This window comes from Cryptomeria japonica, chromosome 10 (genome assembly GCF_030272615.1).
Source record: "Cryptomeria japonica chromosome 10, Sugi_1.0, whole genome shotgun sequence".
Classification (NCBI taxonomy): domain Eukaryota; kingdom Viridiplantae; phylum Streptophyta; class Pinopsida; order Cupressales; family Cupressaceae; genus Cryptomeria; species Cryptomeria japonica.
The window spans coordinates 45,245,249-45,389,427 of NC_081414.1; the positions used below are offsets into that span (position 1 = coordinate 45,245,249).

The 144,179-nt window shown below is 36.0% G+C and overlaps 1 protein-coding gene across 1 annotated transcript; it reads left to right on the top strand.

Annotated features, from left to right (window-relative positions):
- Positions 1–119,804: 119,804 nt before the first annotated feature.
- Positions 119,805–120,335, top strand: LOC131858765 (uncharacterized). The gene has a single exon (XM_059212214.1). It carries the CDS (start codon positions 119,805–119,807, stop codon positions 120,333–120,335), a length of 531 nt encoding a protein of 176 aa, XP_059068197.1.
- The last annotated feature ends 23,844 nt before the right edge of the window (positions 120,336–144,179 follow it).

A 144,179-nucleotide genomic window follows, 5' to 3' on the forward strand; every position in this document is an offset into this window, starting at 1 on the left:
ATGGCTAGCAGATAGTCATAGTTGCAATATGTCAGTCTAGTCAACAATGCACTGCACATGTGCGAAGATGAATTTTAAGATATAAATTTTGGTTCAATTGCATTAGAAGACCGCAGTGTTTCCTATGGCCTCGCAATCAGATGCATAAATTCTAGTCAAGAAGGTGGGAATTTGAGAGCGAAGAGTTTGAGTTCAACTTGGACAAGAGCCGTGAAGCACCAAACAACAATGCAATCAAAATTTTATTTGGAAGATGATCGAGCAGTGGGGCCCATTGCCTTTCAAGATGGGACGAATGATCAGAAATAAGTCAGAGTATTCAATAAAATGAAATATTTAATATTTAATCAATTTTTGTCTTTATATAAATGTAATAACCTTTCAATACTGGATTGTCTTTTCAACTTCCGATGAGGACATAAATGTAGTGGTTGTTCAACTTCTTTGAAAGCTTATAAATAAGCTCAATTTGAATCCAATTGCAAGGAGTTGGAGAGTTAAAGAGTTATAGAGTTATAGGCATACAACTCTTAGGAATAATTTGCAAAGCTATGACATGCATATCGTCTGCTAAGTTAGCCAATTTGTATCAGCTCTCATGAAGTCCACAGGCATACGCTCCTTCACAAGATTGCCTAAATTATACAGGCTTAGGAATACAACTCTCTTTTACAGAGTTTGCCCAAATTGGATAGATTCCAGGCATACAACTCTCTTTTATAGAGTTTGCCCAAATTGGATAGATTCCAGGCATACAACTCTCTTTTACAGAGTTTGCCCAAATTGGATAGATTCAAGGGAAAACAACTCTCTTTCATAGAGTTTACCAAAAATTGTATGGTTCTCACATATTTTCAATGAAATGAAATTTTATATGATTTATTATGTGTTTACAATACCACAAATTTTGCTTTGGGTATTGTCCTCTGAATTGACAAAATAATTTAGATCAGAAGATGAACCTTACATTTTAATTTTGGAACCAGAACCGGTCAAGCCAAAAGCTGGTGAAGTGAATGTTGTAGTACCAGTTCAACCAAAATAGGTAAATTTATAAGAATATGATAATAGTAAGAAAGAAGAACCTGGACATAATGATCATGTTATTCTAAGGTATGTGAGACTCAATCATAATCCTGACCAGATTATTGGAGATAAAGATGTTGGAGTGTTAACCAGAAGAAGAATTAGAAAAAATTCTTGCATGATCTCCACTATTGAGCCTAGAACTGCTAAGGAAGCATTTGGAGATGATCACTAGATTAAAGCTATGGAAGAGGAGCTTGACCAGATTGAGAAGAACAATACATGGACCCTAGTACCAAGATCAGTGAATAAAAATGTGATAGGTACTAAATGGGTATTCATGAATAAATTGAATGAAGATGGAGAAGTAGTCAGAAACAAAGCAAGATTGGAATGCAAAGGTTATGCAGGAGAAGAAGGAGAAGACTATGGAAATACATTTGCACCAATTGCTAGATTGGAAGGTGTTAGGACTGTACTTGCATTTGCAGCATATAAGGGATTCAAAGTATATCAGATGGATGTGAAGTCAGCATTTTTGAATGGAATACTTGAAGAGGAAGTATACATTGAGCAGCCAGATGGTTATTCTTTGACTAATGCAAAGGATATGGTGTGTAAACTACACAAGGCACTATATGGTTTGAAGCAAGCACCAAGAGCATGGTATGAAAGACTACATTCACACCTGATGAAGATAGGCTTTTAGAGAACCAGTGAAGACAACAATATATATCTTAAGAGTGAAGGAGATAAGATACTAGTTAGTGAAGTGTTTGTAGATGATATCATATTTGGAGGCAATGATGACATGAGTGATGACTTTGCAAATGAGATGAAAAGTGAATTTGAAATGTCTCTAGTAGGAGAGATAACAAATTTCATAGGTTTGCAAATTCAACAGATGAAGAATGGTATTTTATCACATAGTCTAAATATGTGAAAGAGGTATTGAAGACATTTGGAATGACTGACTATAAACTAGTTGGGATACCAATGGTTACAAGTTGTAAACTATCTAAGGAGGATGATGCCACATCTGTTGATGAAAAGGAGTACAAATCAATGATAGGAAAATTGCATTATGTTGTTCACAGCAGATCGGATATTGCTCATGCAATTGGTTTAGTTGCCAAATTTCAGAAGAACCCAAAGGAGACACACATGATTGCAACTAAAAGGATATTCAGATATTTGAAAGGTACTATTGATTATGGATTATGGTATCCATGTGCAGGTAACTTTGATTTGAAGGTTTATACAGATGCAGACTGGGTAGGAAATGTTGATGAAAGGAAGAGCAAAACCAGTAGTGCATTCTTTCTTGGAGGAAGACTTGTATCTTGGAGTAGCAAGAAGTAGAGTTATATATCATAGTCCACTATTGAAGCTTAATATGTTGTAGCGTATATGAATTGTACCCAGGCAATATGGATGAAACACATTCTGGAAAGATTCAAGTTGAAGGTCATAGAACCAGTAAAGATTTTATGTGATAACACTAGTGCAATAAATATTTCAAAGAACCTAGTGTTGCATGCTAGAACCAAGCATATTGAGCTGAAATATCATTTCTTGAGGGAGAAAGTGCAAAGTAAATATGTGTTACTAGAGAATATATCTACTAAGGAGCAGCTAGTAGATATCTTTACTAAACCTCTACCTAAGACTACTTTTGAGTATCTTAGAGGTCAGCTAGGGGTTGTGCCCCTAAATGAGGTCAACTGAGCAGATGTGGAATACATCAGTCTCAGAGCTAATTGAAGAATCTTGAAACAGGATTGGTGTAGAGTGGAGTTACTCCATCGGGGGAGCATCAAGTTGCAGATTGTTAATGTAGAACAGTGAATTATGACACTGTATGTTTTACTTTCACTTTGGCATTATTGTCAAAGGGGGAGAAGAACTATATGATTGATAGAGAGAATATTTATAGCTAGTTACCAATTGAAGACATGGAGACTCAGTTGAAGGAGAGTACATGGTAAAATGTAAACCAGGATTCCTATACCTGTGTATGTGCATTACTCTCAATCATCACAATCAAGGGTATTGATATTTGTATTGCCATCAATGCCAAAGGGGGAGATTGTTGGCATGTGCATGAAGATTGCATTGATGAACTATTATGCTAGCATTGATGTCAATTGTAACCAGTAATGATGTTGTTAAGATGTTGTTTTGCAACTGGTAGGTGAGCTAGTGAAGGAAACCAGTATTACTTAAGAAGCAGTGAGATCAACCGGTAACCCTACATGTTGATGTGCCAAACCCTAACCAATGGAGCTTGGTGAATAGATTGTATTGGTTTATGATCAAATAATGAATGGTAATGATTATGACACATATGCATGTTGCATGTGAAGAGTTTCAAATGGTTTTTGGCGCATAGAGAAAACGGTTTTATCTTGGGAAAGAGTGAGCACATTACATGAAATGGAAACCGCGTGATGAGTTACAAGAATCAATAAAGCAGTGATCAAGGAGTGGTCGAGGTTGTCTTGAATAATGTGTAATGATTGCTATGTAATCCAATGGTCATACTTGAACTGATTTGTTTGTAACCTCTATGAGATCTTAGGTTTGTGATGTGTTACTAACCTATTGTTTTGATTATAAGGTCAATGAGTTATTTTGTTGTAGTGTTGGCAATATTTGTTAAGTGTTAGTGTGATTATTTGTCAAACCATAAGGTGTATTTGTAGTATATGTAAAGGCAAATAGAAGCATGAAAAGGATCTGATCAAGCAGAGTAGTGTTATTTACCAAATCAACAAACCCCTGTTGTTCTCTAACAATTACAGCAATCAAATCCCTTAACTGTGTAAGCTTTTACAAGCTTAGTGCTATCTAAATCCTCTAACCAGGTGATCCATTAGCTTGGATTTGAAATCCTCTACAAAGGTTACTCCTAATAGGGTATTTCTTCTAACAAGGCATTATAGTCAATCCCTTAACTGGGTGGTCCCTAACAGGATTTGTTCCTAACAGGAATTTCCGTAAAGCTTTAACAGGCTTGGCTCCTAACAAGGAAAACTTCAGGAGAGTTTAGAATACTTGTGGGTATTCATCCCCACCATGGTTTTTCCCATTTGTATTTCCACGCCAAAAATCATTGTGTCAAGTGGTGAATGGTTTTTGTGGTTATGTTTGATATGGTTAATTTTCTTAACTGTTAAATCCACTTAGATATGATAAGTTCATTGACAGTAATCGAAAATGTGCTTTTACTGTTGTCAGTAAAGTATTTGGATGTTTTGGTTAAATGGTTTGGGAGTTTCAAAGCTATTATACTGTTATTTTGATATGCCAGTCAAACCGGTAAATTGTCAATGCTATTAAAGTTTGTAGTTCAATGTTTGACCCAGTTAGTTCTGAGATTGGCTTGTGAGATTGTTTTTGAGTTTGGTGAAAGTTTAGTCAGTTTTGTATATATTGATTCACCCTCCCCCCCTCTCGGTATTTGTCTAGATCTTTATTTATTTATCATACCATCATGGACTTGGTTCCCGAAGCTAGTTTGCCTAACAAAGCTGCACACCAATTGACACCGGCAGAGTATGAAGAACTAAATAGACAAGTGAAGGAGCTATTGAAGAAAGGTTTGATTAGGGAGACTCCGAACCCTTGTAAAGTACCAACAGTATTAGCACTTAATAAAAATGGAGAGTGGAGAATGTGTACCAATTCAAGAGCAATAAACAAGATCATAGTGAAATACCGGTTTCCTTTTCCTACGATGGATGACATAATGGACTGTTTAAGTGGAGAAAAATACTTTACAAAGATAGATTTGAAGAGTGGATATCATCAAATCAAGATCAGAGAAGGTGATGAGTGGAAGACAATATTTAAGACAAACGAAGGACTATATGAATGGTTGGTGATGCCTTTTGGATTGACTAATGCACTGAGTACTTTCATGAGGCTGATGAATGAGGTATTGAAGAAATTCTTGGGTAAGTTTGTTATTGTGTATTTCGATGACATTCTAATTTTCAGTAAGACAAAAGAGGAGCATTTGTTGTAGTTAAGACAAGTTTTGCAGAGGTTGAGAGAAGAAAATTTGTTGATCAATATCAAGAAGTGTACTTTCATGAAGGATGAGTTAGTCTATTTGGGCTTTGTGATATCTGGGGATGGTTTGAAGATGGACCCTGAGAAAGTGAAAGCCATTGTTGAGTGGCCTACACCAAAAAGCATTGGAGAGGTAAGATCATTTCATGGGTTGGCTAGTTTTTACCGGAAGTTTATCAAAAAAAATAGTTCAATTTGTAACCCTGTGACTGAGACCGTGAGAGGAGATCGGAAGGAATTCAAGTGGACCACCAAAGGAAACAAAATTTTTGAATTGTTAAAGAAGAAGTGACTGAGCAGCCTATGTTAGCTTTACCAGATTTCAATAAAGTATTTCAACTGGATTGTGATGCAAGTGGAACAACAATAGGAGCGGTCTTGAGTCAAGAAGGGGGAGAAGTAGCCTATTTTAGTGAGAAATTGAATGATACCCAGAAGAGATATTCAATGTATGATCAAGAATTTTATGCAATAGTTCAAGCCTTGAAGAAATGGAGACACTACTTGTTGCCTAAGGATTTTGTATTGCATACAGATCATCAAGCTTTGCAATATTTCAACAGTCAGAGTAAGTTGAATCAAAGACATATGAGATGGGTAGAATTCTTGCAGAGTTACACCTTTGTGTTGAAGCATAAAAGTGGAAAATCTAATAAATGTGTTGATGCATTGAGTAGGAGAAGGAATTTGCTGACAGAGATGAGAGTGACAATATTAGGTTTTGAAGATTTGAAGACCTTGTATGATGAAGACCCGGATTTTAAAGAACTTTGGAAAGCATGTAAAGAACCGGTTATGGTAGATAGAAGAAAATGATTAGATTACTTCATTCATGATGGAATGGTATTTAGGAGAGTTCAGTTGTGCATACCTAAGAGTTCCATGAGAGAGAACCTAATAAAGGAGAAACATAGTGGAGGACTAGCTAGACATTTTAGCATTGACAAAATAGTTGCGTTGGTGAGTGAGGAGTACTTTTGGCCTCAGATTCATAAGGATGTTAAGAGATATGTGCAGAGTTGTAGATTTTGTCAAGTTGCAAAAGGTAGTAGTCAGAATGTGGGATTGTATAAACCTTTGATAGTACCAGTAAGACCTTGGGAGGATATAAGCATGGATTTTTTACTTGGATTACCTAAGACATCGAGAGGGAATGATTCTATATTTGTGGTAGTGGATATATTTTTGAAGATGGATCATTTCTTACCTTGTAAGAAGACATCAGATGCATTACATGTAGCAGACCTATTTTTCAAGGAAGTGATGAGATTGCATGGATTACCTAAGAGCATAGTTTCAGACAGAGACACTAAGTTTATTGGCTATTTTGGGAGAACACTTTGGAAGAAGATGATGACCGATTTGAAGTTCAGTTCTACTTTTCATCCATGGACTTATGGACAAACATAAGTTGTTAATCAGAGTTTGGTAAATTTGTTGAGATGTTTAGTCGGAGATAAAATCGGAAGTTGGGATTTGATCCTTGCACAAGCAGAGTTTTTCTAAACAATTCAATGAATAGAAGTATCGAAAAAATACCTTTTGAGATTGTTATCAGAGTGCACCCTAGAGGTATATTAGAATTGACAGAAATTAGTAGTGAAGACCGAAAGAGTTCAGAAGTAGAATATTTTTCAGATCACATGGCAGCATTGCATATTCAAGTTAAACAGCATTTGGAAGACATGAACAACAAATATAAGGAGAAGGCAGATAAGAAGAGGAGACATAAGTAATTTGAAGTTGGTGATGAAGTGATGGTATATCTAAGAAAAGAGAGATTCCCTGTTGGAAATTATAATAAGTTACAGAAGAAGAAGTTTGGACCCTATAAGATTTTGAGGAAGTTCAGTTCTGGAAATGCATATGAAGTGGAGCTACCGGATAGTCTAAGTATTTCACCTGTATTCAACATTGCAGATCTTCATGAGTACCATGAACCAGAATTTGGTAAGGATATTGTTGCAGACTTGGAGAAACAATTTCCTCAAAAGGAACTGGATCAGATTGAAAAGATTTTGGATAGTAGGATTGGGTATAGTACCCGCAGTAGTCAGCATAAGGAATATCTAATGAAGTGGAAGGATAGACCAGTTGAAGATTCATCTTGGATTTCTCAGGAAGAGGCAGACCACCTTGGTTTTCCTCTGACCCAAGAAAAGTGAGAGGTTCACTTTTTCAGTAACCTTGGATGTCTAATGCAGGAGCATCCTCAGTTCACAACAATCTTGCATCAACCAAAAACATTTTCCTTTATGTTTGTAGCTTCAGTTTTCCTTTCTGTGTATCCTGGTTTTGGCTCATCGGATCCTGTGGAGTTGGATTCTACTTGAAGAATTGATCATGTTTCTTGCTTTTAGACTACATCACATTTGGATCACTTTTCGGCAAGATATCTCTACTGGTTTCCATAAAAGTTTCTTGTTATTGGATTGATAGTTCTTTGTTACCGGTTGCCTGAGACCTATTTTGGTGATCTACCAGAACCCATTTTGAAGCTTGTCAAGCCTTGGACATTGATCTTGATGTTCCTTGTCATGTGGTTGACCTTTTCCTATGATCTACGTTTCATCCTTTAGATTTTCCAGAGGAATCTCTTGGTGGAGGCCGACCTTTGTTATTTTCATGTTAGGTCTTGTTCTTCGGGTTTTGATCCCTTTTGGGTCGACTAGATCCTTTGGATCGATATATATATATATATATTTGTAATTATGCATTATAATGTAATCAATTGGAGAATCAAATTTCATGCAATAAACTAATCTGTTCTACATTGCCTCCATCATATCTTTGTGTTTTCATTGTGTTTACTCTTGATGACCGGTCTGTATTTATCTCTTTCAGGCCCTCCTCACCGGTAACTACTTCATTTACCTTGCAAATTAGTGGTTTTAAGATCATCATCAAGTTATGTTCTAAGCTTCCTTCCCCTCTTGGGTCTTTCGGTAAGGGTAGTTTCTGACTTAGCTTTCATGCTCTACACTACACCATTGGATTGTGGTTTCCTCGACACCCTTACAAATTCTCCTTTCTTTTTGGCCTTTTCTACTTCTTCTCATTGCTCACAATGTGAGAAATGATTCACATTTTCCCTTTTTAACCTCGCAAACCTTAATTTCAAGTTGACATAAATGCACTGATAAGGTTCAACCAGATGTCCTCTATAGCATCAATCAATTCATTGGATGATCTAGAGATCCAAATAATCATCTCCAAGCATCTCCAATCTACCATGATTGATCGCAGATCTCTCCAAGGGGCTTCTACAATATTTTACATGAAGATGCCACCCCCTAAGGTCAAATACCTTAGTTACCAGATGAAGATCCATTGTCTGCCTTGGATTCATCTTTTTTGACCCACGTCTTCTCATTATTGTCTCTAATCTCCTCTACCTTTGTCTTGACCTTATCATCAGTTTTGTTCTTGTCTACTAGAGTACTCTTGTTAACATTTTTGCTTAAGAAATATTTTGCAATGTGACCAAGTTTATTGCATGCACAACAAACAACATTCTACATAGGTTTGAAGTTCATCTGATTTGGTCTCATCCTGCACTGGTTAGAGATATGTCCAAACATCCCACAAGCATAGCATCTCTTGTTTTGAAAATTATTCATTACTTCTCTACACATGTTTGACTTGTGACCAAAATTATTGCATATGAAACACTGACCCGTAAAGGTAGGACCATTGTTCATATTATTCATCCTAATTCTACATTGATTCGCCATATAACCAAATTTATTGCAAGTAAAACATCTACCATTGAATTTATGAGCATTAGGTTGTCTTACCAGAGGATTATTGCTATTCTTATGATTAGGTTTTTCATTGCCTTGTCCAGATCCGAAGGATTAACCTTTCTCAAATCCAAGTCCTCGCATGTCCTTTCCATGTCTCTGACTTTCTAGCATCTCATCAAGCCTTATTGAGCTAGAATTGAATTTTTCTTTGTATTCATTTGTAGTAGAATGTTCATCTCTTAGGGCAACAATTTGTCTCTCAAGTTCTTGACCATTATTCCTTGATTGTGTCAACTCAAGTTTCAACTGATCATTCTCATAGGTAAGCCTGAAGTATTCATCTGCTCTGTCCTTCAATGATTGTGTCAAATTCTCTGCATTCTTCTTCTAGTCTTCAATCTCCTTAGTCAGCTTCATCACAATTGATTGCATCGCATTCTTCAATGCAGCATTCTCTCTTGCAAGTTTGTCACATTCATCATCTTTGTCTTGATTCTCCATGCATTATTCTTCCTTCTCTTCCAGCTTGTCCATAAGCTCTTTCCTCTTGTCTCTTGAAGTTTTGACCTAATCTTTCAAATTATTGATAAAATATTCAGTTGTATTCAAGTTTCTCCTTAAGGAACTTATCTCATTTCTTGTTGCACCAAGATCCTCAAGAGCCAAACAAAGTTGTCTCTGAAAACTAGAATCCATTGATTCAATCTCTCGGACCTTCCTCAAGCAGTTAGGCTTCCTTAGAGGAACTAAGCTCTGATACCAATTATTAGAATCAAGGAGCACTGAGAGGGGGGGTGAATCAATGTTCTACCAATTATTAAATTTTTTTACTTCATCATAAACCACCGAAAGCATAAGGATGAAACTGAAATGCAGAACACAAAACAATCAACCACAAAATCATAACACCAAGATTTTTTTACGTAGAAATCCAAATGGGAAGAACCACAATGGGATTTTAACCCACAATATTATTCCACTATGGCTAGTAGAAAAATAATATTACATGAAGGGGAATGCACTAGCATTCAGGTACACTGCCTAGAGCTTACATCTCAATTACAATAAGGGATACAACCCTGGAAGGCTCACTACCTTATAGATCAATTAAAAAAATGAATTACAATGAATGAACTCCAAAATAGAACCTAACAATGCATGGATGAGTTTTGGTTAAATGCAAAACTCTGACTGTATCACCTCTGCTACTTTGCTTTGTTTACTATCTCAATCAGTTACTAGATCAAGAATGCGCATGTGAAACTTCACCAAAAGGAATTCTCAATCACTACTCACTCATATTACTTCATATCACACACCAAAAATATCTTTTGCATTGATCTTATATATCCACAATCACAAAATAGACAATTATCAAGTCGTCCTATAGTGTAACGTGTAGAATTGAGTCGGCTTGACCAGATAACCAAAAACAAAAGTAGATCACCAAAAGATGATAAAATGATGTATCTATGTTGGCCCTATCATCCCATGCACGATTCATAACACCGCAATCACCGATAAGCTTCTGAACCAAAACTGCTCTTCTCAACCTGAAATACCAATTAATTGGTTACCAATTCACATCCACTTCTGGTTATCAAGATCTATAGCTACCGGATAGAATTCCATGAAGAGTTGCCATCAATGAAAACCTTGAAGCCAATAATCAAGCATCAGTATCCATTGAATGAGTGTCAATTGTGTTGCCCCATATTTGACATACCCAAAATTTGAACTTCAAATTGGTCCAAATGTTGAATGAAGGCCCAAATATGTGTCTATGTGTAATGAGTGAGCATGTGATCCAAGGTTGTTGTCAGTCAAAATGTGAAAAATGGATGAATTTTGAAAATTATAAAGAATTGAGGAAAATCTCTTTGTGAACATGTCTTAAGAATCATTTTGTCTCATATAACCATTTTTTGCCTGAACCCAGTTCATAGTTTGCCATATTTTAAACTTTCAAATTTTGATGTCCCTCGCTCAAAAATAATTAAAATCTCTCACCCTAGGTATCATCATGAGGAATAAATGATGGTATTTTCTCATTTCCCTACCATCAACATCTGTTTCAAATTTTGGAGCGTAACGCATTACCAATTGAAAGTTGTGGCCATTTTTCCTAAATCAAGGCATTAAAGTCTAATGGGAAATATTTGAACTATTCTTTTAAAAATAATTCAAATATTTTAAATTGTTTTCAATATATTTCCCATTTTTCCCTTTTTCAAGAGGAAAAGCAATCAAAATTCTTTATGTAGGTTTGGATTGAGTAGTTGCAAGGGATCCTTTGCTTAATGCCCTTTGTTTCTCAAAAAATTCATATTTCTAACCTTGAAAGGTTATAAATGCTCAAAAAGTGAGCAATCCTAACCTATAGCTTTGAAAAGTCAAAATCCTGACCTTGGGAGGTTAGATATGCTCAAAAATTGAGAAATCCTAACCTTTATGCTCACTTGCTGAGGAATCATAACTTTCTAACCTCCCTTGCTCAAAAAACTTAAGTGCCTAACCTCATGACATTGGACATTTTCCATGCTCCAATTACAATCAAAAGATGCCATTGCCAGCCACTCCTCATCTCAATCTCATAGCATTATGTAGAGAGGACCAGTTGAAAGAAGTGTTGCACATTTTTCTTACCACACACAACCCCCCTGGAGACTCCTCTACATATCTTTAGCTATTGCAGACTTGCATTTTCAAGAACGCTCTCTCACAAGTGAAAAATGTTCACTCTTTAATCGCTCACAGGCGATTTGCATTTGCTACGCACACTTCTTTTTAAAATAGTCTTTTCAATTTGTATGTCAAGTGCAGAAGTTTGGTGGATGCTCTTAAAGTGTTTGATCACATGAGAGAACGAAACATCGTTTCATGGAACACAGTTATTGCAGCATATCGAAGATATGGGTATCCTCAGGAGGCAGTAGCATTGTTTCACCATATGCAACAAAAAGGCTTCCAACCCAATCAGTTCAAATTTTCCAGCATAGTCGTAGCCTATTCCAAAATGGGAGCTTTAGATCAGGGTATGGACATTCATCAAAGCATAAAGGATAGAGGAATTTTGTCAAATGTTGTAGTTGCAACTACTCTGGTAGACATGTATGCATAATGTGGGAGCATACACAAGGCAAGTGAACTGTTTAACAAAATGCGTCAAAGAAATGTAGTCTCATAGAATGCCATGGTTTTAGAATATGTACAAAATGGATTTGTTGAAAAGGCTTTAGAAACTTTCAAGCTAATCCAATTGGGAGGTGTATAGCCGAGTTCCATGACCTTTACCAGTTTCCACTCGTGCCAATATAGAAGCTCCGAACAAAGACACCTCAAAGCGATGTCATCTCATGAAAGCTTTGAAGGAACCATGAGCATAGACAATGCACGTGATTTGTTTGATAGAATGCATCAAGCATCATGTGATAGCATAAACAATGTGTGCAAACTGTTGACAGAATACTTAGACAGAATGTGGAGGCATAGACAATGTGCGTTAAGATTTGACAGAATGCTTCAAAAATGTAGTCTCATGGAATGCAACGATTCTAAGATATGCACATTCACAACTTTGAAGCAAATGTGATTGGCTGGTGTATAGTCAAATTGCACAATTTTTCCTAGCATCCTTCTTCACCATGCCAAATACAAGTTGATGGCATCCATCAAAGCATGACCATGGTGAGATTTTTATCAGACGTCATAGATGTAGTTCCCTCATAAATATATATGGAAAGGATGAAAGCATTGACAGGTCTGTGAGGTATTTGACAAAGCACATTAAATATATACAATCTCACAATGCAATGACCACAGGGAATAGACAAATGGACTTGTTGAAATGAATTTAGAAACTTCAAAGAAAATACAACTGTAGGCGTAAAGCCCAATTCTACATCATCCTCCTTGCTCGTGCAAGAATGGGAGATTTGAAACAGTTTATGAACATCCATCAAAGCATAAAGAATTCTTAGGTTTAGTTGAGTGGTTATGTTGGAAATGCTTTGGTAGAAATGCATGTAAAATGTGGAGTCTTCGGCAATGCCTCTGATTTGTTTGAGATAATAGCTCAAAAAGACGTCATCTTATTGAAAGCATGATTGCAGATATGCATTATGTGGATTTGTTGAAATGTCTTTAGAAAATTCCAAGCAAATATATATGCATAGACCGCACATTAACAGTTTGACTAAATTCCTCCAAGAGATGTCATCTCGAGGGATCAGATGCAATGATTACAAAATATGCACAATATGAAGGTTTATGAACAAAGAATCAATGTTGGTCGTGGCATAGAAAAGTCAAATCAATATCAGATATTATACTTGGGAATGTGTTGGTTGACACACATATAAAAGTGAAATCATATGCAATTCTTTGACAAAATGAATCGAAGAGATGTTATGTCTAGAAATGCTAGGCTCTCTAACTCCAAGGAACTGTAGGCACTGACCATGAATGATATCTAGCTAATGCAATTGGAATGTATTTCTTTGGAGGGCAAATGACTACTTTATTTCGATGAGCAATGCACTAATGTATGGGCATGTTGTGATCTCAAATGGTTAGATGGTGAATGACGACAACTTCAGATGAAGTGGATGAAGATGGAGAAGTGCCTCAACATAGCTCATGACTTGGTTCTTCATCGATATTACAAGTTTGAGCTTGTCTTTTTATAAAAGTGACTTATGTTACTTATTGTAACTAAAGGTTCGAAAGTGGATCTTATTCACGCAAAAGTGGATTGGTTTCTAACTAAGATATTTTTTCACAAAAATGAGTTAGTTATTAACCTATGCAAAGTTACTAAGGTAGTTATCCTACAAATCCTATAAATAAAAATCTTTAGCATTATACTGGGGGACTTTTTGACGAAGGGGACCCTGCAGAATTTTGTAGAGAAACTTTAAGGACTTTTGGTTTTCACTTTTGGTACTCAAACCTTTTGGACTTGTATGTTTTCAAAATAATAACAAAGAATACATTTGATTTGTATGTATTGGATGTGTTTATGTTTTATGATTATCTCTTTCTCGTATGTTAAATTGATAATCCTTTTATGTATTGGTGGAATCCATTAATTCTTTATTCCAAAATTTATTTAATTGATGAATCACATCATTTCTTGGTATCTGGAATTATATGTGATAGTACAACTTATATCTTCGTATGTTGAGATTTGTTGTCTTTCTTTCATCATCCTTGCATATTTAGAACTTGTTGTTACTACTTATCAAATTGCCATTAGTTTCTATATTCAAAGTCATACTATATATTCTAGTTGGTAAGCATTACCGAATCATGTAGTCGGTACACACAGAGAAGTCGGTATGAATAGTCCAGTCGGTTACAGAAGGAAAACTATCACAGATGTCAGTATACACCGAGTTGTCTACCAAGTGTTATTTCATGTCTATCGAGTAGTAAAGATAATAAACCGAGTTGATATACACCGAGTGAAACGTGTTACCAGATTCATTGAACCTGGACACACATATGAAAACGTGTTACAAGATCGAGGCACATAGAACCGTTATCACATTGGAAATTGCACATATAGATTTTGTATAATTTTGAGGTCATCTAACCAATGAAATATTTTGCATAGTTATTTATTCGAGAAATCATGTTTGTAAGATCGAAGCAATGAATCAGATCACCGACATAAGAAGTCTATTTATACAACATGAATTTAGGGTTAGAGACATGTGTGAATAAGATATATATATGTGAATGAGAGAAATATGTGTGCATATGTGTATGAAGCAAGACTTATGTGATACATGAGAAATCACAGAGTATTATGACTGTTACAGAGACACAGAGGTCATCGAGAAGGTTATCAGAGAACAGTAAAAGAACAGAGTAAACAGAAGGGTTTATCGAGTTACTTTATGAGTTACCGAGGTATGCTATAGGCAAGGTAATCTTATTTTGAGCACATAGAATCTGCTATAGCATTTCAGATGTAAAGTTGCAGATATTTGTAAAGTCTTATTGTAATATTTTGAAGTTGTAAGAGAAACCTTTAACAGGGTAAAAGACTCTAATCAAGTCTATAAATTGTAAATCCTCTAACCAGGTGCAGTATTTATATAAAGTGTTGTAAAATCCTTTAGCAAGGTAGATCTAATAGATCTTGTTACTCCTAACAGGGTAAGCTATCAGAAATAGCTAAATATGTAGCTCTAACCGAGCACTCTTTATTATTGCAGTAGTGAAGTTGTGGGTGCCATCCCCACAGCAGTTTTTCTCTCTAACCAAGAGTTTCTGTGTAACCAAAATATATGTGTTATGGAGTGAATCATGTATGATTGTTACTTATTTGTTTTAGCTTTATGTTATGTTACAGCAGTTTTTGGTTTATGCATAGCAGTAAAGATATTGTTGATAAAAGGATTTGAAGTACTGATTCACCCCTCCCCTCTCAGTACATTAGCTTTCCATATTGGGCCTAACACTTGTTTTGTGCTTAAACCCCCCTTTGTATCTGTCATCACTTGTGAAATCCTATTTGGTATTTATATGTCTGCCATTGGGGTTTCTATTTTTCACCTTTCTTTAATTTTGTCTCCTTTTTGTACTTTCAAGTAAAAAGTACACAAAAATCCCAAATACCCCCATAATACAAGGGAGATACCCCTCTCAAACACAAAGGAAGATTGTGGTTTGACAACAATCTCTCCAACTATTGGAACGTTTGTCACTGCTCTTTGGGCAAACAGGGTCAGTTTCAGATAAAGAACCGCAGTGACAAATCTGTTTACCAACAAATTGCTAACACCAATATGGAGATAAAGGATGTGTAAATGTCTTATAGACCCATTTGAACCTATTTCTATCATTTTTGACTCATATTGGTCTTAGGTTGAGTTTATGACCTATTTGAGGCAAAATTGACAATATTGTCAATATTGTCAAAAATTGTCAAAGCAACTGTTTGCATTATGCGAGTAATTAGGTGTTAGATCGTAATGAAAGTTCAAATGTTGGTTATAACCATTAGAGAGGGCTCAAATAAAATTTAAATAATAATTTCCTCAATCAGTGTGAAGATTGATATGCTTTTGGAAAAGAAAATCAATAAAAATCTTGAAGTTCCTTGCACATTTCTTGTAATTCTCAGATGTAACAGTCTGTACTTTGGTGTTTTTCTCTATGATATCTCATTCATATTCTTTGAAAACTAATTGGTAATTAAGATTAATTGAATCTAATTTAATTAGATCTTTGTTCCATTCATTTTTATGGTCATGGTGTAAACTGTCAAGACCCTCCCTAGGGTTAACAATGAGCATGTAATAATGTAAATCTCCATTTCTAGTCATTGGAAACCCATAAAATGGGTGGCAAATTTTATAATATCATTCTCTCCCATATTTTTGTGTTTTCAGGGTCTCATGAGCATTTTGGCATGTGCTAATGTATTGGAAAGCACTGATTTGTGTGTCTCAGTCTGAGAACACAGTGGTTTCATTAATTTTTGGGTGGTGAAGGTGCATCATTGGTCCTTGGGAGATCTTGTGAAGAGAGAGAGGGATGTGTGAGGGACCCCTTGGTGTGATCCAAAGTTTATTAAGTTTAAGAACCACGACAAACAAACAAACTTTTGATTGTCCACACAAAAGCCTAAAGATTATCACAGTTTGACAGTGAGTTGTAACACTGCTCTTTGCAAACTTAGAAGTGAGTTTGATGATTGGATTGGATTTCAGGGGTGAAGTGGAAGATTCCTGCAACATAATTACTTGTCTTTGAATTTCCATTGGTAAGGAATGGTCTAAGTTCATTTAATGTCCAAAACGATTTAAGACTGTCACAGTAGGATAGTACTGCAAGAGTGGGTTTCTTTATGTCTATTAGGGTGGAAGGGTTGGTGTAGGTTGTTTTTTTGGACTAAGAAGAGAAAATTCCTCAAGGGTGTTACGAAGTTCTTAGGGATGGTGAGTATTTACTTGGCATTGGGAGTTGTATCCAAGACAACTAGAAGTCCTAATTGAAGATGGTATTGAGTGAGCGGTTACCAAAAGTGTGTTGGTGGTGAGTGAGTATTGGAAAGGTTGGATTGGGGTCTAGTTATGTTTTTTATCCCTATTTGAGTGTATATCAATGGTTGGGGAAGTGTTGATGAACATGGGTGTCTTTTTGTTGTTTTCTTTTTTTTTTGGGGGGGGGGGGTGGGGTATTAAGGCCTTGTGAGTACCCAATGACCTTGTGAGGGATCTTGTGAGAAAGTGAAGGGTTGTCACCTAATTGGATAGGTGAGTTGGGAGAAAGATCTCCCTTAGTTGGTTATGTGTGCGGATGATTTTGTATCAATATGTATATGTATATGTATATGTATATGTATATGTATATGTATATGTATATGTATATGTATATGTATATGTATATGTATATGTATATGTATATGTATATGTATATGTATATGTATATGTATATGTATATGTATATGTATGTGTAATGGTGGGAAAATGATCGATTGATAGATCAAGAGGAAAACTATCCCTTTCCCTCAAAGGGAGATGAGAGTTTCACTATCAATTATCCTTCAAATACTTTTCACCATTACATTAGGAAGATAAGGGATAAATCACTAGATTCAATCTCTACACAAAGATGATAGATTGAATTCTGAATGAATTAAGAATGTTAGGATGAACCCTTCTTCCTTTTTTTGAAATGGAAAGGAAATTGATTTAATTATGTAGTGCAAAAGTGACAAAGAATCAATTATAACTTGAGATATGAATATGGGATGAAGTTGTGCACCTGGATTTGGCAGTAAAATGTTCAGATGAAGTCGCCCTACAAATTTGACCAAAATTTGTCCAGACCGTGGCGGGAATGTACACGGTCCTCCGAAATATCCGCAAAATGAAAAGGGATTTTTTTCCTCTACAAATAAATCCCAAATCCAAAAGTATAGCTACGCACGTATAACCTACATACAGAAAACAGAGGGAAATGTGTTGGGATTGGGGGTTTGCCTTTAGGTCAAACCCCAGTTTTGGAATTAACCAAGTAATGAAAGAAAGTACTTGCAAGTAGATGTAAATGAAAGGCTAAATTGTAGATCACCTCAAGAGAGGTTGTAGTAGCAATGTCGATAGAAATGCTTGTATGGAATTATATGTTGAAATCAATCTTTGATTCACTGGTTGAATCCTTGGCTTGAATGCAACACCTAGCCTTGAAGGGAGACTTGAGAATGCTCAATGCTGGAAAAGAGTGTTTGAATGCTTGAATGCTCTTGATCGCTTATGACCTTATCAAAATTCCACCTATTGAACTTATGCAAATGAGAGAGTGAATTCCCCCTTAAATACATGTTTGAAGGATTTGAATTTCATCACGGGCCGACATCGAGGAGATTTCCTGCTCACTACACAACCCACAATGCATGCTCAAGGAAGGTCCTACCCCAAAATAGGTCAGGGACAGGGTCCTACCCCTTTCTCCAAGGCAAAGTGAAAATAGAGTGATGCGGAGGCCAAGGAAGAAGTTGTTTTCGCAAGCAGAGCACTCTCTAGTCTCTGATCGGGCTAGAGGATTCAAGTTCACATGCATCAGGACCCTAATGCAATTGTAAATTGCTAGGGTCACAATTTTATGACACTACATTTAATCCCCACTTTAGCCAGAGTATAAGTGTATGTCGATACTGTTGGTAAAGTACCAGGAAATAAGATTGAAAGACTTTTACCATGTCAAGGAGGCAAGATGCACTAAGCCCCTAGTGGACTTAGGATCTTACGACTTTGATTGACAAAGTTGTTAGCATTTTCACAAAAGGAGATTGTTAGCATCTCAGTATGTTTGTTGGTATGAGGATATTGAGAAGGTTGTTGGAGATTGTTGATATAATTGAGAAAGGATGATTACTATCTTAATAATATTATTTTGTCATTGATTTCAAGCAATTGATTTTCTGATTCAGTATGATGTTGCCATATCTTAATGAGTATGTTTTGATAAGTATAAAGATGTTGGTAAGAGACACAGAATGAATGTGAAAATAAACGGGGAATAATAAGTTATTCAATGGGAAACTATTACCGAGTTAGATAGTGATGAGATTATGTTGTTTTGATTGTTTTGATATTCTATATATGAGTATTCAAAGACTGAACAAAAAGGAGAAAAGATTTCAAGCTATAGAATTAGTTAAGGCTTGATATTGTTCTATGTTACCGAGTAAGATGCTAGTCGGTAAACCCCAAGGTTATCACTATTGGTTAAAGAAGGTAGAATATCTACCGAGTGAAGTTTAGTATTTACTGAGTAACAACTGAGTAATAACAAAATGCATTGGATGGATAAATAAATTATTAAATGTAGAATACCAATAAGCTCAAGTTGATCAGATGATTGGTATGTCATGCAAGAAGTTTGTTGAGGATCTATGACATCGAAAATACAAGAGATAAGATCTACAACGCAAATTGAACAACCATAACCTAGAACAAGTTCCAAGGCAAGGTAAAACGTTTTCAGATCGAAGGATACAATGAACCTAGTCACATTTTAAGATCTGATGGCTAAGATTGATCATGGGAAATGTGATCAAGGAGATGGTTAGGTATTGTTCATAAATAAGAAACTATTGATGAACAATGCATGCAGGCAAAATAGAAGAAAAGTGACATGACAATAGTGATCACCGAGCACAGAAGATTGAAGATCTGATTGAAGAACAGATTAAGAAGCCTAGCAAGAAGCAAGATAAGTCTTATGACAAGATTGTTTTGAGCATATAGAATCTGCTTTAGCATTTCAGATGTGAAGTTGCAGATATATTTTATTACTGTTATTTATTTTGTAAGTGACAGGAAATCTCTTAACCGAGTGGACTTAACAGTCTTATTTGTAAACCCTCTAGCAAGGTAACATTCTAAATGAGTGTTTGAAATCCTTTGACAAGGTCACTTCTAACAAAGTGCAAGACTCTAACAAGTCTGAGGGAAATCCCTTAACCGGGTCACATCTAGCAATGTGTTTTTGTAATCTGTAACTGGATTAGCTTTTAATTGAGCATACTCTAGAAGGGTATATTTCTTAGTGGGTCCGAAATCCCACAGTGGTTTTTCCCTATTTGGGTTTCCACATTAAATATGGTGTTAAATGTGTTATGATGTTTTAAGTGTATCTGTTTATGAGTATTGAATGATTTACAGTCATAGTTGCATATCAGTAAAGGCTACCAAGGTTGTATCTGGTGAATATATTGTATAGTGATTTTTTTATGATTCACCCCTCCCCCCTCTCATCTTAACTAATAATTGGTATCAGAGCTTTGGACTCCAGGAAAAAAGTTTAAAGGTACTTGAGGCAAGATCTGAAGATGTATAAAAGGGATGCACCAAAGCTGAACAAGTCAAGTTTCTCCACATGGCAGAAAAGGATGAAGCTGCATTTATTAGGAATTGGAGAATATGCAACATATTATCTGGAGAATGATTACATAGCACCTAGCACCAACCCAATGACAATGGAAGAGATAAAGGTAAAGCAAGAACATATTCAAGCTATGATTGAAATAACATCTGCATTAACCAACTCAGAGTTTAATGATCTAGAAGGCTGCAATGATGCCAAAGCAATGTGGACCAAGCTTATATCTGTGTATGGTGGTGATGAACATGTTCAGAGAGCAAATATAGACAGTCTAAGAGGTCAACTTGAATCCATGAGAATGAATGAAGGTGAGAACATAACCCAATATAGTACAAGGTTAAAGGAAACTGTTAATCAAATCAAAGGAGTAGGAGGAACTAGTGAAGAAAAGGATGTAACAAGTAAGTTGCTTAGAACACTTCTACCTGCTTATCCCATTAGAGTCTCTACAATCAATGAATTAAGGTCTGTGCCAAACATGCTAGTCTCTTTGGATGCTACTATCGGTAAGCTACATGCATTTGAGTTAAGTAATTTTGATAACAGTGGGTCCTCGGTAAATAAAGTTGAATCTGCATTCAGTTCTTTTCATATTGGTGAATCTGATGATTACAATGATAGAATGTATAAGTATACTGAAAGAAATCATGTGGAGGAAGTGAAAGATTCCTCAAAAACATGGAAGAGGTACACAAACTATATGAAGAAATCAAAAAGAAAGAAGAGTTTGAAGCATTATTAGCCAGAAGGTTACCGAGAGGCAAAGGTAAGTATAAAGTAAAGTTACCTTTAAAATGTTTTAACTGTGATAGAATAGGACATATGGCTTCTAACTGTCTTGAAAAAGAATCTAGTGAAAAGAGAGAATACCGAGATGACAGATAGAAAGACAACCAATAAAGAGGACACCGAGACTTTAGAAGGAAAGATAGAAAGACATGCCTAGTAGCTAATGAGGAATCCAACGATGATAAATCTGATGGGACTGATACAGAGGAAGTTGTTAATGTGGCTATCAAAGATGGATCAGATGAATAAGGGTATGAAGAAAAATCCCTAATATCTCACATAAATAAAAATGATTCTTGGATCATAGATAGTGGATGCTCACATCACATGAGAGGTGATAAACACAAGTTTGTTAAATTAGAAGACTATGATGGAGGATATGTAAGATTTGGTAATGATGCACCATGTCTGGTGAAAGGTAAAGGATCTATAACACTTCTTGACAATGCTAAATGTGATGATTTATACTGGGTTGAAGGTTTGAAATACAATTTGTTGAGTGTATCATAGCTAAACAATATAGGATACCGAATAGAATTCCAGAAGGGATGTGTCAAAGTTCATGACAAACATGGAAAGTTGGCTGCTATCGGGACATAAACAAAAGGTAATACATTTCGTCTTGACTCAACTTGGAATAATTGTTTGTATGCTAAACTAGAATATACCTGGTTATGGCATAAAAGGTTTTGTCATGTAAATTTTGATAACCTGATCAAAATAAGTAAGAAGCACTAAGTAAGAGGTCTATCGAGCCTGAAAAAACCAGAGAATGCAATATGTCGAGGATGCCAGATGGGTAAGATGAAAAAGTCAAGCTTTACAAGTAAGTCCTTCACTTCTAAAGGAATTTTAGATCTAGTACACACTGACCTTTGTGGTCCTATGAAAGTTCAAACTTATTATGGAGATAAATACTTCATATTATTTAAGGATGATTACTCAAGAATGATGTCAGTTATGTTTTTAAAAGAAAAATCAGAAGCCTTTCAAATGTTCAAATGGTATAAGGCTAGAGTTGAAAAAGAAATAGGAAGACAGTTGAAATGTCTAAGATCTGATAGAGGAGGAGAATTCATTTCTGATGAATTTAACCTATTTTGCAATGATCATGGTATAAAGAGAAAGTGTCTGCACCGAGAACACCTCAGCAAAATGGGATAGCTGAAAGAAGAAATAGATCAATTGTAGATTGTGCCAGAACCCTGATGATAGAAAAGAGGGTACCTTAAACATTTTGGAGAGAAGCAATTAGCACTGTAGTTTACACCCTGAATTGAGTACAACTGAAGAAAGGAACTTTGAAGACACCATATGAAATCCAGTATGATAAGAAACCCAATGTAAGTTATTTTAAAATATTTGGAAGTAGATGTTATGTTCACAAAGATGACAGAAATGGAAAGTTTGATCAGAAAAGCGAGGAAGGAACATTTCTTGGCTATTCTTCTAGAAGTAAAGCATTTAAATGTCTAATAAAATCATCTAACAAAATAGTAGAAAGTGCAAATGTGAAAATTGATGAATTTGTAGAAAGAAATGATGAAGGAGATTTCAAAGAACCAGAAAATTATGAAGAATTTTTTTATGTTCAACCAAGAAATCCTACCGAGAAAGTTGATGAAGAAAATGAAGAAAATACTCAGTTATCGAGTGATGAAGAAGATCAAATAGAGCATACCGAGCCCATATTAGCCATGTATGTCAAAAGAAATCATGCATCAAGTTTGATTATAGGAGATAAGGATGATCTAGTGATGACAAGGAACAAACTGAGACAAAACACATGTCTAATATCTGAATTTGAACTGAGGATAGTAAAAGAGGTATTTAGTAATGAAGATTGGATAAATACTATGACAGAAGAAATTGAACAAATCAAGAAGAATGAAACATGGACACTAGTCCCAAGACCAAAAGAGAAAAATGTAATCAGTACAAAGTGGATTTTCAGAAACAAGCTAAATGAAAAAGGAGAGGTCATTCAGAATAAAGGAAGACTAGTTTGCAAAGGATATGCTCAAGAAGAAGGAATTGATTATGGTGAGACTTTTGCACCTGTGGCAAGACTTGAAGGAGTGAGAACATTGTTGGCATATGCTTCTTACAAAAATTTCAAGGTATATCAAATGGATGTTAAATCTGCATTTTTTAATGGTATACTAGAAGAAGAAGTTTATATTGAACAGCCTGAAGGATTTATTGAAGACAAGAATAAAGATCAGGTATGTAAGCTGAACAAAGCATTATATGGTTTAAAGCAAGCACCTAGAGCATGGTATGAAAGACTGCACTCTTATTTGATCAAGATTGGATTTATAAGGATCAGTGAAAACAACAACATGTATATGAAAAATGATGAAAACAATGGTATACTACTTTCAGCCATATTTGTTGATGATATTATTTTTTGTGGTAATGACTCCTTATGCAAGAACTTTGGAAATGAAATGTGCAAAGAATTTGAGATGTCATTAATCGGTGAAATAAAGTATTTTATAGGTTTGCAGATACTACAAATGAAAAATGAGATTTTCATTACTCAATCCAAGTATATAAAGGAAATCTTGAAGAAATTTGGAATGGAAGATTCTAAACCTGTAAGCACTCCTATGACTACCAATTGTAAACTATCAAAGAGTGATGAATCTACATCTGTTGATGAGACACTTTACCGATCTATGAGTGGAAAGCTACAATATGTGGTTCACAGTAGGCCAGATATAGCACATGCAGTAGGTATAGTTGCAAGATTTTTTGCAGATCCCAAAGAAACTCATTTGACAGCAATCAAGAGAATTTTCAGATATCTGAGAGGCACTGAAGATTATGGCTTAGAGTATCAAAAGAGAATTGTTTTTTACTTAAAAGTCTATACTGATGCTAATTGGGCAGGAAACATTGATGATAGGAAAAGCACAAGCGGTGGAGCTTTCTTTTTGGGAGATAGACTAGTAAGTTGGCTTAGCAAGAAACAAGGATGCATTTCACAGTCAACAGTTGAAGCTGAATATGTCACTGCAGCATTGAATTGTACCAATATAGCATGGATCAAACAACTATTGGAAGGTATGAATGAAAAAGTTACCGAGCTAGTAACTATATTTTGTGATAATACTAGTGCCATTAACATTTCAAAGAATCCAGTAGTGCACTCTAAGACAAAGCATATCTCTATAAAGTATCATTATCTCAGAGAGGAAGTTCAAGAGAAGAAAGTTGTGCTGGAATATATCAGTTCAAAGGAACAAATAGCAGATATTTTCACAAAGCCATTGCTAAGGGACACTTTTGAGTATCTCAGAAGTCAGTTAGGGGTCCTACCCCTATTTAGTACTCATTGATAGAGTTCGTTGAAAGCATCAATTCTATGAATCTAAAGGATAACTATTTGTGAGTTGATGTTGCTTTACACATTTTAGGAGGTTGCCTAAAGTTGTACAAGAAAAAGTGATTGAAGACAAAGATTCTCTAACTGTGAATGAGACTGCAAGGAAATTACTTCACAAAGGATGAAATCATGAATTAGTTTTTCTTTTTAGCATTGTTGTCAAAGGGGGAGAAGACTAATTTATAAGAAACTAACAAAAGAAGTTGGGAGAAGACTAATGACTAGGGGAGAATTTTAGAAAATTTCAGAGAAGTTTAAACAGCAATCCAAATCCAAATCAATTGAAATAAATCATGTTGGTATTGCCATTAAAGTTGGTTTTGTCATCAATGCCAAAGGGGGAGATTGTTAGCATCTCAGTAAGTTTGTTGGTATGAGGATATTGAGAAGGTTGTTGGAGATTGTTGATACAATTGAGAAAGGATGATTACTATCTTAATAATATTATTTTGTCATTGATGTCAAGCAATTGATTTTTTTATTCAGTATGATGTTGCCATATCTTAATGAGTATGTTTTGATAAGTATAAAGATGTCGGTAAGAGACACATAATGAATGTGAAAATAAAAGGGGAATAATAAGTTATTCAATGGGCAACTATTACTGAGTTAGATAGTGATGAGATTATGTTGTTTTGATTGTTTTGATAGTCTATATATGAGTATTCAAATACTGAACAAAAAGGAGAAAAGATTTCAAGCTATAGAATTAGTTAAGGCTTGATACTGTTCTATGTTACCGAGCAAGATGCTAGTCGGTAAACCCTAAGGTTATCACTATTAGTTAAAGAAGGTAGAATATCTACCAAGTGAAGTTTAGTATTTACCGAGTAATAACAAAATGCATTGGATGGATAAATACATTATTAAATGTAGAATACCAATGAGCTGGAGTTGATCAGATGATTGGTATGTCATACAAGAAGTTTGTTGAGGATCTATGACATCGAAAATACAAGAGATAAGATATACAGTGCAGATTGAACGGCCATAACCTAGCACAAGTTCCAAGGCAAGGTAAAACATTTTTAGATCGAAGGATACAATGAACCTAGTCACATTTTAAGATCTGATGGCTAAGATTGATCATGGGAAATGTGATCAAGGAGATTAAGTGGTTAGGTATTGTTCATAAATAAGAAACTATTGATGAACAATGCATGTAGGCAAAATAGAAGAAAATTGACACGACAGTAGTGATCACCGAGCACAGAAGATTGAAGATCTGATTAAAGAATAGATTGAGAAGCCTAGAAAGAAGCAAGATAAGTCTTATGACAAGATTGTTTTGAGCATATAGAATCTGCTTTAGCATTTCAGATGTGAAGTTGCAGATATATTTTATTACTATTATTTATTTTGTAAGTGACAGGAAATCTCTTAACTGAGTGGACTTAACAGTCTTATTTGTAAACCCTCTAGCAAGGTAACATTCTAAATGAGTGTTTGAAATCCTTTGACAAGGTCACTTCTAACAAAGTGCAAGACTCTAACAAGTCTGAGGGAAATCCCTTAACTGGGTCACATCTAGCAATGTGTTTTTGTAATCTGTAATTGGATTAGCTTTTAACCAAGCATACTCTAGAAGGGTATATTTCTTAGTGGGTCCAAAATCCCATAGTGGTTTTTCCCTATTTGGGTTTCCACTTTAAATCTGGTGTTAAATGTGTTATGATGTTTTAAGTGTATTTGTTTATGAGTATTGAATGATTTACAGTCATAGTTGCATATCAGTAAAGGCTACCGAGGTTGAATCTGGTGAATATATTGTATAGTGAAGTTTTTTATGATTCAACCCCCCCCTCTCAGCTTAACTAACAAAAGTAAAAGGGAAGATTGAGAAGGGGAGAACCATGACTGCAAGTTGAAAATTTCCCTTCATTATGAGTCATGAAAGCCAGGATACAAAAGATTACAAAGCAAAGCAAAGTTCACTAAGTAATTCTAAGTATCACCAGAAGGAAAGTATGAGCGGAGTGTATGCCCCCACATTAAAGCGATCGCACGCGCCTTATCGGGAGTGATTGATTTAAGGTATGATACACCCAAGAGAAAGAGAATGGAGGGAGCAAATTATCACAAGGATTTAGCCCCCAATCAAGGTATAAACCTAAAGATAATGAACACAAAACATGAGGTAGGGTCTCTTTCCTCAGGGTCAGTATGTTGTATGATAAGTCACGTACATCATGTATGTATATGCATATAATAATCTTCATTCCCCAAAGAAGGACACTACCTTAGAAGAAAGGGAAGAGAGGATGTCTTTTGAGTCAACATGAAAGAGACCAAGAGAAGATCTCATTGCTTTGCATCATCCCAAAGTAGACATTAAGGGAACAATAGAAGAACACAGATACATATAGAAGAATGGTCACAAAAGAGAAAGGAGAGAGAAATATCTGTAGTACTAATATTGCTAATCTAGCATGACATTCACCTCTTGATCTTGTTGATCACTATTTTGGGAAGGCGAGAAACATGCTAGAGGAATGATATCAAGCACAGCAGATGGAGCTATCACAAGATCCAAACAAGGACTATTCTCATGTTGTAAGTCACTTTGTTTGATTCTAGGAGCTAGGAGTAAGGTTTGTGAAAACTCATCCGATAAATGTTTGTCCACATCAATATATTCATGCTCACTACCAGAAGCATTAGGAGTAGTATTGCTATTATGAATAACATTTTCACCCATTTCTTCATCAAAGTTTAGAGAAAGAGGAGGAAGAACATGAATAGAAGTAAAACAATCACATGTTTCATGCAACTTATGATTTGGAGATGTTGGTTAAACATCTTGCTAAGGAGAAAAGGGAATCATGTCAACTGTTGGAGTCTGAGGAGACTGCATATTTTGAGGGATAGATTCACGAGCTCGAACGCGACATCTTCGTCAGCATTCTCTCACACAATGATTCTGTCGAGTCTTAGTGGAAGGCTGAGAAGGAGGAGGAACACTTGAAGAAGTAGGAATGGTGTTCCCCTTAATAGCGGAAGGTTTAGGTTGAGGTCTTTTTGGTTGAACAATAGGAGAAGCAGGCCTCTTCTCTTGATAAGAGGAAGGAGGTGGAACTGCACCATAGAAAGGAGGAATATTAGGTGTAGGAAGGAGACCAAGTCCATCATGGGGAGGAGGGATAGGTCTAACCTTAGGAAGAACATTGTGGTTCTCCTTAAGAGAAGGTGAAGTCACATCCATAGGAGTAGATGGACAATTTTCCTTATGAGGAAGATTATTTCTATCCGAGAGGGGAAGAACCTCATCTTGAAGAATAATAGGAATGTCAAGTGTTGGAGATCTAGGTTGACTTAAGCATAAGATCATATCATTCTTCCATTTTTGATAAGATTAAAAAAGAGCATCGCTCCTTGATGGAAGAGATTGAAATTGTTTAGGCCAAAAGAGATCAATAGGAACACCAGGGCTTCTTTTGGATGGACGAAATAAGGTATGGTTCATGGTTATGATTTCTCCATTGTGAGGAAATTTAAGACACTTGTGGATTGGAGAAGCAACAGTCTTCATGTAAGATAGCTAAGGATAGCCCAACTTCAGATGGAATTGCTCAGAAGAAGGTATGATAACAAAGTCAACATTCGTGGATGTAGCATGAGCCTCAACGGGAAGAGTGATAGAACCAATGGTAGGACAAGAGAAGCCATAAAATAACTTCACAACTACATTAGAATAATCATATAGTAGATTATGCAGTTGTAAGGTGAAAAGATGCTCTTTAGTTATGACATTAACCATGCAAGAGGGATCAATCAAGGCTCCATGGCAAGGAATATCCTTAACCTTTGCAACTATGTATAAAGGGCCATTAGGTTCTCTGATAGTCTCACTAGGGTCAAATGTAATACAAGGATCCTTAGGAAAATCTTGTGTTTCTACCATATTAACCAAATCTGGATCCATACAGATAAATATTTCAGAAGAGAGAGAATTAGGCACAATCTCAATAACGTTAGAGGTATGGGATGGCAAGGGATTAGTGAAAATCTTAAGATTTTGATTAGGAGGAGCAACTAATTTATTTCATTTATCATTCACACCTGCCATAGATATTGTATTATTATCAATCGATTCTTGAACCTTATTTCTCAATACGATGACCAGGTTGACGATGAAATTGACAAAAGGAATTATTATCAAAATGAGGAGATGCAAGTTTGGAAGGATCAACTTGTTTTATAGGAGGAAGTTTGATAACATTTCTATGAACTGAGACATAATACTATGTAAAGATTCATTCCAAGGAGTAAAATGTTTCTCTTTGGAAAAATTTAGAAATAGGAGGCACACCTATTGTAGCATTCACATGGTTGTTGTTGATTGGATCATTGAACTTGATGAAGCTTTTTGTTGGTTTGAACTTTGCAAATGGTTGTTGAACACTCTCCCCCTTATCACTCAGAGCCATAGGAGTGGATTGCTCCATTTGACTCACAGCCAGTTGATAATTGTGGAGTGTTGTGTACAACTGCGGAAAGGAAGTAAACTCAAAAAAAAGAAGCTTTTCCCTGATATATTTTTGTAAATTAGAAATGAAAATTCTTTGAATATCATTATCAGGCATATGAAAAGAAATTTGAGCACATAAATGCTTATATCTACCAATGAAATCAGTCACTTTCTCTTTAACACCTTGTTTACAATGTATTAAATTAGTCAAAGTGATTTTAGGACCAATGTTGTTTTGAAATTGTTGGATGAAAGCATTTTCTAGTTGTTGAAAGGAAGTGATGGAATAGGAAGGAAGAGAGCAATACCATTGTAAAGCCTTATCTCTTAGTGTTCTTGTAAACAATTTTGCAAGCAATCATTGATCATAAGAAAAATCAGTACATAAGGTTTGAAATGTTTTGACATGCGTAAGAGGATCACCTTTTCCATTATAGAGTTCCAATTGAGGGATCTCAACATGTTTAGGTGGCACAGCTTTAGCAATATCAAGAGAAAGTGAGCTCGCAACATCAAAGGTGGGCACACTAAACTTGGATTGACTCATAGAAGCAATTTGTTGTTGTAAGGAAGACATAGTTTGGGAAAGATTGTTGATTCATTTTGGTAGAAGAATTCATGTTAGACATAGGTGATTGAGAAGGTGGTGTGATGTTATTGAAAGAATGCATGGACTAATAATAAGGTGGTGGGACACTATGATAAGTAGGCATTGGTGATGATTGGGTAGGAAAAGGGGCACTTAAAGGAAAAAATAAAGTTGTTGAGGGAATTGCCCCCTTGCGTCACACTGATTGGCTGAGGAATAGTAGGAATACTCATGGAAGACATAGGTAACGATGGAGGATTAAATGAAGAAGAGGGATTTCCCCCATGACCTATAGTTGTAGGAATGACATTTTGAGTTGAAGTAGCCATGATTTTGGATGTGAAAGTAGGAATACTAGTCATAGGATTGATCAAAGGATTAGAGCAATTGACTTGTGTTAAAGGTTGTGAGTAACCTAGGGTTTCGGCACAACTCTTGATAGGAATAACATTAGAATCAATAATATGTGCAATGCCACACAATATATCAATTTCATTGTTATCACGTTGAAGCATGTGCTTAATACCTTCAATTAATGGAAGAGATTCACTATTAGGGTATTCTTTGAACATCCATTGTTGAAAGCTATCAAATTGATTGTCCAATGTAGAAAGTTGATCTAAAGAAACCCCAGTTAAAGCTTCTTCTTCATCATGAGATCCATCAATGGGAACATGATTAGGATGGGTAGAATTAGGATGATCCTCATTAAATAAGTCACCCAAATTAGGCTCCATCTCCTCGGTAATTAAACCTTGGGAAGACTTAATTCTAATGCTTCATCTAACAGGGATAGGATAGGTAGGACTAATAGTGGTAAAACTCATGCACTAGAGGAAAAATTTGAATTTTGAATTGTGGAATAAAGTTTGCAAAAATTGAGTAATGCAAAATTTAAGAAAATAATGATTACACAATTTGAACTATGTTAGAGGAAGGGAATGACACAATTTCCAAAAATGAAAGGAAATTGGAATTTTAAAAATAAGGCCAAGGGAAGACCACTTAATTTTAAATTCAGGGCAGACAATAATTAACCTCTTAATTTTTAAAAAATTTGTGAAAGTTGAAATGTTGAATTTTGAAGGTATTTCTGATTCTAGAGGGTTCAAAAATTGATAAAATCAGCCAATCTTCTGGATTTAGGCTATTAAATATAGTCATAACAGTCTCCCAAAATTTCGAGGAAAAGGTCAAGGACCGTGGCAAGAATGCACATGGTCCGACCAACTTTTTTTGAAATTTTCAGGGATGGATATTACGATGATTTTAAAGCTAACCCCAAAAAATTGGTAAATTTTATGATCTCTAGATGGGCGAAATGAAGGCACAAAGGTCAAAATAGGACCCTACTAGGATTTTGAAGAAAAAGAGGAATTGAATTGCAATTTTAAAAAAGGTCAAACCTAATGAATAGGGACACCTTGGAAAATGTTTAGAAATCTGAATGTAAATGAAATTGATTTAAAATTCACACAAAATCCAATTAATTTTAAAAATTGGGGTTTGATGATCAAACCACTTAATTTTGAAATTTGAATTTTGGGAAAAAGGTGGGAAATTGTAATATTGAAGACAAAACTGAGAACAATCAGAAATCTGAAAATTAAAGGGAAATCCAATTTTTGCACAAGTTCAATATGATTTTTAAAATTAGGGTTTTAACAAGTAACCTCTAAATTTTGTAAATTTTAATTGTAAATTGAACAAGACAATGAGGAAATTGAATTTAACAATCAAAACAATTTTTAGATCTAAGACAACCACAAGCAATTTTTACAAATTACAAGTTCAATTTTAAAAACTAGGGTTTTTAATGATTTAACAACTAAGTTTGCAGAAAATTTAAACTTACAAATGAAAAATATGCAATTTTGTTCAAAGGAAAGCATGCAAGATGTCGGGTTCACCAAAATGTAATGGTGGGAAAATGATGAGTGATAGATCAAGAGGAAAACTAACCCTTTCCCTCAAAGAGAGATGAGAGTTTCACTATTGATTATCCTTCAAGCACTTTTCACCATTACATTAGGAAGATAAGGGATAATTCACTAGATTCAATCTCCACACAAAGATGCTAGATTGAATTATGAATGAATTAAGAATGTTAGGATGACCCCATCTTCCTTTGTTTGAAATGGAAAGGAAATTGATTGAATTATGTAGTGCAAAAGTGACAAAGAATTGATTATAACTTGAGAGCTGAATATGGGATAAAGTTGTGCACCTAGATTTGGTAGTAAAATATCGAGACAAAGTCACCTTGCAAATTTGACAAAAAGTTGTACAGACCATGGCGGGAATGTACATGGTCCTCCGAAATATCCGCGAAATGAAAAGGGTTTTTTTGCCTCTGCAAATAAAGCCCAAATCTGAAAGTAAAGCTACACCCTGCAACCTACACATAGAAAAGAGAGGGAAATGTGTTGGGATTGGGGGTTTGCCTTTAGGTCAAACCCCAGTTTTGGAATTAACCAAGTAATGAAAGAAAGTACTTGCAAGTAGATGTAAATGAAAGATTGAATTGTAGATCACCTCAAGGGAGGTTGTAGTAGCAATGTTGATAGAAATGCTTGTATGGAATTGTATGTTGAAATCAATCTCCTCTTAAATGGTTGAATCCTTGACTTGAATGCAACACCTAGCCTTGAAGGGAGACTTGAGAATGCTCAATGCTAGAAAAGAGTGCTTGAATGCTTGAATGCTCTTGATCACTTATGACCTTATCAAAATTCCACCTATTGAACTTATGCAAATGAGAGAGTGAATTCCCCCTTAAATACATGTTTGAAGGATTTGAATTTCATCATGGGCCGACATCGGGGAGATTTCCCACTCACTGCACAACCCACAATGCACACTCTAGGAAGGTCATGCCCCAAAATAAAGCAGGGACAGGGGCGTCACGCCCCTGTCCTACCCCTTTCTCTAGGGTAGAGAGACTACAAAGTGATGCGGAGGCCAAGGAAGAAGCTATTTTTTGCAAGTCGAGCACTCTCTAGTCTCTAATCAAGCTAGAGGATTAAAGTTTGCATACGTGAGGACCCTAATGCAATCGTAAATTGCTAGGGTCGCAATTTTATGACACTACAGTATGTATGTATTTGTATGTATGCATGTATGTATGTATGTATATGTGTATACATATATATAAATATGTATATATGTATATGTCTACATATGTATATATATATATATATGTGTGTGTGTGTGTATATGCATATATATGTATGTATACATATGTAGACATATACATATATACATATTTATATATATGTATACATATATATGTATATACATATACATATATATATATGTATGTATGTATATGTATATATATATATATATATGTATGTATGTACATATATATATATACATATACATACATATATATATATGTATGTATGTATGTATATGTATATATATGTGTGTGTGTGTGTGTGTGTGTGTGTGTACATACATACATACATACATATATATATATATATATATATGTATGTATGTATGTATATGTATATGTATATGTATATATATATATGTATGTATATATATAGATATATATATATATATGTATGTATATATATAGATATATATATATATATATGTATGTATGTATATACATATACATATACATATATGTGTGTGTGTGTGTGTGTGTGTATACATATACATATATATGTATATATGTGTGTTTGTGTACATGTATATGTATACATATATATATATACACATAAATATACATACATACATACATACATACACATATATACATATATACATATACTTATATATATATGTATATATGTATATATATTTATGTATACATACACACACATATATATATATACATATTACATATGTATATATGTATATATGTATATATGTATACATAGATATATATATCTATGTATATATGTATACATAGATATATATATCTATGTATACATACACATATATAAATAGATAGATATATATATACATATACATATGTATATATGTATATATATAGATATACATATGTATATATATGTGTGTGTATATTTGTGTATACAGATATATATGTGTGTGTGTGTGTGTGTGTGTGTGTAATGTTGGTAAACAAATCCGTCACTTCAAAATGTTCTATTATGTGCCCAATGGTGGAGTGACAAAAAAAAGGTTCCCAACAATTGTATAAATAGTTCTTTGGATACGATATTCCTCTACGTTTAAGAGGGGCAGCTCCCTTGTATGATAGGGGTATTTGTATTTTTTGAATAAAGTTAACTTGAAAAAGAAAAGGGGAAACTAACCATAAATGAACTTATATGTAATCTACACAACAAACATATGATTGTTATTAAGATTTCATTGATTTCTAACCTCATCACTATCAACTCTAGACCATGCATAAGAAGGTAGTGAAATGAAGCATTGAAGTTGCATGACACCTATATACCCCAAAGATACCAAAGAAGTTTATAGTGTCATATGACCATTGTCTTCATGAAACCGGGAAAGTAATTTGCAAACTTGTTATTTCAATATCAAGTGATAATTACATAACATTGAGAAAATGAATACTTGACAATCATGGAAACACTTCCAATTTGCTTTGTATTCAAAAGATGGAGTTATACAATCCAAAAAAATTAGATGTCCCAAAACTCACAAAGCCCAAAAAGTCCTCTAACAATCTATCTTTCTACTATTTATAATATCCTATGAGTAACTACCTCATAATCAACTTCAATCCTAGGTTAGTAACTAACTCTTTTCTACGTAAATTACAATGAGTTAATAAATTAAACATTTATGCTCAGAAAAAGTCAACTTTCTAACCGTTGACTCCATGAGATGGAAAATCTCAATTTATATCAATAAAACTGAAAATTCACATTTGATACTAACTCATCAAAACACAACAAAAGAGAATATACAAAGATGAAATCATGTTGGTTGATTACTTGATCCTATTGAACTGGTATTTTGGACTTGAACAACCTGTATGCTTTGAGGGCATCTACCATGAACTTGTATCTGGGAATGATCACATTGTTCATCTTCAATTTGGCAGTATCTTGGCCATCCTGAATGTCAATAAAATCATAATGATATGAAGGCATGTCATAAGCGTCCAAAGCAACTAAAATATCCCTGAGTCTCTTCATTATATCTGCATCTAAAACTAGCACATCTGCTAACTCAGCATTGATTCTATCATGTTTTTTTCTTAAGAGCACCTGACTGTCCATTTGTTGATGTAAGTAGGAATTTGGAAATCATCAAAGCAAATTGAAATTAAACTAGCTCAATCACAAAACTAGATTGCAATGATAACAATCCTAAAAACATTCAATAGAAAACATGAAGACAAGATATTCAAAATGAAATTAAAGCAAACCAAATGTAGATATCTCCTTCACAATTCTCCATTGTCCTTCTTTCTCCTTCAAATTGCTTTGTTTGTGGATCTCACCTACAAGTGCATAAGCATAGTATGAAAGCAAGATTGACAAGATAGCATAAGGATACTAGAAGCGTGATTGATTGATCGATCCAGGGGCCATGATTGTAGAAATTCATCCAATTTATAGATAAATTGGAGAAAAGAAAAGATTAGCATGAAGAGATTTGAAAGGAAATTTCAAATCAAGAATGACAAATATGACAAAATTGACACTTTCTATGCAAGTTTGATTGATTGACAAATTATGACAAAATTGACAAGATTTCCATGCAAAATTGATTGATTGACAAATTATGACAAGATTGAAATGTCATTCCCATGAAATTAGGGGAAATATAGGAGAAAATTAGAAAATTAGGAATTAGGAGAAATTAGTAAATTGGAAAATTAGGTAAATTAATTAATAATTTTTCATTCATTAATTAATTCACAAAAAGAGAGAAGAATTAGTTAGCCAATTAAATAAATATTTAATTGTGACAAGAAGACTTAGGATAAATAAATAAATTATTTAACCTTAGAAGATGAATTAGAAATGCAAGGACGACAATTAGGTCTTGACAAAAGATAATTGATGTTGATTTGATCATGATTCTTATTAACAAAGGACCAATGCTGATAAATGATTTGATTGATAAATGCGCCAATTGATGAGGAACAATGACTAATTGATCCAAATTGACATGATTGAGAAGGACAACGAACGATGACAAATCGATCGCAAAATTGAAAATGACAACGATCGATGAGAAATCGATCGCAAAATGACAAGATTGACAAGGACGAGGATCGATGATGAATCGATCACAAGATGATAAGATTGACAAGAGGACAAGGATCGATGATGAATCGATCGCAAAATGACAAAAATGACAACGATCAATGAGAAATCGATCGCAAAATGATGAGATTAAAAAAGGACAACGATTGATGACAAATCGATCGCAAAATTGACAAGAGGACAAAAACCCTAATTCTACCATCGATTAGGATTGACGATGTCCAAAATGATTACAAATGAGCACGCACATTGATACAACAAGATAAGATCGACCAAAATCATGACTGAAGATTATTATCGACAAGACCAAATTCGAAAGTGAGACAAATGAAGAATGTAGAAGGACTCGATGCTCGCAAATGATAAAGACCAAGTGTGCAACATAGAAGAAATGTTAATGCGATGCAAAAACCCTAAAATAAGGCAATGCACAAATGTTAAAGTATGACTCTGCAAGCGTTGACCATTTTTAGATGTCTACATTTTGCCCCTCTTTGAGACAATGTGATTTTAAGCGTTGTTTCAAAGAACAATAATGAAAATGCCCTAGACAATGACAATGACATATGCATGCCCCCTCGAGGAATTGGCCAGAAAAATCCAAAAAAGAGGCCAATTGATTGATAAGAATGATAGAAAATGATAGGAGCAAACGGATTGAAGATCAGAGATCGAATACACAAATGACAAGCAGTGGAAGGTGCAAAAGACCGCGACCGGACTGACAGAAGAAATGTTAGTAAGAAGAAATTAGATAGAGGACAGTTAGAGATGAAGAAAAACTTGCTTTCACAAATGCACAGAAGTAGGTGAGAACCTTTATTTAATATGGCAAAATGGATGCGGCACAACATGGCAATGAAGGCCAGAGCGATAATGCAATCCCTTTGCATAAGACAGACATGTTCACAGACAAGGAATGGTTCAAAAATCCTAAGACAAACTTGCCCTAGAATGTTATGAAACACTCCACAAATAGACGACAAAAAAAAAATAAAGGACCATGAGCCATCCCGACCACTCTAAATCATGTAGTGACATCATCGAGCAACATAGGAACATGGTCGAAGCCAAAAATAAATCAATAAAAAGATAAGACTCGCAAATTCGACCAAGTGAAACAAACATTCTGATCGTCATTGTCAAAAGTGGAACACAAGAATGATCATGTTGTCTGGTTCCAAGGAATGCGGTACCCCGTCTAAGATAGGACACAGTCTGGTTTCGAGTATACCACACCCTGTATAAGACCCATGATAATAATAACAAGGACAAATGATATTGATGTTGATTGATTGATATGACAATTTTGATCAGTTTGAATGTCTGGTTTGATTAAAAAAATCATCTATTAACGCATGATTTTAGGAGAGCGCAGTGTTGTAACACGTTACCTGTTTGTTGTCTACACAAATGTTTGATCGATTATCGTTGGATGTATGCTCAGCGATCTGTCTATGCACAGAGGGTACCATTTATTGACAAAATGCAAAATGTCAAAGGAATTGTTTTTGGATTTTAATGTTTTGAAAAAAAATTTGTCATTTTTTTGGATTTTTCCAGGACGTTATTTGATTTTTTTTTATTATTTCAGGACATTTTTCAATTTTTAGGATTATTTCAGGACATTATTTGATTTTTATGATTTTGCCCCCAGTGTCTAGCAAGGCAAGGAATATGACAGGTGAATAAATAGGCTTTCTGAAATGTTGGTGGATAGAGAGAAGACAAAGGCCTTTTATTATGGAGACAATACAGATGCAATTTTCAAGGGCTATTGCGTGATGGGACAAAAGACTGGATATGACAATGTAAAGCAGTGAACATGGCATGAGGGACATGTCAAGAGGTTTTTGAAACCATGTTTAAATTTTGCGTCCTTATGTCAGATCAAGATCAAGGAATGAAAAAGAGTGTATGGATAGTGATAAGATATGGATAGGATAAGAAAGACCAAGAATGGATAAGGGACATGGATTGAAGGTCGGGATTGGCTAAGGGATAGTGGCAGAAAGTTGCAATAAGATAGGGAATATGGATGAAAGGTTGTAATAAGCAAATGGATAAAGACCAAAAGCTATGATAGACTGAAAGTTGTGAACAAGATGCATGATGCTCGTGACGATCCTCAGCCTTGTCAAGATCAAAGGTGGAAAAGGGGATATGTACATGAGGGACAATAGGATATGAATGGAGGGTAATGACAGGGGTTCGACAGGATAATGGAACAATGAAGGACAAAAGGATATGATAGGATAAAACCTGCCCCCAAGTATGGTATGCAAGAAGTTCATAGATTACGCATGATGCCTGTTTGCCAGGTTTTCACCAGTGGACGAATTATTTTTGCTTTACTTTTTTTTCTTTTGCTTTTTTTTTCACTTTTTTTTTTTTTTTTTTTCAATTTTTCAATAGAAGATGGACACATGATAGGGGATGGAAGAAGGACTCAAGTGTCTTTTTGTTTGGATAGTAGCCTTGAAAAAAAAATGGACTATGACATTTAAAAGTATGCTCAAAGACATTGGTAGGATAAGGACATGGAAAAAGATATGAAATTAAGGCTAGGATTTATGCAAACGATTGGACCAAAGGGATTGAAGGATGGAAAATATGCATTGGATAATGGATAGGGTATTGGAAGAATTGGGCTTTAGTGGATGGAAATGTTGGCAAGATCGACATTGGCACACACCTTGAGGGGTGATGAACTGATGGAGAAAAAATGTATTTTGGATATTGAGATTTTGAGGAAGGAAAGGCTATGGATTTTGGGACATAAGGGCCCAAAACGGATGAAGAAGGTGGTAGAGGAATAGACTTGGAAGGTTTGGATGGAGGAATAGCAATTTTAGATGCCAATTTTGATGTTTTTTTAGGCTTTTGTGCTTCAAGGAGCTGCATAGGGATCCACATGGTTTTTTATTTTTCATGCTTTTGTGGTTCCTTGGAGTGCATTGCTTGCACAAGGGATTTAGGAACCCATATAGATTTTGACTTTCCTTTATTTTTCTCAGTGGGCCTTTGTGGCCTTTTGGATATATTTTTTTCTTTATAGATCAAATTTTTCTTTGTTTTGACATGTCGATTATATGGGACATGTTGATCGTTGAATACATGTGGATTTCTAGACTTATGACTTTTATGCTTGGCATCCAAATTGCTTGGAGGGGGGGAGGAATGCATGGATGGAAATGAATGAAATGGACTTCTTTTGGATTGATGAAATTTACTCAAGGATGTGTGCCTTTGATGACCTTGCATAGAGGAGGAAGGGATATAAGGACCTAAGATGGATGGAAAGTATGATGGGGAAGGTGTATGTTTTGATTTTGATGGAGGGATACCAACGTCTTGAGAGTGAGTTGTGTAGACATGACCCTTAAGATCTTCTTTGATATGGAGGGGTTCTTTCTCATGAATGTCTACCCCTTTGCCTTTATGAATATTTGGACTTGTAGTATACTCTTTTCTTTGGGAAGAAGACACGAGTCCATTATGAGGTGGATATGATATGAGAGAAATAATGAGATCTTGAAGTGGATCAGATTGCACCAAAGTAGAAGAACCCATTATGCATGTCGAGGGTTCATGAACATCTTGCACTGACACATTAGAATCATGAGGGGGACTAGGATTGTGTATTGGACATGGTTCAATGACAGGCTCTTCAAGAGATGGAATGGGAGAAATAATGGGGTCATCAAAAGAAATGCGATCTTGGAGTGTATATGGAGCATTAAGACAAGGAGATGGAGGAACAAAAGAATCTTGTGGAGGATTTAAAGGAATAATTTGAACTTGACAAGGAGGAAGATCATTGGAATCCTCTTTAAAGGTGCTTTTCTCTTGACTTTTAATGGGATCATCGGAAAGGATGGAAGGGATATCTTGATCTTTCTTAGGAAGTGGAATGCCAATGGGATTTGAAAGGACATTTTTTTCATGAAATGGAAGGGGATCGTTTAGGATTGGATGGACTGGGATATCTTGATCTTGCTCGGGGAATGGAGTGTCAATAGGACTTTGGATAAGATGGAAAAGAATAGGGGAATCGTCATGAGTGTCTGGGAAGATGGGGTCCTGGTCAACAATTGGATGGGATGATAAGGTTTCAAGATCTTGATCTTGATCTGTTTTAAGACACGTTTCTTCATGCTCTAAATTATCCTATTGACATGGGGTTGGACTTTGGATATGCATGGGGTATTTTGACAAGGAATCGATGTTTTGGCATGAAGGAAATTCACTTTGAACATTTGTGATGGATTCTGGCAAGGAATCAATGCTTTGGCATGAAGGAAATGCACTTTGAACATTTGTGATGGATTCTAGCAAGGAATCAATGCTTGAACATGAGGAAGAGGGACTTTGAATGGGGTCCTCTAAAATAGGTAATGGAAATAAAGTGCATGGTGGCATTGGGTCTTGTATTTCTGAAACATGACAAGGATGTGCATCATGAATTGGATTATCTTGGCAATCAATTATGGATAGCCCTTGGGTAATTTCATCCTTGGGTGTATTATTTGATGAGGACAATATGGAAGGTTCTTGTGAAACTTCTAAAGGTGTAGGGATAGATGCCACTAGAGAGTCAATTTGTTTATGGGGGGACGAGGCATTACTAGACATAAGTGTATTATCTTGATCTTCTTCAAAGAACTCACTTGGTAGGTTCCTTAAGAGCCTTGCAATAAATCCACCTTTCTTTCGAGGTTTTGACATGGTTGTATATGGAATTTGAACTTGTTTGGCAAGAATTTGGTCTTGGTTTGATGTCATGTTTTGATATTGGACTTGGTTCAATTGTTCCGACATGTTTGAAACTTGGCTTGGTGTGGGCTGCAACCTTTGTTTTTGAATGTTTGGTTGTGGTTGTTGACATTGATATGTTGATTGAACTTGTTGATATTCCACCATTGGTTGAACTATTTGTGGACATTGTATAGTTGGTTGGACATATTGTTGAAATTGGACCATTGGTTGTGTTGGTTGTATATGTTGGAAATGTTGAACAATTGGTTGTGATGGTTGAAAATCTGAATGATAGTAAACACCTTCTTGTTCTTGTTGTGAAGGCACATAATGTTGTTGTCTCTTTTCTTGAAATTGTTTCATCATCTCTATTTGTGAGAGGAGAGTTGGTATGTTTGATCATTTGATAAGCGATCTTACATCAATTGGCTCAATTTTTGGATTTCGACCTAGAAACTTTTTAAACATTTTGGACATTTGTGATCTATTCTTCTCAATGTTTTTCACTCTTTGTTCCAATATCTCCTTTTCTTGAGCTAGTTTCTCCTCTAGTTTTTGTATTTGGACATTTACATCATCATGAAAAGTTTGACCAATATTGCCTTGTTGTTGGGTTGGATATAATTGTGATTGCCTTGGATTAAAATTTGATTGCATTGTCGGTTGATACGTCAAACTTTGTTACATCATTGGTGCTTGGAACCTTGTTTCAATAGACATGTCACTATGCAATTTTTTGGGGATTTTTGATTTTAAAAGGATGATGTATGATATGCAACTAAATGCAACCTAAATAAATGAAAATGCAATCTATGGCAAGAATGCAACCTATGTTTTTGTTGTTTTTTCAAGATTTGGACAAACTTTTTGGAATGCAAACCTAAAGAATCAACCTTGGGAAGTTGAAATGAAGCCAAGACCTTAAAGGACAAAGGACCAAATGACAAAAGGAAAAAATGACAATGTCTCACCTATATGCTTGGATACTAAGCTAGGTTTGACAAAAATGATATTGATGACAAAAGACAAAAGTTTGATAAGGTCTAGACTTCTTAACAATGACTTGGGGTTTATCAAAGATTTGCATTACTCAAGTATGACAAAACCTAGTTTTGACACTATATGCAAAGGGACAATTACTATGCAAATGACCCTAATATGATATGATAATGACCTAAGCTTAATGAAGAGACCTAGGGTATGCAAATGTGACCTAATGTTATGAGGACAAGGATGCAAATGCAAATGTATGACAATGTCAACCTAAGACAAAACCTAAGGTTGAATTATGAAATGGTATTACTCAAATGCAAGAAGACACATGCAAATGGATGACCCTTATTGATATGCAAAGGAGTATGACCTAGGTGAAACCTAACCTTGGTAGTTGACAATGAATTTGCAAAATGCAAACCTAGGATGAACCTAATGTTGGACATGCAATATGACACCTAAGTGAGGACCTAATAACGACATGCAAGGGGACACCTAAATGAGAACCTAATAAGGACATGCAAATGGACACCTAAATGAAATGGACCAAGTGGAATGCAAGAATGATGCTCTAAGCCCTAAGTATGGACAATGGAGGACCTAAATCTAAGTGACATGAATGTTGAGACAAGATTTTGAAAAATGTTTGACAACCATGTTTGAAGGTGTTTTGAACTTTGTTGAATGAAATACTCTTGTGTTTAACCTTGTTTTGAATCAATTTGTCTTGTTTTTGAAATGAGACACAAATCAACTTTTGACAAGCAAAGAAGACAAGATATTTTAACTTAGACTCAAGACAATCATGCTCATTCACACATTTCTTATGGTAGGTAAGGACAGTAGGTACTTGAGAGGTAGACTCGTTATGAGATTCAAGGAGAATACATAGATACTTGACCCCACGAGCTCCCCTCCACGGCACTCACTTCTCAGGGCAGCCAAGCATTAGTCCCCATGGAAATCTCCCCATGGCGAACTTAGTATCTCTTCCAAGTATCTGAACTTGTCCTTCTCAAGCAACTAGAAGGATTTTTGGCCTCTAAATACAAGGTGTTTAATAAGGATTTTTGTTAAGTGCTACTCCTTGGTGTCACGCAAGCGTGATTGAGACATTAAGCCCACCAAGATACCAAACAAATGTAGTCGCACAAGCATGATTTAGACCGTGAGGCCCTACTTAGATGTTGATATGAGAAAGAGTTCAAGGGTCATCACTTCCCAAGTAACTACAATTCCCACGTAACCCTTCCTTCAAAGCTTTTGCCCATCAAGTATTTATTTATAGTGAGTTAGAATGCCAAGGTATTCTAGCCATACTCACTTTGGGTCGTTCCCTTCTCACGATTGTCACTTTCTTGCAAAAGCAAATGGTCGAGAAGGCAGGCCCTCTAAAGGTAACACACAATCAAGACATGAGAATGGTATTGAAGATCTGGATTTCTGATCACCCTAAGAAGGATGAGAGCATACTCTCCTACTCCAATGTCAAACTCAACAATCAAAGCAAACATACATTCATTCCAACCTATTTAGAAATCATACTAGGTGCCTAAATATGAATTTCAAACACAAAGTTTAGTTGTAATCCAAGGCAACCTGCAAAACCACCAAGTTAGAAGTTTGATATGTTTGATCTTTGACTATCGAACCTGCATAAAACTCATTAGTAGTTTCATCTTTGTCTTTGACATGCGTAATGCCAAGATGTTGCACAAAGAATTAGTACCATAAAGCCAAAAAGCAGAAATAGAATGCAAAACAAATCAATTTGCAAGTAAGAAAAACTGCCTTTTTACCTCTGTTTTTGGCCTTACACAGGCGCAGAATGATGCAACACAGGCACAGAATGATGCAGCACAGGCGCAGATCCCTTTGACACAGGCGCAGAAGTCTTTGACATAGGCACAAAATGCTTGACACAGGTGCAGATTGCTTCTACATAGGCGCAGAAGTGCCCAGAAAGGCCTGCATTACCTTGTTTCTTGGGTTTTTCACCTGCAAATCATCTCAAAAGCACTCAAAAGCCTGGTTAAGGGGTTAGTTCACGTCGGGTTCACTAATTAATGTAGATAGGAATTTGGAAATCATCAAAGAAAATCAATATTAATCTAGCTCAATCACGAAAGCTCAAATGCAATGATCAATCCTAAAAACACTCAATAAAGGCATGAAAACAAGACATCAATTCAAGATTGAAAACTAAGCAAACCAAATGCAGACTTGGATGTCTCCTTCATGTGGCTCCATTGTCCTTTTTTCTCCTTCAAATAGATTTTTTTGTGGCTCTCACCTACTAGTGCATAAGCACGATGTGAAAGCAAGTAGACAAGATTGTAGCGCAAGAATACTCGAAGCGTGATTGATTCGACCAGGTAGTAGTCTTGATTGAAGAAATTCATCCAATTTATAGACAAATTGGAGAAAAGATCATATTAGCATGAAATTGATATTAGAGGCAATTGATTTCAAAAATGGCACAATTGAGTGGAAAGAAGAAGGTTATGACACCTTCTATGTCATGAATTATGACATATTGCCAATGCAAAGCTTAGAGGACTAGAAGCTTATGACATCTTGCTATGCCAAAAGTATGACGCATGAGAAATTCATGCTTCCACCGAAGCACAAAAATAGGGAGAACTAGAGAGAAATTAATTAGGTGGAAATTGAAATTAGGAAATTAGAAAATGAGGAAATTAGGAATTAGGAAAATTAGAAAATTAGAAATGATGAAATTAGAAAATTAGGAATTAGGAGAAATTAGAAATTAAGTGAATTAATTAACAAGTTTTCATTCATTAATTAATTCACACAAAGAGAGGGAATTAATTAGCCAATTAAATAAACATTTAATTGTGACAAGAAGACTTAGGATAAATAAATAAATCATTTATCCTAAAGAGAAAATGGAGAGAAAATGACAAACAAGTTTAAATGAAATAAATCATGAAACCCTAGAAGATAAATTAGAAATGCAAGAACGACAATTAGGTCTTGATGTAAGATTGATTTGATGTCGATTCGATCATGATTTTGAATTGATAAATGATCAATGTTGATAAGTGATTTGATTGACAAATGCACCAATTAACGAGGAACAACGACGATCGATGACAAATTGATCGCAAAATGACAAGATTAAAAATGACCACGATCGATGACAAATCAATCGCAAAATGACAAGATTAAAAATGACAACCATTGATGACAAATCGATCGCAAAATGACAAGATTGATAAGAGGACAAAACCCTAATTAGGATTGACGATGTCCAAAATGATGACAAATGAGCACGCACATTTATGCGACAGGATAAGATTGACTAAAATCATGACTGAAGATTGTTATCGACAAGACCAAATTTGAAAGCGAGACAACTGAAGAATGCAGAAGAAGGACTCGATGCTCGCAAATGATAAAGACCAAGTGCATGACATAGGAGAAATGTTAATGCGACGCAAAAAACCCTAAAATAAGGCAATGCGCAAATGTTAAAGTACGATTCCGCAAGCATTGACCATTTTTAGACGTCTACACATTTTAACCATTTTCTAAATATTAATTAAATATTTATTATTTAATTAATTCTGATTAATTCCCCAATTTAAATAATCTTTATTATTTAAATTAATTAATTCTCAATTTCTATATCTAATCATCTAATCATTCAACTCTCTTCTAAATATTAATTAAATATTTATTATTTAATTAATTGGGATTTAATCTTTTAATTTAAATAATCTTTATTATTTAATTAAAGTCCATTTCTATCATAATTAAATAGTTTCTTTAAATTATTTAACTAACTAATTAATTCTTCAATTCCAAATCCCCAAATTCTAATTTCATATTCTTCTAATTTCTTCCAAATTCAAATACATGTGCATGATTTCAAAAATCAAATTGAAAATCAAAGTCAAGTTCTAAATATATTCAAATAATAAATTGAATTTAAATAAATTCAATTATTTGAATAAATATCATGCAAAGATTAAATTGAAAATCTAAGTCAAAGTGCAAGCACATGCTAAATTAATTAATTCAATCAATTAATTAATTAAATCATTTATCTCTCGTCTCTATTTTCATCTTCTAGTTCTCTTGGTCATCTTCTTTATTTCTTCCAATCATTCTTTTTCTTCTTTCAGTTAGCTTTTTCTCAATCAGTTGACTCCTTCAATCTATTCAATCTATTATGTTTCACCTCCAAGTCAGCAGTTCAACTATCAATCAGCATGTGAGCTCACCTGAGTTCCACCTCTTGATCATTTTGTTCCACCTTTCAATCAATCTTCTCCAAAAATCTATAAATTGAGCATTCAATCCTCACAATTCCTCTAGATCGCGAACTTCGAATCTTTGTGTCAATTGCAGGTTGCCAGTGCAATATCTAAGAGCCATCATAACACAGAGAGAAGAAGGACAATGGAAGCCACGATGCATAATAGGGAGCTTCATATTTCTTAGTTTAATTCAATTTTGCATTTATTCCATTGGTTTTATGTTTGAATTGCTTAGATAGTTAAGGGTTCGTGATCGTCCTTATTTCCTATTTAGCAATGGTGTATTTGAGCATGCTACAATAACCACAAAAACCATTCACCACTTGACACAATGATTTTTGATGTGGAAACCCAAATAGGAAAAACCACGGTGGGGATGAATACCCACAATTATTCTAAACTCTTCTTAATTTCTCCCTCTTAGGAGCCAAACCTTGTTAGAAGCTTTACAAAAATGTCTTGTTAGGAATAGATCTAGTTAAGGACCACTCAGTTAAGGGATTGACTACAATACCCTGTTAAAGGCAATACCCTGTTAGAAGTAACCTCGATAGAGGATTTCAAATCCAAGATAATGGATCACCTAGTTAGAAGATTTAGAAAACACCAAGCCTATTAAATCTTACCCGGTTAAGAGATTTAACCATTGTAATTGTTAGAGAACAATGGGGTTTTTGTTGATCTGGTAATAGAACTACTTTGCTTGATCAAATCCTTTTTATGCTCCTATCTTTCTTCACACATTCTGCAGATACTCCTTCTGGTTCGGCAATCAATCACACTGACACACTTAACCAAAATTTCCAACAACACTACAAAACAACTCATCGACCTTATAAGCAAATCAATAGGTCGGTAACCTATTCAATTCCAGTGGATAACCTCTGTCATTGAGTTGAGAAACACTCAAAAGATTGTGTTTCAATCCTTCAACCCAGTAGACATCATTTACACTACTCTTTCCATTAAGAGAGATGGTTCCCTTTCCTTTTACCATTCAGGGTGAGTCATTTACATATCACAACACCTTCATCAAATTCCTTCAAAGTAAGAACCTTACTCTGGTCACCGATCATGTGGTGTGAACAACCACTATCTATAATCCAATCATTAAAACTATCCATGTGAGAGACTAATGCCTTCTAATCTAATGTCTCCTCTTTAATGGCAACAAAGACAATGTCCTCATTTGCATCTCCCTCAAATTCCTCATTTGTGATTCCTCCATCCACTACAATGAGGCAATCTCTTTTACCTTTACCTTTGTACTTCTTATACTTCTCACATTTATGCTCATTGTCTCCATTTGGACAGTTAGTTGCAATATGTCCAATCTAGTTACATGCAAAACACTTCAAAGGTAATTTACCTATGTACTTACTGGTACCTCTAGGTAACCACTTGGCCAACAATGCTTCAAGCTCAATCAAACTGACTTCATCATCAACTTCTCTACTGGATATAAACTCATGAATGTGACTAGCTTCTCTATTTTTCCTTACTGATGGGTTAGAAATTGAAGCTCCATCGGTTAGGGTTACCGGTTGATCTCACTACTTCAATAGTAATACTAGTTTCCTTAAGTTCTCTACTACCGGTTGCATTACTGCATCACTACTGGTTGCAATACAACACCATTACCGGTTACAATTGACATCAATGACAACATGTATACTTCATTAATGCAATCTTCATGCAATTCCAACAATCTCCCCCTTTGGCATTGATGGCAATATAAATATAAATACCATTTGATTGTGATGATTGAGAGTAATGCACATACACAAGTATAGGAATCTTGGTTTATATTTTTCATGTACTCTCCTTCAACCAAGTTTCCATGTCTTCAGCCTCCTTCAGCTGAGTCTCCATGTCTTTAGCTAGTAAATGGCTATAGTTCTTCTCCCTATCAATCATATAGTTCTTCTCCCTATCAATCATATAGTTCTTATCCCTATCAATCATACATTTATTCTCCCCCTTTGACAACAATGCCAAAGTGAAAGTAAAACATACAGTGTCATACTTCATTGTTCTGCAACTAGTTGCTCCCCCTGTGGAGTAGCTCCACTCTACACCAATCTTGCTTCAAGATCTTCAATAAGCTCTAGGATTGATGTCTTCCACGTCGGCTTAATTGACCTCATGTAGGGGCACAACCTCTAGCTAACCTCTAAGATACTCAAAAGTAGCCTTAGGCAGAGGTTTAGTAAAGGTATCTACTAGTTGTTTCTTAGTAGATACATGTTCCAGTAACACATCTTTACTCTGCACTTTCTCTCTCAAGAAATGATATTTCAGCTCTATATGATTGGTTCTAGCATGCAACACCGGGTTCTTTGAAATATTTATTGCATTCATGTTATCACATAAAATCCTTAACGATTCTATAATCTTCAACTTGAAGCCTTCCAGAATGTGTTTCATCCAGATTGCCTGGGTACAATTCATATACTTTGCAACATATTCAGCTTCAACAGTTGATTGTGATATACAACTTTGCTTCTTGTTGCTCCAAGATACAATCCTTCCTCCAGGAAAGAATGCACCTCTGGTTGTACTCTTCTGGTCATCAATATTTCCTGCCCATTCTGCATCTGTATAGACTTTCAAATCAAAATTACCTGCATATGGATACCATAATCCATAAGCAATAGTACCTTTCAGATTTCTGAATATCCTTTTAGTTTCTACCATGTGTGTCTCCTTTGTGTTCTTCTGAAATATGGCAACTAATCCAACTGCATGAGCAATATTCGGTCTATTGTGAACAACGTAATGCAGTTTCCCTATCATAGACCTATACTCCTTTTCATCAACGTATGCAGCATCATCCTCCTTAGACAATTTACAACATGTAGCCATTGGTGTCCCAACTGGTTTACAGTCTCCCATTCCAAATGTCTTCAATACTTATTTCACATATTTGGACTGTGTGATAAAAATACCATTCTTCATCTATTAAATTAGCAAATCTATGAAGAATTTTATCTCTCCTACCAGAGACATCTCAAATTCACTTTTCATCTCATTTGCAAAGTCATCACTCATGTCATCATTGCCTCCAAAAATGATATCATTCACAAATACCTCACTAACCAGTATCTTATCTCCTTCAGTCTTGAGATATATATTGTTGTCTTCACTGGTTCTCTAAAAACCTATCTTCACCAAGTGTGAATGTAATCTTTCATACCATGCTCTTGGTACTTTCTTCAAACCATATAGTTCCTTGTGTAGTTTTCACACCATATCCTTTGCATCAGACAAAGCATAAACATCTGGTTGTTCAATGTAGACTTCCTTTTCTAGTATTCCATTTAGAAATGTTGACTTCACATCCATGTGATATGCTTTCAATCCTCTATATGTTGCAAATGCAAGTAGAGTCCTAACACCTTCCAATCTAGCAACTGGTGCAAATTTCTTGCCATAGTCTTCTCCTTCTTCCTGTGCATAACCTTTGCATACCAATCTGGCTTTGTTTTTTACTACTACTCCATCTTCATTCAGTTTATTTTTGAATACCCATTTAGTACCTATTAGATTTTTGTTCACCGGTCTAGGTTCTAGGGTCCATGTATTGTTCTTCTCAATCTAGTCAAGCTCTTCTTCCATAGCCTTGATCTAGTGATCATCTCCAAAATCTTCCTTTTGCTTTTGTAGGCTCAATAGTGGAGACCATACATGAATTCTCTCTTATTCTTCTTCCGGTTAACACACCAACATCTTTATCTCCAATAATCTGATCAGGATTATGATTGAGTCTTACATACCTTGGAATTGTTGCCATTTTTGATGATGTTGTTGTGATTGTCATTGATGGACACACACTTGCTTTGAGATCACTTTTTGTATGTATGAGTTATACTCAACCGGTATTTGTTCCAAACCAATATTATGTATAATAGTCTTTAGACTATTGGTGTTTTGCAGAAAGTGTTTACCGATCCCAAACGGTATGAAGACCTCAAGCGGTTCAAGGATCCCAAAGCAGTACGAAGAAACAAAGCGGTTAATATCATTTTTCCCAGTCTTCATTTCGGCAAACCAGTAATCAGTAAAATATGTGAACCGGTAATAGGTAAATGTATGAACCGGTATTACTTTGTGATGAGTTACCAACCGGTATTCTTTTTGTGATGAGTTATCATCCACCGACACTTTGGTGGTGATTCTGTGTCATGTTACCAAATATGTCCAGATGCACTGAACCTAGGAACTTGCAATGTAATCCTATTGGACCGACATGAAATCGGATTCCTTTATAAGGACATCATGTCTAGGGTTTTAGGTGTTGTTAGGGTTTTGTGTGGTTGATGAGGTTTTTGCATGTGCGATCATAGAAGAAGATTAGGTCTGTGTGAAGAAACAGAGTGTGAAGATTTTGAAGACTGAAGTAATGCTGAAATGCATTAACAATGAGCTATCAAGGATCTAACCAAGCATATTGTGCTAGTATTTAGATCACTTACTTGTTGATTACTCACATCTTTGACAAGTTTGTAACCCTTAATCGGGTAGGCCTAGCAAAGCCTTTTTAAATCCTCTAACAAGGTGGTTCACAATTGTGGATCTGAAATCTTCTCACAAGGTAGTCTTTAATCGGACTTATCTCCTAACAGAGATTGAGATTCCTAATAGGATCTATTCTAGTAAAGAATATTGTATGACCTTAACCAGTCTAACCTTAACCGATCGGGTTACTATTCTACAGATAATTACTTGTGAGTTTCATCTCACTGTGGTTTTTCCCATTTGGGTTTCCACGTCAAAATCTCTTGTGTTATGGTGATTGTGCTTCTGTGGGTGAATGCCTTATTTTCTATTTGGTTTGCATTTGTGTTAAATGGTTTGTTAGTAGAACTATTATACCGGTTTACTGCTAAATTGTTTAAGTGTTTAAGTTCAATATTTATTGGTATACTAATTCACCTCCCCTTTTAGTATTCATCAATTGGTATCAGAGCCAACCTTTCTATAAGCTTAACCACTTGGAAAGAGATATGGGGGAATACACTATCAGGGAACTTACTCATCGGCTCACTCAGACTGAGAAATCCTATGATGAACTCAAAGTCAAGTATAAGGCCTCTCTGGCAAAAAGAGGAGAGGATACTGAGAAACTGATAGAGCTTATTGAAAATAGTTCTTCTGATGAAGTAGACATGGAAGCCCTAGTTGAAGAAGTTGAAAAACTGAATGAATCTAATGCTAACCTAAGAAGGGAACTGGAAGGACTGACTATCAAAATGTGTCAAGAGCTTGAGAACTGAAGGAAAGCTAAAGATCTGGTAAAAGGCAAAGATCATGAGATCTCCAAGTTGAAGCAAGAAATCAGTGCACTTACCGCTCATCTCCAAGAGAGTAAAGTGGAAAAAGAGGAAATGCAAGGTGAACTAAACATGGCTATTTCTAAGAATGCAACTTTGAAGGAACCCAGTGCTGCTATTTCCAAAGAACTCACTGAGTCAAAGGAAATACTTGCCAAATTCAATAAGAGCACTATTAAGCTAGAACAAAAGCTTGAATCAGCTAAACCAGTAAAGAATACCACTGGACTTGGTTTTTCTGGTTATGAAGAAGGTGAGACCTCTGGAACAAAAGATGGAGCTTCAAAGAAGCAACCGATACCAAAGCATAAAGGTAAGAAAAATTTTAAACTGGTTTGCTTTAATTGTCTCAAGGAAGGACATACTACTAATGTATGTAGAAACAAGGCTTACAATAAATTTCCTTATTTTCTAAACAATAAGCCTAGATCCAATAGATTTAATGGAAATTTTTATGCATGCAACAAGTTTGGGCATAAAACATTTGAATGCAGGTCTATCATGCACAACACCGGAAGTTATCCTCAAAGGAGTCAAGGAGTTTTTCCTGAACCCTCTGGGAACTAGAATCCAAACCAGTTTAATACCTATAATCATCAGTCAGGTAGTGGTGGCTATCAAGTGGCAACCAGATGGAGAGAAACCTGTTTGATCTGTCATGGTAATGGTCACACTACTGCAACATGCAGAAAGAAGAATGGAAACATGAATAATGGACCTTGGAGAGCACCTAGAATGGTTTTCTATCATTGCCACAAATCAGGTCACACAACAAGATTCTACATAACGAGAAAGAATATATTGGATGATATACCGATCACTCTGGAAGGAAAGATTGATGTTGAAACTGTTCAAGCAGATATGAAGAAAACCTGGAAAAAGAAGCCAGAAGAAGTGACTCAAGAAGAGTCAGTTTCTGCACCTAGTGTGGAAGTCGCTGAACTGGCAAACTAAGCTATAGAAAAGCTTAGGAGGAAACAAATCGGTGAAATGTTTCAAACCCCCAGTTTACACCAGTAAAAGACCTTAACTGGAATGTGATACCTATCAATTGGTAGAAGACCAGAAATGGTAAAAGGCAAATTAGGGTTTACACCCTAATGGTGGAGCATTTATTATCGTAGGTGAAGAATTCATTTAAAAGGGATTTTCAAGTTATTTTCACTTATCAATTTGCAAGCGAAGAAGTTTTCAAGTGTAGAGAGACAAAAGTAAATTTGTCTTGCGATTCAGAGAGATTTCAAAACTTTGAAGAAGAATCAGAAGATAATATCAATCAGTCAAGTGTAGAACTCAAAGCAGTAATCCAGCAACCGAAGTAGTGTGTGGCAAAGCGGAATTTGCAAGCCCTAAATCTTGACTTGTGAAGGTATTTTTCGAGTTTCTCTTCTTATCATGGCTTCTACACCGCACTCTAGTTCTAGTACACCCGTTGATTCAGTAGATTTCATCCAACGAAAGGCAAAATATAAAGCCCTATCCTAAATACCCGCTAGTGTTATAGTTGAGGAAGGTATTTTAGATTATATTGACTGTAAAATTGAAGACCTAGGATCTCTAGTGATCCATTCTCAGTTAAGCCTATTCTGCAGGAAGGACAAGAAGATCAAACTGGAATATAGCATCTTGGAAAAGAAGAAGCTTCAAAATGCAGTCTATTTCCTTGAAGAATTTATAGATGATCACATCCACATCATTCTAAGCAAGGTGCACAGTGACAAAATGTATTTAGAGCGAACACATGACATCACACCAGAAGCAATTCATGCCATCACCGGTTTCTGTAACGTTGGAGATGTGTCAACCCTGAGGAAAGTCATTAAGATGGAAATGACCAAGCTCACCGGTTCTGTGAGCAACCAATGGGGAATGACCATCAATACCATCAAGGACGATCTGGTCAAATATGCTTGCATGGTGATAGGTTACCGGACATTCCATGCTAGCAGAATTAACTTTGTCTCTGCTGCAGCGGTAAATGCCACCTATAGGATGATCATGGAAGATGCCTCGTTTGATTTATGCACCTGTATGAAAAGGCAACTTCTGGTGAATCTGAAGTCAATAAAATAGGACAATTCCTTGAAATTTAAATTTGGACAACTATTGGTCAGATTATTCTTCTACTTCCAAGGCTATTTCCCAGGAGTCGATGATATTTAGTGGTCTGCTGACCAACTGGTTACCAAGCAAATCAGACAAAGTCTTCAAGCGGTTGGAACCGGTTATCCTAAAGTCCTGAACAAATACTTTGATGAGTTCAAATGCAAGATGAGCCAAAGGATGAGAATATCTGGTGATATTGTCAAGAAGTATGAAGAGGACATCTGCTTCACCATCAGAGTAGATGAGTGTATAATGGAGGCGGTTGAGCCTAGAAAAGAAAAGGTGGAACCTATGGGATATGAGGTAATGTATGATATGCTAGATGGGTATGCTTCTACCCTACTTGCCTCACCGCTTGATCCTAAGAAGAAGAGAACCACCACCTATCTAGAAAGGGTTACACCAATTGAAGAGCCTTCAGTAAAGAAGGGAAAGGCAGTGCCATCTGTATCGGCACCGGTTACTTCAGCAAGTCCTAAAGTGACCAAGCGATCACCAGCAAAGAAGAAACTAGAAGTTGCACCCGCCAAGGTATTTGAGAGGAAGCGGAAGACAAAAGGCAACACACCGGACTCAGAGGACACAGAATCTGAAGAACTGCCTAAGAAGACTAGGCAAACAAGGAAGAAGACAAAGACAACCAGCAATGAACTGGCATCATCAACACCGATAAATATTGATATTTCCTCTTACAAACCTTTGACAAATTGTCAAAGAACTATCAAGAATATTAGGAGAAAAGTGTTGAGTGATTTAGTTGATTATTTTGATGATTTCAATGAAAATGAGAAAGAGGAAGTAGAACAAGAAGTCATTCAATATTTATGTATTAATGACCAATCACCATCAAAAATTAAATCTTTGACACTGGATTCTTTATACAGTTCTTTAGATAACAAATGGCACATTGCCATAGAAAAGGAACAGGAAATAAGAGAGGAAATATTTGCTCAATATTTTCCTGATGTGTCTAATTCAGAACTTTATGAAGTTATGGAAAAATATAAAGGTCTGTTCTTCATGAGAAGAAGGAGACTCTTGTTGCTAGAAGGAAAAGTCCCTAAAGTGGTAAAAGATACCCACTCTCATGCCAAAGCCTCTCTGAGGTTGCACCAAGTGTCTGAAGCCAACAAGAAAGCTGAACAAGAACCGAAAATTGAAAAACCGGATGAGGTGTATGAAAGTGCAGGAGAACCGGTCACTGAACAAATGGACCCTATTGACGTTGATTCTTTGGATGGTGAAAATGTCACCACGGATACACCAAAGGACAAAGCTGACAAAGAGAAAGTGGACAAGGAGGAACGGGACAAAGAAAAGGCTGACAGAGAGCAAGTGGAGAATGAGAAAAAGAAACAAGAGGAGGAAAAGAGAAAACAAGAAGAGAAGAGGAAACAAATAGAAGAGGAGAAAAAGAGCAAAGAGGAAGAGGAGAAGAGAAAAGAAGAAGAAAATAAATAGGAAGAGGAGAAGAAGAAGAAGGAAGAAGAAAAGAAACAAGAAGAGGAGAAGAGAAAAGAAGAGGATAAGAGGAAGCAGGAAGAGGAGAAGAAGAAACAGGAAGAGGAGAAGAAGTAGAAGGAAGAGGAGAAGAAAGAAGAAGAGAAGCCGAAAGAAGAAGAAAGGAAGAAGGAAGAAGAGAAAAGAAAGAAAGAAGCAGAGGAGCAAAAGAAGGTAGAAGAAGAAAAGAAAAAAGCCAAGGACAAGGAGGAAGTGGCAAAGAGCATACAAGTGGAGACCCCAAAGGAAACCTGTAGTCAAGCCAAATCGGCTGATATTACCAGTCCCATTGACCTCCAATCTGCAAACAAAATGGAGCTACTGCAAAGCATTAAGCTTGCCCAAGAGCGACTAGAAGCGCTAAGGAGGAAGAAGGAGCAAGATGTTATTCAAATTGTGGTGGAAACTCTTACCAGTTTGATTCCCAGTACCAACCTCCCAAGTATCCATTCCTCTGTAGCTCAACTGAAACTCTTAAGCACAGTTGTAGAGGACCAGGTGCAATGTTTGGAAGATGTTGCTGAAGCTAATGCTCAAAAGAAGCATCAAAAGGCACTGAACACTGCCTTAGTGAAGAAGTTAAATGAGCTTCGGTCTGAACTTTAGAAGGCATAGAAGGACATAAGAGATGCTATGGATGAGGGGAATCTACTGCTCAATAAGATATTCCAACCCCATCTATTTTATGATGATGTGCTTGCTCAGAAAGACAAACTACAATCTAATTTGCAGACATACATAAGCACCTTCAAGACGCCCTATGATTCCTTCACCACATATGGGCAAATCGTTCACCGGTCTCAACTCCAAACTGCAATAATAGAGTTAGAGATCAGCAACCAGACATGAGATTTGCAAGAACTTCAATTGGTTCTCCTACCAAGACTGCAAATACTTCAGAAATGCTATCTCAATCTAGATGCCTTAACGGTCACTCAAGAGATGAGTACCTTGGATGCCATGGAGGAACAGGTTTTCCAGATGCAAATGGAAAGTGAGGTTGCTACCTCATTGCTTGAGTCATGGTCTTTATCCATGAAGACATTTATGCAGGACTTTAAATCAGTTTTTGACAAGTTTCACTCTTTATTGTCATAAACACTTATGATTTTAATGGAAACAGGGGTTATTCAACTGTACTTTGTCATTGTTGGCAAAGGGGGAGTAGTATTCTATATTTAAAATTTTGATGCATGTTATTTATACTTTCATGTTTATCTCTGTAAGGGAGTAGTATACATTGTATTTTCTGCAAAAGGGGTAGTGTATATGCTTAGGGGGAATAATTTTGATTATGGCATATTTTTGTTGTCAAACACTTAGATGTCAAAATTTTTCCTAAGTGTTGCCATCAATGCCAAAGGGGGAGATTGTTGGCATTTTTGATGATGTTGTTGTGATTGTCATGGATGGACACACACTTGCTTTGAGATCACTTTTTGTATGTATGAGTTATGCTCAACCGGTATTATGTGTAATAGTCTTTAGACTATCGGTGTTTTGTAGAAAGTGTTTACTGATCCCAAGCAGTATGAAGACCTCAAGCGGTTTGAGGATCTCAAGTGGTTCGAGGATCCCAAAGTGGTACGAAGAAACAAAGTGGTTGTTATCATTTTTCCCAGTCTTCATTTTGGCAAACCGATAATCAGTAAAATATGTGAACTAGTAATAGGTAAATGTATGAACCAATATTACTCTCTGATGAGTTACCAACCGGTATTATTTTTGTGATGAGTTATCATCCACTGACACTTTGACGGTGATTCTGTGTTGTGTTAGCAAATATGTCCAGATGCACTGAACCTAGGAACTTGCAATGTAATCCTATTGGACTGACATGAAATCAGATTCCTTTATAAGGACATCATGTCTAGGGTTTTAGGTGTTGTTAGGGTTTTGTGTAGTTGATGAGGTTTTTGCATGTGTGATCACAGAAGAAGATTAGGTCTGTGTGAAGAAACAGAGTGTGAATATTTTGAAGACTGAAGTAATGTTGAAATGCATTAACAATGAGCTATCAAGGATCTAACCAAACATATTTTGCTAGTATTTAGATCACTTACTTGTTGATTACTCACATCTTCGACAAATCTATAACCCTTAACCGGGTAGGCCTGGCAAATCCTTTGTAAATCCTCTAACAAGGTGGTTCACAACTGTGGATCTGAAATCCTCTCACAAGGTAGTCTTTAATCAGACTTATCTCCTAATAGAGATTGAGATTCCTAATAGGATCTATTCTGGTAAAAAACATTGTATGACCTTAACCGGTCTGACATTAACTAGTTGGGTTACTATTCTACAGATAGTTACTTGTGAGTTTCATCTCATCCTGGTTTTTCACATTTGGGTTTCCACGTCAAAATCTCTTATGTTATGGTGATTATGCTCCTGTGGATGAATGCCTTATTTGTTGTTTGGTTTGTATTTGTGTTAACTGGTTTGTTAGTAAAACTGTTATATCAGTTTACTGCTAAATTGTTTAAGTGTTTAAGTTCAGTATTTATTGGTATACTAATTCACACCCCCCCCCTCTTAGTATTCATCAGGAATAACATGATCATGATCTTCAGGTTCTTCTTCCTCACTATCTTCATCTTTTGCAGAATCTACCTATTTTGGTTGAATTGGTGTTGCAGTATTTATTTCACCAACTTCTGGATTCACCAGTTTTGGTTCCAAAATAAGAATGTAAGGTTCATCTTCCTTCTTCTCCTCACTGGTTTCTTCTATATCTTCAAGACACTCATCCACACGGACATTAGCACTTTAAATGATCTTCATTGTCTGGTTGTTGTAACATTTGTAGGCTTTTCTCTTGGTGGAGTAACCAAGAAATATGCCTTCGTCACTCTTAGCATCAAACTTATCAACATAGTCACCTCTCTTGATAAAACATTTACTACCAAAAATCTTAAAGTAACTAACATTAGGTTATCTACCATACCAGTATTCATGAGGAGTTTTATCCTTACCTTTTTTAACCAATATCTGGTTCATAGTGTAGACAGTTGTGCTGACAGCTTCTCTCCAGAAAGTCTTAGCTACACCTCCTTGTATTAGCATAGTTCTTGCAGCTTCAACAACTCACCGGTTGTTCCTCTCTGCAATACCATTCTGCTATGGTGTCCTAGGTGCAGAATGTTGCCTCTTAATTCCATTGTCTTCACAATATCTAGTGAATTCCTCTAAAGTAAATTCACCACCTTGATCAATTCTTAAGCACTTTATCTTCTTTCCACTTTCCTTTTCAGCTAAGGCCCTGAATGCCTTAAACTTGCTAAAGGATTTTAATTTTATCGTTCAAGAATATGACCCACATCATTCTTGAGCAATCATCCATGAAAATCATAAAATACCGATCACTTTGAATACTCCTAGTCCTTATTGGTCCATAGAGGTCTATATGAACCAAATCTAGCAAATGTTCTGCTGAGAAATCTTTGCTCTTAAAAGTTGAGGATGTCATCTTCACTAACTAGCATTCCTTACATAGAGGATTCACTAGTTTGTCCAACTGAGGCAAACCTCTTACCAATTTGGACTTACTGACTTTTACAATGTTATCAAAATTTACATGACAAAATCTTTGATGCCAAAGCCAACTATCTTCTACTTTAGCGATTAAGTAGCTATTGACTTTAGAATTTAGGTGAAACAAGTTACATTTTGTCTATTTCTCGGTTGCAATCAGTTCACCTTTGCTTCCATATATTTTGCACATTCCATTCCTGAATTCCAGTGAATAACCTTTGTCATTGAGTTGAGCAACACTCAAAAGATTGTGTTTCAATCCTTCAACCCATTAGACATCATCTGCACTGCTCTTTCCATTAAGAGAGATGGCTCCCTTTCCTTTTACCATGCAGGGTGAGTCATTTCCAAATCTCACAACACCTCCATCAAATTCCTTCAAAGTAAGAAACTTACTCTGGTCATCGGTCATGTGGTGTGAACAACCACTATCTATAATCCAATCATCAGAACTATCCATGTGAGATAGTAATGATTTCTGATCTGATGTCTCCTCTTTAATGGCAACAAAGACAATGTCCTCATTTTTATCTTCCTCAAATTCCTCATCTATGATTCCTCCATCCACTGCAATGAGGCAATCTCTTTTACTTTTGCCTTTGTACTTCTTATACTTCTCACGTTTATGCTCATTGTCTCCATTTTGACAGTTAGCTACAATATGTCCAATCCCATTATATGCAAAACACTTCAAAGGTAATTTACCTCTGTTCTTACAGGTACCTCTGGGTAACCACTTGGCCAACAATACTTCAAGATCAATCAGACTATCTTCATCATCAACTTCTCTGTTGGATCTAGACTCATGACTCTGACTAGCTTCTCTTCTTTTCCTTACCAGTGGGTTAGAAACTAGAGCTCTAAATGCAGATTCTGATTTCTAAGCACTTCCATCATGACCATTTAATTCAAATGCAATTAGTTTACCAATGATGGATTCAAGAGTTACCTTTGTTTTATCAATAGACTTGAGTTTCTAAATGGCTACAACTCAGATAGCATAGACCTGTAGAAGGGTTCTCAACACCTTGCTAACCACTATGGTATCCTCCACCTTACCACCAGCACTTTTGATCTCACCAAATATCTCCTTGATCCTCTAACTATGCTGTTGAATATTCTCACCTTTAGCCATCCACATGTCATCAAATTTACCTCTCAGACTCTCTTCTTTGGCAATCCTCACATGCTCATCACCGCTATAGATATCCTCAATTTTCTTCCACACTTCAAAAGCAATATCCAAACCATGGATATCAACATACTCTAAATCGGATAAGGAACTGATAATGGCCTCCAATGCTTGATTATTCTCTTGTTTCTCCTTCTTTTGATCATCAGACAAAATCCCACTAGGCAAGCTATATTTGGTAACAACATGTTCCCAATATTGACTTCCTGAGATTTTGATATAGATCTTCATCCTATCACTCCAGATTCTGTAGTTTTCCCTATTGAACTTCAGACCTTCTTTCTTCATCATGTTCTTCTATATCTCTACCTCAAGTTGTTAGGCTTAGACACAAGAGGACCTGGAATGCTCTAATACCAATTGATGATATGATGAATCAATAATGATCTGATCAACTACTAAGAGGGGGGTCAATCAGTAGATGAAAAACAAACTAAACTTTCACCAAACTCAAACCCATCTCATAAATCAATCATTGAACTAACCGGTTCAAACACTGTACTATAAACTGCAACTGCACTGTCAAGTTTACCAGTTGACTGGAATACCAATATAGCAGTGTAACAGATCTTAATCCCTCAAACCATTTAACCAAAACATCAAACCACTTTACTAACATTAGTAATAGCACATTTTAGATCACTTATGGTCATCTTAATATATCTAAGTGGCTTTACCAGTTAAATAAATTAACCATATCAAAACATAACCACAAAAACCATTCACCACTTGACACAATGATTTTTGACGTGGAAACCCAAATGGGAAAAACCACAATGGGGATGAATACCCACAAGTATTATGAACTCTTCTGAAGTTTGCCCTATTAGGAGCCAAGCCTTGTTAGAATATTTACAAAAATGTCATGTTAGGAACATATTCGGTTAAGGGATTGACTTCAATACCCTGTTAAAGGAAATACCCTGTTAGGAGTAACCTTGATAGAGAATTTCAAATCCAAGCTAATGGATCACCTAGTTAAAGGATTTAGAAAACACCAAGCCTATTAAAGCTTACCTAGTTTAGGGATTTAATTGTTGTAATTGTTAGAGAACAATAGGGTTTTTGTTGATCTGGTAATAGCACTACTCTGCTTGATCAGATCCTTTTTATGCTCCTATCTACCTTCACACATTCTGCAGATACTCCTTCTGGTTTGGAAATCAATCACACTGACACACTTAACCAAAATTGCCAACAACACTACAAAACAACTCATCGACCTTATAAGAAAAACAATAGGTCGGTAACACATCACAAAACCTAAGATCTCATAGAGATTACAAATAAAATGGTTCAAACATTATTTTTGAATTACATAGCAGTCATCTGCACATTGTTAAAGACAACCTTGACCACTCCTGGATCACTGCACATAGGATCCTGTAACTCACCACGCGGTTTCCACTTCATGCTATACACTAGCTCATTCCCAAGATAAAATAGTTATCTTCTACGTGCCAAAACCACTTTGAAACTCATCACGTGCAACATGCATATGTGGCATAATCATCTCCGATCAGCATTCAATCATAGATCAACACAACCAATTCACCAAGCTCTATCGGTTAGGGTTCAACAGATCAACAGGTTAGGGTTATCGGTTGTTCTCACTGCTTCAATAGTAATTTTGGTTTCCTTCACTTCTCAACTACCGGTTGCATTAATGCATCACTACCAGTTGCAATACAACTCCATTACCAGTTACAATTGACATCAATGACAACACTTATACTTCATTAATGCAATCTTCATACAATGCCCACAAGCCTCAACCCACTTAGTGAAATAGTCTATAGCTACCAAGATTTGAGTGTGATTTGCACTGGAATGGGGATGAATAGGACCAATAAAATCCAAACCCCATTGCGGGAATGACTCTTTGATGATCACCAACTTCAATGGTAGAGCAGCAAGTTGTACTTTCCCTTTGAATTTCTAGCATCTATTGAATTTCTTTACCCACTCATCGGCATCCTTGAACATCCTAGGCCAATAGTAGCAATTTCTCAGTATCTTGAACATTGTCACCGAAGAAGAGAAATTTCCACCACATGCTTCATTATGGAAGAACTAAAAAAGTGTCTCTCTGTTCTTTATCCACGCACCTTATAAAGTGCCATCAATTCACTTTTTGTATAGGACATCACCTTAGATAATATATTTGGCCACCTTCAACTTGATGGTCCTTTTCTCCTTATGGGTGAGGTGAGATGAGAACTCTCCATACATGAGGAAGTATGCTATGTTAGAGAACCAATCATCTATGGTGCTGACAAACAAGACTAATGGAAATTCAGACTCTTGAGTAACCTCTCCACCTAAAGTGTTTTCGGCCATCAACTTGCATAACCCCTGCCCTCAGACAAGCTTAGTATGTTTGATGTCAATATCATACTCCTGAACCTTCGTGATCCAAGAATCTCTCTTTCTCATTCCAATTTCTTGTTGGGTGAGGATAATCTTCATGGCAGTATCTGGAACATATGCATTAGAGTGGGAATTCAAAACATAGAAATGAAATTGCTTCATAGCCTTCACCACTGCATAGGATTGCTTTTCAACCAAAGAATATTTTAGGTCGTGCTTCTTCAAAGGAATGCTTATGAAAGTAATTGGTGCTTCGGCATTATCATTGCGATGTTGAGTCAAGATTGTGGACACTGTAGAATCTGAAGCATAACAATAAATATTAAAATCTTTGTTGAAATTTGGGTACACCAATGTAGTCGCATTTGCAATAGCTGACTTGATTTGGTTGAATTCTCTCTTTCCTTCATCTAACCATTGGAATACCACATCACCTTTCATCATCTCGACAATTGATTTTGTAATCTTAGAAAAATCTGGGATGAACTTTCTTATGAAATTGAATTGGCCAAAGAACGAGAGAACTCTAGGCTTGCTAGAAGATAACAACAACTTTTGAATAGTTTTGACTCGCTCAGGGTCAATGTGAATGCCTTCCTTCGAAACAATGTGACCCAATCTTCCTTTGGTCACTCCAAAAATTGATTTCTTCAGATTCCAATAAATTCCTTGTTGCCTACAACATTGCAACACACACTCTAAATGATAAGTGTGCTCCTCCCATTTCTTGGAAAAGATAGTTAAGTCATCCAAGTAGACAACAATAATTTTATTTCTTAAGTCACCAAAAGAGAGATCCATCGCACGCTAAAAAGTGGCACCAATGTTAATCAAACCAAAAGGCATTTAGTTGTGAGAAAAATTCCCCCACAGAGTGGTAAAGGCGGTCTTATGTTGATCCTCTTGATCCACATTGATTTGATTGTAACCAGAAAAAACATCAAGCACAGACATCATCTTAGATCCAGAAACAGTTTGAAGAAGATGATCCATAACTAGAAGAGGATATTTATCCATGAGGGATGCTTGATTGAGGTTGCGAAAATCAACACAAATTATGATCTCGCCATTCTTTTTTCTGGCGGGAACTATGTTTGCAACCCACGTGGAATGATGAATTGGTTAAATTATTCTAGCCTTCAACATTTTATCCAATCTCATAAAAATAGCATCCGCTATCTTTGGATTGAATTGCCTTTGCTTTTGCCTGAATGGGGTTGAATCAAGTTTGAGAAAAATATGATGCTTGAATTCTCCATTCATAAACTCTTTAAGATCATCAAAGCACCGGGCAAAGACATCATTGTATCTTATCAATAAATCAATGAATATCTTCCTCTCCGTGCGGGTAAGGCATTTTCCAATCAAAACAACTTTAGGATCATCTTCAAAACCTATGTTCACCTTCTCAACATCTAAAGATCCCGAGGTCTTTTGTTCATCTTTCTTCTTTATAAATTGATCATGCTTATCAAACAAACTTTCAAGAGAAACCAAGCTTTTAGGAATGGTATTGCCCTTAAGTTGCAGAATTTCAGGTTCTTTTTCCTCTTCTTTAGTAGTCTGCTGACTTGTCGAAGGTTGATTCCCATCAAAAGATAAATTGGAGAAAGTTATGCTTCCCTCCAAGAATGAGATGATATGTTTGTCATCATCAAAGACTTGCCAATTCTGATTGTTATCTGGCACACTGGGCCGATAGATCATCTCTACTATATAAACATCCTTATCAAACTCGGGATGAGGAAGTAATAAAGAGGCTGAGACAGCAAGAGAATCTGCCTTTGTATTCTTCTCTCGTGGAATGGCTTGTATGGAAAAAGTATCAAAATATTCAATCGCATCCCAAACTTTATTTCGATGTGACCTTAGCCTCTTGTTATTGCTTTGGTATCTATTCCTCACTTGGTTAACAACTAGTTCAGCATCTCCCATGACTTGCAACTTTTTGATCCCTTTCTCCTTGGAAAAATCCAACCCTAAGAGAAGATCCTCGTACTCTGTGATATTGTTTGTAGTATCAAATGTGAGCTTGTAGGCTTTAGGAAACTTTTATTCTTGAGGGGAAATCAACACCACTCCTGCGCCCAAACTGGAAGATGAAGAACTTCCATCAAATTGCATTCTCCAAAGTTCCAAAGATATATCTGGAGCTAGGATTTCAAGAATATTTTCCTTTTTTGATGATAACATATAAGTACCCAGACCACTTTCAACATACAATATCTTTGCCCTTGGATCGTCAAACTTGAGGACAGTATACTTTGCCTTAGGCTTGGGGTCTAATTTGACTTTCTTGTTGCCATGAGGTATCAAGGCATGAGACCAATCTAACTGAATTTCACCACCTAGGTCTTTACAAAAACTACGGCTTAAGAATATACCATAACTTGTTGGAATATCGGCAACCAAAATATTAAGTTTCAACTTCATTTGAGGGTAAGCGGCTAAAGCAACTTGAGCATCTTTGATCTGTCCGACAAGGGGAGCTTGTTTAGACTCCATTGAAAACACTTTACTAGTTGGTTTGTTTAAAGACAAGCCTAATGCATGAGCAACTTTAGAAGGCATTACATTGTCGGATGCACTAGAATCAATGATGCAATTTCTTAACTTACAACTAGCTTTATATAAAGATATGTAGAAAGGATCTAGCTTATCAGAAAAGGAGGTGGCAACAAGGGATGATTTCTTTGAAATAGACTCCTCTCGATCATCATCATCAAAGATCTCACCTGATTCTTGATATACGTCTGAATGAGACTAATTGAGATCCTTTTTGATAGAATGCACCAATTTGTCCAACTGTTGCGGTTTCTTCCTGAGATACTCAAATCGAGAAATTTACACCTTGGTCTTTTTACAAGGTTCTATAAAATCAAAAGAATCCTCAAGAGAAGGTTCCCCGTGATCAACAACTTTTTTAGCTTTGCTTGATGATCATGGTTCTTATTTGCTTTGCTTCCTCGATAGGATTCGCTTAGGAATATCTTCCGCTTCTTTATCTTTTATAGCAGATTTAGCTTTTTCCTTAAGCTTTTGGCACCAATTCTTTGTGAAAACATTATAAGAATGATTATTTATGTCACTGTCTTTCTTATCTTCATCACCAGACTCATATTCTAAAAAGTTAACTATAGATGGACCAAACTAGTGATTAGTTTTGTCTTCAATATATTCTTCAATATTTTCACTGGTCTGGTTCATCTGCATAAACCTAGTCATCTCAGGGCATGAAGCTCCATCATGGTCTATTGTGAGATGAAAATCACACATAGTTGTAGTTTGGTGATTACCGGTAGATGGATGTTCAATAACCAGCCTTGGTTTTGGAGCAGGAAGCTTCAGTTGTCAATTTTGTTGGTACAAAATATAATTCCTCCTCGGAATATCTTGATACAAAGGTGGTGGATTTTGTGGCAATTGTTTCTTCAACTAGAGCACATCATTGGCTAACTTTTGAACCATTGGGTTTTTGGTTGCAGGGTTGGCTCATTGTATTTTTCCTTTTTGCAATTCTTTATTCCATTTTCCTACACTCAATAAGTCATCTTTAACTTCAATAGCTAACCTTTGCACTGCTACACGATCAGCAACTCATCCTCTCCTTATTTGAAAACTTATGTCAAGAGGTTGTGCATTGATGAAGAAACACTTTTGATTCTCTTTTGTGGGCTTTTTATCAGCTGCAACTCTATTGACAATTTTATTGAATCGTGCCACAAATTCTCTCATAGGTTCATACACTTCCTTTTTTATCTAAGTCAACTAGGCAAGAAGAAAATGCCCATCATCAATAGCCTTGAACCTATCCTCATTTTTTTGTATCAGAGTCACCCAATTATTAATGGAACCGGTTGGCAGCTGGTTAAACCATTCAGCTGCGACATCGATTAGAGTTTCAACAAAAAGTTGAATAGAAACATCCTCGTACTGAACTCTGAGGATCGCACATGCAGTAAATAAAACACTGATATGATCTTCTGTGGCAACCTTTCCATCTCTTGAAAAAATTAGGAAGATTCTTCCTTGAACCCGTTGGTAAGTCATGTAATTGATTTCCCAAAGCTAAAGGACCAATGCCTGCGCCCCATGGGACTAGCGGAGGGTTTTGTTGCATGATTGGTTGTGCAAAGCTAATAAGAAGAGTAGGAAGTAAGTTTAAAGCTTGAAAAGATGGGGAATAGGTACTTGCTTTCTTTGGCGAAGAAGGTCTATTGGTAGATTTAACTTTATTTTTATGAGTTGTGAACGGTGTGGAAAAGTTGACCTTGTCTAGTTCAACAAAATTGGGATCAATGATACCCTTACTTCTATCACCTCTAGTGTATCTCTTGCTTGCCAGCATGCTTATTAATTATCTTGCTCCTATTTATCTTTCACATGTTGAATGTTTTTCCTATTGTGCCTTGGACTTACAATAATTCTTTCAATAATGATCAACTCTTGCCCAGGACGTACCCTCCTAAGAAGCTCACCAAACTCTTCTTCTTAAACCAACACTTGATGTACTTGTTGATATTCTTGATCACTTCTTTGACCTTTCCAAGCAAGCCTATTCAACTTTGATATTATGTCTTCTTGTTCAGCTTGAATCCGGTTGAGATTTGACTGAAAGACAAGTGGATTATTACAAGTCAAGAGTACCATAGCTAGTCATTGAGCATGATATATTATCTTCTGGGTTGTCTTTGAATTTGATGTTGGTTGGGTTGAGCAACAGGATTTATTGCTAAGAATACATGAGGAAATCTTTCAAATGCTCTTTCAAACACCACCACAAGATTCTGAGCATGTCTTTCTTCTTCTTCGAGGATTAAGCTCACTCTCTCACATTTAGCCTGAATTCTTTTATTTCTCTAGGCTAATGTATCCAACTACGAAATTATATTTTCTTGTTCAGCATGAACCCAATCAAGATTCGGTTGCAACACAGGAAGAACATTTTTGTGCGGAAGAACCATCTTTCTTCAGCAGAGTCGCCAAAACATATATATACATATATACATACATATATATACATATGTATATATACCTACACATATGTGTGTATATATACATACATACATACGTATATATGTATATATATACATACGTATATATGTATATATATGCATACGTATATATACATATATGTACATAAATATGTATATATATATGTATATATACATGTATGTATGTATGTATGTATATATATGTATATGTATATATGTATATATATATGTGTGTGTGTGTGTGTATACATACACACATATATATGTTGGCAATTGACACTCAATTGGTTGGTTTCAATATGTTGTCATTGATGGCAACATGGCAACATGTTCGGGCTTCATAATTTGGTTTAGTTGTGTACCAACAAACACTTCACTAGAACCGACACTGGTAGGTTGGAAGGAATTCTTTGGTTATTGACATTGTAGGCCGACATGGTTCAAATTCTGGTTATCGGTATTGGTGGCTGACATCATTTGAGAGATCCAGCATCGGCAATTGTTTTTGATATTCATGTGTTTATGTCATTGAGATGACATGTATATTCATATTGTAATTATCTTTGTAAGCCGACATAAGGCATGATGGATTGTAAAGGGGTATATAGGTTAGTTGGTTAGATCATTTTGTAATATGTAGGAAGTAGGTTAAGGAATGTAATGTGATGTGAAACATATGAGAGAGATCATCTATGTGAGGATATTTATTAAAGGGGTATTCCGGTAAGGGTTAAGGTTTTCAAACTGGAAAAGACAGAGCTTAACCGAAACTATATTGAGGCATAGAAGATATCATCATTGCAGTTCAATCATTTCTCTAGATTGTAGTCAGGATTTGTATGTAGTCAGTGAGGCTCCTTTTGTGATTAAACAGTGTGCTCTAGGTTGTAAGCCTTCCTGTAAGTGCAGGCCCCTATATTTTGTAATATCTCTTCATATGGCCAGTGGATTGATATTGTGGGTCACAAATCCCACTGTTGTTTTTCCTCTTTGAGTTTTTCCACGTATGATTTTGTGTTATGGTATTCATTTATGTGATTAGCTTATTGCTTGCTTTACTTCTTTCAATTCTATATGTATAGGTATACCGGTTGGTGAATGCATGTTTTAATAAGGTTAAAATTGATCATTAAGGCAGAACACTGATTCACCCCCCCCCCCCCCCCCCCTCTCAGTGTTCTTGGATTCCAGCAATTGGTATCAGAGTCTTATACCTCAGAGGAAATTTAATAGCTTGAGGAAGATCCTGAATTGGGAATCCATGCATATGAGTTTGGAGAAGCAACTTGAGGTGGCACTTGAAGATTATGATGCTGAAAGGTTAAAGAAATTGAAGTTACAATATGAATTGAATTCTACTGAGGAATTCATTCTTGTCCTACAAGAGAGACTGGCATCTATTCAGGCTAGGAGGAAGGAACTTTTGCAGAATAAGGATAATGAAGAGAAAGATGCACTTAATGAGAGATTTCTGAAGCTAAGTCAGGAGAAAATGGTTATGAGCACTAGTACAATTGGGCCTAATTTCCGACGGACAATTGTTAGTATTCTGACGACACCACGTTGGACTTTCAACCAATTTAACCGTCGAAAACTCATCGTTGGTCTTCCCGACGATGCCATTTGCGTCAGAATTCTGACAACGTTATGAACTCTTCCGACGATGGCTATATTTGCTCCCCCGGCCAAAAATTTTGATGGATTACGATCGGAATTCCAACGGATGCTATGTTTCCTCCTCGATGATTGTCCGACAAGGAAGTGACGACGGATATACAACCTCCTTGTCAAATGTTTCTTTAGTTATCATCAGAATTTTGACGGTATCAAATGATGTGGGTTAGATGGCTTTGCCATCGATGCATGAAAGAATTGAACGAGATCTACTTTTAAAAATTTCATAAAGCATTTTTAATTTATTTGATTCAGTGTTATTTGCAAAAAAAAGGTTATCAATGATGTTTCCTTTCTCCAGGAATTGTCTAGAATCTTTCTGTCAGATAATATGTAACATCCAATGACTAATCTTTTCTTTACAAATGCTTATTTTATTTAATTATCATCTAAGTGTGAATTATAATTTATATCTATGCGGAAGCAGAAGATACAAGTTGAAGACTCATGTGCAAGTAAATTTCATAAAAGAAAGCAAGCAAGCATAAACTTGAATGACATGGAAACAAGCTCATCGGCTTCCTAGAAGAGAGCAATTGGAGAAAAGCAGGGGAAAGTGTTAAAGGGTGATAAATAAATAGAGAGTATGCAATACAAACAAATAGTGTCTGGAGTGTGTGATGTGACATCTCTAATTTATGTCTAGAGGGACTAACTAGTTTTGGAGTTCCTGGGAAACCTATTGGGCCAGGCTTGGAGGAAATCAATGTGTTCATGCAAGGACCACCTTTTTTCTATTATGAGAATGATTCTTTTACACCGAAGGATATTTGGAAGGAAATATCCAAAAATTTCTATAGTGTGGAACCAGAGTTGGTGGACTCGAAGTACTTTTTAGCTTCCAAAAGAGCAAGAGGTTATGTACACAATCTCCCAATAGAAGGGTGATTTCAAGCATTACCTCTCCCCCCCATGACTATTTAGGAAGCACTCAGAGTTGGTGGACTCGAAGTACTTTTCAGCTTCCAGAAGACCAAGAGGTTATGTACACAATCTCCCAATAGAAGGGCGATTTCAAGCATTACCTCTCCCCCCCATGACTATTCAGGAAGCACTTCCTAAGACAAAGGACTATTGGCCTCCATGGGATCAAAGAAAAATATTGAAGCATAGACTCTAGACAATGTGGTGGTGTCCTTCGTGAAGAACTCTGCACTATAATTGAAAATTCATGAGGAAAACTGCAAGATAGTGAATAGAAATAAATTCTTGAAAAGTGGGAAGAATGGATCTTGGTTTGGGTGGGGCTAGGTCAAGTGGCTCCTCTAGAGGTTGATGAGATAGAAATAATATTAGGATTTGAAAAAGATCACACTCATGGAACTTTATGTGTGACTGATCGATTGCGTTGTTTGGGTAATATTGCATTCCAAATAGATATAGTTGCATACCATTTATCTATCTTGATTAAAGCCTTTTACCCTAATGGCATTAAATTAAAGTTCTTTCTCTATTTTCTGGTGATCTCTGGAGCAAAGGTTGCTTTGCATCGACCTGGGATACATTTAACTTGTGTTGTATCTACGGAAATATGTATCCTAGGTCAATGCAATGCAACCTCTACTCCACCAGTACCAGATAGAAGAGAAAGTACTTTAATTTAATGCCATCGGGATAAAATTCTTTCAAGACATATAAATGGTATGCAACTATATCTATTTGGAATGCAATATTACCCAAACAACGTAATCGATCATTCGCACACGAAGTTCCACGAGTGTGATCTTTTTCAAATCCTAATATTATTTCTATCTCGTCAACCTCTAGAGTATCCACCTGACTTGGCCCCACCCAAACCAAGTTCCATTCTTCCTACTTTTCAAGAATGTATTTATGTTCACTATCTTGTAGTTTCCCTTGTAAATTTTCAATTATAGTGCAGAGTTCTTCACGAAGGACACCACCACATCGTCTACAGTCTATGCAATTCAATTTTTTTCTTTGATCCCATGGAGGCCAATAGTCCTTTGTCTAAGGAAGTGCTTCCTGAATAGTCATGGGGGGGAGAGGTAATTTTTGAAATCACCCTTCTATTGCGAGATTGTGTACATAACCTCTTGGTCTTCTGGAAGCCGAAAAGTACTTTGAATCCACCAACTTTGGTTCCACACTAGAAATTTTTGGATATTGTCTTCCAAATATCCTTCGGTGCAAAAGTGTCATTCTCATAATAGAAAAAAGGTGGCCCTTGCATGAACACATTGATTTCCTCCAAGTGTGGCCCAATAGGTTTCCCAGGAATTCCAAAACAAGTTAGTCCCTCCTGACATAAATTAGAGACGCCACTATAGACATCTAAAAATGGTCAACGCTTGTGGAGTCATACTTTAACATTTGCACATTGCCTTATTTTAGGGTTCTTGCATCGCATTAACATTTCTTCTATGTTCCGCACTTGGTCTTTATCATTTGCGAGCATCGAGTCCTTCTTCTGCATTCCTCATTTTAATCGCTTTCGAATTAGGTCTTGTCAATAGCAATCTTCAGTCATGATTTTGGTCGATCTTATCCTGTCGCATCATGGTGTGTGCTCATTTATCATAATTTTGGACATCGTCAATCCTAATCGATGACAAAATTAGGATTTTGTCCTCTTGTCAATCTTTCAATCATCTTTAGCTTGTTAGTAATCATTTGCGATTATCAACTTGTCAATCTTGTCATTTTGTGATCGATTCGTCATCGATCCTTGTCCTTGTCAATCTCATCATTTTGCGATCGATTCGTCATCAATCCTTGTCCTTGTCAATCTCCTCATTTTGTGATCGATTCATCATCGATCCTTGTCCTTGTCAATATCGTCATTTTGCGATCGATTCGTCATCGATCCTTGTCCTTGTCAATCTTGTCATTTTGTGATCGATTCGTCATCGATCCTTGTCCTTGTCAATCTCATCATTTTGCGATCAATTCGTCATCGATCCTTGTCCTTGTCAATCTTGTCATTTTGCGATCGATTCATCATCGATCCTTGTCCTTTTCAATCATGTCAATTTGGATCGATTAGTCATTGTTCCTCGTCAATTGGCGCCTATCAATTTGATCTCCTTGTCAATCTTGGTCAATTTGTCATTGATTTTTGTCAACCAATCTCAATCATTTATCAACATTGGTCCTTTGTCAATTAGAATCATGATTGAACCTACATTAATTTCTTGTTGTCTTGACCTAATTCCTTGTCCTCTTATTTCTAGGGTTTTATGATTTGTTCATTTAATCATTTTCTTCTTCTTTGTGGGTTAAATAAATCTATTTATTTAGTCCTAGGTCTCTTTCATGAATTAATTAATGGATGAAAACCTATTAATTAATTCACCTAATTTCTATTTCATCTTTTTCCTCAATTTTCTAATTTGCTAATTTCTCCTAATTCCTAATTTCTATTTCTCCTATTTTCTTTAATTTTTCTAATATTTCCCCTAATTTCATTCCCTCATTTTCTCCTATGTTAATGCTTCCATTTGTTGCAATCATGGAGGCTATTTTCTCTCTTCCCTTTTGTCATGGGAATGGCATTTCAATCTTGTCATAATTTGTCATACATTTGTCATAATTTTGCCATTCTTGATTTGAATTTCCTTTCAAATCTCTTCATGCTAATCTTGTCCTCTCTCCAATTTGTCTATAAATTGGATGATTTTCTTCAATGAAGGGAATAAATCACATTTTTGAGTAACCTTATGCTGCAAATTTCATCTCTCAACAACTTGCTTTCCACTGGAATTTTTCACTTGTAGGTGAGATCCACATCAAATGTGAAGGTGAAAGAAGAACAATGGAGCCACATGAAGGAGATATATGTGTCTGTTTTCTTCGATTTCATTTGATTTGAATATCTTGTCTTTATGTCTTCATTGATTGGATTGGGATTACTTTCATAGCAGCTTTAGGTTTTGTGGTTGTCCTAATTGCTATTGTTTTGATGATTTTCAATTTCCTGATCTACATTTCTAGTGAACTTGACGTGAACTAACCCCTTAACCATGTTTTGAGTGCTTTTGAGATGTTTGCAGGTGAAAACTCAAGAAACATGGTGACTCAGAGCTTTCTGGACACTTTTGCGCCTGTGTTGACGTTTTCTTCGCCTGTGTTTGAGTTTTTTGCGCCTGTGTTTGAGTTTTTTGTGCCTATGTTGAAGTTTTATGCACCTTTGTTGATTGGTTTTGCACCTGTGTTGAGGCATTCTGCGCCTGTGCAAGGCCAGAAACAGAGGTGAAATCAGTTGTTTTTGCTCGCAAATTTGTTTGTTTTCATTTTGGTTTTTCTTTGGTACTAATTCTCTGTGCAGCATCTTGGCGTTACGTGTGATGAAGACTAAAAATGCAACTACTAACGAATCTTATGCAGGATGCGGTCAAAGACTCTCATTAAAACATCTTGCTTGCGATTTTTAAAGTAGTTGCACATTTCATTTCTTAAAGGTTAATGAACACCATGCATGCTTTGTCTATTTTTAATTTGATTGCATGTTTTAACCCTTAGAATTGGGCCTGCCTCCCGATTTGCCTGGCACTTCGCACAGGCATTGGTGAGAGGGAATGACCCAAAGTGGTGACGGGCTAAAGCCAAGCTCTTCCGAACCACTCTAAATAACTATGGATGCAATGAAAGTTGTAGACAACGGGTGCTGGAATGGTATTGTGATGATTTATTCGCCGAATCAATACCCACCCGAACGGATGCCCTTACTAGAATCTCTTGTTTTTAGATGTCAAAATCCTTCTATCTGTTGGCTCAGGCATTGTGATACGTGCATGCCAAAGACACCTCTCATGTACTCCTCAGTTAGAGATAGCAAGTTCTTGGGAAGTGATGCCCCTTGAACTCGAAGCTTGGTATGCCCGAGAAGTGAGTGCACTGTAAGGGGGAGCCAGTGCTACCAAGTGTCTAGCTATTCGACTAAGTGTTGTATTTTATGGTTAGAGGATTCAACAGATACTGCCCTTGCCATCCATAGGATTTGTTGTGAATGTGCTTTATTGTCTTGAGTCAAAGTCAAACAAACATTTTGTCTTCCGTGATTGTCAAAAGTTAAATCAAAAAAACAAACTTTCAAAAGTGCTCATAATCAACTTGGGTTTTCAAAATCAACAACCTTCAATTCAAAACAAAATCCAAACAAAAGTCCAAATTTGTCCAAGTATTCATCCAACATTTGAACATGGCTTGTCAAGACATTGAATATCTTTGTTTCAAAATTCATGTCACTTTAGGCTAGGTTTTGCATAGTCCAACTTAGGTCCTAGGACATATTGTCATCTCCCTTCATTTTAGTCCTTTTCATTGCAAGCATCCTCATTTTGCACTTAGGTTCAAAATCATTTCCCTAAGTTTGCATTTCATTGTCATATCCAAGCTAGATTTCCATTTAGGTGACATTCGTGCATTATCCTTGTCATGCTAAAATTAGGTCTTGCCTAGGTTGCATTTTGCATATTCCGGGTCATTGGTCTTCGCATATCTTTATCATTGTATTGTCATCTTGTCTTGGCTTCATCTTGTCATATCATATCCTTAGATCATTTTCATGTCATATCCTAAGTCATTGTCATCATCATTTCCTTCTTGCATTTAGTCTCAAAAATTTGGTTTGTCAAACTTAAAAAATCAAAACTTTGGATGATACCCTAAGTTGTTGTTAGGGAGTCTTGACCTTGTCTAAAATTTGTCCTTTCATTAATATCAATTTTTGTCAAACCTAGCTTAGTATCCAAGCATATAGGTGAGACATTGTCAATTTGTCCTATTGTCATTTGGTCCTTTGTCCTTTAAGGTCTAGACTTCATTTCAACTTCCCAAGGTTGAGTCTTTAGGTTTGCATTTCAAAGGTTTGTCCAAACCTTAAAAAAATAACAAAAAAATAGGTTGCATTACCATTGCTTAAGATTGCATATCAATTCCAAAAATTCTTGAAATAATAACAAAAAAAAATAGGTTGCACTTAGTTGCATAACATTATCAAACCATAGAAACTCAAAGGTCCAAAGCAAGGTCACATTTTCATTGCATTTAGTTGCATCTAGTTGTCATTCCAAAAATTCAAAAAGTCCAAAGACATTTAGTTGCATTGTCATCCTTTTAGGTTGCATTTGTTAATCCCATTAGTTGCATTACATAGTGACATGTTTGTTGAAATGAGGTCTCAACCTTCTTACAAAGCCATGTCATCACAATTGAGCAATCAATCATGTCAATCCAATCTCTACATGTCTCATAACTTGGATTAAACCTATCATGATGATTTAAATGTCCAAATACAAAAACTAGAGGAGAAACTAGCTCAAGAAAAGGAGATATTGGAACGAAAAGTGAAAAATAGTGAGAAGATTAGATCCCAAATGTCCAAAACATTTCAAAAATTTCAAGGTCCAAACCCAAACTTTGAGCCAATTGATGTAAGATCTCTTATCGAACGATCAAACATACCATCTCTCCTCTCACAAATAGAGACGATGAAACAATTTCAAGAAAAGAGACAACAAAATTATGTGCCTCCACAACAAGAACAAGAAGGTGTTTACTATCAATCACATTTTCAACCATCACAACCAATTGTTCAATAGTTCGAACATTTCCAACAGACACAACCAATGGTCCAACATATACAACCAATGGTCCAATTTCAAAAATATGTCCAACCAACTATACAATGTCAAAAAATGGTTTAACCAATGGTGGAATATCAATGTCAACAACTACAACCAAACATTCAAAAACAAAGGTTGCAGCACACACCAACCCAAGTTTCAAACATGTCAGAACAATTGAACCAAGTCCAATATCAAAACATGACATCAAACCAAAAACAATTTCTTCTTGCCAAGAAAGTTAAAAATATAAATCCAATCATGTCAAAACCTCGCAAGGATTCAAATGCATCTCCAAAGAAAGGTGGCCTTATTAGACAACTCTTAAAGAGAGTCCTAAGTGATTTTCCTGAGGATGATCAAAATCATACACCAATGTCTAGCAATGGCTCATCCATCCATCAATAATTTGACCCTCAATTTGCCTCCACTTCCCCTCCCATTCCATCATATTTTGAAGTTTCACAAGAGCAATTTACACCATTGCCTCCAAATGATGTATCAAATAATGCATCCTCCCAAGGATTGTTTGCCACAGAAATATATGCTAATCAATTCATTTATACAAATCCCTTGTACTATTTGGAAATGCAAGATTTAATGCCATTAAATGCTTCTCTTTTAGAGAGTCCCATTCAAATTCCATCCCCTTTGTGCCAAAGCATTTATCCCTTGCCAAAATCCCCCATGCATATCCAAAGTCCAACCCCATGTCAAGAGGATAATTTAGAGCATGAAGAAACGTGTCTTGAAATAGATGAAGATCAAGATCTTGAAACCTTATCATCCCATCCAATTGTTGACCAAGATCCCATTTCCCTAGACACTCGCAATGATTCACTTATTCCTATCAATTCTATCCAAGAACACAATGTCCTTTCAAATCCCATTGACATTCCACTTCCAAAGAAATATCAAGATATCCCTTCCATCCTTTCCGATGATCCCATTGAAAGTCAAGAGCAAAGCACCTTTAAAGAGGATTCCAATGATCTTCCTCCTTGTCAAGATCAAATTATTTCTCTAAATCCTCCACAAGATCCTTTTGTTCCTCCATCTCCTTGTCCTAATGCTCCATATACACTCCAAGATCTCATTTCTTTTTATGATCCCATTATTTCTCCCATTCCATCTCTTGAAGAGCCTATCATTGAACCATGTCCACTACACAATCCTAGTCTCCCTCATGATCCTAATCCCCCTCATGATTCTAACGTGTCAGTGCAAGATGTTCATGAACCCTCGACATGCATAATGGGTTCTTCCACTTTGGTGCAATCTGATCCACTTCAAGATCTCATTATTTCTCTCATATCATATCCACCTCATAATGGACTCGCATCTTCTTCCCAAAGAAAAGAGTATCCTACAAGTCAAGATATTCATAAAGGCAAAGGAGTAAACCTTCATGAGAAAGAACCCCTCCATATCAAAGAAGATCTTAAGGGTCGTGTCTACACAACTCACTCTCAAGATGTTGGTATCCCTCCATCACAATCAAAACATGCACCTTCCCCATCATACTTTTCATCCATCTTAGGTCCTTATATTCCTTCGTCCTCTATGCAAGGTCAGCAAAGGCACAAATCCTTGAGTAAATTTCATCAATCCAAAAGAAGTCCATTTCATTCATATCCATCCATGCATTCCTTTCCCCCTCCAAGCAATTTGGATGCCAAGTATAAATGTCATAAGTCTAGCAATCCATATGTATTCAAGGATCAACATGTCCAATATAATCGACATGTCAAAACAAAGAAAAATATGATCCAAAAAGAAAAGGAAAAATCCAAAAGGTCACAAAGGCCCATTGCTCAAAAACAAAATTCAAAATATATATGGGTTCCTAAATCCCTTGTGCAAGCAATGCACTCCAATGAACCACAAAAGCATGAAAAATCCAAAACAATGTGGGTTCCTAAGCAGCTTCTTGAAGCACAAAAAGAAAAATCCAACTTGGCATCCAAAATTGATATTCCTCCATCTAAACCTCTCAAATTTGTTCCTCCATCACCTCCTTCTTCCATTTTGGGTCCTTATATCCACAAATCCCTAGCTATTCCTTCATCAAAATCTCCATATCCAAAACCCACTCTTCCTCCATCAGTCCATCACCCCTCAAGGTGTGTGCCAATGTTGATCTTGCCTTCATTTCCATCCACTGAAGCCCAATTCTTCCAATACCCTATCTATTATCCAATGCATATTTTCCATCCTTCCATCCCTCTAGTCCAATCCTTTGCATAAATCCTTGCCTTAGTTTCATCTTATTTTCCATGTCCTTATCCTACCAACGTCTTTAAGCATGCTTTTAAAGGTCATGGTCCATTTTTTTTTAAGGCTACTATCCAAAAAAAAAAAAAAAGATTCTTGAGTCCTTCTTCCATCCCCTATCATGTGTCCATCTTCTATTGAAAAGGTCAAAATACAAAAAAAAAAAGTGAGAAAAAATAGCAAGGCAAGGAATATGATAGGTGAATAAATAGGCTTGCTAAAATGTTGGTGGAGAGAGGGAAGACAAAGGTCTTTCATTATGGAGACAATGGGACAAGAGACTGGATATGACAATGTAAAGTAGTGACATGGCATGAGGGATATGTCAAGGTTTTGAAAAACATGTTTTGCATTTCACGTCCTTATGTCAGATCAAGATCAAGGGACAAAAAAAGTGTATGGATAGTGATAAGATATGGATAGGATAAGCAAGACTGAGAATGGATAAGGGACATGGACTGAAGGTCGGGATAGGATACGGGATAGTGGCAGAAAGTTGCAATAAGCCAGGGAATATGGATGAAAGGTTGTAATAAGAAAATGGATAAATGACCAAAAGCTATGATAGACTAAAAGCTGTGAATAGGATGCATGACGCTCATGAAGATCCTCAGCCTTGTCAAGATCAAAGGTGGAAAAGGGGACATGCACATGAGGGACAATAGGATATGAAGGGTAATGATAGGGGTGCGATAGGATAATGGAACAATGAGGGAAAAAAGGATATGATAGGATAAAGCTTGTCCCCAAGTATGGTATGCAAGAAGTTCATAGATTACACATGATGCTTGTTTGCCAGGTTTTCATCATGGTACTTGCCCAAGGTGCCTGTTTGCCAGGTTTTCACCAGTGGATGAATTATTTTTGCTTTACTTTTTTTCTTTTTTCTATTGGGGGCAAAATCATAAAAATCCAAAAAAAAATCATATAATGTCCTGAAAAAATCCCTAAAAATCAAATAATGTCCTGAAAAAATCCCTAAAAGGTCAAATAAAGTCCTAAAAAACGAACAAAAAAAAAAAAACTCGAAATTCCTACAAAGTGAAAAACATCAAAATCCAAAAACAATTTCTTTGGCATTTTGCATTTTGTCAATAAATGGTCTCCTTTGTGCATAGACAAATCGCTGAGCATACATCCAATGACAATCAATCAAACATTGTGCTTTAATGAAATCACGCATTAACAGATGAACTGTTCGACCAAGCAAGCATTCAACCTGATTACAGTTGTCACATCAATCCAAATAGCATCAACATTACCATTGGTCCTTGTCAACATTATCATGGGTCTTATACAGGGTGTGGTATACTCGAAACCAAACTGTGTCCTGTCTTCGACGGGGTACCGCATTCCCTGAAACCAGACAGCATGATCATTCTTGTTTTCCACTTTTGACAATGACGATCAGACTGTTTGTTTGACTTGGTTGAATTTGTGTGTCTTATCTTTTTTACTGATTTATCTTTGGCTTCGATCATGTTCCTATGTTGCTTGATGATGTCACTAAGTGATTTAGAGTGACCGAGATGGTTCATGGTCCCTTTCCTTCTTTTTTTTTGTTTGTTGTGTTTGCTGTTTGTGGAATGTTTGTCACAAACTGGGGCAACTATATCATTGGGTGTCTGTGATAAGTACATTCACTTTGTGAATGCCTCACAGACCTCGACCCTTGATGTATGCACCCTAGGATGCTTCACTCATTTCTTATGTGCGATGTGTTTGTCTTTTGCAAAAGGGGTTGCGTTCTAGCTCTGGCCTTCAATGACATGATGCTCTGCATCCGCTTTGCTACAATAAATAAAGGTTCTCACCTACTTATGTGCATTTGTGAAAGCAAGTTTTCCTTCATCTCTAACTGTCCTCTGTCTAATTTCTGCTTACTAACATTTCTTCCATCAGTCTTGGCAGTCCATTTGGTCTAGTTCTCCAATCTCTAAAAAATAAAAAATAAAAATAAGCTACATCCTGCATTCATTGGTTAGTACATTTGCATTATATCAAGCCCATACAAAGCATTTTATCCATTTCATCTTATAAATGCATTAAAAACATAAACAACATTCATACATGTTCCAAAGATAGTACATACATAGTGCATAAGACATCCATACATGGAAAGTAAACATAAGCCATAACACATTGCATCCCATCATATAGCTGCATATCATATCATATATCAAACACACACAAAAAAAAATATCGTAGTACAAAATTGGACTGTCTGTCCTATGTACGGCCCGTAGGCTGAGTACATAATGTCAAACTATATATGTCTCCATCATAAGGAGCACGTGCCTCTGTCATTGGGTGCCCCCTCTATCCTCCTCATCCCTGCCATGTCTCAAGGATGAAGCCCCGCAATGTCCCACAATCAAGCAAAATTCATGAAATTGAACATATGGGTTTTTGAGCTACATACCGCTGCTCCCACATCATCCGATCGTCTGTAGGTGCATACATGTTCCCCAAGGTGATCTGCCATTGGAATGTTCGCCATCTCTCTGCAAGGGTCCTTTTTCCTGAGCAACAACTCCTCCACTTTGCCAGTGTAAATGAACTCTTTTCCTTCTCCTTGTCTCCTATATAGATCTTTGTCAATACCTAGATGGATGTGCATGCTCTCCATCTTATGATGGTCATGGTCTTTTGCACCTTCCACTGCTTGTCCTTTGTGCATTCGACCTTTGATTTTTGATCCGTTCGAACCTATCGTCTTATGTCATTCTTATTGATCACTTGGCCTCTTTTCTGGATTTTTCCAACCAATTCCTCGAGGGGGCATGCATATGTTATTGTTATTGTCTGGGGCATTTTCATTATTGTTCTTTGAAACAATTCTTATAATCATATTGTCTCAAAGAGGGGCAAAATGTAGACATCTAAAAATGGTCAACGCTTGTGGAGTCATACATTAACATTTGCGCATTGCCTTATTTTAGGGTTCTTGCATCGCATTAACATTTCTTCTATGTTGCACACTTGGTCTTTATCATTTGCAAGCATTGAGTCCTTCTTCTGCATTCCTCATTTTTATCACTTTCGAATTAGGTCTTGTCGATAGCAATCTTCAGTCATGATTTTGGTCGATCTTATCCTATCGCATCATGGTGCATGCTCATTTATCATCATTTTTGACATCGTCAATCCTAATCGATGATAGAATTAGGGTTTTGTCCTCTTGTCAATCTTTCAATCATCTTTAGCTTGTTAGTAATCATTTGCGATTATCAACTTATCAATCTCGTCATTTTGCGATCGATTCGTCATCAATCCTTGTCCTTGTCAACCTCGTCATTTTGTGATCGATTCGTCATCGATCCTTGTCCTTGTTAATCTCATCATTTTGCGATCGATTCGTCATTGATCCTTGTCCTTGTCAATCTCATCATTTTGTGATCGATTCATCATTGATCCTTGTCCTTGTCAATATCGTCATTTTGCGATCGATTCGTCATTGATCCTTGTAATTGTCAATCTTGTCATTTTGTGATCGATTCGTCATCGATCCTTGTCCTTTTCAATCATGTCAATTTGGATCGATTAGTCATTGTTCCTCATCAATTGGCACCTATCAATTTGATCTTCTTGTCAATCTTGGTCAATTTGTCATTGATTTTTGTCAACCAATCTCAATCATTTATCAACATTGGTCCTTTGTCAATTAGAATCATGATCGAACCTACATTAATTTATTGTTGTCTTGACCTAATTCCTTGTCCTCTTATTTCTAGGGTTTTATGATTTGTTCATTTAATCATTTTCTTCTTCTTTGTGGGTTAAATAAATCTATTTATTTAGTCCTAGGTCTCTTTCATGAATTAATTAATGGATGAAAACCTATTAATTAATTCACCTAATTTCTATTTCATCTTTTTCCTCAATTTTCTAATTTGCTAATTTCTCCTAATTCCTAATTTCTATTTCTCCTATTTTCTTTAATTTTTCTAATATTTCCCCTAATTTCATTCCCTTATTTTCTCCTATGTTTATGCTTCCATTTGTTGCAATCATGGAGGCTATTTTCTCTCTTCCCTTTTGTCATGGGAATGGCATTTCAATCTTGTCATAATTTGTCATACATTTGTCATAATTTTTCCATTCTTGATTTGAATTTCCTTTCAAATCTCTTCATGCTAATCTTGTCCTCTCTCCAATTTGTCTATAAATTGGATGATTTTCTTCAACGAAGGGAATCAATCACATTTTCGAGTAACCTTACGCTGCGAATTTCATCTCTCAACAACTTGCTTTCCACTTGCATTTTGCACTTGTAGGTGATATCCACATCAAATTTGAAGGTGAAAGAAGAACAATGGAGCCACATGAAGGAGATATCTGCGTCGGTTTGCTTCGATTTCATTTGATTTGAATATCTTGTCTTTATGTCTTCATTGATTGGATTGGGATTACTTTCATAGCAGCTTTAGGTTTTGTGGTTGTCCTAATTGCTATTGTTTTGATGATTTTCAATTTCCTGATCTACAGTCACATCACACACTCCAGACATTGTTTGTTTGTATTGCATACTCTCTATGTATTTATCACCCTTCAACACTTTCATCTTCTTTTCTCCAATTGTTCTCTTCTAGGCAGCTGATGAGCTTGTTTCCATGTCATTCAAGATAATGTTTGCTTGCTTTCTTTTAGGAAATTTACTTGCACATGAGTCTTGAGCTTGTATCTTCTGCTTCCACACAGATATAAATTTTAATTCACGCTTAGATGATAATTAAATAAAATAAGTATTTGTAAAGAAAATATTTAGTCATTGGATGTTACATATTATCTGACAGAAAGATCTTAGATCCAATTCTTGGAGAAAGGAAACATCATTGATAAACGTTTTTTTCAAATAACACTGAATCAAATAAATTAAAAAATGTTTCATGTAATTTTTTAAAGTAGAACTCATGCAATGCTTTCATGCACGGATGGCAAAGCCGTCTGACCCACAACATTATCCATAATAGAACAAATCACTATAATAGGCTATTATAAAGAATCTATACAAAAATATGAAAGAACATTAAATTACCATTACAAACTCATAAACCATTAAATAGTGAAAATAGATATAAATTTATAAATGTCTCCCTACAAACACCACAACCATAACCAAAACAAAAAAAAATCTTACACGCAAAAACTAAGTAGCTGGTGAGTTGCAAGTCTACAACATCTCTCAGATGATTGAACCATTTCTTAATTTTGTTCTTCTGATTAGTCAATGGATTTAGTTGCATGTACAAGTTTTCTATTTGAAGCCTTTTGTTTCCTTCTGCATCATTCTTCATGTCTATATTATTGGATAGTTGTACAATTTGTGATGCTATAATATCTATGTGACCCTTAATATCCTTAGTATATTTAGGCCATTGCCTTTAAAACATGTATGTCGCCACTACATCCTTTACACTTTTCTAAATAAAAAAATTATGCTTTCTTGTAGTTGGATATGTGTTGTTGCACATCTAATCACCAAAACTTCTAGTCTTTTCTCTTCCACCTTCTTCTCTACATCCTTCAAAACTTTGGCTTCCAATTTGAAAGCATGTTTCTTAAATCCATTAAGCATCAATTGTATTTTCTCTGCACTTGACAAAGACTCATCCAAAAATACTTCTAGAATTCCTTCATGAAGGACTTTCACTGCATCATTAATAAGATTATCCCTATATTTCAGACTTAATAAAATTCTTGTGAGTAGAATGGTGAAGTTTATCACCCAAACAAATCATATTCAAGGGAAACAATCACTTAAGGTCCATCTGATCTTGAGACATTGATGCCCACTTTAGCATGTCACATCCTAAATTGACAAGACTAGGATGCCTTAGGTGCCCTGGTACTCGTGATTGGGACCCAAAATATGACCCCTCATTTCTTGCCTCATGTGTGAGAAAAAAATCAAACACTTTATGTATGATTAGGTATAAAAGGAAGCCTATCCTATCATTTGAAGGGGTCTACCTACAATTCAAGTGATCTCTTAATTATAAAATCAATTCAATTCCAAGTGAACAAGCAATCAAACATTCATCAAGCATTGAAGGAGAATTCAAGTTAAAGCACAACATTCATGATCAATAATCTGCATGACATCCTAAAACCTTGTGTGAGGATTCAAGAAAGATTCATCAAGGTATCGTGTTCAATTTTAAGCATTTTTAGATTAGATCTATCCTTTCCCTCAAAAGGAAAACCTTATACTTCAAGGTTAATTCACAACCCGAGGTTTGACCTAGGAAAGCCCCCATCAACAAACCTATTTTCATCATTTTGTATGTAGAAAATTGATTCAGGAGTTACCTGTGAATAATTTGGCAAAGTAAATGATGACAATCAAACTCAAATTTTGATGGCATGAAAAGCAGAAGAGTAGGCCAGTTCACACCTCCTAGTCCCAAGAATTTTTGACAACCTTTTGATTGTAGATTTTGTGTACCATCCTAATCCAAAAAGCATTCATTTTGTCTATATCCGACAGGTGGAGGATCTGGTCAATCCACACCTCCTAGTCCCAACAATTCTACTTGAACACTTTGTCACAAGAGAAGAGATATGACTTCTAGGTCTACTAAGGAGATTCTTACTATTAGTCATATAATAAGAGAAAAGAGAAGAAATGTGAATACTACTAGCTAACAAGTTGTGTAATGTTGGGTGATTCATGCTACATCATGAATTTCATCTATTTTATGCCCAAATATTTCATCATACCACTTTCTTTTCAAAGGCACCCAAAATTTGATGTGTAGTTACTTCCAAAATCTCTAAATTAACCCTACTTCTATATTTTAAATGTCTGAATTAAAATATCCATAACACCCCCAACATTCAATTGTTGTGCTGGTATATAAGAAATATATGCATATCAAACCTTGTTCCTAAAATCTTACATAATTTAAATCAAGGCAACCAAAAGAATGCAGAGAGATAAAAAAACTCTATAGAGCAACTATTTTACATACCTCAAATACAAAATTGTAGGGTGGAACAATAAAAAATTAAAGGTAGTCATTATGATGATTTATTTGAGGTCATTATGATGATTTATTTGAAGGTTCATAAGTTAAAGGTAGTCACTAACATATAAAGAGTGAATAAAGGTCATTATGATGATTTATTTGAGGGTCATTATGATGATTTATTTGAAGGTTCATAAGTTAAAGGTAGTCACTAACATATAAAGAGTGAATAAATTGAAGAGCCTGATGAATTGTCAGCGTAGCATGAGGATGTATGATGTTAACAATAGCAAAATGATATTATGATGGTAGCGAAACTACAAAAAGTTTTGATCATATTTTTATTGAGCATGAAAGCAACCACCTTGAGCTCATGAATGATAGGCATCATGGTGTAGAATATCAACCCTTGTTGAACAAGGGTGTCACATTTTTTAGGCTCGATCAGTGCAAGGAGACATTTTGTGTATATGAAGTGGTTTCAATTATCCATTTTGTGTATAATTAGAGAGGAGAGGTCGATGTATTTGTTTATTTTCCTACAAAACAATGAAAGAGGTCCTAATCAAGGAACACACACGTCCAAGTAAGGAGAGAATTTGGGTTGAGGATAGTTATATGCAAGAAAGGATATCAACTTATAAAAGATAAAAATCAACAAAGGTAAAGTGGATCCTTAAAAAAAAAGGAACAAGTGACAACAATCATTCTTGCTCCACAATGTAGAGACAAGAAGAACTAGGCTATTACGTTGCCTCCCAAGTATGATTGCACATCAAATAGTAGTACCATGAATGACAATGAGGCCCTAATAGGTAACTAAGCTACCAATGTCATATAGAAAGATAAAAACATAATAGGTTATAAATTTCATTTAGAAGGGATATGATGAGTGTATATGTGAAGCCCTACCACGACTCAGTCTGGCATTTTAGTGATTTTTATGTTGAGATTTTTATGGATGCTTTATTTTTATGCATTATGGATTTAGAACTTATATGATTCCATGATTTGGATAACATTGCTATATGTTGATGCTTCATTTATATGCTTTATGATATAGAACTCTACATGATTTTTGAATAGGATGAATTTGCGATGATATATGTCATTATTGAATTTGCAGGACTTTCCTATGATGATAGAAATAGGATGCATGTTTTATATGGATCGAAATTATGAGAAATATGATAATTGCTTATGTTGAGTTATTTGGATGCCAGATGTATTGATTTAATGTATATTGTATGCAGAGTGTTTGATGTGTATTCTTAATCATGTGTTTTACATTATATGAGGTTATTTGGAATTACTAATGTGTAATTGAGATGCGCAAGAAAAATATCCATGTGACCATAGAAATATTATGGAGAACCAAACCTAGACCTATGTGTGTTCGTAAAACCAGGGTTTGTCTATTTGGAGAGACAACACCCCATTTGTATCGTATTTTATTCATGAAAGTGATTGTTGCATGAATGTTAAATTGAATTTTGTTTATTTGTGTAAATCCAACAAGAGACAAGATTTCATGTATAATTTTGTAAAAGTATTTTCTTTGTGTCACTTGACACATGTTTTGATTTATGTTTGAGTTTTTTTTTAATTTGTCTCTTGGAGGGAGTTGTTTAACTATAGCTTTTTCAAATAATTTAATATGATTCAATAAATGCCTTGGGTAAAGAATCTTTGGGATGGTCAACTTAGGTTTGACCCGAAAATAACCTTCAAAGGGGTTTAAAAAGGGTGAAATGGACTCCTAGGGGTAGTTTATTAGGATTTCTCAAAGCCCATAAGGTATACCTAAGGGTTAGGAGTAATTTTAGGCAAGTTTCTACTCCCATGTGACCTTTTAGACACCTTAAAAAGTGACTTTTCTAAGTTGTGCGAAAATGGAAATTAGAAGGTTGAACTAAGTTGTTAACCTTCCTTTTTGAATGAGAGTTCCCTTTTCCCATTTTACCTTACCTTCCTTTTCAGTTTTAGAAACTTGTGAGAACTCTCACAAACGGATTCTTAAGCAAGAATTAGAAAATTAGTGGGTAATCACCCACTCTCCATTTTTGGAGACAAAGAATTTTGAAAAGAAAAAGAATAGATTATGAATTGAGAACTTGGCTAAGGGTAGAAAGGAAAGACTTGTGGAATTGGGTTGCTCATCCTCAACAAAACTAGCATACCTTCGGGCAGTTGAAGGTTGGTTCTACCTTTCTTGTAATGTTTTCATATTGCATGTTGTATTGAAAGAATTGTTTGGGTAAAAGGCTTGTTTCCTTGCATATTTCCCTTGGAAAAATATTTCGTGTTTTATGTTTTACTTTTGTTTGGCATTTTATGTGCTTGGGAGTAATCAAGGCCTCCTACTCTTGGGAGAGAGGATGGTCTTGTCGGTGGTAGAAGTGACAGCCCTCGAGGGAGAGGCTCTCGTAATGAGAGTGATCACAAGGGATTTTATGTGACCCTTGTTGCATGGCTTATTTATGCATTGGGGGTCATAAGGAGGGAAATAAGGCATGAATGCCTTAGGGGGGCCATAAGGAATGTGGGGTTGTTATACTTATGATGTATTTGGTTTGCCATGAGGTGGCTATTAGTCTGACCATACTTGCAGTCTCCTCAGGGTACTTGGTCCACTACCACCCTTGAAAAGACATCACAATGTGTGGTGTAGTATAGCCTTGGTTCGGAATGTGATTGTGAATTGTTTCCCTTGTTATTTTGTTTGCATGTGTGTAACCTGTCTAGGGCTTGGTTCTCTGAGCTCGGGGGTGGCTACTAGTTAGCCTAGGCTGGGAGGTGAGCACTCCATGGTCATAGCCTATGTTTTAATTGCAAGTTTTTGGAAGAAAGGAAAGAGGACCAGTAGAGGTTGTTGGTTTTATTTGTTACAGAAACGATTTGAGACTAGAAAAGTTATGTTTTTAAGTTGCAACAATGTAATAGGAAATTTTGCCGTAATCTATGTTTTTTTTTGTGAAAAAGAAATGTATCAAATGTTTTTAAGATCCTCATTTAATAGAAATAAGAGATCCATTTGTATTGAAGGTTATATCGTATTTTAAATGCACTTTAAAGAGATGAAATATTGTATTATGCTGTATTGCAGAAAAGAAATGAATATTTCTAGATTTAGTTCCTATCGTTTGAAATTAATTCTCTGTTGAGTATTTAATATTTTGAAAAGCAAGATATTTATTTTATTCTTTTATCCTTATGAAATTAAATAGGAAAATAATGCAATAGTTTAGCATGCAAGTGGAAGGCTGGAAACAACAAATAGATCTGTTTATGGAAGTGCAATCTTAGTTTATTTAAATTTGTGATTGTGATTTTTATAACAGAAAATAAAGCCTAAAGTTAAAATAACCATTTCCATAGTTTTATTTTAACAATTTCTAGTTAGATAAATCTGTTGTTAGAGTTCATTTAAATTCTGTCATTTGTTTGCATGAAGAAAATAAAATCTAAGGTTAAACAGATTAATTGGAAATAAATAATTTCTAGATCTAATAGTAGCGTTTTAAGTTTATATATTACTATCAATTTTAATTACTTGTGGAAAGCAAATCTAAGAAATCAACAAACTATCTTATTTAAATTTTAACTGCTTGGCACTCAAATTTAAGAGATGTTTATACCGTTATTTAAATCTGAAGCCTTTGATTTATCTGTTAAATGGTTTTAAAATATACAGAATAACGGCATAGGTTTTCAAGGATGCTCTAAATTTAATACGTAGTTAAAATAAAGGTATTTCATCTTTTATTTGCAAAGAAAATGCCCTAGATCTAAAACTCAATTAAAATAGATTTATACCTATAGAAATAAATTTAGTTACATTTAATAATGATAAAATGAGCCTTTTTCAAAAGAAAAACATTCAGATATATATATATATATATATATATATATATATCTTAAATATTAACAAATAAAAAATAAATAAATCTTTTTTTATTTAAATAACAACACAAAAAAAAGGGGGGCCCGAACACTGTGCAATGCACAGTGGACGGCAGGGCCAAACACTGTGCACTGCACAGTGGATGGCGGGGCCAAACACTGTGCACTGCACAGTGGACGGCGCGGCCGAACACTGTGCAATGCACAGTGGGCGGCCTTGGTCGGCGCCGCTCACAAAGTCGTTGTCGTCACCCCAAAACACCCGAACCTGCAAACATGGCCGCCACTCCTTTGTGGGCATTTGACCCCCCTCCATAACCCTAAGGATCAGTATAGAAAAAAATATAAAACCCTAGCCCGGGTAGGGCTAGGGTAGTAAAAAAGAAAAAGAGTAGGGTTAATATAAAATATGAGGTATTTTATAATAGGCATTATTAGTTAGGGTTTGCATGAAGATATTTTTATTAATTTGTGGAAGATATTATAGTAGTTAAGATTTATAGATATATAAATGTGATAATGTATATAGAGATGTTTTTAAATTAAATATTTATGAAGTTAATATTTAATTTAAGTTAGATGGATTGAGAAGCTTAAATAAAATTAAAAAAAGTTATGAAGTAAAAAAAAAGGGATATTAATAGAATAATTAAGGTGTTTTAAATTAAGCTAAATATTGTTTTAACTTAAATACTTAAGATGTATTAAATTGAACATTAGGGAGTTTACATTTTTGGGGTAAATTATTTGACTATAGAGTTTAAATTTTAGCCCACCTAGACGTAGGTGCATGTGATTAAACTTTATAGAAATATATTCATTTGCGAATATAAACGACCCTTTGGTTGATTTAGTTTAATCTACTAATTAATTATTGTTAAGAAAAATAAAGACACTTATAAAACTAAGTGCTAGGTCTAGTTTAATTAGATCCTAAGAACAATGAATGGATATTGGAGATTAATCCTTTTTACGTTAATTAATTGATTTAATTATTGATTGTGAGCGATGCGACAATAAAACTATTCAATTAGAATTCCACATTAATTTTTAATTATTTTGAGTACTTGAGCTAGTAGATAAAGTTACTCTAAACATAGTTAAGACAAAACATGTTATAGCATTTTATATTCGGCAAATTAATGCTTTAAGTTGTGATTTAAAAAAAAAAAAAAATTATCCCGTTCTTGCCCTAAATTTTGGGCATGACATTTTGGTATCAGAGCCAGGTTTCCAACACTAGGAACCTTTCCCCATTACGTTTCGCTTTAATTATTTAATTAATTTTTTTAGGATATTTAAACTTAATTAATTAAATATTTTTCCAAAGAAATTAGTCATTTAATTTATTTTATTTCATTTTTTTCTCTTAGGATGCCTCCGACTACGCGACAAGCTCGCAAGCACGGAAGGGGTCCTAGGCGTGTATGCATAGCACGCGGAGAGGTAGATAGGCAGGAATCGGTTCCAGAAGAGAACTTAGAGGCTCCTCCTGAATAGCCAAATGATCCAAACCGAAACCTCTTAGAAGCAATCCAGAACCTAATTGGTATAGTTCAGGAAAGGCTTCCAGCAGAGGACCATCATGTTGGAAATCAGAACTCTGGGAGTCATAGATCAGCTGATAGGGAACGGATCAGGAGTCAACCTCCTATTCCTGTAGAGAGTCAGGATTGCAATGAGCCAGAGTCTATGCACCTACCAGGACCACCTCTAGTAGCAGGGCCAGTATATCATGAGAGAGCTCGTCAGGAGCTAGGGGATCTTATCAGGGAGGTTATGCGCCTCCAGCCACCGTCTTTTGGGGGTTCTACCGATGGGGTAGAAGCTGAGGCATGGCTTTTGAGCCTTGAGAGGTGCTTTGCATTGCGCTCTTATGAGAGCAATCTAAAAGCACATGTCGCAGTCCATCTGTTGAGAGGAATGGCCTCCACATGGTGGAGACAGGACGAGTACAAGTGCGGATTAGTTCCTGATACTCTCACTTGGGAGATATTTATAGAGAGGTTTAGGGAGAGGTACCTGTCAGAACATTACAGACAGCGTCAAATAGATGAGTTTCACGACCTCCAACAAAAGGGCTTATCAGTGACCCAATACAAGAGCAAATTCTTTGAGCTCTTGCCTTACGTGGATTATCTAAAGGACGAGAAACTTCTCGTCAACTGCTTCATCAGAGGGCTGAATGCCGGCATAGCAGGGCCAATGAGGATGTCTGCTCCAGGAAGTCTTCGGGTTGTCATGGAGAAGGCACTGATAGCAGAGGAGATTCAGGTCAGACTACAGGACACTAGGGATCGGTTTCAGAACCGAAACCCTACACCCCAGACTTATGGATTTCAGAAACCCCATTGGAAGGGAAATAACCGAAACTCACAGGGGTTCTCCAAACCCCCTCCTCCGCAATAGTCACAACAGAACCAGAGGCAGAAGCCTCCACAATATCAGCAGGGCACAAAGCCCAAGCAGTGGCAGTCTCAGGGTCAGAGGCGAGATCAGCAGGCTCAGGTGCCTTACACACCTCCAGCAAGGACTCAGCAGTCCTCCAAGGGTGGGTACTGTAGATCTAGCAGGACAGGAGGACAGGCTTTCTCTAGGCCTCAAGGCACCCAGTTTCAAGCACGGGGTGCTTGCTTTACTTGTGGATCCATGGGGCATATGGCGAGGGATTGTCCTCAGGGTCAGATTGTAGGGAATCAGTGGATGGCCTCTTCAGAGCCTACAGTTGGTGATATGGGTAGGTTCCATAGAGTATTCATAGCGGTTGACAACCACTAGGTTGAGCACTAGGCCACGGTCATCGAGGCTGTAGGTATGATCAAAGGTAACAATGTATCTATTTTATTTGATTCAGGAGCTACTGACTCCTTCATTTCTCCATTGGTTGTGGAGCGTTGCGGGCTAGTGGCAACTAGACAGGGTGTCAGTTGGGAAGTGGAGTTAGCTCCAGGGGCTAGAGTGTCAGTGGAATCAGAGGTTAGGGCATGTCAGCTACAGATTAGCAAGACCACCACTTTAGTAGACCTTAGAGTGACACCACTTGGATCTTATGGTATCGTACTTGGCATGGAATGGCTTTATGCCCACAGAGCCAAGATGGATTGTCGTCTGAAAAAGATCGAGTGTGTGGATGATGATGGTTTGCCCATAGTGATCACCAGGATTCAGAGACCCGTGTCTCTTTGTATGATCTCCGCTATGCAGCTTAAGCGGAGCATGTGAAAGGGATGTCAGCTTTTTTCCATCACTATCAGTGACAGAGGAGAAGAGGATGAAAAAGAAACATCAATTGATGACCATCCTATCCTTAAGGGATATTCAGACGCGTTTCCTTTAGAACTACCTGGAATGTCGCCTCATTGAGAGATTGACTTTCATATAGACCTTGTACCAGTTGCCGAGCCAGTTTCCAGAGCACCTTACAGGATGACCACAAATGAGTTTAATGAGCTCAAGATGCAGTTTGAGGAACTCCTTGAGAAGGGGCACATTCATCCTAGCGTATCCCCATGGGGTGCACTAGTCATCTTTGTAAAGAAAAAGGACGGATCTCTTTGATTATGCATGGATTAACGTCAGTTAAACAAAGTAACTATCAAGAATCGATATCCATTATCCAGAATCGATGATTTATTTGACCAACTTCAGGGTGCCAAAGTCTTTTCCAAGATTGATCTGAAGTCAAGATACCATCAGCTGAGAATAGTGGAAAGTGATATCCACAAGACCGCATTTCGCACTAGATATGGTCACTATGAGTTCACCGTGGTTCCATTTGGTCTTACGAATGCTCCAGTTGTTTTCATGAGCCTCATGAATGGGGTATTCCGCACATTTCTGGACCACTTTGTGATTGTGTTCCTCGATGATATATTGATATATTCTCAGAATGAGAAGGAGCATGAGGAGCACCTGAAACATGCATTGCAGTGTTTGCGGGACAATCAGTTGTATGGCAGTTTGTCGAAGTGTGCTTTCTTTTGTTCAGAGGTCAAGTACCTTGGGCACGTTATTTCTGGTGATGGGATCTCAGTTGACCCATCAAAGATCAGGGCTATTATGGATTGGCTAGCGCCAACCAGTGTGACTGAGGTTAGGAGCTTCATGGGCTTAGCAGGCTATTACCGATGTTTTGTTGAGGGATTCTCTAGAGTCGCACATCCTATTACTTCTCTTCAGCATAAAGGGAAGAAATTTGAGTGGATAGAGAAGTGCGAGAAGGCCTTTCAGGAACTCAAAAAGGCACTCACTAGCGCACCTATCCTTGTAGTACCAGATCCCTCAGCTGACTTCATGGTTTGTACAGATGCTTCACTAGAGAGATTAGGAGCAGTTCTTATGCAGGATGTTAGGGCTATAGCTTTCGAGTCTAGGAAACTTAAGACTCGTGAACTTAATTATCCTACTCATGACCTTGAGCTTGCAGTAGTAGTGCATGCACTTGTGAGGTGGAGACACTTCCTTTTGGGTCATCACTTCAAGCTGCATTTAGATCATCAGAGTCTTCAATACATTTTCACTCAGTCAAACCTTAATGCACGTCAGAGGAGATGGATGGAGGTCTTGTGCGAATATGATTTTGACGCTCACTACATCAAAGGAAAGGAAAACATAGTTGCAGATGCTTTGAGTAGGAGACGTCACGAGGTATACACCATATCTATGGGCACGGATTTGAGAGATTGTATACTACAGCAGTTGCCAAAGGATGGATGGTATTTAGAGGTTTGTCAGGTAATACGATCTCAGGATACTCTAGAGAGGAAATATGTAGATTATTCTTTGGATTCTAATGGACTATTACGTCATAGAGGGCGCATCTATGTACCTTCTTCTAGGGGATCGTGAGAGTTCATTGTCATGGAGGCTCATAGAGCTCCTTATGCAGCGCATCCCAGAGTTAAGAAGATGCATTCTGACATGAGATAGTTATATCATTGGCCAGGAATGTGGCAGCTCATTGCTAAGTTAGTAGCTCGATGCCTCGAGTGTCAGAGAGTAAAGGCAGAGCACCACCACCTAGGTGGCTTGCTCCAGTCTCATGCTATACCAGAGTGGAACTGGAATGCTATATCCATGGATTTCATCATTGGTCTTCCTATATCTTCTCATCGCCATGATGCCATCTTGGTGACAATTGACAAGTTGACCAAAGTGGCCCACTTTTCACCAGTTTGGACTACCTTCAGAGCACCAACAGTAGAACAGGTGTTCTTGCAAGACATTGTCAGACTTCATGGCATTTCACACAAGATTATTTCTGATAGGGATTCCCTCTTCACTTCTTCCTTTTGGAAGGCATTACAGGCAGCTATGGACACTAAGCTCAATTTCAGTACAGCCTATCATCCGGAAATGGACGGTCAGACAGAGAGGGTTAACCAGGTGTTAGAGGATATGCTTCACATGTACGTCATGGATCATCAGACCAAATGGGAAGAGTACCTTCCCTTCATGGAGTTTGCCTATAACAATGGGCATCACACTTCTTTGGGGATGCCACCCTATTAGGCATTATACGGCAAGCCTTGTAGGACACCGTTGAGTTGGGACCGCATAGAGGACAAAGTTGCTATCGGTCCTGAGATAGTTTAGGATATGGAACAATAGGTGGATTTGATTAGGCAGCATCTTAGAGAGGCTCAAGATAGACAGAAGAAATATGCAAATGCGAACAGGATAGATCGTAGCTACTTGGTTGGAGACAGAGTCTTCTTGAGAGTGCGACCGCATAAGAGTCCAATCCGTTACGAAAAGGGTTCTAAGCTCGCACCTCGCTTTGTAGGACCATTTGAGATCCTTGAGAGGATAGGACCAGTTGCCTACCATTTAGCATTACCACTTAGCCTGTCACGCATCCACGATGTGTTTCATGTATCAGTTTTGAGGAAATATATCTATGATGAGTCTCATATTTTAGATTGGGATGCCTTGCAGGTGGAGTCAGACGGGCAGTTAGCTTTGGAGCCCACTCGCATTTTGGCACATTGGACGTTGGCCCTTCGAGGTCAAGAGCTGGACCAGGTTAGGGTCTAGTGGGATTGCTATGATGAGGTTACAACTTCATGGGAGGACGCAGCACGTATGAGATTAGAGTACCCCCATCTTTTTTATGAACTCCAGGAGGAAGTTCATGCTTAGAGGGGGAAGGTGTGAGGCCCTACCCCGACTCAGTTTGGCATTTCAGTGATTTTTATGTTGAGACTTTTATGGATGCTTTATTTTTATGCATTGTGGATTTAGAACTTATATGATTCCATGATTTGGATAACATTGCTATATGTTGATGCTTCATTTATATGCTTTATGATATAGAACTCTACATGATTTTTGAATAGGATGAATTTGCGATGATATATGTCATTATTGGATTTGCAGGACTTTCCTATGATGATAGAAATAGGATGCATGTTTTATATGGATCAAAATTATGAGAAATATGATAATTGCTTATGTTGAGTTATTTGGATGCCAGATGTATTGATTTAATGTATATTGTATGCAGAGTGTTTGATGTGTATTCTTAATCATGTGCTTTACATTATATGAGGTTCTTTGGAATTACTAATGTGTAATTGAGATGCGCAGGAAAATTATCCATGTGACCATGGAAATATTATGGAGAACCAAACCTAGACCTATTTGCGTTTGTAAAACCAGGGTTTGTCTATTTGGAGAGACAACACCCTGTTTGTATCGTATTTTATTCGTGAAAGTGATTGTTGCATGAATGTTAAATTGAATTTTGTTTATTTGTGTAAATCCAACAAGAGACAAGATTTCATGTATAATTTTGTAAAAGTATTTTCTTTGTGTCACTTGACACATGTTTTGATTTATGTTTGAGTTTTTTTTTAATTTGTCTCTTGAAGGGAGTTGTTTAACTATAGCTTTTTCAAATAATTTAATATGATTCCATAAATGCCTTGGGTAATGAATCTTTGGGATGGTCAACTTAGGTTTGAACCGAAAATAAACTTCAGAGGGGTTTAAAAAGGGTTAAATGGACTCCTAGGGGTAGTTTATTAGGATTTCCTAAAGCCCATAAGGTATACCTAAGGGTTAGGAGTAATTTTAGGCAAGTTTCTACTCCCATGTGACCTTTTAGACACCTTAAAAAGTGACTTTTCTAAGTTGTGCGAAAATGGAACTTAGAAGGTTGAACTAAGTTGTTAACCTTCCTTTTTGAATGAGAGTTCCCTTTTCCCATTTTACCTTACCTTCCTTTTCAGTTTTAGAAACTTGTGAGAACTCTCACAAAGGGATTCTTAAGCAAGAATTAGAAAATTGGTGGGTAATCACCCACTCTCCATTTTTGGAGACAAGGAATTTTGAAAAGAAAAAGAATAGATTATGAATTGAGAACTTGGCTAAGGGTAGAAAGGAAAGACTTGTGGAATTGAGCTGCTAATCCTCAACAAAACTAGCATACCTTTGGGCAGTTGAAGGTTGGTTCTACCTTTCTTGTAATGTTTTCATATTGCATGATGTATTGAAAGAATTGTTTGGGTAAAAGGCTTGTTTCCTTGCATATTTCCCTTGGCAAAATATTTCGTGTTTTATGTTTTACTTTTGTTTGGCATTTTATGTGCTTGGGAGTAATCAAGGCCTCCTACTCTTGGGAGAGAGGATGGTCTTGTGGATGGTAGAAGTGATAGCCCTCGAGCGAGAGGCTCTCATAATGAGAGTGATCACAAGGGATTTTATGTGATCCTTGCTGCATGGCTTGTTTATGCATTGGGGGTCATAAGGAGGGAAATAAGGCATGAATGCCTTGGGGGGGCATAAAGAATGTGGGGTTGTTATACTTATGATGTATTTGGTTTACCATGAGGTGGCTATTAGTCTGACCATACTTGCAGTCTCCTCAGGGTACTTGGTCCACTACCACCCTTGAAAAGACATCACAATGTGTGGTGCAGTATAGCCTTGGTTGGCAATGTGATTGTGAATTGTTTCCCTTGTTATTTTGTTTGCATGTGTGTAACCTGTCTAGGGCTTGGTTCTCCGAGCTCGGGGGTGGCTACTAGTTAGCTTAGGCTGGGAGGTGAGCACTCCATGGTCATAGCCTATGTTTTAATTGCAAGTTGTTGGAAGAAAGGAAAGAGGACCAGTAGAGGTTGCTAGTTTTATTTGTTACAAAAATGATTTGAGAATGGAAAAGTTATGTTTTTAAGTTGCAGCAATGTAATAGGAAATTTTGCCGTAATCTATGTTTTTTTTTTGTGAAAAAGAAATGTATCAAATATTTTTAAGCTCATCATTTAATAGAAATAAGAGATCCATTTATATTGAAGGTTATATCGTATTTTAAATGCACTTTAAAGAGATGAAATATTGTATTATGCTATATTGCAGAAAAGAAATGAATATTTCTATATTTAGTTCCTATCGTTTGAAATTAATTCTCTATTGAGTATTTAATATTTTGAAAAGCAAGATATTTATTTTATTCTTTTATCCTTATGAAATTAAATAGGAAAATAATGCAATAGTTTAGCATGCAAGTGGAAGGCTGGAAACAACAAATAGATCTATTTATGGAAGTGCAATCTTAGTTTATTTAAATTTGTGATTGTGATTTTTATAACAGAAAATAAAGCCTAAAGTTAAAATAACCATTTCCATAGTTTTATTTTAACAATTTCTAGTTAGATAAAGCTGATGTTAGAGTTCATTTAAATTCTGTCATTTGTTTGCATGAAGAAAATAAAATCTAAGGTTAAACAGATTAATTGGAAATAAATAATTTCTAGATCTAGATAGTAGTGTTTTAAGTTTATATATTATTGTCAATTTCAATTACTTGTGGAAAGCAAATCTAAGAAATCAACAAATTGTCTTATTTAAATTTTAGTTGCTTGGCATTCAAATTTAAGAGATGTTATACCGTTATTTAAATCTGAAGCCTTTGATTTATCTGTTAAAATGGTTTTAAAATATACAGAATAATAGCATAGGTTTTCAAGGATGCTCTAAATTTAATACGTAGTTAAAATAAAGGTATTTCATCTTTTATTTGCAAAGAAAATGCCCTAGATCTAAAACTCAATTAAAATAGATTTATACCTATAGAAATAAATTTAGTTACATTTAATAATGATAAAATGAGCCTTTTTCAAAAGAAAAACATTCAGATTTATATATATATATATTAACAAATAAAAAATAAATAAATCTTTTTTTTATTTAAATAACAACACAAAAAAAAAGGGGGGGGGAGGGAGGGCGAACACTGTACAATGCACAGTGGACGGCGTGGCCGAACACTATGCAATGCACAGTGGGCGGCCTTGGTCGGCGCCGCTCACGAAATCGTCGTCGTCTCCCCAAAACGCCCGAACCTGCAAACATGGCCACCACTCCTTTGTGGGCATTCGACCCCCATGCATAACCCTAAGGATCATTATAGAAAAAAATATAAAACCCTAGCCCGAGTAGGGCTAGGGTAGTAAAAAAAAAAAAAAGAGTAGGGTTAATATAAAATATGAGGTATTTTATAATAGGCATTATTAGTTAGGGTTTGCATGAAGATATTTTTATTAATTTGTGGAAGATATTATAGTAGTTAAGATTTATAGATATATAGACGTGATAATGTATATAGAGATGTTTTTAAATTAAATATTTATGAAGTTAATATTTAATTTAAGTTAGATGGATTGAGAAGCTTAAATAAATAAATAAAAATTTATGAAGTTAAAAAAAAAAGGGATATTAATAGAATAATTAAGGTGTTTTAAATTAAGCTAAATATTGTTTTAACTTAAATACTTAAGATGTATTAAATTGCACATTAGGGAGTTTACATTTTTGGGGTAAATTATTTGACTATAGAGTTTAAATTTTAGCCCACCTAGACGTAGGTGCATGTGATTAAACTTTATAGAAATATATTCATTTGCGAATATAAACGACCCTTTGGTTGATTTAGTTTAATCTACCAATTAATTATTGTTAAGAAAAATAAAGACACTTATAAAACTAAGTGCTAGGTCTAGTGTAATTAGATCCTAAGAACAATGAATGGATATTGGAGATTAATCCTTTTTACGTTAATTAATTGATTTAATTATTGATTGTGAGCGATGCGACAATAAAACTATTCAATTAGAATTCCACATTAATTTTTAATTATTTTGAGTACTTGAGCTAGTAGATAAATTTACTCTAAACATAGTTAAGACAAAACATGTTATAGCATTTTATGTTCGTCAAATTAATGCTTTAAGTTGTGATTTAAAAAAAAAAAAAAAATTATCCCGTTCTTGCCCTAAATTTTGGGCATGACAGTATAACTCATTATCACCTATTATTTAAATGTTACTAGAACTACAACAAGTTGTTGAATTTTAATCTCCAAATCATGATGAGTGTATAATATTGGAAATAGTATCTTATACTAATTAGGGAGTCGTAATTAGGATATTATTTTCCCATTTTTAGTTGTTGATCTCATTATTTAAGACACAAATGATTTTCATCATTTATTTTATTTATGTGGAATATATATCTAATGTAATTATTTATATTTTTAATAAGAAAATAAATTTATTGTAGTAATCATGTGGTTTTTTAATTTTATCTCGTGTCTAATAGAAAGTATTGAAGATCATAACTCTAACATGGCTTTATTTTGGATGAGTAATGTTGGTGTTTACATCACCAGATTTGAGCATAGCTTAATCAGGTTCTTCAAACCTCTTCTTTCATTATAATTTTGAGATATATGCTTCAGTTAGTGACTGTCTAATGTCTTCAAAAAATCAATCGCATATCTCTTGGTAGCCAGCCTATGTAAAGATCCTATGATTGAATTGGAACTAGTTTATAATAAGATTTGAATGGGCTTGTAGCTATAATATGTTTTCAGAGGTTGCATGACATATTTGACGAAATATCAATAATCTAGTGAAGTCTGATTTTGATTCATTATTGTGACTGTCCATGTAATTTTACATTAGCTGCCTATAAAATGTATTAATGACTTTCAATGAGGCATTTGTTTGATTTAGATATGAAATAAGAGGAATTTGAGGTTGCATTATCATATGCCCATTTTTTGAGGACTCTTGCAGATTTGATAGCGAATATTCCTTGTTTTTCAGTCATCATTGGACAAGGGATATTACACAATCATACTAAATAGATTTCAAACCCCATAATTTGTATAGAGAACAACAAATTTGGACTAAAGAGCTTCTAGAGTAATTTTTGAGGTTAAATGAATCTATGAACAATTGTTTAAACATGAATAGTGTTTATTTACACTATGAATATTATTTGATGTTGTGATTAATGTCTTAGGCATGGACAATGTTTTAGGTGTGAATAATGTTTTCAAGTATGAATAGGTTTTTTTGGTAATGAAGAGATTTTCTAGGGGCTATGAATAATGGTTTAAGCCTTGTGTAGTTTTTCAGGCTTTTTTTGTTTGCCTAAAGGAATAGTTTCATGAAAATAGACATCAGTTGGGAATACGATATCCAAATTTTAAAAAATAAATAGCCATTGGAATGTTGATTCTATGATATAAAACATCTTTAAAACATGTACCCTGACAATTGCAACTACAACATGTAACAAAATTCCTCTATTATTTATCATATGATAGATGTTCATACCTTGTTCAAAAACTTCCAATTTTTGTGAGGCAATCTGTCAAACAATCAATGTGCCATTTCAAAGCTCTCATTTTCGCACAGGCTGGGTGAGGTTGACAGAGCTTTACACTTGCACCCAGGCCAATGGAGAATCAAAAACATCACTATCTGCAGGTGCAAAATAGATGGGTGACTGATACTAATGATGTTGAAATGTGGCGACTGATCAGCAAAGTACCGTACACTCAGCACATATCCTCATCGGGGTCCAGGGCCGAGCGGGGCCCTGGGTAGGGATTCAGGGGCAATAGCCCCTGAGAAAAGCGGGGGTTCGGGGGCGGGAGCCCCCAAGAAAAAAAAATTTGTCATTTTTGTTGATGAAAACTGACATTGTAATAAAACCCTAAAAAGACCGACTTTGTTTGTTGCCCTAAAAATGCATGTTATAAACAGTTGGGATGCTTAAGGCATTGTAAGGTTGATGTACTATTTTTGCTGGATAATAAGAAAGATTGGACGACTGTGTATGGTGGACGTAACCCATTCTGGGTGAACCACATTAAATCTCTGTGTTATCTGTGTCATGTTTTATTTCTTTATCTTTTGTATTTAAATCTGCATATAATTGTTAGTTCATATTTGCTTCGGATCTGCTTGAAACCCTCACAATTGGTATCAGAGCGAGGTTTTCTGTAAATTGGCAGGACTTTCAGATTTGAGTGGGAGCAATGGAGGATTCCAAATTGAAGGTCGAAAAGTTTAATGGCCAGAATTATTAGTTATGGAAAATGCAGATGGAGGATTACCTTTATAAAAAGGATTTGTGGCGGCCATTGGAAGGAAAAGCAAAGAAACCGACCACAATGTCAGATGAAGAGTGGGACATTTTAGATAGAAAGGCACTGGGATCCATTCGATTGTGCCTTGCACCGTCTATAGCATTCAATATAACAGAAGCAAAAATAACTGTAGATTTGATGGCGACATTGGCTAAGTTGTATGAGAAACCCTCGGCTTCGAATAAGGTATTTCTTATGAAGCGTCTGTTTAATTTGAAAATGAGTGAGGGAGGATCTGTAGCGGAGCACTTAAATGAATTTAATACAATTACCAGTCAATTGTCTTTGGTAAAAATTACTTTTGCAGAAGAGGTTAGGGCTCTCTTGATTTTATGTTCTTTGCCAGAAAGCTGGAATAGCTTGGTTATGGCTGTAAGTAACTCTGTCTCTGGTAAAAATACTTTGGTATTTGATGATATTGTTGGTGTTATCCTAAGCGAGGAAATGTGAAGGAAAGGCACAGGTGAGACTCCAACATCATCGAGTAGTGTTTTGAATGAGGAAAACAGAGGAAGATCAAAAGAAAGAGGAAAAGGCCCTGGGAATGAGAAGTCACGAGGGAAGTCAAAGAAAGGACACTCTCAATCTAGAGGAAAGAAAGATTGCTGGTACTATGGAAAGCCTGGTCATCTAAAGAAAGACTGTTGGTCTTGAAAAAACAAAGAAGGAGACAAAAATGAAAATGACAATAAGGAAGCTAATATTGCAAGTAATACTTTACAAGATGCTTTAATCTTATGTTTGGATAATGTTAATGATTCCTAGGTAATAGATTCTCGGGCTTCATTTCATGCTACACCCCATAGAAAATATTTTCTAGATTATGTTCAAGGTGATTTTGGATAGGTATATTTGGGTGATGATGAGCCCTGTCAAATTGTTGGAAAAGGAAAGATAAAGATCAAGTTGTAGAATGGAAATGACTGGTTTTTGTAGGAGGTAAGACATGTTCCTAATTTAAGAAGAAATTTAATTTCTGCAGGGCAACTAGGTAATAAAGGTTGCATAGTTACCCTCTCAGACAGTATGTGGAAGGTCGCTAAAGGTGAGAAGGTAGGCACATTATATCTGTATACAGGTAACACTTACTCTACCCTAGCTGCTACAAATAAACTTACTACAGGGACAACAACAATAAATGTTGCAAGAACAGATTCGATAATGTGGCACCATAGGCTTGGGCACATGAGTGAGAAAGGCATGAAAACCCTTCACTCCAAAAATCTATTGCCAGGACTAAAGAAGATTGATTTAGAGTTTTGTGAAAATTGTGTTTATGGTAAACAGAAAAGAGTCAGATTTCTCAAGGTTGGGAAAGAGAAGAAGAGTGAGAAGTTAGAGCTTGTAAATTCAAAAGTATGGGGACCAGCTCAGGTATCATCTCTTGGTAGCTCTTGTTATTATGTTATTTTTATTAATGACTCAACCAGAAAAACATGGGTATATTTCCTAAAACAAAAATCAGATGTTTTTTAAACTTTTAAGAAATGGAAAGCTTTGGTTGAGAATGAGATAGAAAAAAAGTTGATGTGTCTCAAATCGGATAATGGAGGTGTGTATTGCAGCAAATCATTTGAAGATTACTGCTCCTTAAATGGGATTCGAAAGCAGAAGATAGTTCTAGGAACTCCACAAGAAAATGGTGTGTTAGAGAGAATGAATAGGACTATCATGGAATGCGTGAGGAGCATGAGATTGCATGCTGGATTGCCCTTACATTTTTGGGCAGATGTTGTACATACTGCTGTCTATTTGATAAATAGAGGACCTTCAACCCCTTTGGATGGTGGTATTCCAGAGGAGGCATGGAAAGGTAAATTATTCTTTTCTAAAAACTTTTGGTTGCGAAGCTTTTGTCCATGTTAATAAAGAAAACAGAACCAAGCTTGATGCTAAATCTCAGAAATGTACCTTCATTGGATATGGGATAGATTAATATGGCTACCGGTTATGGGATTTTGAAAATAAGAAAATAATTAGAAGTAGAGATGTTATCTTCAATGAGAAGGTTATGTATAAAGAACAGATGCAGGAAAAGAAGCATGAACAGGCCAAACAAGAATATGTGGTGTTGGATGAGATTCCTGAAAATGAAATGCCACAGGTACCTGATGCTCAACAACAACAGATTGTCCCACAAACTCCTGCAAGTGTTAGATGTTCTACGAGGACAAGTAGACCCCCTGAAATATTTTCTCCTTCTTTGTATTCTATTTTATTAACGGATTCTGGTGAACCAGAAGAATATGAAGAAGCAATGCAAGTAGATGCCAAACAACAGTGGGAGCTAGGCATAAAAGAGGAGATGGACTCCTTGATGAAAAATAAGACTTGGGACTTAGTCCCTTTACCTACAAAAAAAAGAGCCTTACCTAACAAATGGGTTTATCAGCTGAAGGAGGAGGAAGGAGGTCAGAAAAGATATAAGGCCAGACTTGTGGTAAAAGGTTTTGCACAGAAAAAGGGTATAGATTATGATGAAATATTTTCTCCAGTTGTAAAAATGACTTCAATTACAACTGTACTTAGTCTTGTGGCTGCAAATGATTTACATCTTGAACAATTAGATGTCAAAACAGCTTTTCTCCATGGATATTTGGAGGAGGAAATTTACATGTTGCAACCACAGGGATATGAGGTCAAAGGTAAGGAGAACTTGGTGTGCAGGTTGAAGAAAAGTTTGTATGGCTTAAAGCAAGCACCCCGACAATGGTATTTAAAATTTGATAGTTTCATGGCTGAACATAGTTATCATAGATGTCATTCTGATCATTGTGTATATTTTAAGAGATTTGATCATGGCAGTTATATTATCCTGTTGCTTTATGTTGATGACATGCTTGTTGCTGGGTCTAACATGCAACATATAAATGATCTTAAACAGAAATTAGCCAGGTCATTTGCTATGAAGGATTTGGGTGTAGCTAAGCAAATTCTCGGTATGAGGATTACACAGGACAGGAAAAATAGAACCTTGAATTTGTCCCAAAGTGAGTATATAAAGAAGGTGTTGAAAAGATTTAACATGCAGGATGCAAAAGCAGTTAGTACACCTTTGGCTAGTCATTTCAAATTGACTAAGGAGATGTGCCCAAAGGCACAGGAAGAGGTTAATAAAATGTCTAACATCCCATATTCATCAGCTATTGGCAGTCTGATGTATGCAATGGTATGCACAAGGCCAGATATTGCACATGCAGTGGGAGTTGTGAGCCAGTTTATGAGTAATCCGGGTATGGAACATTGGAATGTTGTAAAATAGATTCTTTGGTATTTGAAAGGAACTACTACGAAAGCATTATGTTTCAAAGGATCTAATGCTACTCTGAGTGGATTTGTTGACTTTGATCTGGTGGGTGCTATTGATTCACAGAGGAGTACTGCAGGGTATGTTTTTACTATAGGGGGAACTGCAGTCAGTTGGATTTCTAGGCTGCAAAAGGTTGTTGCACTTTCAACCACTGAAGCTGAGTATGTTGCTGCTACAGAAGCCAGCAAAGAGATGATTTGATTGCAATGTTTTCTAGAGGAATTGGGTCAGACACAAGAGGATATCCCATTGTATACTGATAGCTAGAGTGCCATTCATCTTGCGAAGAACTCTGCTTTTCATTCAAGGACAAAGCACATTCAACTCAGGTATCACTTCATCTGGACCGTTTTGGAGGAGGGTCAGTTACGGCTTGAGAAGATTCATACAAGTGAGAATCCTGTCGATATGTTCACGAAGGCAGTTCCACAGGAGAAGCTGATTTCTTCATCAGTTTTTGTTGGTCTTCTTGATTAATAATTGTGGAACTTATACCAGTCGAGTCCTAGTGTTTTATCCAGTGGATGCTGCATGTACAGTGGTGTCGTGTAGTATCAGTCTCCAAGTGGGAGATTGTTGAAATGTGGCGATTGATCAGCAAAGTATTGTACACTCAGCATGTATCCTCGTTGGGGTCTAGGGCCGAGCCGGGCCGGGCCCCGGGCGGGGGTTCGGGGGCAGGAGCCCCCGAGAAAAAAAAATTTGCCATTTTTGTTGATGAAAACCAACATTGTAATAAAACCCTAAAAAGTACGACTTTGTTTGTTGCCCTAAAAACACATGTTATAAGTAGCTAGGATGCTTAAGGCATTGTAAGGTTGATGTACTATTTTTGCTGGATAATAAGAAAGATTGGACGACTGTGTATGGTGGACGTAACCCATTCTGGGTGAACCACGTTAAATCTCTGTGTTATCGGTGTCCTGTTTTATTTTTTTATCTTTTGTATTTAAATCTGCATATAATTGTTAGTTCATATTTGCTTCAGATCTGCTTGAAACCCTAACAAATGAATGAATTAAAGAAGGGGAATGAAGCCTATTGGTCTTTAGTCGGACACAATGATCACTGGGATTGCACAAAATAGACCTTTTAAAATGCTTTAGAAACTTTCAATACTGTGAAGACATGAACAAGGAATTCAAACTACTAAAATTCCTCACAAAAATGGCGTCTCATGGAATGCACAATTTGCAAAAAGTAGATTTGTTGAAAATATTTTTGAAACCTTAGGGAAAATGTACATGGTAGGTGTACAACCAAAATTCACAACCATTGCCAGCACCCTCTTCATACACATCCAAGATTGGAACCTTGGAATAGGGTCTGGGCATCAATCAAACATTAAGGGAGATTTTCAGATGTTGTAGTTGTCAATGCCCTAGTAGATATGTCTGCAAAATGTAGGAGCATAAAACAAAACATATGAACTATTTTTTGAAAAGAAAAAAAATTCCCCAAAAAGGATGTTGATTCATATGATAAATGATTCATACCCAGGAGCATTGCCAATTCCATGAGCCGATCACATTGCTCCCATTTTCGCACAGGTTGGAGGATGTTGACAGAGCTTTACACCTACCCTATTCCTGCATGAGCCGACATTGTTCCCATTTTTGCAAACCCTATTCCATGAGCCGAGAATGCTTGGAGCTGGCATTAATCGGACAAAATGGTTCATGGTTCATGCTTACTCTGGGTGGGAGTACATTGTTGGGGTGGCAATGTAAGAATGGGAAGAGGCCACAAAAATGATTTGAAATGTCTTGGTCTTTTGCTTTTTTTTAAGTAATGCCCGATGTCGTCGGAATTTCGATGAACGTGGGCACTTTTTGTAAAAAAGCACAAATGTCATTGCCAATTCCTTCTCTTTCAAAAACATATATTGAATTATCATCAGAATTCTGACGAATGCAGGCAATTTTTCAAAAAAAAATCAAATTTGTTCACAATATACCTCCTCCGTCAGAAACCTCTGTCGGAATTTTAGGCCAAATGTATTAGTGGAGGAATGAAATGCAATCTATAACTATGAGGATGTCTAAAGAGATTGAGGACCGGAAGAAAAAGGAAGAAAATCTTGTTGTATCTCTGAAAAACAAATTTGAAGAATGTAGAAGGTTGGTTCATGAAAATGATATGCTAAGAACTGATTTAGTACAATCCCAGAGTAATGAAAAAGAGATTGAGAGACAAATGATAACTCTTAGAGATGATCTGGATATTGCAAATGAGTATAAAGAAAAATTCAAGATTAGTTCAGCACAACTAGATGAGTTATTGAAGAGACAAAGGCAGGATGGATATTCTAGTGGACTTGGATTTGAACAAGGTCAGAGTTCTGGTACTGCAAATGAAGATCAAAACCATAAGGCACTGGTAAGGTAGCTTAATGCTTATAAATTTCATGGTAGATGTTTTTTTTGTAATAAATTTGGTCACATGGTTAGGCAATATAGAAATAGAGAAAATCATAACCCTGATTCTACTCTCGGTCAATGTCTTAAATGTAATAAGTATGGTCATAAGACAGAAGATTGCAGAATGAATGTTAAATGTTATGCATGTGCAAAATTTGGACATATGGCTAATCAGTCCAGGTCAAGCAATTATACCGGTTTTAGCAAAGAAATTCAAAAGAACAATGTTACATGTTATATATGTAATGAGGTTGGACATATTGCTAAGTTCTTTAGAAGTAGAAATCCACCGGTTGGTAATGATAGATCAAATGAGAAAGGGAAAGAGAAGTTTAATGAAATCCAGCAAGATCATACCCAGAGATGGGTCAGGAAGTCAGAAGAATAATTAGCAGATGGAAATGCTCCGGTTACTCATCCGGCAGAGGAGGTTGCTCCTGCACTGGAAGGAAGCTCATCCAGTAACTAAGGTAGATGCCTTAGGGGTAGGCAAAATTCATGATGATAGTGCATATGCCCCAGGAAGAGGTTTTGGAAGATGTTCCAAACATTGGAGATGCTTATCCGACATGGAGATGTTTGATCGAGATCTAGTATCTTCCACTAGAAGTCACTCATATCAATGATAGATTAGGGTTTCTTGGAGGTTAAAAGGATGAATTCACTTCATTTCTTATCGCTTTGCATTCACAGGGATTCAAATAGATTCAGAGGAAGCCTAAGGTGATTTAGTGCGATCGATATCATCTTGAGTGATTTCACCAGCGATTGGAAGAGTTCTTTAGGGTTTTTCACCGACAATGACTCACAAGTATGTATCTTTCATCATGGAATTGTGATCATCATCTTAACCTATGTTTATTGCAAATCCTATTGTAGTTGAGGTCAAAGACTATCCCAAACCTATTTTCAAGTGATATTCACATATTGCTACCCTGGACGATTCAGTTGGCGCATTTTTGTGTGTCCCAGAAGGAGTCATGTATGTTGAAGATGTCAGATCATACATTCACTATCATATTGAGGATTTAGGAACAAGTGATATTAAGAACATGTACATGAATGAGTTAATGGGAGATTCTAGAAAGATTAAGCCCGATTACCAACACATTGAGGATCTAAGGTTTACCAGAATTCTGGATATTCCAAAATTTTAAGATGAGATTGTTATATATGTTTTGAGCAGAGTGCATGGAGAATTTATCTGGTTAGATAGACCGTATAAGATTTTGAAGGAGGCCATCAGGGCCATCACCGGTTTACCGTAGGTTGGACAACGTCCCGAGTAGAAGCTTTCTAATGATCAGGTCAACAAGATCACTGGCGCAACATCAGACAAGCAATCAATGAGGATTAGTACTATCACCAACAAAGATATCACATTTGGAAGCATGGTCATTGGTTACAAGGTAACTCAATCAAGTCTACTGAATTATGTTTCTAGCTCCTGCATTAATGCAGCTCATAAAATGATGAGGGAGAATGAGAATTTAGATCTATGTGGCTGGATGAATTGTTGATTAACCTAGGAAAAATCAAAGGAGAGAAGAAAGGAACATTCTGGTATAGAAACCTCATTATCTATTTAATGTTGTTTTTTATAAATGAGACTCCCAATTTTGGGAAGAGACGATGGGCATTCGATATCCCAGTAGGGAGGCAACTAAAACAATCAATTGCTACATTGGGTAGTCAGAGAGATGACAAAGTGTAGGGTTAATTTAAAGCATTTCAGAAGGCTATGAATTATAGGGAGAGGGTTCCAAAGAACATTGTTGAGAAGTACTCAACCGAGATATGCTTCATGGTCAAGAAAGACGAAACTTTGATGGAAGTTGTAAGGCCACGAAAGATTTAGATTGAGGAAATGGGTTATGAAGTTGATGCACATATTCTAGATGCTTATGCATAGATGCTAATAGATACACCTATAGATGAAATAGTAAAAACCTTTGGTACTACTAAATAGAAGAAGCAAGAGGTTGAAACTGAGTTCAATTGGAAGAAGACGGAGAAGCGGGAGGGCAAGGCAAGTAAATTTGTTGAAAAGGTTTCACATGATATTAAGGCATTGATTGATGATGTTTCAGAGAAAGGGAGAAAAAGGAAAGAGCCAGAAATATTCATTGAGCCAATTGAAGCAAAGTCTGGATCTGATGATGACACACCCTTAGCATTCAAGAGGGTATTAAGGAAGAAAACTAAAGAGACTAAGGTAGAAGAAAAGAAGCAATCGGTTAGGAAAGTTACTATCAAGGTACTGACACATAAAAGAGCACCAAAAGAAACACCTTCAGCCCCATCGAGTACTAGAAGAAGGAAGAAGAAGGATGACACCAATCTTGCACTTGTATCTGGTAATGTAACTGTTATTCCACACAAGACTTGTGCAGAATTAGTTAATGAAATAAGTAAAGACAGTATGTTAAAGAATGTGCAATTTTATAATGAGCATTTGGATGATGTTGAACAAAGAGAAGTAGAGGAATCAGTTTTGTTGTATTTGGATATTTATAAGAAAGCCTTGTTAGAAATTGAAAACCAAATATCGGCACAGTTATATGACATATTAGATGCAAGAAGATTATCAGCAATGGAAGAGGATAGGCATATAAAATTCAGGAATTGTTATCTGTTTGTGTTTCTATTACTCCAGAGGAGATGTATAAGACACTTGAGGTTGCAGATAGAAAGATTTTTCACAACAAACACATAATAGTAAGTCTTATGTTAGGTAGGGTCAATGTGATAATCAAGGAGACACACAAGGCATGGTTTAGTTCTTTGAAGAAAACCATGGTTTTTATACTTCACCAGAACCTAAAACAGATGCTACATATATCCCAGTTGAAGGGAAAGGTAAAGGTATTGTGGTTAATTCACCCTCAATTTTGAAAAACATTAAGATAGTGGATATAGAGCCCCCAGTAGAGACTAATGTACAGGAAAATGTTGAGATACTGACAGATACAGAGAGTGTAAAGGTTGTAAATGTACAAGTTACTAATGTTGAGGACAACAGTCCTCCGGATCAGAATGTACAGGATGAGGACACAATTCCTAAGGAGGAACTGACAATTACTGAGACTGCACCAAGTGGTGAAGCCACCGGTGCAAGTGAGGAAGCTATAAAAATTAAACCATTAGAGGAGACGAAAGGGGAATCTGATGGGGAACCGGTAGTGAGCCCATCATTGTTGTCAATTGATACCTCGCAGGTTGAAAAGAAAAGCATAACTGAGATGAGTTCTACTGAACTCATGATGATGGTTGCACATAAAATGATGAAGGAAGGATCTATGGATAAAGAAGTTATTGATCAGTCTTGTTACCCCTTATTTATCCGCTTATAGCTTATCAATTAGGGGGGCGTTATTTTATTAAGTATTGTAAAGCTTAAGTCTTCATCAATTTGAGTTTCATACTCATCTGTTGAACCCTTTATAAAGTTCAAAATTCTGGTTCAAAGGATATGTGGTCTATTAAGTTCAAAGTCTTCATTAGCATAGTCATTGAACTTGAACTTTGAACCTTTCTGATTCAAGGTTCAAGGTTCAATCGGTCTTTTGTCTTATGTATTGCGGCTGTCCATTTAATGTCAGTCCTTGTTGTTGTCTTGAACTTGAACCATTGAACCACTCTTGGAATGGTTCAAGCTTCAAGGTTCATTTTCGAGTCATTGAAATTTTCTTTTGTTTCCTTCTTTTTTGCTGCGAGTGTTGATCTTTTGTCTTTGAACTTTGAACCAATGAACTTCTTTTGAAATAATTCAAGGTTCAAAGCGTTGTTTCAAATCAGCCCGATGGTGTTTAGGAGATAAAGGCGACGCGATGGGAACAGAATATTCCTCATTTTCCATGTTTTCAAACTGTAATTATGGAAAGCAATCATGAGAAAGCATGTCGACCGTGTGGAATTGATTCTTAATTAATGAGCATGTCAGAACTATATCAAATCATGGGAAGTTTTATACGGATAAATGAGCTGGGGCGAAGCATGCTTTGGTACTTGTCAATGTTTTCCATCCTTAAATATGATGCTTCTCAAGTAAGAAAATCATTGTTGTTGTTGGCGAAGAGTAAGGACGCGGAAGGTAATTTAGCTCAGTTTTTCCGAGGGTTACACAGTTTGATGGTGAAGATAGGTGAGTTTAATCACTAATCTCCCCTGCTTTGTTCAGCTCTGAAATTGTTAGTGTAATTCCTTGCCTCAGGGTTGAATGTTGTCTAATTGATGCAATTTTAAGCAAACATGAGACCAATACTTCCGAACTTGGGTCCAACCTCATGCTTAATTAGTACCCTTACAGAATTAGATGATACGGCTTTAGTTCAGGATGAGTTAGAGAATTTTCTAGAAAGGGCTAAGAATCCAAAGGCCAATTCCATGATGGAAAAGATAGTTCACAGTGGTCTGGTTGAAGCCACTGCTTTCCCAATCGTTGCGCCTTGCCCCGAATTAGTGTATGCATGCATGAGCAAATATGATGCTAGTGAAAGGTGTATTAGGGCCAGTGATGGAGACATTTTAGTACGGATTGACAGAGAAATAGTAATGGTTGCGATTGGGATCCCTCACAAAGAGTCGTACGAAGATTGGTCCATAGAAACCTCATATGCATTTTTCTCTGAGAAGAAAAGTGTTTATCAGAGTGTCATTGCTAGAAATTGGCTCCTTAAAATGCAGAAGGGAGGTTCTAGGTTACCTAAACCTTTGACAACGGAGCATTTTATTATAGAAGTGAGGGATATTGTAATTCTTTTGAACAAGCTCAAGGGGAATTCACATGCCTTTTATTGGGAAGACTAGATGTATTTTTTAATTCAGCTGTTATTGTCTGGTGAGAAATACCTTGATTGGGTGCAAGTAATTACAGAGAGATTGCATGAGCGTTTGAGTAATTCTGTTGGAATAGCCAATTTTCATATGTCTTCCTACCTATTTTATATTTTAGCCTGCATCAGAGAATGGCCAGGATTATATCAAGAACCATGGGCTGATGGAATGAAAGTCTATGAGTTCTATCCACACTTGTAGAGATAGAGGTATATAGAAAACTTCTTGAGATGGAGTGATGTCTTTGCAGGAAGGTTAACTTTTGAACTACAGGGAAACATGAATAAGAGAATGTCCTTTGAAGCATTAAAATTTATTAGTACTTATGGGAGTTGTTTTATTCAATTTCCTAGGTTCACTTATATTAGAATTGGAGGCTTTGAAGATGAACCTTTCAAACTACCCAGATATACTCTTGATAGTTATGTGCTCCTGGAAGTCTGCCGACAGTTAGCTCATGTTGATAAGAAATTAGGGATGAAAAGTGAGTCTAGAGCAATTTTCCCAATTGAACTTGGGTATCACAACTGCCAAACTACTTCAGATGCATTGAATTTAGAATTGGAACTCAAGAAAATGAAGCTGCAGCCTTATGTTGCTCGGTCGGGGTTTGACATTAAAGGATATGCAATAAAACACCTGAATGTTGATGTGAACTTTTCACATATACCCCAGTTAGAAGACTACCAGGAAGATTGTTGTGATGAATTTGAAGTCTGAAGAAGATTATGGTCAAGGTTCACTTTGTGGCAAATCATTACTATGAAATTATCAATGAACATAGCAGGAGTACATGAAGAGGAAGGTGAAGATGTATTGGACCTGGAGTTCAATAAAAGAATTCATAAGCAACCTATTCCTGAAATTGACTGGGATAGGATAGAAGAAGAAAATATCCAATCCAGAACCTTTAACGTTATAAGGAGAACAGAAAAGTGGTTAAGAAATCGTAAATCTGGAATGAAACTGACCACTACCTCAGTTGAGAAATTAGTTGAGCAACCCCATACTACTGCACAAACACTCATTTCTTCCTCTGACATAATTGTTGATATTGTAGGTGCTACTAATACACAGAGTGAGAAGGTTCAAACTAAGAGGTACAAGGAATCACTATTTGGCTCTTCATTAGTTCGAGTCACCCATTCCAGAAATAAGAAGAAAAGTAGAGAACCAATAAGGGAAAAAACCATCATAATTCTTGATAGTGAAGAAGCACAAGTAATTATGGGTAAACTAGTAGCAGATATCCTTGCGACTCAAGATGCAGATAAATAGAAAGAACAACCTGAGGATAATCTCAATCAAGTGGCCACTTTGGCTATCATGGATACATCAGACTATCAGATGCCACCAATGAAAGAATCCCCAAATGTTTCTAGATGGTTGGGAGCCTCAATCAGCAAGAAACAAAATGTGGTTCCTATCAGCGTTCCAATAGAAGATATGGTGAGTAGATGCCTTGGAAAGACGTCTAAGTCTAAGAGACTAAAAGCAGAGGCCATGCTAGAGGTGGATGAGAATACAAGGCATTGGGTAGCTAAAATGGCTAAGCCAATTTCAGACAAAGATCCAGAAAATGCTACTGAGAAGGACTTTTCCATTGAAAAGATCAATTTAGGAACTGCTTCAAGGGCTACAGACGCGAAACATTTAGAGTCTTCCACAAAAAGGATGTTATCAAGAACATGGAAGGATGAGAAGGACAAGCGGGAGCTGAAACAAGTTGTTAAACAGATGGCAAAATACATCAATGCTATCCACCATCCCAGCCTTCAACCCCTGTCACAAATTTCTCTATGTTTTGATCCTAAATCGCCAATGAACCAAAATTTGTTGGATAAGGTTCAGAGGAATCGTATGATGGCGGAAACCTTCGATGAATGGCTTGAATCCATAATTCAACGTGGAGCAGGATATATTGCTAATCTGATTAGGGTATACGAGGATGTTGTAACTATAACCCAGGAGCTTGTAACAGAGGTGATAGCGTGGGAAAAAGAAAGGAACAAATGGGCAGCAGTGCTGATCCAGCTGAAAGATGTGCAGAAATATGGTGTCATGAAATTTCTAGCTGAAAAGGCGGTTAAAGATTTGGATGACAAGATATTGTATGTGGCAAAAGAAAATATTGAATGGAGAAATTCAATCATTAAGCAAGGCCATGAAGAATCCATTAAGTTGTTGAAGGAATTGAAAGAACTCATTGTTGTAATGCAGAAAGACTTGAAGTGCATTGATGTACAACTTCTCAAGGAAGACGGACAAACCATCGATCAGACAGTGGATATGGTGGAGAATTTCAAAGGAAAGATGAACCTGGTTAAAGAATCAAAATCTTTAACCAAAGATGACTTCTCCAGAATTGCCAGAATCGAATCTATGTTGGTTGTCTATTCTGATCACTTGGAAACACACAGAACTAAAGTTATGGAAGTGAGTATGGATAAAGAAGTCTGGAAGGAACGCATCTTGCACATTGGGCTCCCACATTATCAAGTTGTTCACAACTTTTCAGCGGTTCATATGGAATGGCGAAATATACGTGGCACAACTCACCAATAGGATGAATCAAAAATCGTTTCTTGTTCTGCAATTATAGCTTTGTTTACGGCTCTTGGTCATTTTTAGTTCATTTCAGTTACAAATGGTTGTTTCTTGAAGCTTTGTGTTTAGCTATTAGGTTAGCCTGGTGGCTATAAGTATGAGGAATGGATGTTTTGGCACGGATCCATAAAATTTTGTAAAAATTAAGATGACAGACTGTTTTACTTGTTAATTTCAGTGAAATACCCCATCTTTGAATGGAGTGGAATGTCTAATATAGCTTTTGAAACCTGTTTGTTTGAATATATAAAAATTTCTGTTGGGATATTTATATGTTCATGTATTGGATTCCCTTCTCTGATTTTTATCAAATATTAAGTCTGTGAATCAATCTGATGAGTGAAATTAGTTGAAAGCATTTGAATATTCAGATTCCCATTGTCCTATGAGGCATCACAGAGTATCAATCAGAGTTCAAATATTTTGATCACTTCATATAGGATAATCATTATTTGAAATTTAATGTTTTGTTATATATTTCAATAATCTTTGTGAGGCGTTCATTTTGTGTTGACAAGTGAATGTTAAAGCCTTTCTTTGCTTTCTGGTTAAAAGTGAATTATATGATAAAATTTGGTCAAAATTCATTGAATATCATATGGGGAGTTGTACCCTTATGCAGAGGGTAAATTAACATTATTTACCCAACTGTTGGTTTCATTGGTTTCCTACTGGGTGAGCATGAGTATTTGTTAATAAATTTTGGGAAATCCAATCTGTTAACTAACAGATTTTTGGCGACTCTGCTGGGGAGTCGAATAATAAGACTAGTTACATAGCCACAAGAAATAGTAATGATTAGTTGCCAGTTTGCTTGAACTTGTGAATCATGAGCACATTGGAGCCAAGAAGGTACACTAGGTCTCAAAGGCATGAAGGGATAGTTAATCCAATTTTTCAAGACTTGCAATGTTTGAACTTTTTCCCTTCCTTTACACCCAGAAGAAGAGCAAGGAGTAGACCCCCAATTTCTTCCCTTGTTTCTCCCCAAACTTCTATTTGTCACGCCTTAACCTTGCATGATGTTATCCTTCCTTCTGTAATTAATCCTACTCCTTTGAATAATGTACTTCCCATGGCTGGGAATAACCCATGGGGTCCAGCTGTAGGACCATTTGCTCTTGGTGCCAATCTACATTCTTTGCCTAAAGGGTCTAGAGAACACTTACCCAAGTTCAATGGTGATGGAAGAGTGACAATTGATGAACATTTAAATGCATTTAATGTTGCATGTGGGGTTTTAGTTGTTCAACATGAAGATGTAGCAATAAGGTTGTTTGTACAGACATTAACTAATAAAGCAGCTGATTGGTTTTATCATTTGCCGAATGGTGTAATAACAAATTGGCAAGATTTGAAAACTAGGTTCGAGGATAGGTTCAAAGTAGCAAAAAATGAGCATTCCCTCATAGCCCAATTAGCCCAATTAAAAAAAGAGATTCTTGAAACAATGAGGGATTTTGTGGCAAAATTTGATAAAATTGTTCATAAGATTCTAGTCAATCGAAGGCCTTCTGATGATAATTTGAAGTGTTTCTTTATTAATGCAATGCCTATAGAAATAAGTTTCTTTATTCGTAGAAAAAGAGTGCAAGATTTAGCTGCTGCCAAAACTTTTGCAGTAGAGTTAGAGGATGACTTAATTAATGCGGGTAAGTGGAAGAGAGAAATTCAAACTGCTACTTTGTAGTCATCAACTTCCACAACTTCATCTGACCCTGTAATCCAGAGACTGATGAATGATGTAATTGCTCTCAAAAGGTAGCTACCTAAGGATAGTACTTCCTATCCTCAGCCTTATCAAGATGTACCAAGAAGAATTAATAATCAACTTATAGGGATTGGGAATAAAACTCTACAACTTCCTCCAATTCAACAAAGACTAGCCATTGAACCACCACCACATAGAGGAAACATGTGTGTTTTTCATTTAACGGATGATCATGATGGTAGTTCATGCCCTGAAATGGTACGACATGCATAGATGCTTAGTATAGGAGAAGTTCATGGGTAGCCTGGCGACTCTGGAATACACTTCCTTGAATATGACTTAGATTCAGATAGAGGAGGTGATATATTGGTGACCCTTGAAGATTCCTCTTGTGTCATTCTTACTAGGAGTCAACGTCCTTTTAAATATACAAGTACCCCTACTTCTCTTGAAACTTTAATTAAGGGTAAAGAAGTCATGAACCAAAATTATGAGAATGGTTCAAAGGTTCAAGAAGTTCAAATGTTCAAGCGGTCTGAGTCTGATACTTCTTTTGATATCATGGAGTTTTGTAAAGCATCAAGGATTCAAATCTCGCCTGTTGAATACCTGAAGTTGAATCCTAAAGAATTAGAAAAGCTAATTAAGTATGTGCGGGATGGAAATTCTCAACTGAAGCCCTCAAGTTTACCATTGATAAATCTTGAACCCTCACAATATAATGAGGTTGTGGAATTGTCTGTTTCTTCTACATCTAAGACATCTGTTGATGAACCAGTTGAATCATCGCACATGCCTGATCTAAGACCTGAGCCATTTTATGTGTCTTTATTTATCAATGGATATAAGCTCAATAATTGCATCATTGACTCAGGAGCCTCGGATAATATAATGCCTTCTGCAGTTGCCAAAGCATTAGGTCTCCCACTCACTAAAACTTTTGGGAAGTGTTATTCAATGGATTCAAAATAGGTGCCCTTGCTTGGTCAGACTAAAGATGCTCAGGTTGCTCTGGCAGTTCATCCGAATAAAAGAGTAAAGCTAACTATATTAGTTGTTGATATCCCCGCAAGTTATGGAATGCTCTTGAGCAGAACCTTTTGTAAGGATTTAGTTGGTGAGATTAAAATGGACTGGTCTAAAGCGATGATTCAGGTAGGTAAACAGAAAATTACTCTCATACCTGAACCAAAATCCAAATATATGGTTTTCCCTTCTGATGATCCAAAGTTGTATCAGGAATGTGAATTTGGTAACTATTTATTTTTCTCTGATGATAAAAGGGGTACGTCAGAAGATGTGGTTGATCACGCTGCAGGGTTGTGGACAATGGAATTTGATGGAAGTTGTGCATCTGTCGGGTCTGGCGCTCAAGTGGTATTTATTTCTCCATAGGGTGAGAAGATTCCTTTCTCATTTAAACTGAAGTTTAAAAATATGAATAACACCACAGAATATGAAGCATTATTGCTAGGAATTGAACAAGCCAAGAAAAGAGGAATTAGATTGTTGTGCGCTAAGGGTGATGCGGAATTGATTGTAAATCAGGTTCGTAGCCGTTATTCTGTGAAAAATGAGAGGCTTAAACATTATAGAAATAGAGTCTGGGATGAAATTGAGTATTTTGATGCATTTTCAATAGAAGCTATTCCCAAGAGTCAAAATTCCCGCGCGGATTCTTTGGCAGCATCAGCATCTTTATTACTTCCACATCCAGATTTTGGTACTGATGTTTACAGAATTGAAGTAATATATCATCCTAATGTTCTTGATAATTCAGATTTCTGGCAAGTGTTTGAAGATGATAAACATATTGATAAGTTCTTACAAAATGCTGCAATGTTTGCTCCATCTTATTTTGAAGGTTCTGAGAATCAATGCAATGAGTTTTGTCCAGATGAGAAGGGAAGCTTCAGAGAAGAAGTGGTTCAGCTTAAAGGGAATCAAATTCCAAAAGGGTTAGTAACCTTAGAAAGCCTGTTTGACCGCAATGACAAGTATGTAAAAAGAACTGATTCCCAAAGTGCTTATACATCAAGTGAATATGAGAAAGTCAATATCGGTGATGAAAATGATCCAAAAATGGTCAATTTGGGTAAATGTTGCACTCCTAAAGAAAGGTATTTGTTCATTGAACTATTGTGAAGTTTTCCTAATGTTTTTGCCTGGTCCTATGAAGATTTGAAAGATTTTAGAAATGGCCAATTTCAACATCATATTCCCCTTAAACCAGGAGTGGCACCTTTTAGACAAAAACTAAGGAATTATAACCCCAAAGTTGTAGATGCTATTTTCAGAGAAATAGATAAAATGCTTCAGGCAAGGATTATCTATCCAATCCATCATTCCACATGGGTGGCTAATATTGTTCTGGTTCGTAAGAAAAATGGGGAAATAAGAATTTGTGTTGATTTTCAGAATCTGAATCAAGCTAGCTTGAAAGACAATTATCCTTTACCAGTGATGGATCACATTCTCCAAGCTGTTGCTGGATCCGAAATGATGTTGATTCTTGATGGTTTCTCTGGATATAATCAGGTAAGTGTGGCAAATGAAGATCAACACAAAACGGCCTTTACAACACCTTGGGGAACTTTTGTCTATAATCGCATGCCTTTCGATCTGATAAACGTTGGAGCCACTTTCCAAAGAGAAATGAACCTTTCCTTTGGTCACCTGATTGGTAAGACCATTGTTGTGTATCTAGATGATTTGATGGTCTTTTCTAAGAAAAGGAAAGATTATTTCAAAGATTTAGAAACTATGTTGCAAAGATGCCAAGATCATGGTATTTCTCTTAACCCAAAGAAATCATTTTTCTATGTTACTGAAGGAAAGCTTTTAGGACATATAGTTTCACAAGATGGTATCAAGATTGATCTTGATCGTGTTAGAGCTATCCAACAGCTAAGTTTGTCGTCGGACAGGAGTGGTGTCAAATCGTTCTTTGGTCAGGTAAGCTTTCTCAGGAGATTTGTGCCAGATTTTGCTGAAATCACTAAACATATTGTAGGAATGATGAGTGAAAAATAGATCTTTAAATGGAAGGAGGAAGCAAAGAAAGCTTTTGAAGAGGTTTAAAAGGCCATTTCTCATGCTCCAACATTAATTAATCCTGATTTCAAGAAAAACTTTATCATTTACTGTTACGCCTCAGAGCATATAGTGTCTGATATTCTCCTACAGAAGAATGAACTAGGTGAAGAGTTTCCTATTGCATTTATGAGCATCCCACTTAAAAAGCATGAATTAAACTATTCGATGAATGAGAAGCAAGCTTTCACAGTTGTTAAAGTTGTTAAGCATTTTAGGTATTATATATTGCATTCTCACTCAATTGTTTTTGTGCCAAATTCTGTTGTTAAAATTATCTTGACTCGGCAAGAAGTGGGAATGAATAATAGAGCAACTTGGGTTTCAAAGGTTAAAGAATTTGACTTGGGTATCAAGCCGACAAAGTTAGTTCATGGACAGGGGTTATGTTGCCTGAAGGTAGAAAATAAAGAAGAAGAAGAAAGTTTGCCATTAGCTCTGTTTGTTAGCCTGCAGGATGAATGGTTTACCAGTGTATCCTTTTATTTAACATATGGAGAATGTCCTACGCATTTGTCTCCTAGAGAGAAAAGAAACTTAAAGTTAAAAGCAGCTAAGTATGTTATTTTTGATGATATATTATATAAGAAAGGTTTAGATGGAACTTTCTTGAGGTGTGTGGATAAAGCACAGCGTGAGGCCTTGTTGAAATCATTTCATGATGATGCTTGCAGTGGACACTTCTCTTCTATAGTCACTGCTTACAAGATATTAAGGAACTGCTATTATTGGTCTGGCATGTTTAAAGATGCATATACCTAGGTTGCTAAGTGTGACAAATGTAAATTCTTTACAGGAAAACCACAGCTAGCTGCTTTACCTCTCAGACTAGTAGTCGTGGAAGAACCTTTCAAATAGTGGGGTTTAGATTTCATTGGTCCATTGACACCCCCCTCTATCACTGGACACACACATATTCTTACGGCCATAGACTATTTTACTAAGTAGGTAGAAGCAGTACCTGTTAGGAGAACAACCTCAGAAGTAATATGTGAGTTCATAAAGGAAAATATTGTGGTTCACTTTGGGGTACCATCGAAGATAGTGACTGATAACGCTGCAAATTTTTCCTCCTATGAAATATCCATGTTTTTTTATGATCATGGCATTTCTTTGGTGCATTCCTCTTACTATTATCCATAGGGTAATGGTCAAGCAGAATCTAATAACAAAAATCTGATAAATATCATGAAGAAATTAATAAGTGAGAATGCTAAAGATTGGCACAAAAGGCTATATGAAGCTTTGTGGGCAGACAGGACTTCACCCAAGAAAGCAATTGGTATGTCACCTTTTGAACTTGTGTATGGAGTTGGGGCTCAACTCTCACTTCCTCTTGAATTGGCAGCTTCTAAATTGCAAACAATCATTGAGGATACGTATTTTCAAAATGCATTGGAAAAGAGAATTATGTATTTAATCAGGATAGAAGAGGAAAGGGAGAAGTTGGTTGATCACATTACAAAGCATCAACAATGGGTTAAAAAGATTTTTGATCGCAAAGCTAGGCCGAGGAAATTTATGCAGGGAGACCAAGTCCTACTCTGGGACAAACAGAGGGAACCAAAGGGAGCACATGGAAAATTTGAGTCGTTGTGGAAGAGTTCATTTTTTATTCATGAAGTAAAGGGACCAAATTCCTCCAAGCTGGCCTATGTGGATGGTACTGTTCTTCCCCTATCTTATAATGGACAGGATCTCAAGCTCTACAAATTCTAAGTAGGGTATCCCTGCATCTTCTGTACATAACTCAATTTTGTTGTGTTAGTTTTGTTGTGTCAAGTTTTTTGTTGTTTTTTAGCTATGTCTGTTTTGGACCCCCGTCTTTGTTTTAATGCGTAACCAAAGATTCTAAGTCCCTTCCTAGTCCTTCCCAGTCCTGGTCCCCAGTCAGAGCCATTGTTACCCCTTATTTATCCGCTTATAGATTATCAATTAGGGGGGCATTATTTTATTAAGTATTGCAAAGCTTAAGTCTTCATCAATTTGAGTTTCGTACTCGTCCGTTGAACCCTTTATAAAGTTCAAAATTTTGGTTCAAAGGAAATGTGGTCTATTAAGTTCTAAGTCTTCATTAGCATAGTCATTGAACTTGAACTTTGAACCTTTCTGGTTCAAGGTTCAAGGTTCAATCGGTCTTTTGTCTTATGTATTGTGGTTGTCCCTTTAACGTCAGTCCTTGTGGTCATCTTGAACTTGAACCGTTGAACCACTCTTTGAATGGTTCAAGCTTCAAGGTTCATTTTCGCGTCATTGAAATTTTCTTTTGTTTCCTTCTTCTTTTCCGCAAGTGTTAATCTTTTGTCTTTGAACTTTGAACCAATGAACTTCTTTTGAAATAATTCAAGGTTTAAAGCGTTGTTTCAAATCAGCCCGATGGTGTTTAGAAGATAAAGGCGGCGTGATGGGAACAAAATATTCCTCATTTTCCATGTTTTCAAACTGTAATTATGGAAAGCAATCATGAGAAAGTATGTCGACCATGTGGAATTGATTCTTAATTAATGAGCATGTCAGAACTATATAAAATCATGGGAAGTTTTATACAGATAAATGAGCTGGGGTGAAGCATGCTTTGGTACTTATCAGTGTTTTTCGTCCTTAAATATGATGCTTCTCAAGTAAGAAAATCATTGTTGCTATTGGCGAAGAGTAAGGACGTGGAAGGTAATTTAGCTCAGTTTTTCCGAGGGTTACACAGTTTGATGGTGAAGACAGGTGAGTTTAATCACTAACCTCCCCTGCTTTGTTTAGCTCTGAAATTGTTAGTGTAATTCCTTGCCTCGAGGTTGAATGTTGTCTGATTGATACAATTTTAAGCAAACATGAGACCAATACTTCCAAACATGGGTCCAACCTCATGCTTAATTAGTACCCTTCCAGAATTAGATGATACGGCTTTAGTTCAAGATGAGTTAGAGAATTTTCTAGAAAGGGCTAAGAATCCAAAGGCCAATTCCATGATGGAAAAGATAGTTCACAGTAGTTTGGTTGAAGCCGCTGCTTTCCCAATCGTTGCTCCTTGCCTCGAATTAGTGTATGCATGCATGAGCAAATATGATGCTAGTGACAGGTGTATTAGGGCCAGTGATGGAGGCATTTTAGTGCGGATTGACAAAGAAACAGTAATGGCTGTGACTGGGATCCCTCACAAAGAGCTATACGAAGATTGGTCCATAGGAACCTCATATGCATTTTTCTCTGAGAAGAAAAGTGTTTATCGGAGTGTCACTGCTAGAAATTGGCTCCTTAAAATGCAGAAGGGAGGTTCTAGGTTACCTAAACCTTTGACAACAGAGCATTTTATTACAGAAGTGAGGGATATTGTAATTATTTTGAACAGGCTCAAGGGGAACTCACATGCCTTTCATTGGGAAGACTGGATGTATTTTTAAATTCAGCTATTATTGTCTAGTGAGAAATACCTTGATTGGGCGCAAGTAATTGCAGAGAGATTGCATGAGGGTTTGAGTAAGTCTGTTGGAATAGCTAGTTTTCATACGTCTTCCTACCTGTTTTATATTTTTGCCTACATTAGAGAATGGCCAGGATTATATCAAGAACCATGGGCTGATGGAATGAAAGTCTATGAGTTCTATCCACACTTGCAGAGACAGAGGTATACAGAAAACTTCTTGAGATGGAGTGATTTCTTTGCAGGAAGGTTAACTTTTGAACTGCAGGGAAACATGAATAAGAGAATGTCCTCTAAAGCTTTAAAATTGATTAGTACTTATGGGATTTGTTTTATTCAATTTCCTAGGTTCACTTATATTAGAATTGGAGGCTTTGAAGATGAACCTTTCAAACTGCCCAGATATACTCTTGATAGTTATGTGCTCCTGGAAGTCTGTCGACAGTTAGCTCATGTTGATAAGAAATTAGGATGAAAAGTGAGTCTGGAGCAATTTTCCCAATTGAACATGGGTATTACAGCTGCCAAATTACTTCAGATGCATTGAATTTAGAATTGGAACTCAAGAAAATGAAGCTGCAGCCTTATGTTGCTCGGTCGGGGTTTGACAGTAAAGGATATGCAATAAAACACCTGAATATTGATGTGAACTTTTCACATATACCCCAGTTAGAAGACTACTGGGAAGATTGTTGTGATGAATTTGAAGTCCGAAGAAGATTATGGTCAAGGTTCACTTTGCGGCAAATCATTACTATGAAATTATCAATGAACATAGCAGGAGTACATGAAGAGGAAGGTGAAGATGTATTGGACCCGGAGTTCAATAAAAGAATTCATAAGAACCCTATTCCTGAAATTGACTGGGATAGGAGAGAAGAAGAAAATATCCAATCTAGAACCTTTAACGTTATAAGGAGAATAGAAAAGTGGTTAAGAAACCATAAATCTGGAATGAAACTGACCACTACCTCAGTTGAGAAATTAGTTGAGCAACCCCATACTACTACACAAACACTCATTTCTTCCTCTAACATAATTGTTGATATTGAAGGTGCTACTGATACGCAGAGTGAGAAGGTTCAAACTAAGAGGTACAAGGAATCACTATTTGGCTCTTCATCAGTTCGAGTCACCCGTTCCAGAAATAAGAAGAAAAGTAAAGAACCTACAAGGGAAAAAGCCATCATAATTCTTGATAGTGAAGAAGCACAAGTAATTATGGGTGAACCTGTAGCAGATATCCCTGCAACTCAAGATGCAGATAAACAGAAAGAACAACCTGAGGACAATCTCAATCAGGTGGCCACTTTGGCTATCATGGATTCATTAGACTATCAGACACCACCAGCGAAAGAGTCCCAAAATGTTTCCAGATGGTTGGGAGCCTCAATCAGCAAGAAACGAAATGTGGTTCCTACTAGCATTCCAATAGAAGATATGGTGAGTAGATGCCTTGGAAAGATGTCTAAGTCTAAGAGACTAAAAGCAGAGGCCATGCTGGAGGTGGATGAGAATATAGGGCATTGGGTAGCTGAAATGGCTAAGCCAATTTCTGACAAAGATCCAGAATGCTACTGAGAAGGACTTTTCCATTGAAAAGATCGATTTAGGAACTGCTTCAAGGGCTGCAGACATGAAACATTTAGAGTCTTCCACAAAAAGGATGTTATCAAGAACATGGAGGATGAGAAGGACAAGTGGGAGCTGAAACAAGTTGTTAAACAAATGGTAGAATACATCAATGATATACACCATCCCAGCCTGCAACCCCTATCGCAAATTTCTCTGTGTTTTGATCCTAAATTGCCAATGAACCAAAATTTGTTGGATAAGGTTCAGAGGAATCGTATGATGGCAGAAACCTTCAATGATTGGCTGGAATCCATAATTCAACATGGAGCAAGATATATTGCTAATCTGATTAGGGTATACGAGGATGTTGTAACTGTAACCTAGGAGCTTGAAACAGAGGTGATAGCGTAGGAAAAAGAAAGGAACAAATGGGCAGCAGTGCTGATCCAGATGAAAGATGTGCAGAAATATGGTGTCATGAAATTTCTCGCTAAAAAGGCGGTTAAAGATTTGGATGACAAGATATTGTATGTGGCAAAATAAAATATTGAATGGATAAATTCAATCATTAAACAAGGCCACGAAGAATCCATTAAGTTGTTGAAGGAATTGAAAGAACTCATTGTTGTAATGCAGAAAGACTTGAAGTGCATTGATGTACAGCTTCTCAAGGAAGATGGACAAACCATCGAGCAGACAGTGGATATGGTGGAGAATTTCAAAGGAAAGATGAACCTGGTTAAAGAATCAAAATATTTAACCAAAGATGACTTCTCCAGAATTGCCAGAATCGAATCTATGTTGGTTGTCTGTTCTGATCACTTGGAAACACACAGAACTAAAGTTATGGAAATGAGTATGGATAAAGAAGTCTGGAAGGAACGCATCTTGCACATTGGGCTCCCACATTATCAAGTTGTTCACAACTTTTCAGCGGCTCATATGGAATGGTGAAATATACGTGGCACAACTCACCAATAGGACAAATCAAAAACCGTTTCTTGTTCTGCAATTATAGCTTTGTTTACGGCTCTTGGTCATTTTTAGTTCATTTCAGTTACAAATGGTTGTTTCTTGAAGCTTTGTGTTTAGCTATTAGGTTAGCCCAGTGGCTATAAGTATGAGGAATGGATTTTTTGGCGCGGATCCATAAAATTTTGTAAAAATTAAGATGACAGACTGTTTTGCTTGTTAATTTCAGTGAAATACCACATCTTTGAATGGAGTGGAATGTCTAATACAACTTTTGAAACCTGTGCATTTGAATATATAAAAATTTCTGTTGGGATATTTATATGTTCATGTATTGGATTCCCTTCTCTGATTTTTATCAAATATTAAGTCTGTGAATCAATCTGATGAATGAAATTAGTTGAAAGCATTTGAATATTCTGATTCCCCTTGTCCTATGAGGCATCAGCGAGTTTCAATCAGAGTTCAAATATTTTGATCACTTCATATAGGATAATCATTATTTGAAATTTAATGTTTTGTTATATATTTCAATAATCTTTGTGAGGCATTCATTTTGTGTTGATAAGTGAATGTTAAAGCCTTTCTTTGCTTTCTGGTTAAAAGTGAATTATATGATAAAATTTGGTCAAAATTCATTGAATATCACATGGGGAGTTGTACCCTTATGAAGAGGGTAAATTAACATTATTTACCCAACTGTTGGTTTCATTGGTTTCCTACTTGGCAAGCATGAGTATTTGTTAATAAATTTTGGGAAATCCAATCTGTTAACTAACAAGTCTATCATTGTTTTGCATAGACTTTTCCCAGAGTACAAATTTGACAATGAAGCAAGCTCATCCAACAAGATTAAGTTAATCATAGAACATATTTCAAAGGACTTTTAGTCTTTGTAGTAGATATCAAACTGACAGGCACTAGAAATGTTTACATAGGCAAAGAGAGCAACATTTGATCAGACGATTGAGTCAGAGAGAAAGGAGATTAATCATAAGTTGAAGTTGATAGATAACTCTTTAAGGCAGTGTACTAATATTTATAGAGTATGTTGTAACACAGGTTTACTCACAGCTAAGATAGATAAAAGGATTAAGGATATTCAGGAGGAGATTGTAGGTATAGTTAATTCTTTTAATGGATCAAATTCTTTAACTACATCTATAGATGGTCAGATTTTGGTTTTGGAAGCCCAATTTTTAGCTCTTGACAGGGAAAAAGATAAAATCATAAGGAGAGATAGAGGCCTTAGAGGATTGGTGAGTCCTCGGTTGGATTCATTAAGTGTACATAAGAAGGATTGTATAGATATGGCTAGTAAGCCCACACTGGCAAAGCTTAATGAGAAAGAGTCATTTGCCCATATGCTAAATGGACTTGTATCTATTTTCAGCACTTTCAAATCTGGTTGGGATACTTATCTAGAGCTTTTGGAGAAGGCCTATCTAGATATTTTCAAATATTTTCAGCTCCGATAAGGTATTTTGGGACATCCATTGTACAGTCTTTCATTCTTCATCCCGTTTTTAGGTATTATTTTTTTGTATTTTTGGCGTTGATGTCAAAGGGGGAGTATAGGTGAAAAATATATAGGAGGTATGGAGTATTTTGTTCAGATGGATATTCAGCTTAGGGGGAGCAGGCTCAAGATGAAACCAGTAGATGGAAACCATCATCATTTTTCACATGAGTGTTGCCATCAATTCCAAACGGGGAGATTGTTGGCAATTGACACTCAATTGGTTGGTTTGAATATGTTGTCATTGATGGCAACATGGCAACATGTTCTGGCTTCATAATTTGGTTTAGTTGTGTATCGGCAGACACTTCACTAGCATCGGCAGGTTGGAAGGAAATCTTTGGTTACCGGCATTGCAAGGCGACATGGTTCACATTCAGGTTATCAATATTGGTGGCTGACATCATTTGGGAGATCCGACATCAGCAATTGTTTTTTATATTCATGTGTTTATGTTATTGAGCCGACATGTATATTCATATTGTAATTATCTTTGTAAGTCGACATAAGGCATGATGGATTGTAAAGAGGTATATAGGGTTAGTCGGTTAGATCATTTTGTAATATGTAGGAAGTAGGTTATGGAATGTAATGTGATGTGAAATATATGGGAGGGATCATTTATGTGAGGATATTTATGGAAGGGGTATTCTGGTAAGGGTTAGGGGTTTCAGACCGGAACAGACAGAGCTTAACCAGAATTGTATTCAGGCATAAAAGATGCTATCATTGTAGTTCAATCATTTCTTCAGATTGTAGTCTAGATTTGTATGTAGTCAGTGAGGCTCCTTTTGTGATTGAGCAATGTGCTATAGGCTATAAGCCATCCTATAAGTGAAGGCCCCTATATTTTGTAATATCTCTTCATATGACCAATGGATTGATATTGTGGGTCACAAATCCCACCGTGGTTTTTCCTCTTTGAGGTTTTCCATGTATAATTTTGTGTGTTATGGTATTCATTTGTGTGATTGGCTTATTGGTTGCTTTACTTCTTTCAATTCTATATGTACCGGTATACCGGTTGGTGAATGCATGTTTTAATAAGATTAAAATTGATCATTCTGATAGAAAACTGATTCACCCCCCCCCCCCTCTCAATGTTCTTGGATTCCAACAATATATATACATAGATACATATATATACATATGTATATATACATATATATGTATATATACATATGTATATATACATATATGTATATATATACATATATGTATATGTATATATGTATCTATATATATATATATATATACATACATATATGTGTGTGTATGTATGTATACATACACACACACACACATATGTATATGTATATGTACATATACATATATATATGTATATGTATATGTACATATACATATATATATGTATATGTATATGTATATGTACATATACATATATATATGTATGTATATGTATATGTACATATACATATATATACATATACACACACACATATATATGAGTGTCAATTGCCAACATATACATATATATATGTTGGCAATTGACACTCATTGGATTTATTTTGTTGTCATTGATGGCAACAAGATCAGATAGAAGGCAACAAGACTTGATGGAAGTCACAAATAGGCACTAGGAGGCATATACCGGCAGATACCGGCATTGGAATCATTTAGGGTTACACCGGCACTGGCATCGACACTGGCACCGACAACAGTACTTCAAGGAAGCCGACATCAAGAAAGATTTATTTTTAGTAAATCATTTTATAATTATTGTCGAGGCTGAAATTGAATATTCTTTGTAAATGCATTATAAGCCAGCATAAGGCATATCATATGTAATAGGTATATAAGTCAATTTGCTAGGTCAATTTAAATTATATAGAGATGGTATAGAAATGGACATATAACAGAACTGTGAGATGCAAAATAAATGTATGGAGATCATTTTTGTATGCAAACATTGTATCATTCAATGATCTATAGATAGCTAGGAAAGCACTCTTGGAGGAGAAGTAATATCGGTAATAGTTCAAAACTATGAACCGGTGCAGAGCAGAATCAGAACCGGAACTCTATCTGGCATAGTAGATGCATTCTTGAGTTCATTTTTCAGTAATTTACTTTGGCAGAAAGCTTGTAGTTAGTGAGGCTCTTTAGTGATGAGCAGTATGCCTTCCTGCAAGTGCAGGCCCCATTTTATGTAATATATTTTCATATGGCCAGTGAACTGATATTGTGGGTCACAAATTTCATCGTGGTTTTTCCTCATTGAGGTTTTCCATGTATAAATTTTGTGTGTTATGGTGTTCATTTATGTGGATAGTTTATTTGTTTTTTGTTTTATGTTTATTTGTTTACCGGTACATACATGCATGGTTTAGAAAGTTAAATATTGTTGATTCCGACAGAACACTGATTCACCCCCCACCCCCTCTCAGTGTTCTCATATCCCAACAATACACACACACACACACACACACACACACACACACACACACACACACACACATATATATATATATATGTATGTATGTATGTATGTATATACATATACATATGTATACATATATATATATATGTATGTATGTATGTATATGTATATGTATATATACATACATACATATATATATATATATATATGTATACATACATACATGTATGTTACATACATACATGTATGTTACATACATACATGTATGTGTGTGTATGTGTATGATACATATAAAACACACACACACACACACACACACACACACACACACACACACACACACACACATATATATATGAACACACATATGCATATGTATACATATACATATACATATGCACATATATGTACATATATATACATATACATATACATATGCACATATATGTACATATACATATACATATACATATGCACATATATGTACATATATATACATATACATATACATATGCACATATATGTACATATGCATATACATATACATATGTGGACATACACACACACACACACACACACACATGTGTGTGTGTATGTATATATGTGCATATATATGTGTGTGTGTGTATATGTATATTTTTATATGTATGTATGTATGTATGTATGTACATATATGTATATAAATATACATATGCATATGAATGTATGTATGTATTTGTATATATGTATATACACACATATGTGTATATAAATACACATACATATACACATATGCATAAATGATATCACTTGATGAATGGTACAGTGATTTTGTTTACTTCTTAATTCATTAGCAACACCCTTCCCACCTTAATGCAATTTAGAGGAGATCCCTGAGACTAAAAAGTGGAAGCTTCATGCTTAAAATGTGTGTGTTATATAAGAGAAATCAGGAGGGAATATACCTTCATTGGGTAGGGAATGAGGAACTCAGTTAGATTCTATCACAATTCCATGAGAAGTTTGGAATGGGACATGGTTTAGGATTAGCTACAACTCACCAGATCCTCGAAGTTGGATATTATTGGCCAACATTGTTTTGGGATACTCATACACGCGTAAGGAAATACCATGTTATCAAACTGCAATGACAAGAGAGAAGCATGAACCTATGCCCCAGCAACTAGTGAACTAGGTGCAACATTTCACCAAATGGGGTCTAGATTTTGTTGGTATGATTGACCCTCCATCATTAGGCCACATGTATATTCTGACCACTACCAACTAATGTACTTGATGGATGGAAGCCTTAGATTTAAAGAAATGCACTACAAAAGTAGTCATTAATTTTATTGAAAAGTATATTTTAACTAGGTTTGGTACTCCTATGTTGGTTTGTGATAATAGCCCTACTTTTTCTTCTTTAAAAACTGGGTTTTCAATTAGGGGATTATGCTTAATTTTTCATCTAATTACTATCCTCAAGGAAATAGAGTAGCAGAGTCTACCAACAAAAAGGTATTAACAATAATCAAAAGATTCTTAGATAAGAATCCAAAAGAGTGGCACTCACAACTTAGATTTTCTTTATGGTCTAATAGAATCTATATCAAGAATGCTTGAGGAACATCGTCATGGTGTAAGGCCTCCACTTAATTTTTCCTAAGAATATATGAATACTAACACTCCAATTCATGAAATATTATCTAGAAACTAATGACAAGTTGGAAAACAAAATGCACCAATTAATGTCATTAGAAGAAAAATGAGATCAAGCTATAAATAGTTTTGCCAAACACCAAGGAGTTGTTAAATGTTGGTTCGATAAACGAGCTAAGATCAAAACATTTCATATTTAAGATCTAGTCCTTTTGGTGGGATAAAGCCCATGAAACATGGGGTGAGAATGAAAAATTCAATAAATTGTGGTTATGACCTTTCAAAATCACATAAATCTTAGGGGATAGTTAACATTTTTCATTTACAAATTCTAATTGGTGAGGATTTACCATTACCCATCAATGGTCAATTATTGAAACATTATTTCAAACATAAACACATAGAAAAGCTTGTAATGAAATTGTAAATTATGTAAATTTATAAAACCATGTAAATATGTGCATTCAATATAGTCAGTGCTTCAATTTTACATAGAGTTGATCAACATTGTTGTTAGCTATATTCATTATATTCGAGAAAATTTTATAATATAGTTTTTGACCCTTAATATAGGAGATAAAAATTCAAATGGGTCTTCTTTCATAGCAAAAATTTTATGCATCGTCCAAAAGGGGAGAAGTGGCAAAAGGTAAAAAGAAGATTGAGTTCATCGCAAATATTTATCACCCCTTGGTAGGGTCATCCTAGATTTCTTCACTATCATCCTCTTTAGCAACAACCTCCAAGTTCACCATGGCACAAAATTCATTCCACCAAACCATACAGTAGATGGGTTGCAATCCCATTGCCTTTTTCAAGAATGAATAGGCATGGTTAGATATTTCTTGGTGCTCTTCGATGGTGGTAGTTTTGAAATTTTATATAAAAGGAAGCCATAGCACCGTGACATCTTTATCCACAAGGGCTCTCAAGTTCGTTGTATTTGGAATGTTGACCCCTAGGTTGGCTACCTCCAAAATCTCCTCCAAACCACCCATGTAATTGTTCCCAAACAGAACCTTGGTAATCTTAACAATATTGGGATTTTGTTTACCCAAATCCAACAAAGAGGCCATGAAGCAAAAAATGTTGTCCGTGTTTACTCGATACTTATCTTCACAAAATAGAAAATCCTTTTTCAAAACCAAATTAATGACAAAAATGACTAGGTCATTCTTCATGTTTGTCATGCGTCCTAGGCATAAGTTGGAGTTTAAACCTAAGAAATCTAATTGTTACTTATCTATGGTAATCCTAATAGGAGTGTCCATTGTAACTAGAATGTCTCTTTAAGGCTGTTGGATATTGTTGGTCATTGTTGCTGCTAGAATATGTTGTTGTCATTGATGTCAACATACTCCTATCTATTGCTTCAGTGATTGCAGATTGGGAGGATCTTATGATCTAGTTTGTTTTGTTGGTTTGTTGATCACTGTTTTGCAGAGTTCGGTATATTCTGGTGTGATCAGATCTTGTGCTGAGTTTTTGGGATATTGCTTGGGATGGTCTTATGTATCTTCATTTCAGATGGATCATGAGTTGGTGCTCCGCAAGTTATCTTTCTTCATGACATTTGCCGATTGGTTGTGTTCTTGAGCTTTCAGACGTTGACCAATGAAGATTTGATAAGTGGTGTTGGTGTAGTTATTTCTGATGATTCTGACGTGCTTGTTGATGTTTCTTAGTCATGTCCTTTTTCTTTTTTTTCCGATCCGCATTGATCATTGTGCGAGTTTTTGGTGGTTTCTATCAACCGATGATGATTTTTGTATTATGTGGTTTTCCTGGTGGTGTAGCGTGTTGCGATTGATGGCACGATTTTCGGTGGTGTTGTGTGTTTGGGAATTTGTTTTAGGACCATGTTATGCTGCGTAAACCATTATATTGGTCTAGTGGTCAATCTTTGTATCATGTGATATAATTTTGTAATTGAGGGTTGAGGTTTAGTCGACCTTGTTCTCAAGGTTGATGAATTGTATATATAAGTGATATAGTCATGTAATTTAGGTGTCAATGTTGTGTCTACATTATCAAAGAGAGGTTTGTGTGTGAACAAGTAAATTATCCTTTGGTGTTGAGTTTGAGGTGAGCTTGGTGTTGCAGGGCAGACATTTGTGCTTAATCAGAACTGTAATTAGGCATCTGAAAATGTTACTCTTTCAGTTCATTTCCTCCAGATTGTAGTCTGAATCTTATTGTAAGTTAGTGAGACTTCCCTAAGAGTTGTAGCCTTTTGGGCCATTATATTTGAGCAATGAGCTCTAGGAAGTGTGCCTGAATGCATGTGCATTCCCCATTGTAGCATTTTCACATACTATTGCAGAGTATCATCTTAGTATGGGTAGGTTTCCACCGTGGTTTTTCCCTTAACCGAGTTTTCCACGTCAAAAATCTTGGTGTTGTGTGTTGTGCTTGTGAGGCCCTCCCCCCGACCCATCCTAGCATTTCAGTGATTTTCATGTTGGAACTATTATGGATGCTTCATTTCTATGCATTGTGGATATAGAACTGTATATGATCCCAGGATTGGATAACATTGATATATTGATGCTTCATTTCTATGTGTTTTGAATATAGAATTTTCTATGATTCTAGGATAGGATAACATTGAGATGGTGTATGTCATTATTTGATTTGCAGGACTTTATTATGATGTTAGAAATATGATGCATATCTTATGAATGGATGGAATTTATGAGGATTATAATAATTGCTTATGTGGATTGCTTTGATATATGGTAAATTGATTTGTATGATGTCAATTGTATGCAGAGTGATTGATTTGTATTCTTATTTATGTGTTTAATATTATATGAGGCTATTTGGGAATTACTAATATGTAATTGAGATGTGCAAGAAAATTATCCATGTGACCATGGAAACAATATGGAGAATCAAGCCTAAGCCTATGTGCGATTGTGAAGCCAGGGGTTGTCTATTTGGAGAGACAACCCCTCATTTGTAAATGTATTTAATTTGTAAATGTTATGCTTGGTTGAGTATTTATTTTGGAATTTGTTTAAATTATAAATTTTGAAAGAGACAATTGTCATGTGTGTTTTGGTGATGTGTAATTATTTTGTGGTGTCAATTGACACATGTGTTGTATGTTGAGTTGGCATTGTCATGTCTCTTTTTGAAGAATTTTTTTTTCAATGTTTATATTTTCAATTATCCTTGAAGGTCCCAAGTAAACCTAGGATAGTGAGCCATTAGGAGGGTCAACTTAGGGTTGACCCATAGGTAAACTTTGGGTGGACTTTCAAAGGGTTAAACCAACTTCTAGAGTCAGTTTAGGAGCATTTTTAGTGGGCCATATGAGGTACCTATGGATAAAGACCAAATTTGGCCATGTGTCCACTCCCTAGGACTTCTTTAACCTCCCCAAAAAGTGAGTTTCCCAAGTTGGCCGAATTTCATCTTTAGGAGAGTCTTCCTTGGTTAGATAACCTTCTTGGTATGTGTCATTCTTTTTCCCCATTTCATTTCCCTTTTTGAGGTGCCTTGGTTAGGGAGTGTGTAAGGATTTGGGAAGACCAACCAATGTGAGCTCTCACTCTATCCAAGAGGTTGGAAAGAGTGAGAGAAAGGCAAGGGATTGAGACTCGAGAAGTTAATCACCCACTCTCCATCTTTGGAGACTAGTTCTTGAAATTTTGGAAGGAACTTTAGGATAGAATTTTGGCTAAGTGTTGAAGGAAAGAAGTGTGGATTTGGGATGCTCTTCTCCAAGCTATCCCTTGTAAACCCTTGGCAAATTCAAGGTTGGTTAAATCTCTTCCTTTGTATGTTGTTATTTTTCTTTGAAAGATTGCTTGAATTTAGTTGTTTTCTTCCCTTGTGTTTAATTTGTGAAGAAATATATGTGAGATTTCACTTGTTTTGGTTATGCATTTTATTTGTGTTTTGGTAGTATCCAACACCAACTCACCCTTGGGAGGGTAGAGTGGCCTTGGGGTGGAGGGTTGTATGACAGCCTTAGAGTGAGAGGCTCTCTTTGGAAGAGAGTGATCTCAAGGGTTTGTTTTTTTGTGACCCTTGTTGTATAGTTATTGTTTATGCATTTAGGGGTCATAAGGAGAGATATTATGGCTTGTATGCCTTGGGGGTCATAAGGATATTGGGACAAGTTTGGAACTTGTGATGTGTTCTTGGTTGCCATGAGATGGCTTGTGTTCTACTATTTTGCAGTTTCTCCTGAAGGTGCTTAGTCCACCTCCACCCATGTAAAAAAATCATATTTGGTGATGATGTTAAGCCTTGGGATGGGAATATGTTTTGTTGTAAGTTTGTCATGCTTGTTTGTGTTTTGCTTGAGTGTAACCCGTCTAGGTCTTGGTTCTCCTATCTTGGGGTTGGCTTCTAGTAAGCCTAGGTTGGGAGGTGAGCCTCCATGGTCACAACCCAAAAGCCTTTTATTGCAGGTTGCTTTGGAAAAGACTTGGAGGGGAAAGCTTGGATATGGTCTTCCTGATTTTATTTTAGTTGCAGAAAGAAAAAAAAAAGAATGTATTATTGTATTTTAGTTGTAAAGAAAAGAAGGAAAAGAAAAGAGTTTTCTATTGTAATTATATTGTAAAAGAATAAGAAACTGTATTATTGACTAAGTTTTAAGTTGTACTTTATTTGATGTATGAATCATTTAAATAAAAAGAGTGCATTTGATTAATTCTATTTTGTATAAGTTGCAAAGAAAAAGAAATGTATTATGTTGTTCATATATTATTGCAGAAAGAAATGAGATGTTTTATTCTATTTTAAAATATTAATGTATTTTTTTTTATCTTGTTGTTGTTACTCGTGGATTTTTAGAAAACATTAGTTGCAGCTGTCTATAAGATTATTTCTGCTACTTTTTACATATTTTGTAATTGCATGTTAAGTAGAAAGTCATTAAACTAGAAAGGAGAATTTGGAGATGTAAAAATTAGTCATTTTGCTTAAGTTATAAATCTGGAAAATGCATGCTAGTAGGAAACAAAAAGAAAAATTTTAATTTTAATTATGTCATTGTTATTCATTTTGTAAAAAAAAATAGTAAAGTAACTCATTCTGTAGACAAATAAACTGTCATATCTTTACATTCTATAAAATCTGAAAATAGATATAGATTATGCCCTAAGTGAAAATAAAATAAAGATCTACTCCTATTTCTGTTAATGGAAAACAGTTTGCTAAAACTATTGTAGTCCAGATTTTACCTTAGAAAGTTAGTTTTATATATATATATATATATATATATATATACATGCTGCATTTAAATCAGAACGTATGCTTTAAAAAAAAAAAGAGTGAACTGGAAATCTAGGAAAAAAGAAGATCTTACATTGTATTCTGGTTATTATTCTAAAACCATGCATGTATTTTTAAGATATATATATATATATATATTAAAAAAAAAAATTAACAAAAATTTTTTTTGCAAATGCTAACAAGTTTTGGGGGGATCGTACCCCACAGCCTCGCGAGCACGCAGGGGCGACTCGGGTCCCCCGCTGTGGGCTGAAGCCCACAGGGGCGCCCGCAGCGCCACTACCGCCACTGCGGGCCGAGACCCACAGGGATGCTGCGGCACCACTGCGGGCCGTGACCCACAGGGGCAGCCTCGGACGCCACTGCGGGTGGCCACCGCAGCCACCACTCCCTGCAGACCTCCTTTGCCCTTCCTCCATCGCCGCCTCCATTGCACCCTGCACACACAAAAAAAAACACACACACACAACCAAAAACCCTAGCAAGAAAAAAAAGAGATAAGAAAAAAATTAAGTTAGATAAAATATGCAACCCTAACCCAATTTCGGGTTAGGGTTAGTATTTAAATAAAAGAAGAGAAATATTAGATGTGCAACCCTAGCCCACATTCGGGTTAGGGTTAGCATTTAAAAATTATAAAAATATTAGGGTTGATATTTAAAATAAAATAAAAGAAAGATATCACTCAACCCTAATCAGGGTTTGAAATTAAATATAATTAAAAATAAGAAGAGGGGGAATTCTTTTTAAAATTTGAAAAAAGAATTCCCCCCGCCATTTAATTATAGCTATATGTGAAATTAATTTATAACTCCTTATTTGATTAGGGGGAAAATTAATTTTAATATATCCTTTTTTTCAGGGTATGATTTAAAATGAAGATTAATGTTATATAGTTATATTAATCGCATAATTGATTTAATTTAATTAACTAGGCTTACTATATAGTTATTTTTTATATTTAATTAAATATGGATGTTAGATTAAATTTAATTTGGGGGAATTTATTAATGAAATTTATTAATTATTTTATGCGAATTCTAGCCTATGTGGTCATATTGGCCAATTATTTAATAATTGAAATTTAAATGTCTTAGGGGTTTTTTAATTGACTTTAATATAAATTATATTTATTTGGCAATTATCATCATTGAATTAGTTAACCTTAATGGCTACATTTACAAGGGTGGATTTGCGTGTGCACAAATAATTGATCTTAATATGGGATAATGTTATCATCGTTTTATTTAGCCTTGAGTATTTTAACGTTGTTGAGATAAATAATATCTCTCGAGTTTGATTAGAGAAAATTAATTAGATTAATTAACTAAGTTGCGATGACCCTCTTAGGGAATAATTAGCCTCCTCTAATTATTGTCGCCATTTTGATTTAGTTAATTAAATCTACTTTGGTAAACGATTCTATTACCCTTAGTTAAGACTAAACTTATTTGATTTCTTTTAATGCATTTACCTTGTTTAAAAACAAAAACAAAAAAATTGTTGTTTCATTTTTTGCCCAAAAGTTTGGGCATGACAGTGCTGTTAATTTTTTTATATGTCTTATTACTAAAGTTTATCAGATATATGTTTTATGATTAAGTTTGTTATTCTGGTGAAGACTGATTCACCCCCCCCCCCCCCCCCCCCTCCTCTCTCAGTCTTCCTTCTTGGTTGCTTCTAACAAAGGCTTCACTTGAACTCTAAATTTGGAATCATATGCTAGGCACTATGCCCTAGATTTATAGGCAATTCAAGCCATTTTCACATGAGTGAATAATTATTCACTTTGTTGGTGTTTTCCATCCAAGTTCCCTAGAATCCTCTAAAGACTAGCCCTCACTTATGATCAAGGACTTCTAGGCCATTGGTCAATGAACAAGGTTAAACCCTAAGGTTCATACCTTCTGCACTTTTGGCTCTACAAACCAAGGAGGGTAATCCTATGACAATATCTCACAATTCATCTTTTGAAAACTTGCTATTGCACTTTTAGTAGATATATTCTCATGTAAGAAACCCAAAGTATGATGTATTCTTTTTGGCTAGGTCCTTTTAGACTTGATTTTCTTATGATCAGAGAATATTATTGACAATTGGAAGAATTGATTATGTGTTGCATTGATGTTTTGTCATTGATGGCAACACAGGTTGTTTTGATTGTTTACCGACTTCCGGTAGTTCCGATAGAGTGGTTGGTTTATGATATTGATCCAATATACTCCAGTACACTTTGGCTTGTGGATTTGGTTTAGATATGTCATTCATGTTATTCAGATGGGTATCATGATCAGTTGGTTCAGTATTTGATAACTCAGGAGCTATCATCTATTCTAGTAACCCTTTTGGTCATCGGTAAGGGTTCTGTTGACAGAGCTTTGTTGAAGACCTTTTGATGCACATGATAAGTGGTGTTGGTGTGGCTTCTAGATGGCTTTCAGTATTTTTTTGGTTATCTTGTTCATGTTCTTGTTGATCGGTAGTGTTGGATTTGGGTCCGGACCTAATGTTATCTTATTTGGCTAGGTTATGGACCGATTTATGTAACATGTTGGTGGATGATCCCAATGCGTTACCGGTTGGGTTTGTTGATTGGATTATGTTGTTCAGTCTCAAACCGACTTGGTTGATCATTAGATTGTGGGTTTAGGTTATGAATTTATTGTATTATCTTTTAGGTGGCCAACCTAATTGTTTAGGTCCCATGTTGGTATAAATACGATGTAAGATCTCTTTGTAGATCATGAGGATTCATGGGATTAATGTGGTTATAGATTATCTGTGTGCAAATAAAGTTGTAATCATATGCAAAGGTTTTTGGTCAATCATAGGTGATCATATTGGGTTGGTGAAAGAGGTTTAAGACCTCCGCTACTGAGCTTCACCGGAACTATACTCAGGCATAAAAGATGTTATTCTTGCAGTTCATTCTTCTTCTGGATTATAGTCTAGATTTATTTTGTAGTTAGTGAGACTCATTTTATGATGAGCAGTGCGTTCTAGGTTGTTGGCATTCCTACATGTGTAGGCCCCTCTTATTGTAATCACATACTTACTGTAGAAGTATTATTTGACTGTGGGTAGGCTTCCCACCGTGGTTTTTCCCTTTATCAGGTTTTCCACATATAAATCTTGGTATTATCTTTTGTAGATGGTTGGTAAATTTTATGTGCTTTATATTTGTTCTTAACTATTATATTTACTATTCCGGTATTCGGTTTATGTATTCCGGTAATAAGGTTTTAATGCTTAAATTTCTATAATCTGTTGACAACTGATTCACCCCACCCCCTCTCAGTTGTCCTCTGGTTATCTGAGTTGTCTAACAATTGGTATCAGAGCTTGGTCCTCTTTGCAAAAGCTTAACCACTTGAGGAAGATCCTATGGCATCTAATAGTGCAAGTTCATCAAGTTCATCTGCTGCTATTTTCCGGAGAGAAATTCCTAGGCTTGATGGAACAAATTACAGAGTATGGAAGATTTGGATGGAGAATCATCTAAGATGTCTTGCTAAGGAGATTTGGGAGATCAATGAGAATGTCTATACACCTCATAATTCGACATCTGGCCATCCTCCTCTGGTAGGCTTGGATAAGGACATTGAAAAATGAGTGTAGAGCTAGAGAAGCCCTTTTGTGTACACTTTTTGATGAACAAATTATGGGACTATCTGACAAATCAACTGCGAAGGCTATATGGAATAAATTGGAGACTCTGAATGAAGGTAAGCCTAATTTTAAAATTTCTAAACTTGATGGTTACCAGGTGAGATATGAGAACCTGAATATGGAAGAAGATGAAAGGATTGCTACTTTTATGGAGAGAGTTAATGAGATTGTCATGGGAATTTAGTGTTGTGGTGGATATCTAAGCGAAGATGAAATAGTTTCTAAAGTATTGAGAGCTTTTCCACCGACTTACAAGATAAAGGCTACTGCAATTAATGAGTTGAGAAATATGGCAAACACCTCTGTTAATAGGGATACCTTGGTTGGGAAGTTATCTACTTTTGAACTTGAGGAATTCGGTCCTTCTGGAGTTGCAAAATCTAAACATTATTTTTCATGCATCTACATCATCTACCAACAAGAGTGATTGGAAAGCCTTATATGCTAAGGAACTGGAGGAAATGAAGAAAGAATATGAATATTTTGAGCAACTTGAAGCCCTATTTGCTAGAAAGCACCTAAAAGTCCTGCAGGAAGTAAGTATGAAGGAAAAACACCTTTTAAATGTTTTACATGTAATAAGATAGGTCATTTTGCATCTAGATGTCCTGAAAGGAATTCAAGATTTGAGAAAAGAGTTAGAAGATCTTTTAGGCCTAAACCATGATTATCAGAGAAAGCATAAGTACAGGATAAATAAAGACAAATCATGCTACTATGTTGATGAGGAAGGTGTGACTGATTCTGATGATGAACCGACACAAGATTCAGCTAGTGGATCCGGCAATGGAAAGGAATGGGTATTTTTGGCTATCAAGGAAGATGATCTGGTACCTAAAGAAAAGGCCCTTGATGCTAAAATTGAAGACAAGGATGAATGGGTTATAGACAGTGGATGTTCACATCATATGACTAGAGATAAAAGGAAGTTTCTATCTTTGCAAGAATTTGATGGTGGTCTGGTTAGATTTGGAGATGACAAAGCATGCATGATCAAGGGAAGAGGAACTATATCATTGGATGGTAAGCATGATATTGATAATGTTTATTATGTTGAAGGTTTAAGGCATAATATTTTGAGTGTAGGATAGTTGGTGGATAAGGGATTTCAGTTATAGTTCAAGGATGGAAAATGCAAGATTATCAACAGATCTGGATTGGAGATTGCAACATGTACTCAGACTAAAGGTAACATCTTTCATTTGAACTCCAATGAGAAGACATGTTTTATTGCACATATTGATGAGAGTTGGTTTTGGCATAAGAGGTTGTGTCATGTGAATTTTGATTGCATTGTAAATATCAGTTCTACTAAGGCAGTTAGAGATATACCTAAGATTGTGAAGCCCTATAATCTGGTATGTAAGGAATGTCAAATGGGAAAGCAAGTCATAAATTATTTTAAGAATATACAAGACAAATCTAATGATGTTATTGATCTTATTCATATTGATTTGTGTGGTTCTACTAGAAACAAAAGTTTCAGGGTGATGATAATTTATGCTAGTCATTGATGACTATTCTAGAATGATGTGGGTTACTATTCTAAGGGAGAAATCTGAAGCATTTGAAGAGTTTAAAATCTTTAAAGCTAAAGTTGAGATAGAGACAGGATTGAAGATTAAATGCTTAAGGTCTAATCAAGGTGGATAATTCACATCCACTGAATCTAATAGTTTTTTGTGAAAATAACGGGATAAGGAGACAATTATCTGCACCCCGGACACCTCATCATAATGGAGTTGTGGAAAGGAAGAACAAAACTATCTTGGATGTGGCTATAACTATGATGATGAAAGCTAATCTACCTCATATCTACTAGAGAGAAGCTATGAGCATAGCAGTATACACATTCAACAGAGCTCATATCAAGGGAGACACCAGTAAGACACCTTATGAGTTACGGTTTGGTCATACACCTACAGTTAAGTATTTTAGAATCTTTGGTAGTAAATGTTATATCTAAAGAGATGATTCCATTGGAAATTTTGATCCTAGATATGATGTGTTGGAGTTGAGAAAATACAACACCACAGGAGCCCAAATGATCTCTGCAAGTTGAAAAACCTGTTACAAGGAGAAGCAAGGAAGCAAATCACAGAAGAAAGAAATACACGGAAAATATGCTCAAAAAGAGAGAGCTCAATATTCACAAAATGTGTAATGTAAAAAACCTTCTTCTTCATACAATGAAAAGAATGAACTCAACCTTTAATAGGTCAAGAAACCCTAAAAGGGAAAACCTAGGTTTGCACATAATAATTAATAAAAGAATTAATTATTATGCACCTAAAGTTAGCTTAAGTGTAAAAGAGATAAAGGGAACTTAAATAATTAAACAAATATTGTTTAATTAATCAAGTAAATACCCAAATATTCTAACATGATGAAGGGATATTTCTTGGTTATTATAAAGAAAGCAAATCATATAGATGTTATAACAAAATATTGTAGAGAATTGTGGAGAGCACTAATGTCAAGGTGGATGAACAAAACAAAAATCAAATCAGAACTTATAAGAGAGAAACGGTAGTGGAAATGATCATAAATAAACCGGTAGCACCTACACCAGAGCAAAATGTTGAACCTTTTACTCCGGTAGTATAAAAAAATTCAACAGTAACTGAAGATTAGAGCAGAGGAACAAAAAGACAGAAGACTCCTTAGTATGTAAGGTTGAATCATTCAGAAGATCAGATCATTGGAGACAAGAAAAAATGAGTGATGACAAGAATAAGGTTGGCAGCTGATGAGGTATGTTTAATTTCTCAACTTGAACCGGCATCGGTAATTGAATCATGTAAAGATGAAAGTTGGATGAAAGTTATGGAAGAGGAATTGGATCAGATAGAAAAGAATGGACTTTCATTCCCCGACCTAAAAATAAGAAAGTTATTGGAACTAAATGGGTTTTTAGGAATAAATTGAATGAAGATGGACAAGTTGTGAGGAATAAAGCTAGATTGGTTTGTAAAGGATATTCTCAGAAGGAAGGAATTGATTATGATTAAACTTTTTCTCTGGTAGCTAGGATTGAAGCTGTGAGATTATTTCTTGCTTATGATGCCCATAAGAACTACAAGGTTTATCAGATGGATGTTAAGTGTGCATTTCTAAATGGAGATATTGAAGAAGAAGTTTATGTTAGTCCCAACCAATGTTGAGAGGGTAGGGGTGAATCAACACTATACCATTTTATTGCAGATTAAACCCTAATCAAACTTTTATTTAAACTTAACACTTATCAGTATAAGTAGCATTGATAAGAAACATGCACATAAAAATGAAACACACAAGAATACAAAGATTTATCACGTGGAAACCCAAATGGGAGAAAACCACGGTGTGAGTAGAAACTCACAAAATATGCACTCTTCTGGATTACGCCCGATGAGGAGCCACCCTATTAGGAGATTACAAAGACACTATTAGGTGCCACCCGGGTAAGGGATTTTTTTCTAAGTCCTATTAGAATCTTTACCCTGTTAGAGGTAGCCTTGTTAAAGGACTTAGGATCATTATTTTAGATGAAACCCGGTTAAGGGATTTTATAAAGGGACCCATTAAAGTCCACCCAGTTAAAGGATTTTACTATTGTAGTCATTATAAAACAACATAGAATGATTTATTGTAATAGCTACTCTTAGCTTAATCAGAACCAAATAAAGTTCTTCAATTTCACCACCAATTACACTTGCTCTGCACTCTACTGGTTCTCTTCATTCTTTCTCTTCTCTTCACACTATCCAAGCTTTGCACACTCTCTTCACCACTCTGCTATTCACTTATCAGTTTTGTCCTCTTCTCACCTTTCTTGATCGCTTCTCCTCAGAATTGCATTTTGTAATTTTTACAAAACTCAATAGATTTGAAATTCAAAACTTTCCAAATCTTCCTGCACTCTCTTTGCACTCTCTCCATCAATCTCGCCAACAACTCATCCTTAACTGCCTCTACAACTCATAATTTCACCAACCTCTAGGTCGTGTTCTTTCTTTTTAATGCAAACCGGAAAATCCACATAAATCTCACCTTAACTGGTTGTCAACTATAGTAAACTTCACTATCTATTTGTTTGATGATATCTCGCCATGACTGACTCACCTTTGGTCATCGCATCCAGCTTACTGATCATTGCTTTGAGATTCCCAATGGATATCATCCTTCAATGTGTATCGCCAATTCACCGGTGTAACTCTTCACCTTTTGCCACTAGTCATTGATCATCAATTAGACTGATCACCTGTCTCTCTAGAGTGTTTCAGTCATGCATAAGACTACTAAACTGCAATCCGAGTCACCTCTTGTGACCACATCATCAGAAACTGATCTCAACACCTATCGAGTGCTTGACTAACCGGTCAGCTACTTTTTTTTCCCTTCAACCGATTAGCCTTCTACCAACACACTGATTAAAGTGTGTCAATGATGCATATTTGGGAAGCACTGAATCCTCCATATTATTTGCAGCCATGAGTAAACCATTAAGGTTTACCACATCTTCTTGCCTAAGAGCTTGGCCTTATTCATCGGTAAGTGTTGGTCATCAATGACAATACTAACTGATGAACCGGTTGTGCCAACACCATCAGTTATGCCAACAATATCTCCCTTTGGCATTGATGGCAACACTTCAAACTTCTCTTTTAGCAACCACTCACTTCTTCTTTTGTTGTACTAATCAGCCGCTCTGTTTGATGTTGAGTAAAGATCTTACTCTCCCTTTTCATTGGCTTCCATTCATGTCACATCTGACTTCATCTTCCTTCATGTTCCATCTGACTTCACTCCCCCTTTAACAATAATGCCAAAAGTATAGTCTAGACATCCTAATGCACACATTACAATGACTTCTCCCCCTAACAGGAGTAGTTCATAATCATTAGTCCAAATACATAGAATTTTTAGGAAAATAATATTGGATTGATGGTGTTTCGATCTTCACTCACCTTAGAGTATGCAAGGGAATTGCCCCTAGCTTACCTCTGAGATACTCATAAGTATCCTTAGGTAGCGACTTGGTGAATATGTCTGCAACCTGTTCCCTAGTTGGCACATATTCCAATCTAACTTCTTTGTCTTGCACCTATTCCCTAAGATAATGATATTTTATTACAATAT

Excerpts from the sequence above, each read along its gene's own strand:
- LOC131858765 (XM_059212214.1), top strand. The coding sequence starts at position 119,805 with ATGAAGAAATTAATAAGTGAGAATGCTAAAGATTGGCACAAAAGGCTA.